Genomic DNA, 130380 nt, shown 5'->3' with positions numbered 1-130380 from the left:
GGAGATCTCTCCTCATCGCCACCTGGTGTGGAGATCCCACTATTTTATGCAGAGCCCAATAAACAGACACTGAAAAGTGCTGATAACTTCTCTCACTGATAAAAAATGAAATACGTTCATTATATAAAATATATCATACATTTTAAATAAAACGCACTGAGTATTTCACCAGTATATCTTGTTATGTCTCACCTGTTCGAGGTATTGGACGCCATTTTCCTTGTGAAATTGTTCAAATTTTTCAATGTCTATATTTCGAAAGCTTGAATTCTGCTTTCATTATAGATCTAACTTTGAAAAGTATTATTTTTTCCATTATTGAGATACTAATGTATGAATGTATATAAAGGAAAAGTTCATGATATTATTCAAAATGTATACAGTAATATATAGAGACTGCTTTTGCTCCTAATAACATGTACTCAGAGTATGAAATTATGACAATTATGAGAATATGAATATGAATTATAAATCAGAATCCATATTTTACTAATGTGTTGCATATCTTTACAGAGACAGAATTTATTGAGGCATTTAAAGTATGTACTTCATATGCATTGTGAATTTTTTCTGACACTATGAAAAACACTCTAATTTAAGTTTTAGTGTTAAATTTCATCAGCTTACTAAATGGTTGGTCTACAGAAGAGATTTAATTCAGCTGAACATGCAAAGGTTCAATTGGAATTCTCTTATTAGAATTTGTCAATCCATATGTCCATCTGTCAATCCTTAAACTTAATAGATGTATTCAACATCTTGGAATTTTCCAACACTACTAGGGATATTGAAACCGTTATTAATTTTTTTTTAACAAAAAAAAAAAAAAAACTTGACCATACAGAAACTATGAAAATAATTGCACACAAAATACAAAGGTTTAACAAGAGAATATAGAGAAAGCCGTTTTTTAAGTCAAAGAAATGCAAGATACAAATATCTTTTCATTTCGCAAGCTTGCCCAGTTAATGATAATACAGATATTAGCAGTAGTGAAGGAGAAACCTCAAGGGTACTGTGCAACAATATATTCAAGAAGTGGTGTAAATCAGATGTGGATACTTAAAAATTCCAAGGAACCTTTGGACAATTTGAAATCACAAGATGTCACCAAATTCTACATTCAAAAAATGTACGTCTTTTCAACTTTATACACAACCATTCCCCACGATAAATTAAAGTCCAGGCTTTTTGATATCATTGACAGCTGCTTATTCAATAAAAATGGTACTCGTAATTTTACTTACCTGGTCATTCGTCATTTGCAAAATTATTTTGTAACAAATCAGATTCTGATTGTACACACAAGTACTCTGAAGTTGACATCAAAAAGATCCTTGAATTTCTGATTGACAATATTGTGGTAAAGTGTAAATATTTAAAAAGAGTGTATAGTTTTAGTATTTTAGAATTTTTCATTTATTTGACATGCATAGTATTATATATTGGCTACTAAATAATTTTGATATTATTTTCAGGAATTTACTTAATTTAATTTATTTATATTTCAGCAGTTTATTATTTATTTAAGGTATATTATACTTTAGAAGCTTTAGAATTATTTAGAAATTAATTAAGAATTATTAGATATAAGTTTTCCCTTATACTTACTTATAGCTAAAAACTTTGAGAGGTCAGTGACCTATGAAGTGACCCGACAATGAGATTTCATTGGTCAATTTTTTGGAGGCAAATCTCTTTGTTGGTTGATTTATTTTTGGGTAGAACTGGTCATATCAGTCTTTGTGTCCAAGAGGACAGTGTGTATTTCAGTGATTCCCTAAGTTTCCTGTTTTGGGTGTTCAGTTGTATATTCACTTCATCTACATTTTCATGGAGGGTGTATTTAAAGGATCTCAGGTCTGTTGTTATATTATTTGTATGATTGTGATTTTGTGTGAAAATGAGTGAAAAAGGTGTTAGAATGGTGAGTGAGATTTTGAGAGTTTGTTTACATGTGTAAATGAGAAACATAAATATTTTATATGACATTTCACTCTGATTCAGTCATGAAATTGTATATATGTAGGACTGAGTGAAATGAATAAATAAGTGTAAAGTTGTAAAACTAGTTTTGTAAATGGCTTGTATAACTATAATGTTATTTATCGTAAAATTAGGAATTTTATCTTTTATTTCATATAATTTAAATAATCTTTCCAATTTAAAGCATAGGTATTTTTCATTAAATTAATCAGTTATCATTATTAAAGATTTTTATATCAGCTAAGGGAGATTACTCATTTTTATGCATTCTTTCTAGGACTGACATGCATGTGTATGCATATGTGGTAGTATGTATTATCAAGACCTTTTGACCATATTGAAGGTAATTTATGTGTTTTATGTTTGTGTTGTTCTATTATATGTATGTGTTGACAGAACTTTATTTTGAGTATTTGTCTTGCATGTTTATATTTTGTGTTGAATTGAATTTCATTTGTATTCAGTCCAATGCATGAAATCGTATTTCTGTGTAAATGTTCAGTAAGATTATTTGATTCTAAATTATTTAAAATCAGATAATGATTATGATAAATTATTATGAATTTCTTTTATTTTAAATTACTAAATTGTCAAAGGAATTATTTTAATTTATGATGAATTGATCTGTGATAAAGAACTGTTAATTATTTTTATATAAATTTAATACAAAGAGAATATGAACTATAAAGTATGAATTTGTAATGATAACAAATATTATATTGCAGTTGTATACATATTTTTTATCTTGTCTAATAATTGTTATTGTTATTACAGGGTCTACTACTACTTATACTTGTACTATTAATAAAATCAACTAAAACAGAAACGATGTTGTTATTCCAAGAACCCTGTTACAATATCTATGTCGTTTTTTGGAGACCAGGTCTTCCAACAATCTATTGGAATTCCCATGGGTACCAATTGCGCCCCGTTATTAGCAGACCTATTTCTGCATTCCTATGAAGCATTTTTGTTCAAAATCTTATGCGTGAAAAGAAGAAAACATTTGCCGTGACCTTCAACTCGACATTTAGATATATCGATGACGTACTGCCAATTAACAATAATTCAATTTCAGTTGTATCGCGTCATTTGATTCGTTAAACGGTTTTATCCATTTCGTATAACATAACTTGCCTACGTCACAATGAGTTACGTCAAAAACGTATCACTCCGCTTGACGTTACTTTTAAAATTATGCTCACTTTGAAGCCTTTTTCTGGAGGAAACATTGTCTCATTGTCTACACTGAAATTACCGCTTCGCGGTTTATAAAGCGTAAACTGCCCCAAGTTATGTTATATCGGATAACATAAGTTGAAATAAGCTTCATTCCTTAAATGGTAATATCCATTCTTATGTCAATACGATATATCTTAGTGAGCTTGAGATAAAAGATACTACAGATTCTGACACATCACTTTCATTTTTGGATATTTTTCTTGAAAAAGACTTAATGGTAATCTAACAACCAATTTCTATGATAAATGACTTCGCTAACCTCTGCAGCAATATACCTCATCACTTGCATACGAAGTTTATATATCTCAGTTGATTCGATACGCAAGAGCATACTCTAAGTATGAACAATTTCTAAAACGAGGTTAATCATTGACAAACATGTTGATAAAACAAGAATATCAGCAGCATCGTTTAAAGTCATCATTTCGTAAGTTCTATGGTCGGTACAATGACCTTATCAGCAAATACAATTTATCATTGAGTCATTTGCTGACTGACATTTTTTTTCATACTAATTGTTAATCCATCATTTACACACTGAATTGACGACGGATTTTTGCGTTATTTTTCGATCATGACAAGGAGCACACGACGGTTGTAACCTGTCGACAGGGGATGCTCTCTCCTCCGTGGCACCTGATCCCACCTCTGATGTTTCTGAGGTCCGTGTTTGTTCTGCTCCTGATTTGCATTGTTTGAATGGAATTATAAGCTTGAATACTGTTCGTTACCTCCATATATTCCATGGAACGACGTTTTCATAATAGTCAACCTCCTGCTCCATTGGATGTTTTGCATCGTTCTTAAATGCGCATACAGCAGAATTTCTGTATAATGTGATTTGATCAATGCGACAGTCGTAGGTAGAAAAAATGCATCTATGAAATTAGGGATCAAACACATAATTACAATTGTGAAACTCGCACTCGTTATTTTTAAAAGGCTTCCGTATTAACCTTAATGGCCTTTATTTATTATTTGATATTTGAAATAAAATGCCTATTTGAAAAAGAAAAGGAAAGTTTATATATTTGGATTTTTCGACACCAGAAAACGGACTGAGATCTGTGATTATGGATATTGCAAATCATAGGGTTTTTAGACAGTCACGTTTTACGAAACAAAAGACTTGTCAAACTACCCGTTTATTCTCACCAACAAAGCAACTGAGGCAGAGAATCTAAATAATACCCTTTTTTCTCAAAAGATCCTGTTTTGAATTCTAACAATTTTTAAAGCTGAAATTCACACCTTGTTTTCTTTCCAAATATACGTAAACTATTTTTTCCAAACATTTTAATTACAAAAGACTAGATATCGGATTTTCTTCCCTCTTTCTAATATAATAGGCGTAGGCCTACCATTACGTAGATTTTGACATTCGATAAGAAACGAAACACCTAATCGCATACTTTCCACTCAAACAAAAAAATTTACAACTTCATGCGCTTCAGTGTACACGTAATTTATCAATAAGTCGAATGCTGACTGACGTTTATCAAACTAAATGTCAGGCTATTTTTTACAAACTGAACTGTCTAAGGATTTTTCAGTTAGCATGATCATGGCAAATCATGGGCACACGGCAGGTGTGTACGTTTGACAGAAGATGCTTTCTTCACCATGACACCTGCTCCCAGCTCATGCTTTTAGAGGTCCCTGTCTGCTCTGCTCCCTATTTCTTTTGTTTTGATGGATATTGAGCTTACTTGCTATTTGTTTTCTCTACATGTACAGTTCATAGCTTTCCGACCGTTATATAAAGACACGAATCTTTACACGGAGTCTGGCTCTGACAACTAATTAAAATAGTTTTTAAAGTCTTATATTTATGGATATAACAGCTGAAGTTCTTGTGTGTTGCTGAGTTCATGGCAAGAAATGATAAAAGTGAAGTAATTAAAATTTTTTAAAGTCTTGTTTTTATGGATATAACAGCTGAAGTTCTTGTGTGTTGCTGACGTAAAACAATATCTTTATCTTTCTTTCTCGATAACATATAAAACATCAAAATTCAGCTCAAGATATTAAAAAAAAACATTCAGCGCATAAAATATAACTACGAGGGTTGTTCGAAAAGTTCGTGGACAACTGTCATATCTTTTTTATTTGACGTCAAACGTTATCCAAATTTGGAAGAATTAAGCAGTATTCAATTTTTTTTTCAAAATATTACTATTTATTCAAAACCTAATTTAATTTTAAAAATTGCAAAAATCGGATCGCGGAGCAGGTCGAAATTTAATAAGTTACAGACAATACACTATATAATATCTGTTGTCATATTCTCTGTTAAATGGAACAAAAACGAAAAACAACCTATAAATTTAAATTAAGAATTGTTCTATCGAATCTTATACCAAATTATGGCTTTATATTTTGCTTTGTTGAAAAGAAATCAACTTTAAAAGATATTCAAGGCATATTTAAGGCATATTCCTTATTGAAAACGACAAAAACGATGACGTTTAAAACGTCAAGGAGCAAATATAAAGATGAAATTTTGTGTTTTAGTCAGGAAAAATCCTGAATAAACTCAAAAAGTCTTGGAGGAATCAAGAAAATATGTCACAAGCGAGTTATGCATGTGTGTACAAATAGTCCAGGCAGTATTTGAGTGACAGAGACTCTGTATCGGATCAGAACAATATGTGAAGAAACAATTAAACTGTAAAAGTCTGACCAAAAATTTTAAAAAGTTGGAACGTCTAAGAAACACTTAGGCGCTTAAGAGTTGCTTATCCTGTGAAAGCGGAGTTAAATAATAAAAGTATTTAAAACCTTAACAAAGGAAACTATACAACGAGAGCAATTCTGAAAAAAAAAATAAATCTCAAGTATTGGGAAAAGGATTTAATGAGTGGACATTGGATTATACTGTGTGAAATGTATAGGGATAGTATTTTTTTTTTTTAGAAATTCTTGACGCTGTTTCGACGTTACATTGCCACTGAGTGTGCTCCGCGGGTACCAAACATGTTGATTTTAAAATGGAGTAAATTGATTTCTGCTAAATTGAATGGAATGAAACTTTACATATCAACAAAAAATTATTTTTGCATGTTATATTGTGCTTATTTTAAATTTCTAGTGAGTAATATAACGAAGATTGACATCGTCCACGAACTTTTCGAACAACCCTCGTATATTAAAAGAAAATTCCTATATACAGTACTTCAATCACTAACAACTTTTGTTCTTTTATACTTTTTCTATTTAAGTAATTCGTCTTACATAAACTATGTTTTTCCACAAATGGATTTTTTTTCTTCATGCGGTCTGAATCCTTGCTAAAGTATCTGCTTATGCAGTATTCAACATTCAATATCAAAAAACAAAAATATGTATTCATTACATCAAACATATCAATAAGTTAAAACAAAATACATTTATGACATTTAAGTCACAGGAACAATTTAAAATATCTACAATATAATTCTGTTTATTCTCTTTAATGTTGCAGTTCGTAATTTATAAAATGGACATTGTCGTAATAGATAGTTGGAGCAGCCTAGAGGTCCCTTGTAAGCTGTTGACAGAATCCCAGCTATGTTCTATCATGATACAGTGTCGAAAACTTCTTAACTACACTTATCCGGAAATAAAAGTCTGTAGATCAAAATTATAATTCGTATTAGTGTAGCATTTGTTATGTTACTCACTGGAAGTTGTTTGAGCGATTGCTGGTAGGAATATAGAGCATCCTGAAGATGTTCTGTGATCTGTTGACAAATTCCTAGGATCTGCCATGATATGTCTCTGAGTACTGGGGGTATATGTGTCCCCTGGTCATCGTGAACTAGGGCCCGTAGATCATTTAGAGCTTTTTGGGCACGTACAGTGTCAAGGTGTCTGTTACAAAGGAGCTCTAACATAAGAGACAGGACGAGAGGTGGGATAAATATTCGTTCCTCTCCATTCTGTAAAGCAGACAGCTGTTCAACTACTAACTCATTGATATAAGCTGTATCAATGAGAAGTTGGACTTTGTTTGCTACAACTTTCCTAAATTTTGTAGATAATGACCTTCCGCCTACAGCCTCCATATAACTATCTGGGTCAATGTTAAACATGTGCACGGGAAACGGCTTTGATACTTTGAGATTTGCCATCTTTATGATAGATAATGCTTTACTGTATCTGCATGTTTGGTAGTAATACATGGCAAGGTACAATTTGGCAGAAATACTTCCTAACTTGGAAGCTAATTTCAGCATGCGACAGGAAATCTTATCAGAGATGTATATTGCTTTGTTTTTGTTAACTTCAGTATGGATTTTGTAGCTCGTAAACATATATACCAAGAATGCGGTTCGCTGAAGGATTTCTGATGCATATTTTTGTAGCATGACAAGGTGGTACTCTGAGAGGGGGAAACTCATCATTTTTTCTATCTGGTACAAGACCCGTCTGTGACCGCCAAAATCATTATGAAGTGATGAGGGATCATTTTTTTCTATCTCTTGGAATAGTTCTTTATCAAAGTCAGCTTCAGAGATCAAAAAGCTTTCATCTATACCGTGCAAGAGAGTGGAAATATGATTTATTTTTACGATAAAGGACCTTATGGATGGACTCAGTAGCAGGCAGGATAGACCATTTTCATATAATGTAAACAACTGTGTCAATAACATTACTTGTGAATGTCCATAGATTTTAGTCAAAAACATGTTGCTTTCTGGAATAAAAAAATTTGGACACACTCCCTCATACACCCACTTCAGAATGAGCTTAAAGCAAACCCAGAAACACTCCAGGAGATTTTGTGGGTTCCATTGCGACATAATGTTTTCTTGTAGCATCCAGAAAATAGCTGTCTTCACGTGATAGGAACACAATAATTTACTTTCATCATTTGATTCGAAGTTTATGACTTCATTTAAAAATAGTTTCAGCAAGCCATAACTTAAAAATTGGCAATGGTTCATGGTATGGACGAGCCTTTTTTCTGCCTTCGAAAAGGATATCCTCCATTCATTGTCTTGATGATTTCCTAGACGGTGTCCTACTGCTACAACATGGCATCCACTAGTGATGATGTCATGAACAACACGAGGTTTTGGCCACGAGTGACTGTGACATCTGTCTATCCATGTAGAGGCAGATGGAGACCAAAAGTCACAAGCAAAACAGTTGGCATGATCAAAATCAAAATGCCTGGAAACATGAAGATTGCATGGTCCATGTATTACAGAATCAGATAACACTAAAGAAGACATATACTCTTTGTGTAAACAACTAGATACATAATATCTATCATTCATTCTGATACAAGAGAATAAAATATTATTTGATAACCATGTATTAAGTTTTGGTAAGCAGAGTAAAGTGTAGCCTGGTGGGCTATCAGAACTGTCTGCAACAATTAGCCCACATTTTCGTACATTGTAATACTGGACCTGAGATAAATCCCAAATCACTCGATGATTATTTGGCCAATTTATGATATCCACATCGGAATCGTTAAGCCTGAATCCTTCGCCGCTGCTTCCACTTATGCAAGATGACACAACAATAGCCCTGGTATGATTGTCCAATATATTGACAATATCCAGGAGATCTCTCCTCATCGCCACCTGGTGTGGAGATCCCACTATTTTATGCAGAGCCCAATAAACAGACACTGAAAAGTGCTGATAACTTCTCTCACTGATAAAAATTGAAATACGTATATCATTATATAAAATGTATCAAACATTTTAAAACGCACTTAGTATTTCACAAGTATATCTTGTTATGTCTCACCTGTTCGAGGTATTGGACGCCATTTTCCTTGTGAAATTGTTCAAATTTTTCAATGTCTATATTTAGAAAGCTTGAATTCTGTTTTCATTATAGGTTTTATTTTGGAAAACTTTAACCTTTTTATTATTGCATTGTGTTGGATAAGTTCTTGATATTATTTAAAACTGTAAAGAGACTGTTTTTCATGCTAATAACATGTACATTATGCATATGAATTAAAAGATCAGAATCCGTATCTTACTGCTGTGTACATATCTTTAAAGGGAACAGAAATTTATTGAGGCATATAAAGTTTGTACTTGATATGCATTGTGACTTTTTCTGACAATATGAAAAACACTCTAATTTAGGTTTTAGTGTTAAATTTCATCAGCTTACTAATTGGTTGGTTTACATAAGAGAGTTAGTTTAGCTAGCACGCAAAGGTTCAAGTGGATTTCTCTTATTAGAATTTGTCAATCCATATGCCCATATGTCTTTCTATAAACTTAATATTAAACATATTTGCATTTTTCCAAAAACTACTGGGCATATTTTGAGCGAAACTCATCTTCTTATAAAAATTACTTGATCCATTATCAGAAACTATGAATATTGCATAAAAAACTTCATAGTAGGGTATCAAAGGTTTAACAAGAGAATATATAGAAACTCTTTTTAAAAGTCAAAGAAATACAGAGCACAAAATCTCATTTCATTTCGTAACAATGCCCATGATTCAGACTGAGCTACAATTACTGGTAAGATATTCACATATAATATACAAGTTTAAAATTACCTTCTGAAAACAATATTTTTACAATAGCTTAAATTAATTAATACCGTGGAATCATTTTAATTCGTGGGAGTCAATTTTCGTGGGTAAGCAAATTTTGACTTGTTCTTGCGGACATAAATTCGAGGTTACTCGTAAATACGATGGTTCAATGAATCAATATGCTAACAAATTTTAAAACATTCGCAGGGATGTAAATTTGTGGGCATGGGTGACCCACGAAATCCACGAACATCGGTCCCCCACGAACAATGATGATTCTACAGTATTCCAATGTGCAGATTTTTGGAATAATCACTCTGTGGTTAGAATGAGGGTAAAAAAAATCAAATTAAATCATTTACAATGAAAGATAGGGAATAACGAACAGTATTAAAGATCAAAAGTCCATAAACAATACAAAACAGGAGGAGAGCAAACACGGACTTCCGAAACATCAGAGGTGGGATCAGGTGCCATGGAGGAGTGCGCATCCCCTGCCTACTGGTCACACCCGCCCTTGTGTGTGCTCCTTGTCATGATTGGGAAATAACGGAAAAATCCGTCATCAATTCAGTCTACATGTATAAATAATGGACTAACAACTAGTATGAAAAATTTGGAAAATATAATCAAACTAATATTCGTGTGGTAAAAAATATCAATATTTTATGGACTCCTATAAATATATCTTCTCGGGTTTGCGAAAATTAATCGTTACAACAACTTTTTTTGTTTTCAAATATTGCAAAAATTGGAAACTAAATTCTTCAGAGAACAATATATTAAACATCACAAGATTATCAAACATACATCATCAAACAAACATCACAAGACTATTATCACAGGATATTTGACATACATCACAATATTATCCAATGCAAGAACGTTAAACATAGTTTATGTAGGCAGAAAAATTACAAAACTTGATAATTATCTGTTTAAACACTGCAGATGTTTTACTGAGAGGGGTATTTCATTTGACAGTTTCTCTCTTTTAATTTGTTCATTAAAATTCCATGAAAAACAAGTATACAAATGCTACCCCTGTACAATCTAATGGATTGAAAATTTCAAGGCCCAAACAGAAAAGACTTTCGTGCGTGATTAATTCTGTTCTCCGGGTTTGTTTCAGTAGAAGTTCTGGAAATCTGTACAATTGGAAACTGAATTGCATAAAATCATAAAATATGTGGAGATAACGATCAGTATTCAAGGTAACAAGTCCATTAGACAATAGAAAATAGGAGCAGAGCAAACAACGGACCCCCAAAACATCAGAAATGGGATCAGGTGCATGGAGGAATGACCATCCCCTGCTGACGGTCACATCCGCCACGTGCTCCTTGTCATGATCGGAAAATATTGGAAAGCTAAAACGAGGTAAAGTTTTGACAAAAAAATTGATGAAACGGGAATATCAGCAGTTTCGTTTAAAGTCATCGTTTCGTAAGTTCTATGGTCGATACAATGACCTTGTCATAAAATACAGTTTATCATTGAGTCAAATGCTGACTGCCGTTTTTCAAACTCTACGTCAGGCCAATAATAAAACACTAAACTGTCAACGTTTTCCGTTGTTTCCCGATTATGAAAAGGAGCATACGGCGGGAATGGCCGTTCTGCAGGGTATGTTCACTCCTCCATTGCACCTGATCCCACCTCTGATTTTTTGGACCTATATGTTTGATCAGCTCCTATTGTTTAATGGACTTTTGATCTTACATTATGTACATTATCTTCATTCATTTCATTACTTTAAATGTTTTGAAAAGCCTCGAACAGCATGTTAATGTTCAGCAAAAATGTTCCGTAAGTGTTTTCAATTGAATACTGTATTGTATTAATATTCTGAAGTAAATTTACCGCTGGAAACGTTCTTCCCTAAATAAAATTTAAAAAAGAAAGAAATACAACCGCTTTACCTCCAATGTAACTGCTGGAGGAGAGGCGCTGGGGACAAAGGTAGAACATACAGAATCTTCTTCCCCAGGCTGTCTGACCTTAGAGTCACTGGACTCCCGATGCTTATGTTCCTGTAAAATTCCCAGACGTGTTTTAAAATTTAGGCTTAATTTTAAAATTAAAAGACTGTAACAAATCTATGTTTTACTGGTATTTGTTAACTTGAACTGAAAACCCAGACTTTCTGTCAAACATATCATAGTACATGTATATGGCCCTATTACATTTACTTGACTGAAGTTGTCCGAGTTTTCCGAAGAAATTGTGGAGCAGCCTGATGTCTCTAATATTTCAGAAACGTTTCCGCCTGCTTGGTCAGTGTCCTAAAAAATAGAATTCATTTGAACTTGTATCATTGGCCTGATGTTCTATGGAGTGTATCCTTTATCAAATGGTTTGTTGAAATCTTTGCTTAAAACATACGAATTGTTTCAATTTCTAGCATATACAATTCTTTAAAAGTGAAAAATGAAATATGTGAAAATAAGAAATAGTATTCGAGCTCAAATGTTCTTTGAACAATACAAAATAGGAGTAGAGCAAACAAGGACCTCAAAAACATCAGAGGTGGGATCAGATGTCATGCAAGTGTGAGCATCCCCTGACGACCGGAAATAGCCGTGTGCTCCTTAATTGTCATTTTCGGGAAATAATGAGAAAATCCGAGGACGATTGAGTGCGTAAATAATTACTAATTAACAATTAGTATGTGAACGTCAGTAAGCATTTGACTCAATGATAAATTGTATTTGCTGACAAGGTAATACAAATTTAAAAATGATGACTTTAAACGAGACTGCTAATATTCTTGTTTCATCAACTTGTTTGTCAATGATTCACCTCGTTTAAGAAATTGTACATGAAGAGCATGCTCTTGCGTATCGAATCACCTGAGAGGTATAAAGCTCGTATGCAGGTGATGAAGGTATATTGCTTCATAAGTAAGGGAAGTTGTCGATTGAAAAGTTAAAGTCGTCACATTCAACATAATGCTTTGGTGTGAGATAACTATAAATAAACAGTGATTGATCTAAAAAAAAAATTATAAACATACAACAAAGTTATAATGGCATGAAAAAAGATCTTTGAAAACTCTATAGGTGGGTTTAGTTATTTTAATGCAAGTTCCTAAAAATAAAAATTATATCTATATCGTTTATAAATCATTGTTACCATAACTTTTACCACAGGATCGACATCAAAGCTATTCGGATTGAACTTCGTAGATTTACGGTAGTTGATGTCCATGAATTGAACTCCATCGGTCTCTGAGAGGAAGTCCGACTCTAATGTAGACTTATCCCCAGGTCGCCTGTATAATAAATAGTGTGAAAAGAAGGATAGTATGTTTACTGATTATATAATATATAAGTTTTTATAAAATGCTGTAGAAATTAATATACCCCGGGATTTAGCTAAACCAATTACATGAGGCCAAATGGCTAAATGCTTCAATTAATGTAAATATGCATGACAACGTTTCATTTTACCTGAATTCTTTGATACCCCCATGACTTCGTCTACAACAGAGAAGCGCCATGAAGACCAATACAATCAGGAGCAAGGCGGATCCCAGGGTGAACCCTATCACGGTCTCTAACTTCCCCGTCTGGTCCTCACAACCGGCGCCGTAATACAAGGATGACCAAGTCGATTGACAACTGTTGTTGCAATAAAACATATGCAGATAACGATCAGTATTCAAGATAAAAAGTCCATAAAACAATACAAAATTAGAGCAGAGCAAACACAGACTTCCGAAACATCAGAGATGGGATCAGGTGCCATAAAGGAGTGAGCATCTCCAGCTGACTGGTCACACAACATTCGCTGTCTGAATACTTAAAAAAAACTTTAACTCAAGTGTCACAAGTGACATTGTGCCAATTTTTAATATTAGCTGATTGTACAGGTATTGGTAAGAGTTATCGTTTATTTCATTTACGCACTATTGGTCACTGAGTTGTACTTGTTCTATTTTTTATTAACGTATGCTCGTCGAACCCGTTTGATTGATTGTGTATTGTTTAACGTCCCTCTCGCGAATTTTTCACTCATATGGAGACGCTTGAACCCGTTTGAGTAGTAAGGTCAGTTATTTATACTGGGTGTTGGCTAGTGTTCGTCAGATGAGGTCTGGACGCCGGGAGTTATACTTTACCCATGCTTTGTGATCTTGGGCGTGCCTTTTATATAACCCATGCTGTGTGAACTTTGGTGCGTTTCCCCTGCTGAGTGATCTTGGGATTCAGTTATGATAGCGGCGTTGAGAGCAAGACCTGGGGGCCGACAATATGATTTTTATGTATAAAATGCCACAGCTCAGTAAGTTTTTACACTTTACAATATTTTTGTTGTTAGCTTTAAAGAGCAATATTCTATGTAAAACTGTTAGCAATATAGTGAGAATGTATATATTTACGCTCTAATTCATTTATTCTTTAAACGGCAAAAATACATGTTATCTTTTGTAATTTGTAAAATCTAGTATTTTGAACAGATATGTTTTGAATATTTTATTAGAAAACCCTATGAAAATTGTAGGTGACCAAAATTGTATATAAAGCTTTTGTTTGGACGGAAGTATTTGCTTACGTGGAAATTGGCTAAATCTAGGGATATGGTGGACCGGCGGGGACAATATGGACATTATGGTGGACCGTGGATGACGTTGGATGACGTTGGAACGTGGTGTGAAACTCTCATGATAACCATGATTGAACTTTTGGTCGATTTGATATTTATTGTACATATGTAGATAAATTTATTGTTAATTTTTATAAATCTTGTTGTTTCTTGGTACACAGGAGGTCTTCCAAAATATTATTTATTTTGGTTTGTAAATTCTAATTGAAAGAATCCATCACAACTTGAGGTCAGTTGTGACATCAAGCATCTAATAAATAAATGCTAAAATCATAAAAATTATTCAAATATCCAATGACCATAGATAAAACAAAATTTATGATTTAAAAAAAAATAATGCTAAGAATGCGTGTAATGAAATTCATTAAATTTAGTTGTGTTTAAATTTTCAGCAAATGAATGAACAATTTACAATCAGCAGATAATCATATTAGATGAAATAAAATCACAATTTTTTTTTTATTTAACCTTCAATTTACGGAGAGGGACGTTAAACAACATACGATCAATCAATCAATCAATTTACGGACGGTAAAATTATTTCTTACGATATTGATATTTATTTCGCAAAACAAGGTAAACTTTGCAATAATATTGTGGTATTGCTAAGAATTCAGAAAAAACAAATAAGAATGAGAGATTTTAAGTGTTTCAATTGGTTTCGGTGTTTGGAAGGTGTATTAATAGAAATCAAAGTAAATTCAAAATTAACCAAATACACAACTGTTTCATATTTAGGATTTTTTTTACTTGAAAAAGACGTTAATGGTAATCTAACAACAAGCTCTATGATAAACGTGATGACAAACTTTTCAATCGTCAACTTCCCTTATGCACCAATATACCATCATTACGGGGTTTATATCTCTCAGTTGATTCGATACACAAGAGCATGCTCTACATATGTACAATTTCTAAAGCGAGGTCAATCATTAACAAAGTTGATAAAACAAGAATATCAACATTCTCGTTAAAAGTCATCATTTCATAAGTTCTAAGGTCGAAACAATGACCTTCTCAGCAAAATCATTTTATCATTGAATCAAGTACTGACTTATGTTTTTCATATTTATTGTCAGGTCAATATTAGCTCATTGATTTGTCTACCGATATTATTTGCTATTTTCCAATTATACCAAGGAGTACACGGCGGGTGAGACCGGTCAGCAGAGGATCCTCCATTCTCCATGGCACCTGATCCAACCTCTGATGTTTTTGAGGTCCGTGTTAGTTCCTCTCCTTTTTGGTATTGTTTTATTAACCTTTTAGCTTGAATACTTTTCATATATTTTATTGCTCATAGCAACGAGCCCTGCTGAATCGGTAATATCATTACTTACCTACAAACTGTTTTATTCCTCATAGAGTCAAAAATACAATGACCGTCATTTTTACAGTCTATCGTTTCCAGATCACATCTGTGGACACATACTCCAGTGTAGCTGTCTTCATTAGAGCGTTTACAGTTGTATCCCAACGGACAAAGCTTTCCAGAGGCATGACATTCCGTCATATCTATACATTGAATAAGTATTATTACCTAATGTGTATTTAATAAGGTTGGTTAATAGGTAATTGCTTTGGAATCTTAAATATATATAAGAATATTAGATAAACACTACCTACTCTTAGTCTGTTTTTGTAGTTGTTTCTCTATTTCATCTGATATATTCACAGCACGCCAATCCAGAGATGTAATGTTTGAGATATTCTGTCGAATATTATCAGAAATGTCGCTCGCAAATTTTTTTATTGTTTTATTTTTTTCCCGAAGTTTTATGACTGGAATACCCACATCGATTGTAATATTAAATTGGGATTCACTGAAATATGAAAATAATCAGGTTTCTACAAGGTCACACAATAATGCAATGGACAGGAGCGTTTTTATTGCTAAAATAAATTTTACACTGACAACCATCATTTTCAGATGATTTTCTTTATATGCTTTATAAGTAAAACTTCCTTTGGTTGAAAAGATATATTATACAATTACACAGGATCATTAGGTTAATTTTTTTCCTATTGATAAACTGAACTACGACCGCATTCACATAAGTATACACACTGTGTACATACTCCACCTGTGTACACAGAAACAACCCTCTAATGACTATACGTGGTTCCTTACTTACTTGGTCACTGAGTTCGAATCCAGATCCCCGACTCTACGACTGACAGGCCAGGCATTAGTCTTCTCCTCCCTCCGATATCTTAGAGTATGCCTCGGAGGATCGCTACAAGTAGAATCAATTGTAAATAGTAAAGAAAAATAGATAAAATTGCTTATGCCATATGAATTCTTTTCATTTTCCAAGGAAATACACGACGTAGTTTTCAACTTCTTTTTTTTTCCTTCTAAGACTAAAGCATTTTAAAAACAGAAGGACTTTTGTGCGATTTTTGCAATGCATTAAGATTTTGTACACCTCTTCTTAAACAAATTTTGACGAAATTCCAGCTTAAAATGTATGATTTGTAGGTTTTGAATAATATGATGATATGTTATCTATTGATATAACTTTGTAATGTTAAAATATATGATACTTTCATTTCAATTGAAGTTACGATGAAAAGGTAGTCAGTACCTGACAAGAATAGTACAGCTGCCCTCGTATCCAATAAACACATATTGTTTCAACTGAGAAGAGAGATAGATAATAACTTTAATAACGTGGATACAAATTTTGATATCCATACAAGCTGACAATTTACAATTTCATTGCAAAGACTGTGATGTATATATTTCACATCATCAGGTAAATGACATAATCATTACTTGTACCATATCGGTAAAAATAGCTTTCTTGAATGTTGAATCCGACTCATTTCTGTCTATGGTGATTAGCATCGTAAATTGTAGACTCAGGGTATTGTTGATCCCTGGAAAAGAGCGGATTTGTTACAATAAGCGATAGGGGTTACAGACAATTTAAAAAAAATCACGTTTCACATTATAAAAAGAAATGGAAATGAGCATGGTACATATACGAAGAACCTTCTTTAAAATACAGTAAAGTAGAGTCTGTGAATTTAGAATTTTCATGATGAATTGAGATAAGAAACATTTATAAAGCTCAAATTCTACCGAATCAATAAAAATCAGATGCAAACGCGGACTTCTAAAATCATCAGAGGTGGGATTAGGAGTGAGCATCTCCTGTCGACCAGCCATGTGCTCTTTGCTGGAAAAATCGTCGACAATACAATGTGTTTGTCCTAACAATTAGTATGAAAAGGTGGTCAGCAATTGACTAAATGATAGATTGAATTTGCTGCAAGAAAGGTCATTTTATCGACAAAATAACTTGTAAAATGCTGGCTTCAAACGAGGCTGTTGATATCATTATATCATTAATCTGTCTGTCAAAAGGTTGCCTTGGCTTTTTTTTTTTTTTTGTAAATGAAGAACACGCTTTTTCGTATCAAATCAATATGAATAAAATATAACAAATCATACAACAATAAAGCAGTAAAAAGTACCAAGTAGAAGTATTTCCGTCGGAACAAGAGTTGTGTTGGGAATTGTTAACGTCGTGGTTTTCTCTGGATGTAAGGTTGTTTTGGGGATAGAAGTACTGAGAGTCGTTGTTCTGGAATTGGAATTAGTTGTCAGAGGCTTTACAGAACTCGATGTACTAGATGAAGACTCTGTTGTTTTGGTTTGCATGGAGGATGGCCCAGAAGTATTATTTCTTATTGACGTGGTACTTTCTAAGATATCCATTGTGTGTTCATCCGAGGAGTTCTGTATTGCTGACGTAACTATGGTTTTATTATGATATTCCTTTGTTGTCTGTTTTGATTCATGTTCAGAAGTAAGTTTTTGTTCCGTTGATGCTTGTCCCAATGTTGTGGGTAATAATGATATCGACAGTATTGTTTCGTTGAAAGTTGCTGTTGTTAAGGTTGAAATATGAGTTGTTTGATCAGGTATTTTTGTGGTTATTGGTTGGTTTGTTGTGTTTTTTGTAGTCGAAGTTTGTGAAATGTTGTTAAATATGGCGGTGGTTGAGGGTTGTGATGAGATGTTCGACTGCGTGGCTGTTGGAGTGAAGATCTCATTTGCTTGACTAGATATGTTATTAATTGTTGGTTGTATTGTGTTGCTGGTTATGGTGGGAGTCCATGTTCCCGTGATGTGACCAGATGTGTCTGTAGTTATTACTTGTTTTGTGTTGCTTTTTGTTGCCGTGGAATTTTCTGTATTGTGTGTAATTTCAATCGGTGCTTGCGTTGTGATCCCAGTTGTATTTGTCGCGGCAGCTGATGTTTTTGCCGTATGGCGAGATATGGTCGTGGTTTCTGGTTGTGTTGCACTGCTAGATGCATTTGCAATTTTCGTAAATGTTTGTGTATTGTGGTCATTTGTGGTTATGGTTGTTGGATTTGTGCTTTTATTAGTTGCAGATGGCATGGCAATTGTTTTTTCTTTGTCGTCGATTGTTGTCGTGCCTCCTGATTGTGTCATGGGTGTCATGTTTTCTTGTGTTTGTGTTGTGTGATCGGGTAAGGTAATAGTTGATATGTTATTTATGGTTGTGGTTGATTTTTGTGTTATGGGGTCTTGTGTTGTTGGGGTTGATGGTTGTGCTCTGTGGCTTGTTGTGCTTGTCGTGGTTGTTGACGTCTGCGTTGTGAAGTCAGCTATAATTGTTGTTTGAGGTTGTGTTGTAGTGTTTGTTGTTTTTTCGAATTTTGTGAAGATGGATGCGGTGGTGATAGTGGTTTGTGTTGGTTCTTTTGATGATATTTCTAATGTCAATGGTGTTGGTTTCCTTGACGTTGATGAATGTGTTGCAGCCATGGTTGCTTTATTTATTGGATAATAATCTGATGTGAATGACGTTGAGGAAGTGGAATGAGAAGAACTCCTCATAACTGACGAACACAGTGTCAAAACCAGAAATAAAACTCTGATAAAGGAGTCCAGAAAACCCATTTCACCTGGAAACATAGTCAGTAGAACAGCAAATCAATACGTTTCTGTTAAATGCTTTTTTTGTTTAAAATAGGTGTAATGTATAAACATGTAACACGCCCAAGTTCAAATGTACAAAATAAAATCAAAATTATAGGATTAAGCAGAATATCTTATTTATTGGTTTATATATGAAAATATCCCTCAAACCATGGTACCTGATCCAAGCTCTAATGTTTTGGAGGTCCGTGTTTGCTCCACTCCTATTTAATATTTTTTTATGGACTTTTGAGCTTAAATACTGTTCATTATCTCCATTGGTTCATTAAAATATCTGTCATTTATCTTGCATAATTTAAATTCCCTTCTACTGGTAAATAAAGCCCCTAAAACCTGCAACGCATTTTCAAACATTAATTTCTTTTGGTCCTATATATTTACGTTGGGTTTCCAAACAGAATAATCAAAACATGTCCCATCCCTTATTTTTCTCTTAAGCCGTGTGTCTGACATCAATGTCTGTACGTTCGAACCCCTTGTTGTGTGATGATCTCGATATAGGGACATGTAAAGAAGGTCATTACAATATGATAGTTTCCTGATTGTAATATTTGTGACTGCCAGAAACGTCATGATTTACACAACTTGTGCTTGATTAAAATATATATATTAATTTTCTGATAATATTGTAAATTTTTGCATTTCAGATTTTTTTTGTTTTAAGGACATGTTTTGCTCGGTCAGGTGAAACGTGATAAAGCAACAATAATGATATATGGCTTCTAATAGAGCAAATTTACAGATTCACTCTTTTTATAAATGGAAGAATGTACTTACAGAACTTTATGTCGACGCCCTGCAGATAGCCTTTTGCAAACATGAACCGATTTGAAGAAAATACGTTTGGTTATCGATTAGACAGGTAGAACTTTGATAACAGATATATTTTCTTTTTTACATTCCAGATTTTCCTGAAGAGATTGCATGACATAATTTATGATCAGACGTTACCTTAAAAAAAAGTAACAGATAACTATAGTTAGTCAACATTTTAACGACATTAATGAATATATAGGATATTCTATAGTTTTGTTTACAAAAAAAATTCAAAAAGTAATATTTCTAATTCATAAAAAAAGAATCATTTCAGCTGATTCGATACCTAAGAACATGCTCTACGTATGTACAATTTCTAAAACAAGGTTATTTGTTTGGTTTCATGATGTGATTAATCGAGTGGCTTGTGTGAAAAATTGCATAAACGCCGAAGGTATGCTTTCTAGTCATCAATTTAAATTTTATCGACAAAATTTTATTTTATTAGAAGACAAAAGATGTATTAGTTTAAAATGACTATTATTTAAAATCGCTGCTTAAATACAATAACTACAACCCAACAATTGAAATTTACAATAAAAAAAAATTAAAGAAGTATATATGACAAAGAAGAAATACATTCGAGTACCTCTAAATGTTTATTTCTAGAAAAATAAAAAAAAATAAAATCATATTTCCAAATATTACAAAAACAGTTCGTTGTAGATTTAATGTTATGTTGATTGTAAGTAATTTGTTGAAGTACTCGACATTAAACCGAACAATGTCCCTATATTTATGTATGTACATTCCAATATACACTGTACACGTATCGCATTTAACAAAGTAATAAATGACTGTTTATTATGCCGTTAACAGCTAAACAAATGAAATGAAATTCGGGTTATGATATGAAACAAATAATATTTTCCCAATTCCTTTTCTAGAATTGTAGAATGCAGTTCCGTATTCTCAGTTTCAGAATGGAGTTCTGTTTTCAGTCATGGTAAACGTGGATGCTGCTGGTCTTATTCCCTGTAAGATGTATGTAACATATTGATTAAAAATAATAAAATATCTATGAATGTTTTTTTCTAATTTTCTTGAACACAGAATATTTACCGTTTCTTTCCTTGCGTGCATTACTATGTTTTCTCACCGTTTGTGGTTTGTAGAGATACGACTCCCTGCTGACATAAGGACTTTCAAAATTCTCCATGGGTTCACTGTAAATATGTGGCCTCTTGATGGAAAACTGAAATGAATACACATGTATTGTTAATCATATACTTATTTTCTCCTATTTCTATATTACAACTTATGTACAAGTACTTCAGATGTTAGATTTTTTGTTTGTAGAAATATTCGGTTCAGGAAAAAACCGAAATTATAGTTAAACCAAGAAAAGAAGGAAAAGAATTGCTTTTTAATTGCTTGGTACAGAAATGGGGAGAAAAAGATTATTTCTACATGAATTATGAAGACATCAAAGAGATATTTCAAAGGTCCATTGAAACATAACAAGTTATCAATTACAGCGCCAATATGAACCTATCAAAACAAAGGTGGAATCAGGTGACATAGAGAAGTATGCATCCCTTGGTCACATTTGCTCCTTATCATGATCGGGCAAATAGAAACTGTAAATAATGATCTGTAGACCATTAAGTGAGAAAATAATGACCTTACAGTTTGTAAAAGAAAGAACATTCGATACGATATAATGTATTTGCTAACAAGGTCATTTATAGACAAAAGAATTCGCTGAAGTTGAATGTAACAAGATTGTTGATAGTCGTATATCACCACTTTGTCAAAAGCCTTCCTTGTTTTATAAATTGTTTTATGTAAAACATGGCCTTGCTTATCGAATCAACTTGGAAAACAATATCACAAATACAGGTCTTAATGATTTTTGCCATATAAATAAGAGTTAACAATTGAAAAGTTGAAATACCTCGGAACACATGTGTGTAGCATTAGAATATTTTAACGCAATGAAGGATATGGAGATAACGAATAGTATTCAATATAAAAGTCCATAAAACAATACAAAATAGGACCAGAGCTAACACGGACCTGCAAAACATCAGAAGTGGGATCAGGTGCCATGGAGGAGTGAGCATCCGACCGGTCACACCAGCCGTGTGCTCCTTGTCATGATCGTGAAATAACAAAATTCCTTCGTCAATTCAATGTATAAATCATGGACTAACATAAGTATGAAAAACGTCAGTCAGCATTTGACTCAGTGATAATTGTATTTGCTGACAAGGTCATTGTATCGACCATGGAACTTACGAAATGATGACTTTTAACGAGACTGCTGATATTCTTGTTTCATCATCTTGTTTAAGTCAATAATTTACCTCGTTTCTGAAATTGTTCATACGTAGAGCATGCTTTTGCGTATTGAATCAACTGAGGGATGTAAACTCCGTATGCAGGTGATGAAGGTATACTTCTGTATGAGAAAGGGAAGTTGACGATAGAAAAGTTAGTCATCACATTTATCATAGAGCTTGGTCGTTAGATTACCATAAGCGTTTTTTTTCAAGTAAAATATCCAAGTATGAAACAATTGTGCCACACTCTGTGGTATCTTTTATCTCAAGCTCACCAGGACACATCGTATCGACATAAGAATGAAAATAACAATTGTTAATACTGACAATACGTCGTCGATATATCTAAATGTCGAGTTGAAGGCCACAGCAAGATTTTTCTTCTTTTCAGATTAAGATTTTGCAAAAATTCTGCTTCATACAAATACAAAAATAGGTCTGCTTATAAAAGAGCGCAATTGGTACCCATGGGAATTCCAGTAGATTGTCGGAAGACCCAGTCTACAAAAACAACAGCTATTGTCAATCAGAAACTCAAGCATCTGTTTAATGTTAACTCAGAGTACTTGTTTGTGCAATCCGAATGGGTTCAGAAAATATTCAAAATAAACAATTACCAGGTGAGTAAATTTACGAGTTCCATTTTAATTGCAAAAGCAGCTATCAATGATATAAAAAAAACAGTGACTTAAATTAATCGTGGGGAATGGTTGTGTATTAAGTTGGAAAGTCGTAAATTTTAAAGTGGTTAATTTGGAATTTTGTGCGTAGATGACAAATGAAATAAGACATTTTTTCGATCAAAATAATGCAGAACAATTGTAACATCCAAATAACATTAGGTCCAAAAATGTTTCAATAGTATACAGACATTCATGACTCTAATTTTCTGTAACAAAATAAAGTTTCAAGTACAATGAAACTTATTTTTAAAAAGCATTTCTTCATAATTTTGTTATTTTTCGACATGCAGGTGGACATGAACATTTAAACATATTTTTTCTTCGATATTGACTTAAGTTGCATCTTGCACGTTACATGATACACATGGACACTTGGGCCCGTGTTTTCTCTGCTCCTATTTTGTGTTGTTTAATGGACTTTTTGAGTTTGAATACTGTTCGTTATTTCCAATTTATTTCATGCATTTAACTTATCTTAGTCCTCTGTTACAACATTGAAAAATTTTTCCAAAGTGCGTTGATTTTCTTCCAATTTTAACGCACTTTGAAAATTTTTTTCAAAGTGCGTAATTTTTTCAAAGTGCGTTGCCACAGTCCTCCAACAGAAAAAGTACATTGCATATAGGAGGTCAAAATATAGCAAGAAAACAAAGTACTCACGTTTCTGGATGAATCTATGCTAGTCACTGCATATAGGAGGCCAAAATAAAGCTCAATGATAAAGTACTCACGTTTCTGGTTGAATCAATGCTAGTCATTGATACCCGTTCTTCACCGTACAGTCTGTGGGAGGGTTGTGATTTATACAGCGGTGGGTACATCTCTAACTCTGGAACCCTGGGACTTTGATTCCAAAGAAGTTCATACGCCTGAAATCATTACCTTTTTTATTTTCATCACGAGTTTTCAATTCTACGAGCAAATACAACAGTTTAACTGTTCGATGTAATTAAATACCTAGAACAGTGCATTGCTTGCATGCTTGAATTTGGAATTATTATGAAAAATTTAAAGGTGATCTAATGACTTCTTTCTTTTTGCATGATATAATCAAAGTTACATAACTGAAAATAGCGTACAATAAACTAACAATAATTTAAGTTTGATACTAGAAATGTTTTGGTTTTAGTTACTCAAAATCTATGTTTAGGACGTCACCCCACCCATCCAATTATTAAGCATCATCTTCTATATAATTTATCTTTTGTATTGAAACGACTGATCAGCAGGGGATGTTTACTCCTTTGGACATCTGATCCTCCCTCTGAAGTTCCACGGTGTCCGTGTTTATGTCCTCTTCACAGAATTCTATTGTACATGTATATTTAATGCTTGAGGTCGATTTCTGTTCGTTGTCTTCAAACAAGTGGTATTGTGAGCACTTAGCTCACAAAATAAAATCCCCTTGCTTCCCATATGATTAAAATGGCAAAGTCCATGTTTTGTTATACCAGACCCGAAACAAGTGTCAAAAAGTAAAAAAAAAAGTATGTGCACAGTGGCATTATGTAATATGTTTGATTGTTATTGTTTAATGCCGAGTCGGCAAGATTTCAGCCATATTTCGGCGACACTTTGTGAAAATTTCATCAAATTTCATTAAGTGGTCAAGGAAGAGTAAATAGTCATAATGCATTATTTAAGATTGCTGCTTTTAAGCTTTTATCCACACAGAAATGTAAAAATTGCTTGATAAAAATCTTCGGACATACCTGATTAGTCACTCCTGGGGTACCAGTGTATCTGTACAAGTTCGTTGAATCTTCTTTTAATTGTAGACTAGAGTTAAAGTCTCTAATGTCTAGTTTTCTTGTAGAGAAATCTTCCTCTTTACTAGTGAATCCAAGTCTGTAAAGAATCATTCACTTTTTCCTAAAGACAATGATTAGTTGACGTTGAAAATATAACAAAATAGCATCAATGATATTGTTCTTTGAAATTTATGTTCATATCAGATAATCTCACCTTTTGTCTCGTTCATTGTTAGAGGATCGCCTACAACAGATGATAAGTATGATGACAATTATAAGGAATCCTCCGCCACCAACAGACAGACCAACAACAAACTCCATCGTCCCTGTCCTCTCCTCGCACTTTGGCCCGTAGTATATCGTCACCAGACTCTTCTCACATCTACAATTGTGGTATTTAACGTTAGAGTGTCCTTTGTAATGTTCTTCATATATATTATTAAAGATCATTATGTGGAAATTGTAGGGTGTGAGAGAGAGTATGTTTGCATTTGTTTGTATATGTACGTGGTTTATATTTTGTCCTACGTGTTTATATGTAAAAAAAACTGTTTCACAAATAAAACATTAAAACATAATCAATCAATCAAAACTTGGAAGAGATCTTAAAAAGGGTTTTCCAACATTTTGAACTTTGATTTTGTTTTATCGCAGCCTCCTACCTACAAGCTGTTTGATTTAGGAATGTGTCAAAGTAGCAGTGTCCATTGTTATGACAAAATTTTCCTGAGACATTACATCCCGTCGGTGTCTCTGAAGCAGATATAACATTAGACGCGGTAGATGTCTCTGAAGCAGTTGTAACATTAGATGTGGTAGGTGTCTCTGAAGCAGTTGTAACATTAGACGTGGTAGATGTCTCTGAAGCAGTTGTAAGATTAGACATGGTAGATGTCTCTGAAGCAGTTGTAAGATTAGACGTGGTAGATGTCTCTGAAGCAGTTGTAAGATTAGACGTGGTAGATGTCTCTGAAGCAGTTGTAACATTAGACGTGGTAGATGTCTCTGAAGCAGTTGAAACATTAGACGTGGTAGATGTCTCTGAAGCAGTTGTAACATTAGACATGGTAGATGTCTCTGAAGCAGTTGTAACATTAGACGTGGTAGATGTCTCTGAAGCAGATGTAACATTAGACGTGGTAGATGTCTCTGAAGCAGATGTCTCTGAAGCAGATGTAACAATAGACATGGTAGATGTCTCTGAAGCAGTTGTAAGATTAGACGTGGTAGGTGTCTCTGAAGCAGTTGTAACATTAGACGTGGTAGATGTCTCTGAAGCAGTTGAAACATTAGACGTGGTAGGTGTTTCTGAAGCAGATATAACATTAGACGTGGTAGGTGTTTCTGAAGCAGTTGTAACATTAGACGTGGTAGATGTCTCTGAAGCAGTTGTAACATTGGACGTGGTAGATGTCTCTGAAGCAGTTGTAACATTAGACGTGGTAGATGTCTCTGAAGCAGATGTAACATTAGACGTGGTAGATGTCTCTGAAGCAGTTGTAAGATTAGACGTGGTAGATGTCTCTGAAGCAGTTGTAACATTAGACGTGGTAGATGTCTCTGAAGCAGATGTTACATTAGACGTGGTAGATGTCTCTGAAGCAGTTGTAAGATTAGACGTGGTAGATGTCTCTGAAGCAGTTGTAACATTAGACGTGGAAGATGTCTCTGAAGCAGTTGTAACATTAGACGTGGTAGATGTCTCTGAAGCAGTTGTAAGATTAGACGTGGTAGATGTCTCTGAAGCAGATATAACATTAGACGTGGTAGGTGTCTCTGAAGCAGTTGTAAGATTAGACGTGGTAGATGTCTCTGAAGCAGATATAACATTAGACGTGGTAGGTGTCGCTGAAGCAGATGTAACAGTAGTGGTGGTAGGTGTCTCTGAAGCAATTAAAATTAAGACAGGGATGCTAGAGGTAAGAGATGACGTCGAGGCAAAATAAACGTTCCATGAGACAGCAAGTAGTAGGAAAATAACACCTGAAAAAAATACCGTAAAACACCATTACATCAATAAAGGATAAACTAGTTGTGAAAAATGATAGTTCCTTTGATCTAGGACTTCTGAAATCTAAATCTCCTTGCAGAGTATTGGTAGATTTGTTTTTTATTGTTTGTTTATTTATTCCTTAAGGCTCTATCACACCAAGCTGCGTTCACACGGAGTCATAACGGCGTTGTCAACTTTTTAAAATCGCCATGGAATCGCAGGAAAATTGCACAAATTTCTGTAAAATTTTCACAATTTGAAGATGTCACGGTGTCCTTACGGCGACGGACGCGATTCTACGGCGATCTAAGGCGTTCTACTACGTTCCCACGGAGATCTCTCGGCTATTGACTGCGCTTCCGCTGAGTTTTCACGGCGCGTTAGGAGTTTTCACCTCGTGTTCACGGCGTTCTCACTGCGCTAGTCCGAAATATCTTACGTTTACTTGGCTTTTATACGATTTTGATATTTTACATGCCAGGAAAACGTCAGAACCGGTGCCATTACGAAAACTGGGAAATCCCCGCTTCCAACTGGAGGCTGCATTCTCGAGTTGATTTTAGATACTTGCAAGTCGAATTAAATTTCAAAGTCATTATTATCTGTAGTACAGTATACAATCCGTTTAAAACATTTTATCAGAGTGTCGATTTCTTCACTTCATTTCGTGCATTTTTAAATCTTGCAAGTACTGGAAGGAAATGTGGAGTGAAATATTCTTTTCATCGATATTGGTGAGTACTAGAGGCATTGTGCTATTGATAATTTCTGACTTTGGCATTTAGTTCGGTACGCAAGTATAAAAAATGGAAACGGCGAAATTTCCAGTTTTCGTTATGGCGCCGGTTCTGACGTTTTCCTGGCACGTAAAATATCAATATCGTCAAAAAGCCAGGAAAACGTCAGATATTCCGGACTATCACTGCCCTGGCTGCGTTCACAATACGTTCACAATGCGTTCTATACTCACTGATATGTATTCAGAAGGACTGTAAAACATTTTTGTTTAAAAATTCAAGATACATGATGAAAAGACCTCTAATCATCATGACATACCAAGAAATATTTTTAATAATCAAAAATGTTCTATTTAAATAATTTAGTACTAAATTATTTAATAGTTTTATGATTCAACTCATTTTCTTCAATTTTATCGGTTAAGATGTGTTGCTAGATTTTTTCTCGATTTTATTATGAATGTAAAAAAAACACACTGTTCTACAAAATTAAAGTGAAACTAGAGAACAAGTTCTAGTGTAATTTTCTCTTCCATTTTTTTTTCTTCACTTCATTAAATGCTCCAAGTGCAACGTTGGAATCATTGCTGATCCAATATGATCCCATTGCTCTTGCTTTGTGAGCTGGCTGACAACGCTCTAACAACGCCGTGAAAGCGCATTGTGATCGCCAACGGACGCCGTAGAAACGCCATGGGAGCGCAATGATCGCAGTGACAACTCCATGCTGTCGCCGTGTAATCGCAGTCGAAAAAATCACAAGACGATAAATCTCACTAGAAGCGCCGTAAAAACGCGATAGAAACGCAGTGACATCTCCAAGGACTCCGCGAAATCTCCGTGGAAGCGCAGTCTACTATCACTGCGTTCGTGCCGCGATCTGTGCGTCTTCATACGTTCATACGGAGCTCCCACTACGTTATTGGAGATCTCACCGCGCTGCTACGGCGATCCTACTACGTTTCTACTGCGTTCTTATCAGACTGCGATCACAGGGCGCGTACTTTGTGCATGCCCAAAGTGATCGCCGTGACCCCTGGCGTTCTAGGAGACCCTACGCGACCCTACAGCATTCAGTGGAGATCTCGCCGCGTTGTCACAGCGTTGTAGGAGACTCTACTGCGATCACCTCGGCATTTTTTGAGAACGCCGTACAGTCGCCGTGAGGACGCAGCCCCGGTGTGATAGGGGTTTTAAATGAATATAACAGTATGACATCTAACTCCGGACACGACATTGACTAGGGGATACTCTAAGTATACAAGTAAGACAAACACATTTTTGTTGAAAACAGTTGATCTTTGGTTTAAAAAATTGAAAAGTGTATATATTTTTGTTTGTAATATTTTGACATAATTAAAATTCTCCAAACTCTAATGAAAATAGTAAAAAAAACTTACATTAAATATTTTACAATAAATACTTTTCAATATACAATTTTCGGACTCCAATATTTTTAACCAAAACTTTAAAATACGAATTTTTCTGAATAAATATCGACGAAGTTCATTATAGATAATCAACAACGAGGTATTTTTTCTTACTTTCAACATAATTTTAAGATATTCTAAATGTATTTTCTATACACAGCATCACCTTTGTGGATTAACTTTATTCTATATATATACACATATACTATACTAGCAACTTACATAAGTACTAAAAGAAAAGATATTAAAGGGGGAGGAAATAAGCACCTCCTTCAAATTTACCTGGTCTTAGAACCCCTGTCAACCATCTGAAATTAAGCTTGGGATTGGATACTTTGATTTGATTGACATTTAGTTTGCTGGTGTTGTGTATATCTTGTGTACCTTGTCTGGAGATCGTACCGACCATCGAATTAGCTTTTGATGCCTACCGCATATGCCAACGTGATAAAGAAGCAATCAAATCGTTCTTTTCTTTTTTTAATTCATAAGAATATGCCATAAATATAATCAATCTATGAAATAATTAAATAAATGACAAGATAATCATGGCTATATAATATATATTATAAATTTAATTTTAAAAGGGAGGATTTCATATCACGATGAAAATCGATAATTTTAATTTCCGTGTCATGGAATTAAATAAAATTATTTTTTAAAACAAGTATGGCAACATTGTTCATGAGACAAGCGAATTTATATTTATAAGACAAACCTGTACGTGTCGCTTTTCTTCGAGACATGTAGTCCGAAAAATCTGACGTTTTTCTGGCTTTTTTACGATTTTGATATTTTACATGCCAGGAAAACGTCAGAACCGGCGCCATTACGAAAACTGGGAATTTCACCATCTCCCCCCGAAGTTGATTTTTTTATACTTAGGAACCGAATTAGATGCCGAAATCACAATTTATCAATGGCACAATGCTCCTAGAACTCACCAATATCGATGAATAGAAATTACCACTCCACATTCCGATTCAGAACTTGCACGATTTTAAAATGCACGAAATGAAAACAGATCTCGACAGTCAGCATGGTCAGATAAAATGTGTTCATCCGATCGGATTATATTTTTTCATAAACGAAACATAAAAACGATGTTGGTGAGTACTAAAGGTGTTGTACTATTGATAAAATGTGAATTCAGCATTTAATTCGGTTTACAAGTATCGAAAACCAACCTCTGAATGCCGCCTCCGGTTGGAGGCGGCGATTTCCCAGTTTTCGTAATGGCGCCGGTGTAACGTTGAATATTGACCCGAGTTGAAAATTGACCCGGGGGACATTTTTCAACGTTGAATATTGAACCGGGGTCATTTTTCAACGTTGAATATTGAGACCAAAAGTCGTTGAATTTATACCCGGGGTCATTTTTCAACAGCTTGATATTTTTTTTCTTACACCTGATGACGTCAACAAGTTGAAAATTGACCCTGTTGAATATTGACCCCACCTCAAAGTTTGAACATTTTTTTTAGCTTGGAAGTTGTTTTACGGAATTTATCAGTATCACTTTATTTATATTTCGGTTTCAATTTTTTTCCCTTTTCAAGAATAATAGAAAAAAACATACAGTATCACCCCGTGTATACATGTACATTTTGAACAGTGCACGGTTTTAGTTATCTTCAAGCATGACAATTTTATTTTTGACACTACTTTCCAAAATCCATGGCATCCATAAATAACTACAAAACAACGAATAGGGCATAAAACAAAAATCTTAAAAATCTGCAATCTAGAAAGTAGCCCTGTATATATTGATCAGATGGGTGGAACATCCCATCTAGTCAAATTCAGTAAAAAAAAATGATAAAATTTATAGCCTAAAAATTAGAATGAAACACATCGACCAAAATGATTCCAATGATAGGTAATATTTGTGAAAAGAGCAATATAGCTACCATAGCATGTAAGTAATGCTGACTTTAGATAAATTGTTGAAATCCCTGTAACAATTAACTTATTTGTCGGTAGACTGTCTCGGCTTGATCGCTTTCGGACCATAACCTTGAGAATGAGATTATTCTTATTCTAAAACATTCTTATTCTATAGAATGTGATTCCTATTTGATTACTTGTTATTTCAATTCCATTATTTGTAATTTGTATTCGATAAATTGCTATTCCAATTACAGGAAATGTGACAATATGATTCATATATCATAAAATTTACATATTTTTTTTTCTCGAAAACACGCGTTTCCCATTCGATGTCATTAATATTTAAAACAATCGGTTGTTTAAAAAACAATGTTTTTATTCGATAATTATTTGGTTTATATGCAATGAAGTTGTTGTTCGAAAACATACTAGCATCCATTTCTATTCGAAAAAATACGATTCCTATTCGATAAACTTCTCATCTTATTACATAATTTTATCTCTATGATCTCCTATGCGATGTTTTTTTTTTCTTTTTCAATAATTGCCATGATTGCATTCTGGGAAATATGACAAATTAAACTAGAATTGGTTGTAAACTCAATTAAATAGGAATGTAAAGTTTCACATTATTATCGAATATAAATCATTTTATCACATAGATTGACAAAAGAAAATTTGAAAATTTTGGGAATAAGGCACAAGTTTTCTCTCTTCAAGACTTAGAGACTAGGGATCAGCATAAATTAAGCTGTTGCTGTTTAATATTAAATAAATGTGTTTCGTTTTATACATTGATGGGGTAATTATAGAGGATTTAGTTATTCAGAATGCTAATCTAATTATTTGATTATGTCTCGTATCAATTTTTGACAAAAGTATCCAATATGTTTTAATATAAAGTACATGTAGATCCTAATTAAAGACTTCAAGGCATTGTTACGTCTCATCAATTACGGAACATTAAAAAATATTAATACAAGTTGTAGTAATTTTTTTTCAGAAACATCCAGTAATATTCTATATTATCTTTAATTGAGAAATCGATACTTAACTATTTCTGTTTTTACAAAAAATCATCTCCATTTTAACACTTGTTCTATGAGAAAACCAGGCGGGGGGGGGGGGGGGGGGGGGTTGATGTCTCTCACTTTAATGAACTTTTCTAAAAGGACTCCTACAATATAGCATATGATCACAAGAAAAAAAAACATGAAGTCAATATGCATTTCAGATTCTATAAATAGTAACTCAAGTCTTTATGCTGTTATATACTTAATCATGTGATCAAGTCAAAGAGCTTAGAATAAAAGGTTATATCACCTTTTCGTGCTAAATAGGTGCTATCACCTATTTGAATAAGTGGTATCACCTATTCGAAAAGGTGATATTACCTATTTGAGTTTCTTACAACAGTCATTAATGAATGATACCTATAATATATAGATTACCACTGGAACCAAGAAAATTCGGACTACCCAGTTTTCATGCGTTTTCTACGATATTCTTGTTGTTTACATGATATATACAAGTGAAATATATTAATTTGTAAGCAAAAAAAAAAAAAAAAAAAAAACTACAGCTGTTCGACGGGAAAAGGTGATATCACCCAATCGAATAGGCGATATCACCAATTCGAATAAGTGATATCACCTTTTCGAATTGGTGATATCACAAATTCAAATTAAATAGGTGATATCATCTATTGGAACAGGTGATATCACTTATTCAAATAGGGGATATTCAATTTTCCAGTAAATACCAAAACGGGGCCTCATACCTATGAATTAAGTCACACTTAGTGAAAACCCAATCATAAATATGTGTTTTTATGCTGTTGAATTTTGAACCGGTTTCATGATCAAAATTCCACGACCCGGCTCAGTTTTCAACGGATTAGGGTCTAAATTCAACACCTTTGGTCTCAGTATTCAACGTTGAAAAATGACCCCCGGGTCAATTTTCAACCTGGGTCAAAATTCAACGTTACACCGGTTCTGACGTTTTCCTGGCATGTAAAATATAAAAATCGTAAAAAAGCCAGAAAAACGTCAGATTTTTCGGACTACGAGACATGGTGACGAAGTTACGGTATAATAATAAGTTTTAGAAGAGAAATTACTCGGAATATAACATCTTGCTTTGTATTTAATGTTTGAAATTAATAATGAATCCCGAAAGAAAAAAAAACCCGATGCAGATGATTCTTTTCCTGTTTCATAGCTGTCGAGGAATCAACCCCGGTCCGAAGCCCTGGCCATTTTTACCGACCATGCGTTATGGAAAAATCTTAAAAAGATATTTATTTAGAAATAATATTTCTACTTCAACATTTTTTCTCAAAACATCGTTTCTAAGTTTCATTGCTATTTACCGAGAGACTGTTTTATGATTCACTTTCTTCTTTCGTTTTGCGTAGACGACGTGTAATTTGAATTTTTACTTCCCTTTTTGTCGCCAGATTACAACGACAGTAACATAAAAAAATGCACATTTGTCATAGAGTAATATAATTAAAATTCACATTTCAACATAAATATCCTCCCTTGAGTAGCCAATTTTACACTTTTTAAATTTTAATTCGACAATTCATTTCATCGAATTCAGATATTTTCGTGAGGTCTTAAAATGGCTTCGTAAGTACGTCTAGTACCATCTAGTAACCATCTTAACATCTTAACCATCTAGTACACTGGATCCGAAAATTTATGATTGGATACTAGTTGTTTTTTTTGTTTTTTTTTATTTTGTTGTTTTTTTTTTTCAATCAATTCAAACCTGAGTGTTAACATTATGATTCTTGTAATAGAAAAAGGTATATACAAACAATAATAAATGTTAATTTTTATTGAAAGAAAAAATACACATTCTTACCCCTGTCATAGCAAATAATAAAACAAAGATTACTTACTGTTTTTCATTTTCACTTTGTTAATTTGCACTTGGAGGTGATACGTAGTTTGTTTTCTCTGAAATTTCTATCGAATGTCCACAAATTCTGACATTAATTGTTAAAGTGTCAATGAATGGTGAGGGGTTTTCTTATCTGGGCGCGTCGCTTTGGACTTATCAAGAAGGAATTATATCTAGCCTGTATTCAAACTTGATTTGAAATATTATGTTGAAACAAAAATAAATAGATGAAAGTCTTTGTTGAAACAAGATTAGAAATTAGTTCTTGTAATTAAAAAAAGAATTGGGAAAACATGTAATACCCCCCCCCCCTTAAAAGAGGTCAATATACGTGTACAAACATCTTCACGCTATGTGCGATCAAGATTTTAAAATGATGGATCTGAGTTAAGATTTGGCTGCAATATGATAGAAAATTTCAATTTCAATTCTTTATTTGAAATTTTCCCTATTACAGATTTAATCTTCTCTAGAACAAAAGGAAAATCATATGCATACATCTTTAGTTTAAATTTATTTTTTTTTTTACGTTGAAAGAATGATTCGTGAGGCTAGGATTGGACAACAATATAGATTCAAGTTTTATGACATGTGTTATGAAAAAAGAATTGAAATGAAAATCCTGTAAAAGAACAGCAGGGACCCTTTTTACAAAAGATTATATATATTTAAAAAACAAAGGGGGGGGGGTCTCCATCCCCGAATCGTTTTCGTTTCGTCAGCTGCTAGTTTCTTCTGCTGTCATTATGGAAAATATTTATTTGTCAAAGAACACATTTTCCCCCAAAAATTTCAGTCTATTCAATTAATAATGATAGTGTTAAAGATTTCATTAGTAAAACCTCAATACACATTGGAGTATCCATATACTTTTACTTAATTCCATTCTGAAGAATTTTTTAAGGCATGACAACCACATGACTAACACAAAGTATTCAAAGATTTAATTCACACAAAAATATATCCCACCTCAGATTATTGATCAGGTGTATACCAAACACTTTCATTTGATCGTTTTCAGTCTTCAAGTATATGGTAAAGTAAATATAAGGGTTTTTTTCATGATCAAGGATAAAATAATTGGCAAGATAAGTAGAAGAAAACTAGTACAGAGATTTTTTAAAAATATGTATTACGTTTGTGTGTACTGAAAATGTGAGGTAAGGAGAGCTAGTTGCTCTTATCCATTTACAGGGCATCGATTTTTGAGGTGATCTTTGATATTCGTTGAAATAAATTGACACGTACCCGTTCTAATATTGTAAGAACAATATTTAGTTCATTCTAATTTTGGTAAATCAGTTCGTCCGTCTGACTGTGTTTCACTTTTCATTTCCCATCACTGTACATTTATAATGGAGCTTCCAGTGAAACGTAAATCACAACGCCTTATATCCTAAAGAAGACGTCTATTTAATGTGAGGTAACAAATAACAGATGATAAATTCATTCATTGCAAATAACAGTAGTTTCCTTTGAACTTTTCTCAATAAAATTTAATATCACATCTTGAATAATGACTACTTTTGATGTTAAAGTAAAAGTTCAAAAGTCTAGATAATTAATTCAAACATTCTGTTCAAGTGTGATATTTTCGTTTTCTTGTGATGTCAAACGAGGTCATGGACCACAACGCTCGCCTAAGTAACTACATGTAGAATCTTTTTCATGAACATATGAAACATATGGAGATACATACGAACAGTAATCAAGATCAAAAGTCAAAAAAACAATACAAAATAGAAGCAGAGCAAACGCGGATCTCCAAAAACCCAGAGGTGGGATCAGATGCCGACCGGTCACACCCACCGTGTATAACGGAAAAAAAATCCGTCGTCAATTCAGAGTATAAATAATGGACTAACAATAAGTATGAAAAACGTCAGTCAGCATTTGACAATGATAAATTGTATTTGCCGACAAGGTCATAGAACTTACGAAATGATAACTTTAAACGAGACTGCTGAAATTCTGGCTTCATCAACTTGTTTGTCAATATTTTACCTCGTTTTAGGAGTTGTACATACGTAGAGCATGCGCTTGCTAATTGAATCAACTGAGATACATAAACTTCGTATGCAGGTGAAGGTATATTGCTGCATAAGTAAGGGAAGTTGACGATAGAAAAGTTAAAGTGATCACGTTTATCATAGACCTTGGTTGTTAGATTACCATTCACGTCTTTTTCAAACAAAATATCCAAATATGAAACACAAGTATCAGACTTGGTATATCTTATATCTCAAGCTCAGCAGGATATACCTTATCGACATAAAAATGACTGTACGTTGTCGATATATCTAAATGTCGAGTTGAAGGCCACAGCAAGTGTTTTTCTTTTCTTTACATGCATAAGATTTTTCACAAATTCTGCCTTATGTGATACAAAAATATGTCTGCTAATAATGGGGCGCAATTCGTACCCATGGGAATTCCAATAGAGTGTCGGAAGACCTGGTCTCTAAAAGCAACAGACATATGTAAATATTGTCAATCGGAAACTCTAGCATCTTAATTTTTTATGTCAACTTCAGAGAACTTGTGTATACAATCAGAATGATTTTAACAAAATAATTTTGCAAATGATCAATGACAAGGTACGTAAATTTACGAGTTCCATTTTTATTGAAAAAGCAGCTGTCAATGATATCGAAAAGATGGGCTTTAATTTATCGTGTGGAATGGTTGTATTGTGTATGAAGTTGAAAAGTCGTAAGTTTTTAAGCTGTTGATTTTGGTAAAATCTTGTGATTTCAAATTGTCCAAAAGTTTCTTAGAATTTTTAAGTATCCACATCTGATTTACACCACTTCTAAAATATATTGTTGCGCTGCACTCTAGAAGTTTTTCCTTCCCTACTGTTAATATCTTAGCGAGGAGTTAAGAAAGAGCCTTGGTTGAACATTTACTAGAAAGCGTTATGTATGTATCTTTGTTTGTAAGGATTATCATGAAGTTTCCGAATCCAATACCGGTATATATATGGTAGGTCAAAATCATTTTGGTTCTTTGGGATATTAAAAATACTAGTATTCAAAGCTGGCATGTGATTTTGAAGAATTTCCTCCTAAGAAAGGGAACTATGAGTATAAGTTGGATTACCACTTTTAGAATTAAATCCAAGTTCTTCTAAAATACAATTTATATAATGAGGCTTACAAACGAAGACAATTCTGTTACCTGCTTTGTCAGCAGAGACCAGTACGTACTGATCATATAATCTATCTTGTTCTTTTTTCACCTCTGCATTATAGAATACAGAAGGAGAGATGGTTTTCATATTGCCCCTCAATCTTTGAATACGCGATTTGATCATGGATCTGATATATTTAATCCATTCTGACAAAGTTTCAACGTCCTCTTTTTCATATTTGGCCCATCACCTGGCGTAATCTTCAACGGAATCCATATATAATATATATGAAATTCCGACGCCAGTTGAAGGATCGGGGTTCCCTATATTTTTTGGACTTTTAAAATAAGTGATCTATGTCCTCATTATTTACTATATTTACGTCACCTGTAATAACGTGTCCAGCGGTACTGTAGTTATAGGATGAAGAATAAGAACATGAACACGATGGAAGATTGTTTTGAAGATACTCGACTTCATGTGCAATGTATACCAGAATTTTGTTCCTATACACACCTTTGATCGCCATTGATAGTCATACCTTATCTCCGAGGCGTCTTGATTTGAATATACTTGAATCTGCCCTACCCGATGATGGTTCCAAACAAATATGACTTATTACAGAATTTCTTTTCCAGAAAAGAAAGTTATAAAATTATCCCCCCCCCCCGTAATCGAAGATTAGGAGATATATAGTTTTTATCCTGTCTGCTTGTCTTACTGTTTGTTCGCATAAACTTGAACCTGTTCATAACTGTTGACTGGGTTGGCTATGGCTTTCATATTGCACAGGTGTATTCCTGGTGACAAGACCTTTCTTTGGGTAACATCAAATTTGACCTCTTGATCTTAGCCCACTTTTACAAAACTTTAACTTTGAAAAGTTGATTCCAGGGCTTCATACTTAACATGTATATTCATTGTGACTTAGACCTTTCAATTGGAATAACTTTTTTGACCTTGACCTTAGAGTCTGTCCCACTTTTTAAGAAACTTTAACCTTTGCCATAAATGTTGAACATCAAGTACAAGGGCTATTATTTTTCATGGGTGTATTCCTTGTGAAAATTATATAACTTCCTCTTTTAAAATACCAAGTTTTGACTTTCATGACTTGCATTCGAGAAACGTGAGACATGTGTACCACTCAGACGTATCACAGGTATTACATATTTTTAAACTAAATATTTCAGTAAATTCATAGGTGTGTGAATCCCTGTGATTAATCAGAAATGCATAGATAAAGCTTGTACATGTACATGTAGTATGCTTTATTATACCTGTCAAGGGTTCAGATATTGCAATTTTTTGCCAAAAAATTGCCAGGTTAATGTTTCGGAGCAGGCCTCATTTTGGAGTAGTTACCCCCTGCATATATATTGACAAAATTTGTAAGGTTGGTTTCTAAAGGTACACACAACTAGACTTGCTTCAGATGATGAATTTTACCCAAGTTTCCAGTTGAGTAACTAAGTTAAAGGATTCGTTAGAGCAAATTCATTAAACAAGTCCTGGCCATATAAGTTTTCTTTTCATTAAGTTCCACTGTTTCAAATTACTATTGATTGAGTATTTATTTTCTCCTTGATGTTTCCATATTTACAGAATAACATTTCATTTGCACTGCACGAACTGGAACCACTTGCATGTGTCTTTGAAAAATCTTATTTGATCTTCCAAAATTCATACCATATCAAATCCTGGTACCATTAATGAAAGACATTCATCTAATAGTTATATTATATTATGAAATAGGAGGGATATATCACTAAGGTAAACTGGTTTCCTATTTCACTTTCCTTTTTTTCCTGAAAAACAAACAAACAAAAACAAAAATCAAAAAATGGATGATAGCCAAACAAATATTGAATATAAAAATCACAGACAAGAGCTACAGAACCAAATTTTATTGCACATATTCTAAAAAATAATGGAAAAAAATCTATTGAAAAGAAATCTATTGCACTTGAAGTTTGGCCTTGTCATATTTCACTCCTACTGATAGGGCGATTAAAGTTTATACACTGTAATAAACCAATGATTATGCAGTATAACTGAAAACAGAGTATTCATGTTTAATTTATAATATATCATACATACAATAATGAAAATTAGCAGCATAACAAAGGATCTAAGAATAAATAAAAACAGCAAGTCACATCAACTTCAGTGGAAAAACTGTATATGCTTATATTTTCTATTAAAAAAGCAGAAAATATTATCAACATGAAAATGTGTTCAATATACATAATTAAAGTAAAACTAACACAGTTTCATTAAAAATCTAAAAGCACATATCACAAAACTGCAACAAACAAGTCTCAAACAAATTCTAATAAATTAATATCAATACATATACATGTATATTAAAAAGCAATATATCTATCAAACTTTTTACAAAACAAAATCTTAATCACAATTGCTTTAGCATGATGTAATTTTCTTCATTTTTAGGTGTTTTTGGTGAATATTTTCCTTATCAAGTCCTTTCTGGTTTAATATCACTTCAGGTTAATGTCTCTGACTTAAGAGCCTCATCCATTGCACCATTAACAAGCTCATCTGCGATGTCCTCCACACTGGAGCTCTTCTTGACCTCTGACCTTTTGACCTCTGACTCAATTTCTGAGTCCTTGACCTCCTTCTTCATTGTTTGGTTCACTCCACTGTCAGTATGTTGATCTGTTTTCTTTGAATCCTCCTAAAATAGCACATTATCTTTAGAAACACCATCGTACATAATTATGTAGTTTGTTTCACCACAAAACATAGTCATGACCTTAAATTTGATGATCATAATAAGGCTTTTCAATAATATGCTGATTTTTTTTTCCTTTGGGTAATTTTATAGACAACATAAGATTCAAACAAAATTCTGATAAACACTTCAATGTAAAGTAATTAACTTATTTTCATGTTTAGTAGTTTTTATATTGACCTTTATAGCTTTCTTTGTGACCTTGACCTCTTGTCTGATGAGAAACTTCTCTCTAAGCCTCGTCAGTTCTGCCTCACTAGCTTTGATGGATTCCAGGAAGGATTCAGTGACATAGTTACGGAGCTTAACTGATGAAAACACAGCTTCTGTTCTGAATTTCAGCATTGTTTCTGATGTCTGCAGCCACTTGTCATCTAGACATTCACTGGCAGTCATTCTATTTCTACAAACAAAAATAAAATTAAAACAGTCCCAATACTAAGGGGTTTTTTTTTAATGTAAAGACATTTCTAATCTTGTAGGTTAAGAGCAAATAAATCCTCTGGTGACCCAATTTAGATAGCAAGGGATAGAATCTGGACATCAAATTCTATTGCTGAATTGGTTTTTTGTCTTCTAAAATAAACATGTCAATAGGGTATGCTTATCTCAATAACCTGGTTAATGTTCACCATAATAGAAAAAACCCAAGAGCTGATCCCGTTCCCTATAAACATGTTTTCACAACTGTTCATTTATTAGATATGAATCAAAGCAATGAAAGACATGTCTGTGATTTAATATATAAGAGGAATGCCCGTAACTTCTGGCCCCCAGTAGAGGGTGCCATTTACCTGGAGACCCGTTTGAGGACCCGGAAGATGAATTTGAGCGCTTCCTTTGTGATGTTCTCGTACAAACTCAGGGCATTGTATCTATTGTAGGCTACATTTGTAAAGGTGGCCTCCTCATCTTGTCCCTTGTAGGGGGATTCCCCACTCAATCTGTGAAAGAAATGGAGGAGATTAATATCACCAGATAAAACACAATCTCTCCTGACAATAACAGTCTCTTGATTAATTCTACTCAATCACTACTGCATACTTGGGAATTTAAACCTAGGTTATCATGGACAAGTTTAAAATTTTCTTTTGCTAATGAAACAATGTCACTGCCACATGAAGTTTCAAAATATCATTTCTTTGGTTGTTGGAATATAAAAAATGATAACAAATAAATTTTAGAGCTTTACATGAAATTAACTTTGAAAACAAAATGTTGGTCATCAAGAACAATTTTCATTTGACTTATCTCAAAATATTTAATTTTTTATACACATGTATGCATGTATGTAACCTTAAATGATGGCCACAATGGACTTTTTTTAGAATGCAATACACTTTCTACCTAAATGGCATTTTCTGTCCAATTTTGATGATTTTTAATAGATTAAATTAATCGTTCTCTTCAGTTATGAACCTGACAAGATTTCCCAAAATTTCACATACTTGTGATAATGATAGATAACAGTGAACTACCTTTTAACTCTAACACACCTTCTACCCAAGATGCATCAGTTGACAAAGATGGCCTAAATCAACTTTAGTTATGAGGCAGCCACAAAAAAAGCTAATAGACTAACAGACGGACAACACCAAATCATTAATTTGTAATGCATCCAGTTATGGACTGCATTTGAAAATCAAGTACTTGACATACAAATGTAAGCAAGAGGACTCTTCTTTTGTTAATTAAGTTTTTTTTACACATATTTAAAGAACAGGATCTATTTCAGGGTCTGCATGACATGAACCTTTTAGAAACATACAACAGCATAATTTTTACATTTTATAATATGTTACACAATTATTTTCAATATGTACAAGTAATTTAAAGTGGGGTGTTGTGAGATTAAACAAAATACCACATTGTTCACAATGACCAATGAAAATATACATCTTGCAGAGTCAATACTTACAATAAGAAAGTTAAAACTCCAACAGACCAAATATCTGCAGGGTATGAGGTCATCTCCTTGACAACCACTTCAGGGGCCATAAACTCAGGATTGCCCTCCCTGGGAACAACTTGACCTTCCTTGGTGACCTTCTGAACCAAGCTAAAATCAACAATTCTGACGTCCAGACGGCGGCGACTGACCATCATCACACTACTGGGCTGGATGTTAAGGTGAGCATAACCATGGTAATGCAGGAACTGCAATCCATCCAATACCTGCCGTATCACTATGGCAACCATATCCTCAGTGTATTTAGATTTATAAGAGAAGTGTTCTACAACATTGACTCCAGACAGGTATTCCATTATCCAGTAATATCTGTCCATATATAAATAGGCATCATACAGCTGAACAAATCTCTCATGTCTCAGAGTACGCAGAATTTCTAGCTCTCTCGATAGTCTGTCTTTGTGTAAATCAGAAACTGGTGTAATTTTTGTGATATTATGAAGTTTCTTTGTCTTGTCTGTGGAAAGCACATAGGATGAAGAGTAATTTCCTCTGAAAAATAAAGAAAAATTTAATATCTTGTCATTTTGCTCAAAAATAAATATTCAAAGAAAATTCTATAGCTCAGTTTCATACACATTTCTATAATTTTTTCTCCTAAAAACTCCTAAACACCACCTATGAAATAAACATTTAAATAAGTCAGTCTAGTTATGTTTTGATCACCTCACCCTCAATATACTGTAATGAACTATTTACCTCCACAGAACATTAGATAAGCTGTACTGGTCCTCTACATTGGTGGTCTGTAGAGTTATCTCCCTTGAGCTGATGTCCTCGGGTGACAGTCTGTTCTTTGGAGGCTGGTAAAATGACAGCCCTTCGTGTTGTCTTGACAGTTGGGAGATTGTGAATGGGTCCAAGCTGATGTCAGCAGAACCTATTGAAACAAAAGATGTTTGTGAAATTGGGAAAAGTGGCAAACATGATATTCATGTCATTATCTTTTTATTTGAAAATCATGTAAAAATTGTATAAATATTTTTTTCATGCAAATTTTCTGTGAAAAAATGTGTATGAATTTCATATAAATTTATGATAAGCTCTGAACATCTTATTGAGCACATCTTGTAAACATGTAACTGCAAGTCAAATTGCACTGAATCCCTGACATTCCTGACTCTAGCTCCAATTTCAGCTTTGAACAGTGTCTTTCCTCTTTATTCACTTTTGATTGTAAACACTGACCTTTTGGTTTGGTTGTGATGAGGACTGAGGACACACTGTATGGACTGTCTCCTACATTGTTGGTACAACAGACTCTGAATCGGTAAGATGTACTGGGACTAAGTCCAGTCACCAAGGCACACTCATTAATGGAGTAAGTTCCTAAACACCACCTGTCTGATCCTGAAAGTTAGAACAAATTATTAAAATCCACTTTATCTAGGTGTAAAAACAAGCTGCAATATGCTCTTTACATGAATAGGTGAAGTGAAAAAGGAGAACTGGTCTACCTGACTGCCTGTAGTCCACTCGGTAGCTGATGATGTCAGAGTTCCCATCATTCTCTGGAGGTTCCCATAGTAACAGGACGTCACATGATGATATCTGTGAAATGACTGGTCGACCAGGCTGAGGAGGTGTCTCTGAGAGAAAAGTATCAAAGAAATAGAAATTACAAACTTGTTACTTTCTTTAATAAAGATGCCAAGTATTAGGATATTTTCATTTTCATCAAACTTTAAGACCCCTCACCTCCCACCATGACTCTGGCATAAGTAGATGACTTCCCAGTCTTGTTCCTAGCTGTACATTTATAGATGCCGTCGTCGTAGGCTTTGGCTGAGGTGATGACCAGTGTAGCTATCCCCTCCTCTGTCAGAGACGTCTTCATCCTCTTCCCGTCTGTGACGAGCTCCTCATTCTGGAACCAGGACACGCTGAGGGTCGAGGAGCTGGTGACATGACAAGACAGGGTGATCACATCTCCGGGCCTGTAGTAAGTGTCATGTAACTTGATGGTAAACTGGGGGTTGTCTGCAGATATATCAACAACAAATAAGGAAAGACGAAGCAGAAGAAAGGAATAATTTGATTAGAATGAAAGTTAGACACTCTTATCTTTAATTTTATGGGACTATAAAATAACATTCTAGATAACTGCAGTTGCTGAATATAGAAAAAAAAGGTAATTTTCTATCCATCTGGTTTACATCTCCCATTTATGGGAGAGAGATGATAATGACCACACCCCTTTGAGGAGCAGATATTGTCCTCAGTACTTACCTTCCTCCTCCTCTTCCTTAGGGAAGAAGTCCTGGGGCCTCTGTAGCTGCTTTTTCTCCTCAGCAGCCATCTGTAGCCACTCCCTCTCCTTCTTTAAGATAGGGTCACCACAAACTGATTCCAGTTCTGTGTCTGACTCATCAGCATCAAGTCCATAGTAATATCTACAGGACAACAAGCAAAGAAATTCAGAAAACACTCTATAAGATCAGAATAATTAATATATTTATCAACTGAAAAAAACTTTTTACTGAACACCTCAGAAAAGTGTATGATGCCTCAGGATTAATTTGATCAGCACTAAGTTCCACAATACATTATTGGATTGTAGAAGATGAACATTCTATTTACCTTGATTGCCAGTCAAACCAGGACTCCTGATCCAGGAACTCTCCGTACAATCCGGACTCAGGGAAAGACAACTCTCCTGTAGCTGAGTCCTTGTCTACGTGGATACCAGTCTCCTGTTTACCCTCTAACACAGACAGAAGGGGCTGAAGTCTGACTGGACCCCTAGTGGCTGATGTTGTACACTGTAAGACACAGATATTACATGTATTTTACAGTAAAACTCAGTCACCTGAAAGGAACAGGTATTCCATACGACAGTTTGTATAGAGTCAGGATAAATATTCACTGAATCAAATGAAGCTTACCCTAAGTTTGTACTGGGTCTGGAATTCAGAGAGCCTGTCACGACTGATCACTCCACCCTGGGACTCTGCATTCTTAATCCAGGGATGAGACAAACAGCCATCAACAGTCATTCTCTCTCTGTTGGAGAAGTCAAAGTGTTTTAATAAAAATTCAAGAAACAGATACAGTGTCTATCGGTACATTGTAGACATGAATTCATAACTACATGAATTAAGCCAAAGACTTGTCAACTGCTTTACATCGTGGCTGTTAAAATATGCACTGTAAGAATTTTTTTTTTTCTACAGCTTACTTGGGATCTCTAATGAGGATTTTTGAGAGGAAGTCATTGGCTTCTGGTGACAAATCGTTCACTTCCTGCCACCTGTATTGGATGGTGCTCTGTAGTACTTCCTGTTGTGTGGAGCCTGGGAAGGGAGGCAATCCAGTCAACCTGTAATATAAAGTCAGAAGTATGAGAAAGGTCCAAATATGCACAAGAAGTATCTTATAACTTGTTTTGCTACACATGAGTTGTCTTGCTGCTTACATTGTGTAGACTGTGGCTCCTATAGCCCACACATCAGAAGCTTCGGTCACCGCCTCATTGTGAACTTGCTCCGGAGAACAAAATCCTGCAGTGCCGTAATTCTTTTTCACTTCCTCGTTGCGCTGAAGTCTCTCCGAAAATCCAAAGTCAATCAGGGTCAGATTTGTGTTTGAGCTGAATCTTATGTTTGATGGCTGTAAATGTCAAGTACATTAAATTTTACAAGTTATTCCTATTTCCTTTGAAAACCACAATTCAAGACTGCAGTTGTCAGCTTGACATTCCATATCTTGACATTTGCATCTTAAAAAGTGTACTTTTAAAACATTTAATATTCAAAGAAATACAGGGGTAAATTTTATTACATGCATAAAGAAAGTCTAAATTATGTCCATTTTTTTTTTCTTTATTTTAGAGTGAATTTTTTTTTTGCAAGACCTGTAATCTCTCAGGGTTAATTAACATATCATTATAAGGTAAAACCCAAAAGATGACAATTTAAGAGCTGTGTCTCATATAGCTCATATAAATAAAGCAAATATTCTTATACATGTATTCAGTAAAATTAACCAAAAAGATGTGTATCCGATACCTTGATATCCAGATGAAGGATGGATGCCTTGTGAAGCTCCTTAATGACAAGGAGTAATTGCTTGATGTTTGTGGCCACCAAACTTTCTGTGGGAGTGGGGTCCTGTAGCACTCTGTCTATGATGTCATAATTAGTTACACTGAGGTAAAAGGTCAAGGCAAATAAACAACATAATCATTGTACAGCTTTAATGTAGATTGTTCCTCACGTTCATTAGGTATATTAGCAGCAAACACCTCATGTGTTTGGGATTTTCTCATGATTCAAGGATACGTATTGTTAATACTGATTGAAACAATTTCAGATTTAGAAACAAGGGGGATTTTTAGGCAAAAAAAAATCTTGATGAATATTAAAGTAAAATTACCCAACATAGGTAATTTTACAGATTTAAGAAAAACATACAGAGCAACTGGTAACAAATAGAAATCTTATTAATTATTTTTTAAAATAAAATGCCTCCTTTTTGGGTTCCAGCTTCAGGAAACACAAAATATCCTGTAAGATTTCATTCTGTTTTTAGGATCTTGACTAGTGCTCTGAATTCAAAGGATACATCTCTGTAATGATAACGATCCTCCTCTCTGTGATGAAGGCGTCCACCAGTTTAGGTACACCCTGCTGATTTAACCATCTCAGGATGTTAAGCTCCGTCCTGAAGAATCTTCTCTGGTGCTCATCACAAACATGAATAAACTTAGCAGCGTACTCGCTCCCCGTAAACTTATCTAAGACTCGATGCACAATACCATGTCTGCCTCTGTAACAGAAAATTGATAATGAGGATAAAAAAATTTCCTGTACTACGTCACAAATCAGCTGATTATTTTTTTTAAATGGAAAAATGGACAGATCGACTTCATGAAAATATTGTTAAATACATGTATATACATAAACAGTGCTCCAAAGATCTTAAAAATCATATATTCTTTTCTGATTATTGACATGCTTAATCAATTGCCATGCATGTCCCCATCCCCCTTCAGCCTTATTGCTAGATGTTGTTTGTAAGACTTACCTTCCTATTTCCTCTAATACGTGGTAGTGATCCTCCATAAAAGTTTCTCTGTAGGGGAGGGGCTTCACCATAAGGTCCCGATCTTAATAAAGCACATAAAAGCATCACATTAAATACAGAATAAAAATTTCTCTTCTAATAGAAGATGACATTACAATGTACAACATGTATTAATGAAAATGATTATTTTTTTTATCAAGATGAATCAATGAAAATGATTTAGTAAAAGTTGTAATCAAGCTGTAAAAGAATTTATATTCAAGCTGTAAAAGAACTTAGAAATTTGAACAAAAAGTAAAAGCTGTTTAATAGCTTATAATGAAATAATAGAGACAATAAATAAGTTCATGCAAAAATTTGGTATTCAGTGCAAGATAATATAATGGTACATATATAATCTTAATGGTTTCAACAGTATCTGAAGTTATACCCCAAATCACACCTTTTTTTTAATTTACAAAAGTATCTTTTTTATTAATCAATATTTTTCATCTATCAAACCAAAGATAAGAAAGAAAGAAAGGGGAAAAGACTTAACTGTGTTTTTATTTGGGTGGAATTATCAAAGCAAGCAACAACATAAGAAGTAAATGTTTTAAAGATTTAAAAGTTTTTTTTTTAAGGCCTCATGCAATATACCTAAGTGATCTTCATTTTCTGTAACAAACAATTAGTAAACTATTCTTAGTAAACTAATCTTATTAACTTAATACACTTCACTATAAACACACATCATATCCTCAAAATATATACATATAAACTAGTCTACAAAAGTATCAGAAAATTAGGTTAATCATTACATCAAATGTCTCTTTTCATAAACTTGATCTACAAAAGTATTTCTACATACAAAGGTACAAGGATACATCACAATTTCTGACCAGTAAAATAATCCCTACCTTCCACAGTGATTTTAGCAGAGCAGGTGCTCTTTCCTGCCATATTTTCAGCTACACAGGTGTATGTTCCCGAGTCTGTAGTGATGACCTTGTCCAAGGTCAAGGTCCAGGTGTCTGGGGGCTCGTAATCGACCCTCAGACGGGAGGTACTAGTCAGGGGGCGGGAATCCTTGAGGAATTTGACTGTGGGATAAGGCAGACCATCCACTCGACAGACAAGCTTTCCAGACTGGTGACTGTCCAAGGTCAAATCCGAAAGTGGGTCAAGGACAGTGGGTTGGTCTGGAAAATTGTTTAAATTAGAGTTAAGTCTCAATGTGAGCAGTCTGGCAAATATAATTTCTATTTTGAGTCACTTGGATAAACAGTTAATTTCCTATGTAACTAAACACTCTATATAGTACTCTATAAATCCCTTACCTGCCAGTTCCAGCTTGATGATCTTTGTTGCAGTTCCATGTTCATTCTCAGCAGTACATTTGTACTCCCCTATCAGGTCTCTGGTCAACTTGATGATTTCAAGGGTAGCATTACCACTTGGGGATATGTGAGCTTTGAAATTGTCCCCATAATCCACCTCAGCCCCCATAAAGAACCATGAGGTAGTGGGCAGGGGATAACCTTTGACCCCCAAGGTCACTTTACAGGAAGTCCCTGCCACTCCATAATGTACATCCTCATTTGTGGACTTAAACTCAGGAGGACAGGCTAAAAATTAAAAGTGGACAATATGAAATTATGCAGTAGCAGACAGCATGAGAGTGAAAACAGGATATTTCAATAATAATTAAAATGGGACAACAAAATCTACCTTTTTTCTCCCTGTTGATGTAGATGTCTGACTCATCGTCTGTGAAGTCAAATGATTTTTGTTTCCTCAGGCTCTCTACAGAAGACGCCCTGGATCTGATCCACGGACTCCCACTATCGAAAGATCCAGACCGACTGGATACATGGGGCACGTAGTCATCTGTAATTGTGATCAATCTTATATATCTAAGGCTAAATCCAAACATTTCAAATAACACTTAAACTGAATCATCCCCACAGATATAATATAACTATTTGATCAAGTTATTATAATTATTTGTTCTTTACAGATCATTTAGATAAAGATACAACATAGGTAATAAATAATTAATTAATAAATAAATTTCTATACATGCTCAGAATTGCATAAATATGGAAATTACTTTAGTAAGTACAATGTACTTTACTTGAAAATGTATACCTTTGTTCCTGATGACTGAAGCCGGCATGGTGGGCTCACTCAAACCATACTCGTTCCTGGCTCGCACTCGGAACAGGTAGTCCTGATCAGGGTTAAGGTCTGACACGTCGTACTCGGTGTCCCGGAGATCCTCCTTAATACTCCTCCACAGCGTGCTGGGGGGCTCACGGATCTCCACAACGTACGTCAGCTTCTGGTTCTTAACATAGGACGGAACTCGGGCTGGCATCCACGACATAGACAGTCTGTCTGGAAGCTGCTGAGTGATCAAAGGTCGTGAGGAGGGGATCCGAGGGGGTACTGTACAAGAGTAAGAAATAAATTTCACATAAAAATAAATTCTCCAAGATTTTAAAATTAAAAAGGTCACACACATGAATTTTATTTTCAGAGTGACATCTAGGAAATTTCATGGAATTATCCTCAGATACAAGTATTAATTATGAAATTACAATACAAGAACTTAATTCCTTCCAATTTTCACATAATTCAATATTTGGTGCTTCAGTGTATTGTATCCAGCTTGCAATTGAGACTACGCCCCTCCATACACACACTGAGTACCGTATAAGTAGAATATTTAGCGAGGATTTAATATTGGCATTATTAGCGAGGGTGTCCAGATCGCTAAAATTGAATATCGCTAAAAATTAATTGCGTTTTATTTGTAATAGTTTCTTTAATGTGCATTTTAAAATCGCTAAAATAACATCTCGCTAAAAATAAATTACCAGTTTTCAAGGACAAATCGCTAAATTTGAGTCTCGCTAAAATTTCCACTTATACGGTATTTGTACCTCCAGAAGGAGTGGGTTCTCTCTTTATTGGTAAGTCTATGTCCTCCCTTAGTAGATCTACACTGGGTCTCTTGTTCTTATCTGTAAACCAGGAGAAAAAATCATTTAAACACAATAATCACATGCAAGAGTCAGGACTTGTCGTATTAATTTGTTAGCTATATCTATTTCTAGATTAATAAAATTAATCAATGTTAATCTTGATACTTATATCATATAAGATTCTCTAGATATACAATTTAGCAGTCAGTAAACCTCAATCAAAGCAAACGTACTTCATCTTACCTATGTTTTTTAATGTTTGATTATATATATATTCAACTGTAATATTCTTCTATTTTGAAAAACAAAGAAACTAAAATAAATATTACGGAATTGCAAAACACCGGAATCATTTGCTTACACATACCATAAACTGTTCTACAATTTTCTTCCAGAAGATGTTCGATACTCTTAGTTCATGCAAGATTCATGCATCAAAGTAGTTCACTTTTCTCCTCTAAGTAGAAGCAAAACACACACTATTATTTTGATAAGCATCAATGAATAAAGGTTAATAATCTTGCAATTAAGTGTAACACATTCAAGGCACATTATCTATATTTTCATGCACAATTTAATCAGCAATTCAAGATTTCTGATATATGTAATAAACGATCAGAATCCAGAAGGTACTTTGTTGGAAAACTTTAACAGTGTCAGATATAATTCAATTTTTATGGAGAAATAGAGGAAATCAGGTCAAGGTCAGATTTTAAGGTACTATGGAGGGATCACAAGGTCAAAAGATGACCCAGTTTCTACCTGAGTTAGTATTCCAGTCTCGCTTAAAAAGTTCATAATACTCCATATCTGGAAGGAATTCTAATCTCCTTCCCTTTTCTGTAAAGTGGTTGGTAAATGATCTTTATTAATTAGCAGTGGATTAATTTACATATATACCACTTACATTTTTTTATGTAAATAAAGTTAATTTTTGAATTTACAACACTTTTTTATTACTTTAGTAATTTTCAAGCAGAGATAAATCTCACTACCCTGTATAAATAAGATTTATAATCAAATATACCCTAGATCATCAGACTGTTCTATGACACATGTCAACTGACCTTTGGGTCTATCCAGTGATGCTGGGAGTGTGGGGTCACTAACTCCATACTGGGTCTCGGCCTTGACCCTGAATTGGTAATCCTGTGTGGGCCTCAAACCTTCAATAAAGTAGCTGGTATCGCTGATTCCACTGGTCAGTCTAGACCATCCAGGAACATGGGGCTCCTACAGGGATAAAAATAAAAGTCAGCTTCATAATATTACTTAGAGTTTCTGGTTTAAACACTTAATTATAAAACTTTTTATGCTCTCTTTAGACTTATTTAAACATGCCTTGATTTCTATGATGTAAGTTATTGGTGTTTTCTTGGCATAGGCTGGTATTCTGGCTGGTAACCATGACAACATAGCAGTCTCTCCACTGTCTGTGATTCTGGGGGTCTCCATGGGTAATTTGGGTGGAGCTGAAAAAGGTGTTTATTTATAAGATGGATATTCAATCTAGGTCAATTAATTTACTACAGAAACTATAATTCTATTGATATTTTACAAAAGCCCTCAGAAAAACAAGATTTCTTATACATCCTGAAATATAATCAAGGAAATTAATTAGCCATGTTAAATACGGACATTGTAAATATTTCCCCCTAAATAAGGAAAATACACATAGTATGTTCGCTCTGTATATAAATAGATAGATTCTTTGATTTAATACATATTAGTCTTTAACTATTTTCTATGCTATTTCTGTAAGTCACCTAGAGAATTCAGATTATTCTGTTATGAAACATTTAAAATAAGGATAACTATTATTAATGATTCAAACTATTTTTTACTTTGTAACTATTAATAGATTCTATACTTTGATATATTATATCTATAAATTTATTATAAAGCTGAAATTATTGAATTATTATACTATGTCAACTTATTCTAATGACTGTTAAGTTATCTGTTAAAAAAATATTACGTCCATCATTCTACATTCATCTATTATTTAATACACAATAGAAATTAGTGGTTCCCCCATATAAAATAAATAACCATTTCTTTTTACTGTACTAAAGTGGAAAAAAAGCTCACATAAAAAATGTCACTAAATTGATTCTGTGACGAGAACAAGAGTTTAGAATTACATTTTTATATGCCTTGGGAAGGTGCATATAAAAGATAAAGCAGTATTCAAGGACACATTTTTGACACACTAAAAAATGTTAAAGATTAAAACTCCACCAATCACTCATAGGAAAAGTTTTAATTAATAATTATATGATGTAAAAGCATAAATATTTCTGGTATAAATACATGTACATTAACAGAGGTTGTTATTCCCAAAATCTGTCAAACAATTAATATCTGTTAGTTTTTATTTTTTTTATAACAAATAATTCTCATGAGAGAATTTCTTTCGAAGCAATAGGATTAATCATGTAAAATTTCCACACTCCATTCAAACCAAACACAAGAATACCTTCATCAATTGGTGTGTCTGAAATTCAAAACATGGGATCTCTAATTCTCATGTAAAATTTAATATGCCCTCACTGGCTCAGTACAAATTATCGGAATATAAAACTGTGATTTTAATATGTAAACATATATGGAGGCTCACGACTCTAATCTGCAATTAAGACCTCAACATGCAAGAAATGTTAAAATGAAAAATTGTTCATATTCTTTAGAGAAAAAACTTTCAATAAAAAAGACAATTTATTGAAATATATATATATGTAAAAGAAAGTTATCACACTGTTACACAAAATCAAATGATAAAAAATGTAACTGAAATAAAAAAAAAAAGAATACCAGTAATAAAGAAAATGAAATAAAAGAGAGAAAATTTTGCACTAAACAGATTTCAATGCAATAGAGAATGTAATCTAAATAAAGATCTTCCAAAAAATCTAAGATCATTCTAAAGGATTGTGGGAATGGTTTGGAATTCTGGGAAGGTATGTACCTAGATCTCCTAGTGTGACTCTGTACTGTTCATCCCAGTCTTCTCCGGAGTCATAGTCATCTGACAGCTCTGTAATATAAATAGTCATTAAATCTGGAAAATCCCTCAGCAATTTATCATCAACCAATCATAATATAACAAACAGCATCACCTAATCAAAACACATTTTCTTTTCTCAGAATTTTACCAGATAAATATATTTTGCACATTGCAGGAAAAGAAATTATTAGCTTTAAAAGAAATTTTCAAAAAAAGTGAAGAATTTGAAATTTTTTTTTTCTTCATTAGAATAGACATATGTACAACGAAACTGACAAATCTGTAGATTGTTTTGACAAACATACATAACTCCATATTCCAATGGATCTGGACCTATGCACTCTCAATGTGTACTAACCAATAGGTCTGTGTAATGACACAGGGAGACTTGGCTCACTGCAGCCATACTCATTCCAGGCACGGATCCTAAACAGATAGTCCAGACGGGGATGGAGGCCCTTCAGGTCCGTGTTTGTAGTGGTCAGTCCCGTGACCAGCTCACGCCAGTCCAAGTTAGGGGGGTTCCTCACCTGTAATTAGTACAGGTAAAACTCAGCATAATAGTCAATTCAATACAGTAGATTCATATTATGCATTATAAACTTTAACTTCAGCCTATATAGGAGATTTAAATATCATGGTACTCGCATCGTTTTCAAAATTAAGGATTTCAATCTTGGTAGAAAACAAAGAAACACATCCCACCTCGACTGTGTAAGACAGATTACAGGTGTCCCTGATTTTGTCTGGTACTCGTGCTCGCTTCCATGTCAGCGTCACACTCTCGGGACTGATGGTGTACAACTCTGGCTTCTCAATGGGCAGTCGTGGAGGAACTGACAGAAAATACACACATTTATGGCACCATTCATTCAGATAATAATTTCTCAATGCAAATTTTATGAAAGTAATTTGAATACTAATATGCTGAAATTCAGTAACATATCTTATCAGATTTTGAAAATGCTGTAATAAATATAATTTAAATAAAGTTAAATAAATAAGTTTTATTAGACACCACTTTCATTATCAATCATGATAATATATTTTTTAATAATCAAAAATGCTTAAAACAAAGAAATAAGTCAGTTTGATGCCTGTTTCTACTTACATGCTGATTGCAATATATACTTACAGTTTTAAGAGAAAATAGTCCAAAGACTTTATAGAGGACCTATATTTTGTGCGCTGGGATACATACTGTAGGTTGTGAGGTGGTCGATGTAGGAGCGGGAGGGAACACTGTAGTCCTGTTCAAACACTTTGTATTCATACACTTTGGAGGGTTCTCTGGTCATAGGCACTGTAGCAAGAGGAGGAATAAACAAAACATAGGTGTACATCTCAAAAAAAAATCTCAACAGGTGTGGATCTCAAAAATACCTCAATAGGTGTTCATCTCAAGAACAAAGCATTGCATTTCAGTGCATAGAAAACAAGTTTATAGTTGGGAAGATTTTTCAAGTAATTTTCTAAAGTGCTGCACAATACTTTGGGTAAAATTGTGATATGTATGACAACATTAAATTAAACTTTTTGGAATTACTATTACATTGTAATGGGGCATTGGAGAAAATTTAATAAATGTTAATATAGAAGTGTCAGTTGTAAATTAATAGGACATTCATAAAGAAGAGTATTTTTTAATGAATTGTGTCATGGACGCATTCAAGATAATAAATAACTTTACAAAGTTTGATCAAATATAAAAATAACATCTGATGGCTATAGAGAGAAGGAACTTGGAAAGATTATTCATGAAAACAAGATGCTGAAGATTGCTCAATTCCAACTGGGCAGCACCTCTCAGGTGAATATCATAGATGATTAAAATACACAAGACCTTGATCATAACAGGAAAGTATCAGAGATAATTGAAATGGAGGAGTATAAATATTGATGGACTATTGTAATGGTACATTATTAGTTCTTTTTGAAGGATAATTTAGTTATCCTGGAATAAATCTCTTTGGGGTATTAGATAAATGGGAAACTGGACACTGGATTTTGTAGTGGTACCAGCATGCCTTTCCAGTTAACATAGAAGAAAGCGAGTCCATGATTTTATACGATGAGGATGAATGGCAGCATGCCTGTGACATTACCAAATTCTTCTATCCTCTCTAGCCAGTCCTCCACATTTCCTGTGTATTTTAGGAATGCCTCAATGTCAAATACAGGTCTCTTCATAGAATCAAAAGCTGAGTCATCTGATTCCTCAACCTCTTCACTCTCCTCAGAATCAGAACTCGACACTATAACCCCAGGGTTAAAGACCTTAGAGGCTCGGGGATTCCTGCTGTACACTTTCTCCATGAATGTCCTATGGAACTGCATCTCCTCGCTGTCCATTTTATCAGGATCAAACACAGACACTGTCTCTTCATCCTCCTCCCCAATCACAGACAGCTGAGGCATCCTGCCATCCATGCTGTACTCATCCTCACTGGAGCCCTGGCACTCACAGCAGTCACAGGGAACATCTTCATCATCCTCAGTTCTGTGCCTCCTCCTCGAGCTGAAGATCTCCAGAGGAAGAAGCTTCCTCAGCTCCGCCATGATGTCCTCATTACTACCTTCCCCCACCTCTTCCTCATCAGAGACTTGATCAGCCCTCACTGTGGAGTCAGAGCTGTGAGATTTGCTCTCTGAGCTTTCATCAAAGTCAAACTTCTGGTAAGTAAATTCTGGGGATTTCTGGTCATCCTTTGAGCTGCCTGCACTGGTTGGTGACTCTGGTCCTGAGAAACTTGTGGAAATAAACTGAATGTCATTTCTCTGATTTGATTCAACACCTCTAGTTATTTGGATATCTTTACCACTAAGTTTCTTCTCTTTCTCTTGGTGTTGATCATCAGTTTTCAATTCCTTCTTAAACTCCTTAATTTTAGTGTTTGTTATAAACTTTGAGACATCAAAGAAGCCTTGGTTTGCCTGCTCTCCTCTACTGATGTCCTCTGACATGTCTCTATTTTTGGTGACTAGTATTGGTGAGGAACTGACATTCTGTTTACCTTCACTCTTTTCTTCATTCTTTTTACTGTCATTCTTATATTTTTCTGTTACTTTTTTGTTTTGTTTCACAGATTTGGTTTCCTTATTTTCTGTGACCAAATCTTCTTTTTGTTCTGCTTTACCTTTATCCTTTGTCTGATTTTCCTTGACGATGTCAGTTTTCTCTATTGTTTTGACAGCTGTTATAAGTTCTTGTTTGGACTTTTCTGATGCAGTGCTTGTTGACACACCTTGAGTTTTCCTGTTGTCTGGGGACTCTGTGGGTGTTTCAGGGGACAGTTTGATAGCTGGTTTGGAAGCTAATTGTGAAGTCTCTTTGACCTCTGCCTGAGCAGTAGACATAACAGGCTGTGAACTTTTTTCCTGAGTCTTGGCCTCTTTTGCCTTTATCCTCTCCTGGTGCTTTTCAATGGCTGCTGCTTTGGATCTAAGTTTACTTCTCATGTCAGCAATGATGGATGTCTGAATTTTCTTGGCCACTTCCTGTGCATAGACTTTCCTCTGATAATCCTTGTCTACATCTTTAAAATGGACCTTTTTCTGTAGACCACTATTTTCTGGATCACTTGCAGTGTTCAGTTTTTTTCTATTTAGCTTTGGTGATCCATTTTGGTCACTTCCAGCAGTTAGTTTCTTTTGATTTTGCTTTGGTGATCCCTTGGGACTAAGTATGACACCCGGATCACTACATACTTCTTGCTTTTTACTATTTTGTTTTGGCCCACCCTGCCCATTGTCTTGGACTACTTTCTTCCTGTTTTGTATTGGAGATCCACCAGAATGCTTCACATCTTTGTCATCTTGTGAACTCTTACTTGTACCTGCTTTACTATCTTTGGAATGTTTTCTATTCAAACTCTCATTAACTTCATTTCCACTAGAATATTTTACTTCAGTATCAAATTTAACTTTAAGAGCACTCTTAGATTTGGACACTCCATCAGAGACCTGCTTATCAGCCTTGGTGCTTTTAAGATTTACAGACATTTCAGCTTTTTGGTCCAATGTTTCCTTCAGGTTACTGTTTCCCTCAGTATTTAAGAACCCTTTTCCTGGTTTTTCTTCAATAGTAATACTGTTTTGTTTACTTGTTTTCTCAGGTGCTACTGAATCAGCTTTCACCTTTGAAGACTTTAACAGAGGCAATTCAAACTTATGTCTGCTCTTAGTTTTAGTCTGCAACTCGTCCTTTTTGCTTACACCATTTTTATTGTCTGTTTTGCTTAAACTCTTTTTATCTTCCGTTTCAGCCAATTCTTTTTTCTTTGCTTTTGGTTCTTCAGGTGGAGCACTGCTTCCATTCTCTATCTCACTTAATGCATCTTTGCCAGATTTTTTGTCCACATCAATTGATTTCTCTCTGCTTCTTAGTAAATCCTTCACCTGTTCACTTTTCCCTTCGTTTTTAATGTCACTTTCCTGCAGTGTCACTTTCTTACTAACAGGCTTAAGATTTATAACTGTTGCCTCTTCTCCCCTCTCACTTAAATCCTTCATTTTATTTGCTGCTACCCCTGTCTGTAAGATGTCGCCATCACTAACAGGTTTGACTTCATTAATAACTACAAATTCCTTCAACACTTTAGTCTTTTTATTAGATCCTTTGCTTGTACTTGCTGTCTTACTGTCTTTATTCCTAGGTGACTCGTCACTGACATCTGGTTTTATTATAGCTGTTTCTTCTAATCCTTTTGTCACTCCAATTGTTTTATTACTTTGCTTATTGACAAATGATTTTTCCTGCTGAGTATTAGCACAGATGTTCTTTTCATCTTTTATTCCTTCATTATTCACAGAATGCTGATCAAATGATGAACCAGATTTGTCTCCAGTGTGTAACTCTGCCCTGCTCGACTTCTTCCCTTCAGTGTGTTTCTCTGCCACGCTTGTCGTTTTCAGATTTGTTTTCCCTCTACTTGTCTCATTCTTTCTATCTAAATTACTCTGTGGTTCTGTGACCCCTTTGACCTCTGCTTCATTTTTAGCCTGAGATTGCTTTTTCCTGTGTGTGTATAGAGCCAGTGTACCTTGGCACATTTCATTTGATTCTTTTTCTTGATTGACAAGCTTTGATTCCTTAGCACCTACTTCTGTGTTGTGTGTGATGTGAACCTTATCGTCTGCTCGTGAGCCAAGCTTTACGTCAGTGGTTGAGTTACTTTTTGTGTTACCTGGGTCCAATACAATTGTTTTACCATCTGTTGTCTTACTCTTGTGATGTCTATTTTTAGATTTCTCCTCTGGCTGCTTAGTGCTCACTTCTAAGGTTTGTTTATCCAATATTTTAGTCATATTGTCTGATGCACTTTTAAGTGACCTTGAATTTTCTTCTTCAAGAGCTCTGTTGGCTAGTTTCCTGGATGAATTGTTCTCCAACATTTTTATTTTTTGATGTTCTTCCATTTTCAGTTTTACTTCATTAGTTTTTAATTCCTCTGTTTTTAGATTAAAACTAATATCTTTTTCAGTTTGCTTTAATGTTTTCATTTTACCAGAGTCTTCATTAGAGCTTTCATTATCCTGTTTTAAAACCTTAATATCATCATTAATGCCTTGTTTATGGTTTGCTAAAATTGACTGAGTGGATTTGTTAAGTATCTCAGTGTTCTGGGCATTTAATGGTGATGGAGCCTCTGTATTTGTTTGTTTACCTATTACTTTATCTGCCCCAATTTCTACTTGACCATCCTGGACATCTTGACCAGGCTCTGGCTGCAATAAATCGGTCACTTTTGGAGGCTTCTGTAATTTGTTTCTTGTTCGGCTTATTATGTCTTTTAAAGATGGATTACTTTTCTCTTCCTTAGATTTCATTTTATCTACCTTGATTAATTTCTTCCAATTTGGTTTTTCCTCATTATGTCCTGGTTCTTTGTCGGTAATTTCTAAAGACGACATTTTTCTGTCAGAAGAATCCTCATCCTTGTTCTCTTTGGAATTTTTGCCTGAACTGTTTGATTTATCTTTCTTTTTGCTACTTTCCTCTCTCTTGGTCTGGAGATCTGCTGTGTTTATGCTGTCCCTATCTCCAGGAAGGACCTTACTCCTGTCCTTATCAAAATGTGGAATCTGGGTAGTCTTATCATCCTTTTTACTGGTATCGGATTCATCAACGGTAATTTTAGTGTCTTTTCCTTTCAACAGTGTTTTTTCTTGTGTTTTTTCTTTGCCTGTATTCTTTGTTGATGACAAAATGTGTTTATCATCCTTTTGTTGACTGGAATCAATTTTGTACATTTCTACCTCCTCAGTTTTATTTTCAGTCTTAGTGGACTTATAACTAATTTCTTTTTTGACTTGCATTAACCTTTCTTTGCTATCACTCTGCTTTGGTCTGCTTTTAAGGTTAGTTTTAATATTGTCAATTGTGTCTTTAAAATTTATTTGTTTTATCTCATCTGATGAATCATTCTTGGAGATTTTTGTTCTTGATTTTGGACTATAAGAACTGCTTGTAATCTTTGTAGGCTCTTCTATTTGTTCAAATTTATCATGTTTGGGTAAAGACTTTGGTAACGTTTGCTGTTTTTTGGTTCCATCAGATAGTAAAGATGACTTGTCTATGACCATTAAATTCTGTTCTGCTTTTTGTGTTTTCTCCTTGTCTGTTTCCATTTTTAAAGTTTTGTCTTCAGTTTTGTTGTTCTGTAGTTTCTCTCTAGCTTTCTTTAAATCCACTTTCACTGTTTTGCCGCCAAATGCATCACCAGGTTTTTCTCTTGCTTGCTTTGGAGAAGTTACTTTAGTAGTGTGTTTTGTTGTGTCTACATTGGCATCTTCTAACAATTTTGTTTTATCTATATCTGAGCTTTGCTGTTCAGTCGAAATGGTTTTCTCAGTTTTGCTTTTTTCAGCAGTATTCACTTTCTGTGTTTCTGCTTTAGAAATGCAAGTTACCTCATTTGAAGAAGTTTGTTTCGCAACTGCACTCTGGGTTTGTGTTTTATTTTTGTTTGGAATCATCTTTGTTTCTACTTGACTTTTCTCTTTTGAATCATCAGCTCTGATTCTGGCTTGCTCTTCATGGTTTGTCTTCTCTATTTTAAGTTTACTTTTATCTTCTACAATGGTTTTATTCAATGAGTGCCCACTGTTCATAGTGTCTTGGATAGACTTAGGTGTTTCCGAGTCTGTGTTTTCTGTTCTGAGAGAAAACCTATTTTTAGCCTTTTCTGCTTTTTGTAATGTTTCACCATCTTGTTGCTTGCCCAGCTTTTCTGTATGAGAAACCTCCACTAGCTCTTTCTTTGTCAATGGTGTTTTTCTCTGTTGTTTAACCATTACCAATGCTTCTTTACTTTGATTTTTATCTTCATTCTTAACCTCTGATAAAAGTCCTTTTGTCTTCTCATTTACTGAAATACTAGTAGATGTTTTTCCCATTGTGTCATGTGCAGTGTCTGACAGATCTTTCACTGTCATTTTTATTTCTCCTTTATCATAAGATTTAGTTTTAAATTCATCTCTCTCTCCAACAGATAATGACATCTCTTCTTCTTTTTGCTCCCTTGAACTGGGTGTTGAGTTTACTATATCAATTTTGTCAACTCTTGTTGTTGAGACTTTTGACTTCCTAACACCTGATTCTATTGATGAATCCTTTACTCGAGTCTTTTCAGTTTTGTCCTTACGAGTATCAGATTCTTTGGCTTGCTCTACTGCAGTGGCCTTTTCATTGGTTTTTCCTATAGGACTATTCTGTATCTCTAATCCAGTGTCATCACTTACACCATGAAGTCTAGATCTGGTCCTTCTAATAACATCCTTAAGACTTTCTTCTTTTACGTCTGCTTTATTTGGATCCTTCTTTCTGTCTTTAACATTTGAAACAGCTGGACTTTTCTCATCATTTCTCTCTGTTTTAGTATCTAAAATGCTGCTTATTTCTTGATTTGGTTTTCTACTTTCCAGATTCTGATCATCAATATTCTTTGTGGAACTTGTTTTTTCTGGATCCTGATTATTGTTTTCCTTTTCTTGTAGATTTATAGAAATGGAAGTGTCTTTGCTGACTGTCATTTTATTTTGATTTTGTGTATCTGTGTTTGACAAATCTAATGTTTTAAAACCTTTTTTCTCACCCTCTTCAGCTTTCTTTGAGACTTTTTTAGTCTCATCCTGCCTTTCAGCTAGACTTTGAAGAGGTTTTTGAGATGGCTGTCCAAGATTTGAAGAAGTTTGTAATGATTTCTCTGACAGAGAAGACAATCTATCATTTTCAGTAGAACTATTAGTGGTCTCCACTTGAGGGATCTTTGAGTATGATTGGGCTTCAGTAAAAAAATCATAAGATTTTTTATCTTCACTGATGAAAACTTCTGGACTCTTTATAGATGAATCAGAGCTTGAGCTGCTTTTCCTTCTAATGTTTTCCACCTTATATCCTCGTGGATCCAGTTTTGCAAATAAGCGGTCTCTGTTAAATCCAAAATTTGACTGACTTTCAGAATTGAAATCCTGGCTTTCAGATGTCTGTTTTGAAGATTCAATACTCAGTTCTTTTGGTTTAACAGTCTTTAATGTACAAGTTTCTTTGCTTTGTGTAATGGGTTTCAAGGTCAATGTTATAACTCTACAGTCACCACCTTTGTCTCTGTCTACTCTATCTGTTTTTACAGACTTAGTTTTCTTCTCCAAATTGTCTTCTGGATTTCTTATTGCTAGACCTGTATTCTTCAGAGAATCTCTAGGTACATCAAAGTCAATATAACCAGGCCCTTCTGATTTATTGGAAGTCTGTTTGGATATCTCTGTTTCCTTGTCTGACTTTTTATTGCTCTGTTTGGATTTCCCTGTGTTCTGACTCGACTTTTCCATTTCCTGTTTTAACCTAATGGCACTCTCTTCCAAATTCTCCATATTCTGTTGTGTTTTCTCTGTTCTTAGTTGTGACTTCTTGGTATCCTGACTTAAGTTTCCATAAGTCTTTCCTGATTTTTTTGTTTCCTGTTTCGAATCTGCAGAAATATGTTTTGTCCCTTCTATACCCAGTTTTGACCTCTCCATAACCTTTTCTTTATCCTGTTTTGATTTTAAAGTGCTGTCTTTTGATTTCTCTGTTTCTTGTTTTGAAATCTCTGTATCTTGTTTAGATTTTTCTGTATCCTTTTTCAACCTTGTGATATCCAACTTCAACTTCTCAGTATCTTGTTCAGCACTCTTGGTTTCTTGTTTAAGTGTTTTAGTAGCCAGTTTTGATGTCTCCGTATCCTGTGTTAACTTTATTATATCCTGCTTTGATGATTCTGTAGTGTTTTTTGCTGGCTTAGAATCTTGTTTTGATTTACCTGTACCCTGTTTTGATATATCTGTTTTCTTTTTTTGTACTGTGTCCTGTTTTGATATCTCTGTATTCTGTTTTGATGACTTCATTTCCTCCTTTGATATCTTAGTATCCTGTTTTGATATCTCCGTATTCTGTTTTGATATCTCTGTTTCCTGTTTTGATGTCATAATATCCTGGTTTGGTGTCTGTTTATCCTGTCTGAATGTTTCTTTATCCTGCTTTGATATTTTTGTCTCCTGGTTTGACTTTGTAGTATTCTGTATTGTTGTTTGAGCCTCCTGCTTTGATGTCTCTGTATAAGGTGCAGATTTCATCGTATCCTGTTTAGTCCTCAAAGTATATGGTTTCAATTTTCCATTATCCTGCTGTTTAGTCACTAAATCCTGATTTGATGTTTTAGTACTATGTTTTGATGTTTCCACCTCTTGTTTTGACTCCTTAACCTTCTGTTTTAATGTCTGATTATCCTGCTTTGTAGACTCCGAGTCCTGTTTTGATTTTTTAATATCATGTTTTGTCATAACTGTCTCTTGTATTGACTCCTTGACATCATGTTGATTACCCTGCTTTGAAGATTCTGGATCCTGTTTTGATTTTTCTGTATCTTTCATTAACTTCATTGTATCCTGTTTCAACTTCTGGGTATCCTTTGCTAGTGTTTTAGTATCCTGTTTTGAAGTCTTGTCATCCTTGCAATACAGTTTCAATTTTTCAGTATCCTGTTCTAATTTCTCTTTGTCCTCTATCATGGTGTTTTGTTTCAACTTTAAATTATCCTGATTTAAACATGCAGTATCATGCTTCAACTTTTCAATACTTTGATTTGATTTTGCCATATCCTGTTTTAATTTTGCAGTATCCCATTTTGACGTTGCAGTATCCTGTTTTGACAAATCTGTATCCTGTTTTGATTTCATGGTATCCTTGGTTTGCATCAAAGTATCCTGTTTTAATTTCATGGTATCCTGTGTTTGCATCAAAGTATCCTGTTTTAATTTCATGGTATCCTGTGTTTGCATCAAAGTATCCAGTTTTAACCTGATGGGCTCTTTTTCCATCTTTTCAGTCACTTGTTTTAAGCTATCTGTATCTTGTTTTGATGTCTCTGTATCAATTTTTAACTTCCTAGTACTCTGTTCTGACTTCATATTACCCTGTTGTGATGTCTCAGTATCTAATTTCCACTTCTCTGTTTCCTGTTTCAACCTTTCCATTTCCTGTTTCAACCTTTCCATATCCTGTTTTAACCTTTCTGTATCCTGCTTTAAATCCTCAGTATTGTCCTTTGATGTTTCAGTATACTTTCTTGATTTCTCAGTTTCTTTTGATGACTTTTCAGCCTCTTGTTTTTCCTGCTTTAAATTTTCAGTATTCCCTCTTGACTTCTCAGTATCCTTTCTAGACTTCTCGGTTTCCTTTCTTGACTTCTCAGGATCTCCTATGAATTTCTCTGTATCCTTTCTTGTTTTTCCAGTATCATCTGTTGTATTCTCTATATCAGGATATGGTATTTTATCCTGTTTTCCTGATTTTTCTACACCTCCACTCCTACCACCTTGGAGTTCTCTATCATCATCTCTCTTTCTTTCTACATGTTTAGATGATGAAGTACTTGTTGGTAGATGTGTATGGTCTAGACTTTCTTTTGATGTGATATTTTTTATGTCTGTTGGTGAGCTGTTTAGTTTTCCTTCTGCCTCTAAGGTCAATTTACTACTGTTCCCATCTGAATTATTTTTCTCTTGTTCTTTATTTTTTTGTTTCTTCTTTGACTTCTTGGACAACTGATCTTTTTCCTTTTCCCCTGTCACTGTCATTCCACTTGTATCAAAAGAATGATGCTTTTCACAGCTATGTGATTCTCTACCACTAGAAGTCTCTAACTTAGTGGACACCAGTAAAAACCTGACTGGAGTTCTGGATCTAGATCGCCTGTCTCTCCTTTCCTCCTGATCATTTGTCAGTCTCCTACTTTGCCCTCTGTCCTCTGTTCTTCCTTTTCTCCCTCTTCTTTCCTTTGTTATGTCATTCTCTGTTTCATTTGCCATTCTATTCTCTGTATTTTCCAATTTTTCTTTTTTATGAATAACTTTATCCTGTAAATCCTCTGGCTCTGTCTTTTCATTTAACAATTTATCTGATTTTGTTTCACTGGTGAACTTTTTATTATTCATAACTTTTGATGTTTCATCATCATTGCTCTTGTACATATTCAAAATTTTATCTTCCTCACATGCTCTATCACTGTTCACAGAATCAGTGTAATTTTTTAAGTTGCTAGTATCAGTTTTGGAAATGCCAGCATTTTCTCTAGACATCTCTTTGTTCAGAACAGAATTTTGTGCTACATCCTGTTCAAAAGGCTGGTTTTTATTGGCAGTCTCTGATACTTCTGTCATACCCTCACTCTCATCCCCTGCTATCTTCTTATCAAACCCATCTGCTGAAGATAATACTTCCAAAATGTTTGAATCATTATCTTGAGAAATCTCACAACTGGAAAGTCTTCTCTCTAAAGTTTTTCTGTCTATAGAAACTCTCTTAGACTGGTCCATTATCACAGAATAGGTTCTACTTCTTGGTGTAGCAGCAACACTGTCTGTAGCCTGAACCATCAACTGTCCACCCTCAACACTTAGAAACATCTTCTCATCCTCCTTATTTGATATCTCAGGTGTGATTTTGTCAGTTTTCTGTTTGTTTGTCTGGGCATACTTTTCTTCACCAGGTGTCGAAATATTAGTATTGTCTTGTGATAAATCCTTATTGGAATGGTTTGAATCAATGAGTTTTTCATCTTCTATGAGGAATGTGGGAGTGCTTTGTGATGAAATACGGGGTTGTGCTGGAATGTTTTCACTTTTACTTTGTCCAGTATGTAAAGCATTCTGTGGACTCTTGTCTCTAGAATTAAAATTGCTCCGCTCTTGGCTTATTAAGAGTAACTCCCGTTCCTGATATGAAAGCACTGGCTTATCATTAACATTTGGGTATTGTCTGGCCTTATGCTTTTCTAATGGTGATGAGCCCTGCTCCCTGGAGCTCCTTTCATCAGGAATTGGACGGAAATAATATTTATTCTGAGCATTTGGTGAACAAGACCGTCTGTTCTCTTTTCTTGAAGACAGTAGACTCCTATCTCTATAGTAAATTGGAGAACCACTTGCTGGACTAGGTGATCTGAATTCTCTCTGTTTTAATCTATCAAAATGAAATCTATCTTCTGAATATTTCAAATATGTGCTCTCTCTAGAACTTGATCTGTCAATGCTTCGTCCATGCCTTGATGAAAGGAGAATATCTTCATCAAACTGAAAAATAGCTCCATGTTTACTGCCTGGACTTTTAGATCTTGTTTCTTTTTGCCAAGTGGAGAATTCCTGGAGTGAGTAACCACTGTCTCTAGGACTGGGTGACCTTGTCTGTCTGTGTCTGTGGCTTGCAGACAGTAAGTCTGTATTGGGGACATCCCTGACATTGGATGACACCCTTTCTCTGTGTATATGACTTGAAGACAAAAAGTCCTTTGCACCGGGTGACGCTGTGTCCCTATGTCTATGACTGGGAGACAATAAGTCTTTATAACTGACATCCCTGGCACTAGGTGACGCTGTGTCCTTATGTCTATGACTGGGAGACAGTAAGTCTTTAAAACTGACATCCCTGGCACTAGGTGACAATGTGTCTCTGTGTCCATGGCCGGGAGACAGCAAGTCTTTATAATGGATATCCCTGGCACTAGGTGACAATGTGTCTCTATACCTTGGTGAATGTACTGGACTCTTGTCTTGATAAGGAGATAACAAGCCACATCTTTCATAGCTAGGAGATCTTGAGAGCCGCTCTGTCTCCTTGATTATATCATTTCTTATTATTAGGCCAAGATTTTTCCTCAGAATTGGTCTTGGCTCCATGTTTTGATTCCAAAGTGAAGTTCTGTACCAAAGGCATTACAATGTAAGCAAATATTCACAAATGTCCTAAGAATCTTAATGCCTAGTAATACACATTCACAGTGCACTGGTTCGATAAAATTTAGCTGAGTATTATGACCATTGAAAAACATGGCATTTGTCTACAAATGGGCATGGAATGCATTAACTCACAAATGTTTTAATACTTATATAACTATTGTATCACAGGAATTTTTAGCAATGATCTAATATTTCAATCCAATATGTTGTTTAAGTATAAATGAATAAAATATTTAAAATTTCTTGGTCGCTAAAATAATGTTCAAAGCTCCCGGTCATGTAGGAAATGTAGTCTTTTACAAAGTAAAAAGGACCGGTAAACGGAATGTATATCCTAGTATCTGTCAAGTCCTTGGAGTATTATTACAAATATACACACTTTGAATGTGTTCCATAAAGAATACTAATAAGCTAAACCAAAAGTGAATGTAAACTGGCAGCAATAGTATGTGGCTAACCCTAAACTTTATACTTCTAGATAACCTTATTTTGATAAGTAGTTATATCTCAGATCTGATATCTTAGCTATGCAACAAAGTGTCTTTTGAAATAGATTACATTCAAGGGCCAAAGTTAAGATGAGAATTGATTCCAAAATAGGCAAATCAAAATCAGTTTTTTTACTCTAACCTTTGATCTGAGATGCCATATAAAGATCATAAATCTATTGAATGAGTTACTGTTATTTTCATTTGGTTTTGTGGTTGTTTTGAATACATGAAGTTGTACTCACATCTGGATCTGTAGTAAGCGATGGGAGGGGTGGGCTCTGTCACATCACCATTGGGGGTCTCTGCTCTAATGCGGAACAAGTAATCCTTCCTTGGAGCGAGATCAGTGATTGTGTGCTCGGTCATGCTCAGTCCCTTGACCAAGGTACGCCAGTTCTTGAGTGGGGGCTCCTGGACTTCTATCTGGTATTTCAGTGGGACGTCCAAGTTCTCGTACGGGGGGATATAAACGTGGCGCCAGCGAAGGCGAGCCTGGTGAGGTTCCTCTTCCCAGATTTCAGGTCGTGCAATGGGGATTCCAGGGCGAACTGAAATAACGTTAAAGTCATATTTCCATAAAGGAGTTTTTCCAATGCTTCTATCATGCTCAAATCTGTTTTAAATTTAAAATTCCCAGTTAAACTCATATATTTAAATAAATATGACCATGAAAGATGATCATATCATTGATAATTTTACTTTCAATAGAATCTTTAAAACTTTTACATTTCTTTTTTGAACTACTTACTTGTACCTGCCTGAAAATATTAAGAAAATCCATGCAAAATAATCAACTTAATTATTTTCTCTTCAATCAAAACTTTGATAATTTAACACAAAAAAATATAAACATCATTCATTGTCAGATGCAGAAATTCTTGCTAAGCTTTCAGCAGTTCTATCATAAAATCTCCTAAATTCTCATCTAAGCTGCAGTATAAATAATTACATAACTTGATCCAGCAGCCCTGTATATATAACATTGTACTCTGTTTAGTTGGATCAGTAGATCTATGCTATATGAAGCAGACTTATTTACATGTGGTATTAATTCTGACTGTGTCCAGAGCTTCACACTTGTTAAGTTTGGTCAGGTGAGCAGTATATAGCACTGTAATCAGCTGTCAGAATCACTCAGTAACCACCAATAACAGACACTGCAATACTTCCAAGTCATGCATATAAAAAGTTTCAACATATGTTCAATGCTTCATTATAATTTATTACACACTGACCTAATTATCAACTGTTTCCTACACTTTTAACCCCCCACCCCCACCCCCACCCCTTCCCTCTCCCTTTCCTTCTTTGAGCTATTTTCACAAAGGCAAAATCTTAAAAAAAAAATTTTTGCTTGTTAATTTTTCTAAAATATTTTAAACTTTCCATTACACTTAAACAAGGGAAATTATGTAGAGAGTTTAAAATGAACCTATGAGCCCAAAAGATAATTTAAGCAATTTAAAATTAAGCTAGACTGAAATTTCATATTTCTTTCTGATCTTTTTTATGAGTTAATCAAACGATTACTTTGAATAAATCATGTTAATTTAATGTTTGTTAAAACTGAAAGGATTATACTGGTTTTGTTTTTATTGGACTTGAGCAATGTAGATTTACAGTTTGCAATATTTGCACATAATTGACATAAATCATTATCACCAATAAGTATCCTACTATAATTTTTTGCTGTCTGCTAAAATAAGATGTTAAGAAAGTAATCACTTGTATAATAATGCAGCATTGCTAGACAGAGCCTGGGCAAGAGTTCATAGAAGTCATTTGGCATAGCTTTCCTGGAGTAGGGTGCTCATTTCTGTCTCTGTCTATATAACACGGGGAACTGGTTCATACATACTGACCTCTGAAGTTTATGGTCAGAACAACACAAATCACTGGCTAACTCCTACATACTGTACAATGTACCAGCTCACAGAACAGGGGAAACATCTGATACAAATCTCTTACTTAAACCCTGGTCCTATAGACAAGAATTATTTACCCATATTTTATTCTATCACCAAAGTTAACTAAATTGATTCTATAAATTGGGTAACAATTAGATTATGTTACTAAATTACAGCTCTTATTCAAGGCCCTCTTCCTGAGAAATTATCAACAGCACAACTGCAATGTCTGCATTAATTTAATAAATTTTATAAATACATGTACTTGAAATTATTTTTACATCTGGTTTATTCATGTACACTTTATCAGGTCTAGTCAAAGTTATATGTTCTAGCTATATACAAATGTACTTAAAATTCCCAAACTTCTCTAATCAAAATGTTTTTGTGGACTGCAGTTAGTGGGTGAAAGGGTTTTGGCATAATATTCCCAAAGTTGATTAACAGGAAAGATTTCTAAAAATTACATGAACAGCAGAGTCTACCAATTTCAACTGAATGTCAGTCTCCCAAGTTTGTATACAACTTAATGAAATTAATTAACCGGTATAATAATTATTTAGAGGTAGTACAGGATATTAAAGAGTTCCCTGTTTAATGATAACTGCCTTAACTATTTATATGAATTAATCAAAACAGTAACACAAATCTTTATTCTTATATAAATAAAGCATTATGAATGTCTACAGACCAATCAACACCCAATGTCATAAGGATTAAGAGAACTCCCATGCAAACACACACACCAGTCAAAGAGTTTATAGGCAAAACATGTGCACACATTGGAAAAAATAATCAGTATTTGATGGAAAATAAAACAAATTTTGGAGAGAAAATAGAATAGGAGGGGAGAACACTGATTAGTTACCAGAGATGAAGAGATGCTTCCTTAACACAGAGCAGCCATAATGTTCGGAGGAACAGATTGACAACACATGGTTCAGATATTGGGGTTCTCAGGGGGAAACTCTACATCTATTATGTATCTGATTGACATAAATATGCATACTGGGGCTCACAGGGGAGTATCTATGATGTGTAAAGTATATATCCATTGGAATAACAAGATATAGGTTCTGAATGAATGCTAAACTATGTTGCCAAAATAATGGAAACATTCAAGGATTATACACATTTGAAGAAACAAAATTGCTCTGAGTTCAACTCCTTTTTTTTTTTTTACAACAGATTAACCAGTTCTCTGAACTGTAAATGAATAATTACATTTAAATCAAGTAATACATTCACATGTATCTATGAAAATCCAAATATTACACATCCAAATTAAAATTTTTAAAAATCATTTTGAAGGTTAACTTAAATTTGAAAAAAAATATCAGAGCCCTGGTAGACTTCTATTTGAATTTCTGATTAATCCTTGGGGAATAATTAAATAATTTCAGATGCAGCAGCAGTTTTTTCCCTACTTAATCATTATTTTATTGCTGTAACATAAACCACCACTTCTGCCTTCATCTGATCTCATCCCCCTGCTGAGTACAAAACTGGCTCAAGTACAATATTCCCTGGGGGCAGTGATATTGGCTGGCCCCTATAAACATAATTCATCATTGGTGCTCATTAGTAGGTGATTTATTGTGTGGAGATAACACCTGAAAAATTACCTTATCCCATAAAACAGCACCACCAATCTATCCCTTCAGAATCTTTCTCTCTCACTTGCTTGCCCTTTCTAAATAATCGTCAATTAATAGATTTCTTGCCTCCATACAATTTATGTACATAGATTGCATCAAGTAAAAAAAAATCTACTGACCATAAATTAAATGTATTCACATTATATTATTAATATATTTTGAAGACCACCTCAAAGTGCATAAATATTTTGAAAGAAAAAAAACTGCTTGCATGGTTTTAAATACCATATCCGCAAACTACCAACTCTCCATAGATCAGAATTAGGTCTATATATCATTGTTTTATATAACACATGATTTAAACACAATAATAACCTCTGCCTCTTTCTATATACAAGTACCTTGCCCATCCCATCCCCATAGATCCTGTTAGTTATATTAATAAAGGTAGAATGAAGATGAATTAAAACATAGAAAGTTTCAAAAATTTTAAAACAGTACCAGAGGAAAACAAATAATTTAGTAAATAATGTTTAAAAAGGAGAGATATTAAAAGAAAGACTCGAGGAACATATCAATTTTTTTCTTGGATAATTTCTTTCATCAGTCTCTTTCTGAATAAAGAGTTTTTTTCCCAACACAAAAAATTAAAACCAAAATTTAAATAAGGGAAACAACTCAAACTGGATTGGTATCAATCATTTTTTAAAGCTTCACTTGCTTCTTTAAAATTTTCACTAATATGTTCCTGAATCCCCACAATGGAAATATCAAGATTAGATAGAGTATAACATCAGAATATTAATTTCAATAACAATAAACTTAAACAAACTTCATTTACCCTGACTTCTTAAAATCTTATACCATAGGAATTCTGTAAAAAGTAAGATTTAATTATTATTTATTATAAATCATATTTGTCAACCTTTAAAGTATCCACTTCCCAAAGTGCAGTATGATAACTGTTAGTCTACATGTCTTTCTCAATTTTTTAATTGTGGACTGATTATCCAATCTACATACAGACTTTCTTTTGGCTGCAGTGCATTATTTTAGAATTATTTTAACCAAAATATATTTTTGTTTTGTTATACATGTAGTCTCAATTTGCTTGTTTTCTGCCCCCTTTTTTTTGCTCATCTCATTTGGTTATTATTTTTGAGTCTTTATTTTTGTAAACATCAATTTGAAAGATGTTTCATTAACAATACCGTTAGTATTAATTACACATATAGCTAAGAAAAAGAAGAAATTTGAAATATTATAGACATTTTTACAATAGTTTTATTAAAAGCAACAATCACATTACATAAAATGGTGAAAAACATGACATGTAACAGTTGTTAGCTAAAGGGGTGGGTTATAACAAATTTCTGTAAACCTTAGAGATGAAATGTCATAGTTTTAACAGCACATGCAGATAATATAAACATTTTCCTTTTGTTTTTTTTTTTTAAATCCATAATATATTGGAAAACATATTGCACTGTTGTTTATGAGTATTATTGCACTTAAAACATAGAACAAAAAAAATTATTGCACTTTTTTCGTTGTATAATACTCAACCATATCACTTTTAAATCACTGACATCAATAAATGGAAGTAATGCATGATAAACATGAAAACTGATTGCTCATCCTAAAAAATAACCTAGGAATAAAAATGAATACTTGGAATCTAAGTATCACTGCAAATCACTCTTCTCTACAAGTCTTTCTCATTTCTTTCTTTAACAGACCCAAATTAAGTAAAAGTCACCAAACATGATGAACATGCCATAGTTATTTTATGAAAACTATGAAATGGACTTTCCCTTGACAGTTTCTTTCCCAAGAAAATTAAAACAGAAAAGAAATCCACGCAAGTCAATCATTAGTTTGTCAATGTCTCCAGACAATCCATTGGGTGATATCATATTAAAAATAGTTATCTTACAAAACTGAAAAATTGAAAAAAGTTAAAAGAAACTCTATACAGGAGAGCCAGAATTGTTCTTTGTCGAATCTCTTAAACCTGCCTCTTTTGAGAGACTGTCCATACATCTGTGGTAATATTCTCAGTAATTACATATACATAACATGCCTCTGAGTATTGGTTGTGCCAAAGCTGTATACATGTGCAGTGTGCAGAAAGATCACAAAATAATAAAAATATCTACTGTGTTGATTCAAGACAATACATACAGTGTATATATAGGTTCTGTGTTCTCAATGCTATACAAACATATTTTAGCACTATCTTTAGTTCATCTACAGTATAATACATCTAGGCAGTGGTAAAATATATATATCTATATAAATTTTTGAAGCGCTTTCAAATGCATCAAGCTCTGTGCAGTTCTATAAATAACACTGGTGTCTCTAACCATTTTTTTCTGTCTGATCCATGTCATATTTACAATAGAGAAGATCCAATTGCTAGTGTATTTTAAGCCAGGTGCTTGTTTTTAAGCCAGGTGCTTGATGGTCTGACTGGCAGGTGTCCTCAGCCAGGCCACTGCCTCCTCCTCTCCTGTGTCCTCAGCTCTCACTGCCTCCTCAATCTGTTTATCAGGTGCCCCCTTCACCGACTCCTTGACAACTTTCTCCTTTTTAGCAGTCTGTTTACTCTGGGAAGGGCTGGGTGTGGTTTTGGTTGGGGAGGGATCAGAGGACTCGGTCAGAACACTGTCCCTGGAGGCAGATTTCTCCTTCAAGGACTGCTTGGTTTTAGGGAGATAGGAGGTGTAGGATACAGAGACATCCTTCTTTTTGTGGACAGAGGTGCTGGGTTTAATGGGAGGGAGGCCTGTGAGGATGGCAGAGGCACTTCTGGGTTTGAGGCGGGAGGGGGAGTCAGTTGTGGAGCCACTCCTGGATTTTATCATAGACTGAGTCACAGAGGAGCTCCGGGAAGGGAGAAGGCTGTAGGAGACAGACGGGGTTCTAGACTTGTACCCACTCTCAGCGAGGGAGACAGACCCAGACCTTACAGACAGTGTATCAAACAAAGTCTTGGCCCTGGAGGGGCTCCGTGTGGTGGCCCTGGAGGGGCTACTAGTGACAGAGGGAGAGGGACTGGTGTAGGTGAAGCGGGAGAGACCAGATGTAGAGAATCGGTCTGGGGTCCACCCTCTGTACTCACTATTCCTATCACACTCACTTCTGGCTGAAATGTAATCTGTGGGTACAGAGTACTTTCTACTTGCCCCTATGTTAGGTCCTACAGAATATGATGTCCTTTCTCTGGAGTACGAAGTGTTATACAACCTTGAGGAGGAACCTACACTGTCATACCTACCAGGGGAACCAGTATACAGTCTCGAGCCTTTACCTGTGCTGTCGTACCTGCTGGGGGAGGTGTAGTCTCGAGACAATGATCGACCTCTTCTCAGAGTGTCTGAGTATGAGGACTCTCTGTAGCTGGAGGTGTAATTTGATGATCTTGTCAGACTGGAGCTTGGTTTGGTAGTGATGGAGTGAGAGTACCGATCATGATAGATTGCTTTACCAATCAGAGACAGGGAGCCACTGCGATAATCCCTGGAATAGGGAGTGGTGGTCAGTGAAGACTGCCTAGCACGAGAAGAAGTGTACAGATCATAGGTCTGTCTACTGGGCAGACCACTGGTTCTAGTCCTCAGGGACTCCCTTCCTCCCCAGGAGTGGGGGCGAGGGAAGTAGTACCTCCTCTCTGGAGGTTTATACCTGGGGGTCCTAACACTGGACAATTTGTACGGGCTGGTGTAAGACTCAGTGGTCACTTGTCTGTACTTCAACCTATCTGGCACCAAGTGGCGCTTCTTGTAAGACAAATCTGTGTGGTGTGAGACACCACGTCTGCTTGACAAATAAGTGTCATCTGTTGAAATATATGGTTTCCTTGGTACTTCTGTGACCTTGGATTTGGTGTCAAGGACAGAGGTCAAGGTTGGTGTGTGGTGAATATGTGTGGAGACAGGCATGCGAGAGTCAAGAGAGAGTTTTCTGGGAGAGGTGGGTCTTCCCAGAGAGGTGGAGAAATCTCTGAGATGCGACACTGGTTTCTGTATAGGGTGAATTGTCTCTAGTGACTTAAACTTCTCCAGGGCTTTTCCAAAGTCTACCTTTTTCTCCAGTCCTTGAATCTTTGGTTTTGATGGTAGTGTTTTCTCAATGAGAAATTTATCCCTCCTTGACCTAGGACTGAGGGGAGGTGTTTTACTGTCCAGTGACAATTCAGCCAAGAATTTCTCCTTCACAGATTTAGTGTCTGTCAAGGCTTTGATAGCATTCTGTTTATACCTCTGAACCTTCTCTTCAAACTCCTTGCGTCTGTTGTCTATTCTCTTCAGCTCCGCCAGGAACAGGTCCTTCTTGGACCTTGTAGCTGAGGACATTTGGTTAGTGCTAACTACAGGTGAAACTAGCTTACTATTGAGGTCGGTTAAAGCACTACCAGTACTACCTGTGACGAGGTATAACTCACTTGGTTTGCGATAGACTGGGATGTGGGGTGAGGGTGAGGACAGTCCGGAGGGGTACTCGGCACGGACACGGAACAGATAATCCTGGTGTCTCTGTAGGTTGGAGATGCGGTAGGAGGTTCCTCTGACATTGCGGGCCACTGGTTTCCAGTCGTATCTCGGTGGTGTCTGGGCCTCAATCAGGAAGGCCAGTGGTTCTTCATCATAACTGTGAGCTGGCACATCAACCAATGTCCATCTGAGGTCTACATAGTCTTCCTTTACAGCCACTAATTTGGGTGTGCCAATTGGAGTGCTGGGTAACACTGCAAAAGGTAGTGTATTATTTAGTTAATAAAATGAATATTAAATTAGATCTGCAAACTGGAAAAGGACCCCTCTGCAAAAATTAAATGGCAAATTTCAGGTAGAGTATGACTGTCTTTTGAAATTATTTTTTTCTAAATTTACAGGTTTCTATCTTTCTATGTCTTACCTGGCCTCCTGTAGAGAGCTATAGGTTTGGTGTAACTTCCTGGGCCCTCCTCTGACACGCCTCTCACTCTGAACTCGTAGTCCTGCCTGGGTTTGAGCCCTGTGACCCTGTAACTGGTGTCTGCTATGTCATGGGCCACTGGTCGCCAGTCGTGAGATGGAAGCTCACGCAGCTCCAGACGATAACGCCGAGGTAAGATGATGGGGTCCTCCACATTTCCTTTAGGCAGTGGTAGCCATGACAGCCTCACAGCATCAGGTTCTACGTCATATAGCTGAGGACGAGGCACTGGGAAACGAGAGGGCACTACAGGAAAGAAACAAAGGTCTTAGGAGAGGAAAAATGGTTAACTATCAATAATTTACATGAAAAAAACAATGAATATCTATGAACTCAATGGTCAATGATTCACAGAAAATAAATGAAGAATTACAACTAATGATTTACAAGGTATATCTTATATTAACAGTGAACTAATATTGAAAAATGACTATTTTCATTTTAGAAATGGATATCTAGGACTCAGCCTCAGACTTACATCTAAACCTGTTGAATGAGATAGGGTAGGTTGGTTCACTCAACACCTTCTCTGCCTCAGCTCTAATCCTGAACAAGTGATCTTGGTCGAACGGTAAGCCTTTCACCTGGTAGGTGGTGTCCCTGATTCCAGTGGCCAGGCGGGTCCAGTTCCTCTGTCCGGGCTCCCAGCGTTCTATCTGGTAGGTGATGGGACCCTTACTGAACGGTGACACAGACCTGGGCCTCCACTTCAGACGGAGGGAGTGACTTGTATCATCTATGTCTGTGATCTCGGGGATGTCAACAGGAGATGTCCAACCTACAAAAGATATACCTCATCCATTACCCAGCTGTTACTGTAATGTATAACATTATCGACTTAAAGATAAAAAACACTGATTTTTGTAAAATCTGTTGTCTTTTTCTCTTGTATACTTCATGTACTTCTTTGCCTCATGCTCAACAATGCAAAGATTACTTTTAAATTTATTTACATGATTAACCAACATTCAAAATTCCATTATATCCAGAACATTTAAACTTTCAACACCATTTAACCTACTTTTAATTCCCAGCATTTTGATTGGCAGGGTGGGTCTACTGAGGCCAAACTCATTCTCTGCCTGTACTCTGAAGCTGTAGTCTTTGTCATTTCTCAGGTTGGTGATGTGGTAGAATGGGTGTGGTATCCTCTTGACCAGTGGTCTCCAGGTGGTGCTGGGGGGCTCCTGGACGTAGATCGTGTACGTGACGGGACTGCTGTCAGCCAGGTACAGAGGCACATCGGCTGGTCTCCATGACAACCAGAATGAGCCAGATGGACCGATGTCATAAATTAATGATTCTTCTTGGGGCATTGATGGAGCCACTTTGAATAAAATGAAGAATGAAGCTTACATAACTGATTAATAAAGAGAAAAGATATACAACTAGAAATACATGTAAGATAACAGGATGTCCATTTATTTACGTATATTCACAGCAATACTTTTCCCATTACCTTTCTTAAAAAAATTCATTTATTTCAAATTTCAAACTACTGAATTCATTAAATATGAAAATATTGGATGATTTATATATAGAAAAAGTATGTATTACCAGCTCGTTTCCTGACACAGACTTCTGGTGTGGGATCACTGATGCCCATGTCATTTTCTGCCCGTACCCTGAATCTGTAATCCTTGTCTGGATTCAGGTGGGTGACGTGGAAATCCGTGTGTGGGATTCCCTTGGCCAGAGTCATCCAATCAGAGCGAGGCAGTTCCTGGACCTCCAGGCGATATGTGACTGGTGAGTAGTCCGTGATGCGTGATGGCAGCTCTACAGATCTCCATTGTAACTTCAGTGAGTTTGGCTGCAGCTCAAACACATAGGGTTGTTCCTGTGGCATTCTTGGTGGACCTTAAAAGTTTTAAACATAATTTCATGAACAGAACTTTTTGCCACAACGTGTCTGTGCATTTTTAAATTGTAAAATCATTTTAAAATTTGAAAGTTTATGATTTATTCCAATCTTTTGGGTAGCCTTTTTTCAAAAGTAAAAAGGAAAAGTTTTCTATGGAAATCTAAGTATCTTATTCTTCCAAATAAATCCGAAATTTTTGTAGTTTTTGATTTTCATTAGTGAACTTACTGGCTCTTCTTGGCAGATAGACGGGCATGCATGGTTCTGTCATGATGTTATCGGCCTCGGCCCTGATCCTGAACAAGTAGTCCCTGTCTGGTCGTAGATTGGTCACGTGGTAGCTTGTCTTGGGGACGTTGGACACGTAGGTCCTCCAGTGACCTCGTTCTGGGGGGTCCTGGATCTCGATGCGGTAGGTGACCATGGGCATGTGACTGATGTTTCCAGGTAGAGTGGCTGGCTGCCAGGAGAGGACCACGGAGTCAGGGTTAAGGTTGGTCAGGATTGGCTCATACCGCGGGAAGACTGGTACTGGAAGGGGGGAATTAGAAATCAGTCATTATGTCATTAGGTTTCTGACAATAATAGGTGAATTTTTGCATAATGTTAATGAAAGGAAAACAAATTAGCTTTAAATCATAATGACCTCCCCCTAACTTCAACTGAACTCTTGCTATAAAAAATTTAATTAATTTAAATTTTCTTGTATAACTTATGCCCTCTATATATATTTTGTTTAAGTATAAAAACCTGGTTTCCTGTAGATTGTTGCAGGAAGTGAAGGTTCACTGCTTCCGAAATCTGTGTGTGCTTTGATGCGGAACTGGTACTCCTTCTCTGGTCGTAAACCCTTCACCAGGTAGGTAGTGTCTTGTACGTTCCTGGCGACTGGCTCCCAGTTAGCACTAGGTAGAGTTCTCATCTCTATTGCGTACCGGATTGGTTGTTTGTGACGAGCAAAATAAGGTAACTCAGCAGGTCTCCAGGTCAACTGAACTGAGTCTTTGCCTCTCTCTACTACTCTGGGCTCCTGTGAGAACAGCCTTGGTCGTACTGAAGAAAATAAAAATGATAAATTCAAAGATAACTTTGTGAAATACAGATTTATAATCATTATCAAGTTAAATGTCACTGAAAATTTGAGTGCATAATTCTGTAAAAAAAAATTTCCAGTTTTGAAGTTAAATACATGTATTACTTTTATACAAAAGCTTCTGACATTATTTTTTTTTTTCAAATCCAAAACTGTAGACTCTTGTCTTGAATACCTGGCAGTGAAGTAAGAGTCACATAAGGAAGTGGTTCCATGTCATACGTTGGTGTTCTAGGTGTGACCCTAAACAGATAGTCCTTATTTGGTCTTAAGCCTGTCACATGATACTGAGTGTCGGGAACTCCCGTAGCGATTGGTCTCCACTCACGAGAAGGTGGTTCCTGCACGTCAATTCTGTATGATATTGGCAACGTAGAGTCAATGTAAGGTCGTTGCCAGGACAATCTCAAAGAGTCAGGCTCAAGGTCAAAAATATCTGGCATTCTGGGTAGAACAGATCTGGGGGCTAAAATAAGGGAAAAAGTTTAAATATTCTACTTATAATTAAAAGAAATCCCTTAAAAATTCTTTGATTAATATTTACACTACTTTTGCATGATTTTTTTGTTGATAGACAATCAGTAAAGTACCTGGGAGTGCTGTGAGAGACACAGGAGGCAGAGGTTGTAATGGTCCCAGGCTTGTCTCTGGGATAATTCTAAATGTGTAGTCCCTGCTGGGTCCCAGACCCCGGATCCTGTAACTGGTGTCTGTGATTCCAGAGGCTAGGGGCCGCCAGTCCAGACTCTGAGGGGCCTGCATCTGGATCTGGTATCTTAGGGGCCGCTTAGTGTCAACCACTGGTGGTTTCCAGGTGAGCTTCAGGGCATCTGACTCATCATACTGAAGTCTGGGCATGTCTGGCAGTCCTCTGCTGGGGACTGGAAATTAACAGAAAACTATAGATATTATCCAGAAATATCCCTAAATCAAATATATGTACAAGTTCAATAAAGGAAAAAAAGACCTCTATTCACAAACATGAGAGAAAAAAGCTTTTCATGCTGATTTTTATATTGAGCTCAGACTTAAAAGTGTTTTTAGAAAATGTGAGTACAATGGATATGATGAAATATTAACATAACAGAATCTACTTAAAAAAACACTTAAGGAATAAAGATACTGAGGAAGATTGTAAAATAAGTATTGTGTACAAAATATACCTGACACTGGTCTCCTGTAGGAGACAGGCAGAGCATACGAGGGTGGCGTCACTCCGTAGGGAGTTATGGCCCTTACTCTGAAGCGGTAGTCTCTGTCTGGGAGGAGGTCAGTTACGCGGTACCTCGTGGTGGGTAGACCAGACACCACAGGTCGCCACTCGTCTAGTGGTGGCTCATTCATCTCCACCATGTACAGCAGTGGTTCCTCATCACTGTGGTATGGTGGTATCTCCACGCGGTTCCAGGCTAAGCGGACCCCCTCAAAGTCTGGCTCTGTGTCTTCTAGTTCCAGTCTGTCTATGGGGATTCTGGTTGTAGCTATTTAATATAATTTGTAAAATGCAAGTTTAATCAGGGTAGAGTATAGCAAAGGTAACTTCTGCATGAATAAAACAAATCGATGTCATGACAATATTACTTCAGAAGACTTAGTAGTACATGAATATCACCAATGACAATTTCTTTTATAGAATACACTTCCCAATGTATGAAATACTTAGAATATAAAGTTCATTTAAAAAAAATATTTTAAGGAAAATTTGAATAAGTTTTGGACATGAGTAACATTTACCTAAAGTTCTGTATAGAGAAGTTGAGGGGGATGGTTCACCATAAGCTCCACCCATGGGCCTTGTCTTAACCCTAAACCTGTAGTCCTGTCCGGGAGTCAGTCCCCTCACTGTGTAGTTAAGGTCAGGGATGTCCCTAGCAATCGGTCGCCAGTCGTGTTTTGGTGGTTCCTGCATCTCTAACATGTACAGAAGAGGCTCGTCTGATGCTGAGAATGATGGGATATCTACCTTCTGCCAGGCCACTCGGACCGAATCTGATTCCATGTCAACAATGGTAGGTCTGCTGACTGGAACACCAGGGAAATCTGTTTGGAAAAAATGTAAAGTTCAATAATAATATATAAAATAACAAGAGGCCCACGGGCCTTATAGGTCACCTGAGTATTGTGTAACAACTTTCAAACAATTAAATTTGGTTCATGTTTAAACCAGAGGCCATGAAATTCACAATTCACAATTTTGAAAGAGGCACCATTGCTTATCATAATTAAAAAACTTAGCATGCTTACTCTACTTACTCAATACCCAGAGGTAGATCTGAGTTACAAACAGAAAATGTTCTTCCACTTTATAACTAGTTGTGCACCTCACCCCAAAAGAACCACTGACCATGGGGCCACATATTTCAAAATTTTGCAAATTTTATCAAAAATGGTTGATTAATACCAAAGAGCAGATTTCAAAGCATTAATTTATTTTCAGACTATGTAACTCCCACCCCCACCCCCCCTTGACCCAGGGGGGGGGGCATAAAAAATAAACATTTTGCTACATGCACCTTTCTTCTTTCTAAATATATATACTTGGATCATTGGTATAAAACCCAGAAGCAAAGGAAAATATTTTCAAAGAATTAATGTATTTTTACTGAATAATCAAAAGAGCCCCGGCCCTAACACCTGAACCCCTGACTCTGGGGCCATAAAATTCACAATTTTGGAAAAGGCACTCTTGCTTATCATAACTATGTGCTTAGTTTATTTAATACTCAGAAGCAGAGAAGAAGATTTTAAAAGAATAAATGCATTTTCACTACATAATCAATAGAGCCCCGCCCTAACACCAGAACCCCTGACCCTGGGGCCATCAAATTCACAAATCTGGAAGAGGCACTCTTGCTCATCATTACTATGTACTTAGTTAGTTTATTTAATACCCAGAAGCAGAGAAGAAGATTTTCAAAGAAATAATGCGTTTTCACTATATAATCTATATAGCCCCGCCCTAGCACTAGAACCCCCGATCCTGGGGCCTTGAATTTCACAATTTTGGTAGAGGACTCAATGCTCATTACATTCATGCTAACAGTTTGCCTGCTTAAAGTCCAGGAGTAAAGAAGAAGATTTTTAAAGATTGCAATAATTTTAGTGGTCTTGGCCCCACCTCTCAGGCCCCAGGGGGGCGGGGACCATGAAATTCAAAATTTTTGTTCCCCTTTACCCATAGATGCTGCATACCAAATTTGGTTGAAATTGGTTCAGTGGTTTCAGAGAAGAAGCTGAAAATGGTCAAATGTTAACACACGACGCACGATGATGGATGAAAACAGATAGCAATAGGTCACCTGAGTTACTCAGGTGACCTAAAAATTAAAATAACAAGATTCTCAATCAAATAGTCATTGCAGTAATTGTACTTACGAGTAGCTCTTGGGATCCAAAGTGGTTCAGAAGATTCACTCTGTCCGTACTTGTTTTCTGCCCGGACGCGGATGTTGTAGTCACGGTCAGACTTGAGCTCTGGGAGGTAGTAGCTGGTGTCCCTGATGCGATGTGCTACAGGGATCCAGTCCTTGGCCGGTAACTCCTGGGCCTCCAGGCGGTAGGAAATTGGAGCCACCTTCTTGGCAGCCACTGGAGCCACTGCTGGTTTCCAGGCAAGCCGAACGGTTTCCTGGCCCATTTCTGTCACAAAAGGCTTAGAGGAGGGCAACTTTGGTGGCACTGTTATTTAAAAAACAATGTTCTTAATTCTTTAATTCCCCAATAGATCTGCTTCAAAAAATTATTACAATTGATTCTTTTTCACCTGCATTGACAAGTTTGAATTCTGTCTGTCTTTGATTTGCCAAGTAGGCATCTGAACAGTTATATAATTTTACTTTACCTCTCGATTCATGTGGTTTCACATGGAATTTCTCAGCTATTTCTTCCTCCACTGTAAAAATAACAGACATGTATGGTCATAACCAAAACAATCAAGCATCATCAAGATTCTCAACACTTAATCTTTGATATTCTTTAAATTTAATACCTGGTTTGGGTCTTGACAACATTACAGGTTGTGTGGAGTCACTGGTTCCAAACTGATTTTCAGCATGAACTCTGAAGGCATACTCTGTGTTGGGCCGTAAATTTTTCACCATGTGAGTGTTTCCGTGGATACCTGTGGCCACCTTGTGCCAGTCAAACCCTGGCAATTCACGAGCCTCGATGATGTATTTAACATTTTTGCCCTCTGGTGGCAGAGTGGATGTGTATGCTGGTAACCATGACAACCTGACTGATTCTTCTCGGATGTCTGTCAGCGATGGTTTGTCATAAGGCAGAGTTGGAACAGCTAGGAAAATAAAGTAATTTTACAAATTCTTCATTCAATGCATTATTCTTCATTAATTTTAGTGAATAATTTTGATATTAAACATGACTCAAAACCCAAGTTTTCCTGAATAACAAGTTACTGGCACAGAGGTTAAACTTTTATTTAAAACAAACTTTGTTTACCTTCATGATCTGACTTGGTGGAATCTCGAGAGAAACGTCTGGCAAAGGGAGAGTACTCTCCATCCACTGATGAGTCCTTCTTCATCTTTGTACCTGAAATGAGTGCAATGTGAATGTTTAAAAAAACAGCAAGTAGCTTTACAATATTTCATTTGAAGGATTTTTTGTTTATATCCTATGATTACTTTGTTTTCATAGACATTTACTGTTTTGTAAATATGGGATGATAGATATCTGCAGATATCTCTGTTCTTACTTGGTAGTTCCAGTGATGCAGTACAGCTGGTTTCTCCAGCCGGATTATTGATTTTACATGTATACTGTCCAGTATCCGAATCCATCACATCTCGTATTGTCAGCGTACAGTTACCCCCGTCTCGATTTATCCAGTAGTGAGAGCCAGGAGTCAGGGGTTTGTTATCCTTATACCTAGAGAAAATCAAAACAAAGTCAGTTATAGTGCTCTGTTTAACTAAAAGCTTTATCACTATCAATGTACCATATTTGCTTTAAAGAACAAAGGTAAAAGTTTAGTTACCATGTGACATTGGGTTCTGGTATGCCCATAACTTTACACTCAAACTTGGCAGATTTAGATTTTCCATCCGCTGCATAAATGTTTTCCATTCTCTTAATAAAGGTGGGGGCACAGCCATATTTGGCATCAAAATCTTTTTGCCTGAAACTTTAAAGAGAGAAAGATAGTGTACTATGACCATAATTTAACAAGAGGCCCATGGGCCACATCGCTCACCTGAGCACTGTGGCTTGGAAAAGGTAGAAAATTGGTTTATTATTGAAAAGTTTTAATCCAAAAGAAGTCCCATGACCAATCATGGCTTTACTATTCTTGAGAAGTTGATTTTTAAAGAATTTTTCTATATATTTCTATGTAAAACTTTGGTCGGCCATTGTGGCCCCGCCCTACCCCTGGGGGTCATGATTTGAACAAACTTGAATCTACACTACCTGAGGATGCTTCCATATAAATATGACCAATCTTGGCTTTGTATTTCTTGAGAAGAAGATTTTTCAAGAATTTTCCTATATATTTCTATGTAAAACTTTGGTCAGCCATTGTGGCCCCGCCCTACCCTCGGGGGTCATGATTTGAACAAACTTGAATCTACACTACCTGGGGATGCTTCCATATAAATATAATGAATTATGGCTTTGCTATTCTTGAGAAGAAGATTTTAAAAAATTTTCCCATATATTTCTATGTAAAACTTTGGTCGGCCATTTTGGTCCCGCCCTACCCCCAGGGGTCATGATTTGAACAAACTTGAATCTACACTACCTAGGGATGTTTCCACATAAATATGACCAAACATGGCTTTGTTATTCTAGAGAAGAAGATTTTTAAAGAATTTTCCCATATATTTCTATGTAAAACTTTGGTTGGCAATTGTGGCCCTGCCCTACCCCCGGGGGTCATGATTTGAACAAACTTGAATCTACACTATCTGAGGATGCTTCCATATAAATATGACCAATCATGGCTTTGTTATCTTGAGAAGAAGATTTTTCAAGAATTTTCCTATATATTTCTATGTAAAACTTTGATCGGCCATTGTGGCCCCGCCCTATCCCCAGGGGTCAAGATTTGAACAAACTTGAATCTACACTACCTGAGGATAATTCCACATGAGTTTCATCTTTCCTAGCCCAGTGGTTCTTGAGAAGAAGATTTTTAAAGATTTTTCCTATATATTCCTATTTAAAACTTTGATCGGCCATTTTGGCCCCACCCTACCCCCGGGGGTCATGATTTGAACAAACTTGAATCTACACTACCTGAGGATAATTTCACATGAGATTCATCTTTCCTAGCCCAGTGGTTCTTGAGAAGAAGATTTTTAAAGATTTTTCCTATATATTCCTATTTAAAACTTTGATCGGCCATTTTGGCCCCACCCTACCACCGTGGGTCATGATTTGAACAAATTTGAATCTACACTACCTGAGGATGATTCCACATGAGTTTCATCTTTCCTGGCCCAGTGGTTCTTAAGAAGAAGATTTTTTAAAAATGCCAATAATTTTTCACTAATTCATAATTATCTCCCCTTAGAAATGGGCGTGGCCCTTCATTTGAACAAACTTGAATCCCCTTCACCCAAGGATGCTTTGTGGCAAGTTTGGTTGAAATTGGCCCACCGGTTCTTGAGAAGAAGTCGAAAATGTGAAAAGTTTACGGACAGACAGACGGACAGCTAGACAGACAGACAGACAGACGCCGGACAAAATGTGATCAGAAAAGCTCACTTGAGCCTTCGGCTTAGGTGAGCTAAAAACTTGACTTAAAATGACAGAATTGCACTCCACAACCTTCTCCAAAGATACATGTAGGTAACACTGTATCACATGTTAATTTCCTTGAAAAAGGCATTGCTCTCATTAATCATGTAAATTTTATAGACGTGCAGAGAAATCAGACATTTGAAAAGTTTTTAACTGAGTTACTTTTCTTACCTTGGTTGATCCTCTTTGAATTCCATTGGAGCACGTTTGACAGTCAGTTTACTGCTGCAGTACACCTCACCCTCAGAGTTCACGGCCTTACATGTGATTTTGCCCTCATCCTCCTGTCGAAGGTCATTCAAGGTCAGTTTGTAGGTGTCTGCTTCCTGGCTCATCTGAAACCTTCTGTGAGTTTCCTGTAAAGGACAAAAGCAACAAGTCTTCAGACCCATAGAGAGAACTGTACAGGCATGAAAAATACATATTTTGGTTTGACTTCAAGAGCAGATATAAACCTGTGACAATAAAGTCCAGTGATTTACAGTAATTGGTTTGTAGTTATACACATATGCCGCAGATATTTGTATGTAGATATACAAATCTGACTTAAAATACAGGTTTGTGAATGTACTGGCATGAGGCTTACAGATATTAGGAAGTTGGACAGTCCTAGATATTGTTTTGTAGTTGACTACAGACTTACAAATGTCAGTGTGTGGTTGTATATTGACTTACAGATATTGGTTTGTGGTTGTACAGCCAGGAGACTTTAGGTTTTGGTTCACCTACTGCCACCACCTCATACACCATCTGCCCCCCAGCTGTTGATGTGACATCATCTATGGAACAGAAAATCACTTTTTGTAATAATATTGAACAAAGTAATAGACACACAAATTAAAGCTGAGATCTGAGTACTAGTGTTTTTATCTGTATAATATAAAAGCATTAGCTGGTTGAAATCAGGGGCGTCGGCAAGTATTTGACATTGGGGAGGCGAACTAGATTACTAGATTGAAAAGGGGGGGGGGGGGGGGTTAACTGACGTGTTTTTACTTAAATTCAAATTTCTACCAGTATATTGATATATTTTCCCATTCTGTCAATGTTTCAAAGACTCCACCTGATTAAAAAAACAAAATCGTTTAAATTTATATGATTTTATTTACGTCATGTCATAAGCACATATGAGAATCAAGTAGTTGAATAAATATTATTTTGAGATGCATATATACTTATCTTTAAAATAATCAATTAATAAGCACTAATATACACTACATAAATGAAATCTGTTCATTAAATAATACACAATGCGTCCAAAAATGAAGCTCCGTCCATCCCGTGCTGACACAAAGTCGTTAGCAACTGCCAAAATGTTCAACGCATCTGTAGCCTCCCTGTGCGTGTGCAGGATCATCAAATGATTCAGTCTTTCTTCTGAAGTGTTCGGCTAAGATTGTCTGTGTGACGTAGAATCTCGTATCCAAGGGACACTCCAAAGAGAAAGTCAAAACTTTGCATCTGAGTTTTTACGCCGATGATCCTGGAACGGGCTTCTGGATCCTTTGTGCACTCATAGCAGGTCTGCCATAAGGACTGAAGGACAGAGTAGTTTTCCAGAATGCTGTTCAAACTGGCAGCTCTAACAGTCCATCGAGTAGGGCATAGCACACGGAATCCCGGCGTATCAGGTGCCATCTCACGCTTTAGCAGTCCAATATGGTATCCCTCCTGGGCGAATACTTTACAAGTTTGGACATTTCAAACACAGTATCCAAGGAATCACGCATCACCTTTGATTTTTTCACTGTATCACCAACTGCCAAGTTGAGCGCATGTCCATAACAGTGCGTGTAGATAGCCCTAGTCTCTTTGCTGGTGATGGTAGCAGCCACACCCTTTTTGGCTCCGGACATATTGCTGGCTCCATCGTCGGAATCTTGATGTTTCCGGAATTTAGAAGTGGCATCCTTCCAATTACAGAATCCCGTGGAAATAAAACTGCCGTCGGCCTTGGAGTTGGAAATCTTGCCCTCTTTTGCAGCAACCATGCAGGTGAAACAGAAAGCCAGATCTTTTGCCTGAAAATAAGAACAAATTTAATTTCAATATATTATTTTTTTTTTTTAAATCGTTTTTTCTCTTTTAAAGTGTAATCATTGTACATTAACCAATGATTTCAACACAATCAATATATTAAAATTTGTATCCTTTCAAAATATCATTGAAAAGATAAAAAATATATATCTTTTCATGTTTAATGTACTTACTTCGTCATAACGTAACCATGCGTATTGTTTAAACCAAGTGGGGTTGAATGAACGCAGTTCTGGATTCTTCTTGCCGAAAGAACGCTTAGGAAATTTAAAATTAACAGGCTGATTAATACTTTTTAATCCGGCCATTTTTGAAATTGAAATGCAGAATAAGTGTAATAATATTAAAAAAAAAATCATCTCAAGTTGTTTTAGACAGTGATTTTAACTAATTTTCAGTTTTCCCCCTTTAATTAATATGCTCATACGTTGTAATATTTTCGATAATTGTTTAATGACTTGCAATCATGTTGAATCATCAAAGCTTCCAAACATCGATCGACCAATTAATTGGACAATGAACAATTTGTAGCAAACCCGCACTTACAGCAATCATAATGACTACCCTGTTAATTGTGTACACACGCCAGGTACAGGTATATATAGACATGTATGTATATCCCAATTTTGACGTCTGTGTAAACAATAGCTTGTACACACTTTGCCGCTCCATTGACCACAGAACATGCAGAATGCCGTTATACTCGCCGCTCCAATGAGCAGATTTCGCCGTTTAAAAAAATCATTTTAAAAAGAAAAACAATCTCACTATTTTTTTTTTTTTTTTTTGCAAAATTATTGGGGCGGCGACCGCCGCCCTTGCCGCCCCTTTGCCGACGCCCCTGGAAATACATAGTTTAAATATATACATCTAAATGCTTATTTAAATCTATATTTTCTTTGATACATGCTCACACCCATTTCAATCTTTGTCTAAACATACAAGGACATACACCAGCTACGTTGGACAGGACTTTAATGTTTTTGACTGCTATTCCAATACGATCATCTATTTACTTCTCCCTTACCTATTCTCTTTAAGAACTTGGGCAGCATGGGGACCCCTTTGATGCTCTGATCTAGCATCGTCAGCCCTGCACTACACACTGCCTCCCCTAGGGAGTTCTTCAGATGACAGGAGTAGGTCCCGGCGTCCTTGGTCAGTGACTTCCTGATGGACAGACTACAGATGTTCTCCTGCTGCTGGATCTGTACATTGTCTGAGGATTTGATCTCCAGGTCATTCAACAACCACCTACATGTACAAAAAAAAAGATCAAAACATTGTACTAACTTACTTCCAAGCAGTCACTAAGAATTGTTGATGCCACTTGAATTTCCTTACCTGACAACTGGCATTGGTTTTCCTGCTATCATACACTGGAAAGTGGTTGGCAAACCTTCTGTGATTGTCTGGTCGTAAAACTTTGTCAAAAACTTCGGAGCAATATCTGCATCTTCTAGTTGTTCTTCAAGAGCTGAAATACATTATTTTTATTTCAAACCAATCTGTATATTAAAGCTGTTATCCTATGTCAATTATTCAGAGATTACAACCCCTATAATTTATCAAAAGGATATGAATAATTTAATGATGAAGCATTCATTTCAGGAGAGGTCAACAAGAAGCAAATTTTGAATTGTGTCGAACCTATTCCCAGTTTCATATAAATCTGGATTGTCAAAACTTTGGAGGAAGGCAATGATAAGTATGCACCTTCTGGGCATCTTGTAGCTGCTAAATGATGACCTACCTATGACATTGAGGTAAGCCTCTGTCATGACCTCCCCGTACTTGTTGGGGGCCCAGCAGTGAGGGAATAATGACCTACCTATGACATTGAGGTAAGCCTCTGTCATGGCCTCCCCGTACTTGTTGGGGGCCCAGCAGTGAGGGAATGATGACCTACCTATGACATTGAGGTAAGCCTCTGTGATGGCCTCCCCGTACTTGTTGGGGGCCCAGCAGTGAGGGAATGATGACCTACCTATGACACTGAGGTAAGCCTCTGTCATGGCCTCCCCATAGTCCCATACTTGTTGGGGGCCCAGCAGTGAGGGAATGATGACCTACCTATGACATTGAGGTAAGCCTCTGTCATGGTTAAATGATGACCTACCTATGACATTGAGGTAAGCCTCTGTCATGGTTAAATGATGACCTACCTATGACATTGAGGTAAGCCTCTGTCATGGCCTCCCCATACTTGTTGTGAGCCCAGCAGGTGTAGCGACCTGTGTCCCCCATCTCCACATTTTGTACCAGCAGGGAGTAAATCTCATTGTTATAGTTCAGGAGTTTGTATCGATCACCAGATTGTACCACCTTACCATCCTTCATCCTGTAAATAAAAGATATATAGATCTTACAAACATCAAACTAATATCTCATGTTAAAGATTAAGCTACCATAAAGAATTACCAAACTTTCCAGGTGATTTCTGGTTTTGGGATGAGCCACAACTTACCAGGTAATTTCTGGTTAGGGTGAGCCACCATGCAGCATAACCAAACTTACCAGGTGATTTCTGGTTTGGGATGAGCCACAACTTACCAGGTGATTCTGGTTTGGGGTGAGCCACCATGCAGCATAACCAAACTTACCAGGTGATTTCTGGTTTGGGATGAGCCACAACTTACCAGGTGATTCTGGTTTGGGGTGAGCCACCATGCAGCATAACCAAACTTACCAGGTAATTTCTGGTTTGGGATGAGCCACAACTTACCAGGTGATTTCTGGTTTGGGGTGAGCCACCACGCGGCAGTCGAAACGAGCCAGTCTTCCTTCCTCCACCTGACAACTGTTCATCTGGAAGAAGTAGGCCGGAGTCTGGAACTCCTCCTCAGCCAAACCTTCCTTGTATTTCTTCAAACTGGAAGGCTGGGCTGTAATATAAAGGAAGTGCTAAATCTTTACGTCTCACAAAATATCCAGGCCAAAATGATTCATTGATATAAAATAATCAAAACTTCAGCATACTTCGTAGAATCATGCATTATCGAACATACATGCATTTCTACAACCTTAATTCTTGTGTTTTTAGAACAAAAACTTGTAACTGGACAGTGATTTGAAGATTTTTACATGGATTTCAGCACCATAAAAATAAAAGTGAGTAATCTTATTTTTCAAGAGGTGTTTTTGCTAAAATTATGCAATATATAATCTCTAGTCTATATTTAGGAATCTACAGAATTCTTCTTTCAGGACACCCTGATGAAAGGTAAGAAAAAATCAACTTAATCAATTTCCTACCATTTCCGACGAGTAGCTCGGCAGAGCTTATGGTAGATCCATTGACGTTCATGGCTCTAGCTGTGTAGAGTCCAGTGTCCTCTTTCTTGGTTTTGGGGAATTCCAGGACGTGGACGTTCCCCTCTGAGAGAACTCGACACATGTCTGTGCTCTTTAGTGGTCGGTTGTTCTTCAGCCATAACACCTTGGGTTGTGGTATACCGACAACAACACACTCCAGTCTGGCCGTAGAGTTCTCTACAATAAATATACCATATGATGAACGATTTGCAAAAAGTTGTAGATCATGGGTTATTCTTCATGTTCTTCATGCTTTATGAAATATGCTTGAAACAAATCTATTGAATACAACATTCCATTTGCTCTGATATATATTTACTCATATAACAACTTTCTGGGGCCTTTGTCATGTTTGAATAGATCTCATGATATTTTACCTGATACAACTGTTTTCTTAAGTTTTTTCCTGAAGATTGGTCTAGTTGTTCCATCTTCAAATTCTGGTTGTATATCATGACTGGTGTCTATGATCTTGAAATCTGGGTTTACAAATTATTAATACATATTATACAAACTGGACTTCTTAAAAAACGTTAATATACACTGTGTATCATAAATTTTCCTTAGCATCATATGTCTTATACATAAAAATTGTATTAAGTTTTCAATTTTTGTTTTTTTTTTTACAGCTTGAGAAAAAGTTCAACTGCTAGTAGTTCTTTTTTCTTTATGTCAATTAGCTTTAATTGGTAGATAATCTGTGACACTCACCGTCAGAGCTAGCCAGTGAGACATTGTCTGCAGTCTCCGCCCTTTTCACAGCTGAAGATTTGACTTTGGGGGTCTTGGTTGCGATTTTTCTGTGTTCTGGCATCTTGGAAGGTTTTTCTACATTAACTCCTACAGTACAGAAAGCTTTCATTTAGATGCTTAGAGAGATACAAAAAAACCCAGCAGATTTATTCCTCCGAAACATCAGTAAGACATCATTCTTATAATCAAAATGAAGCAACATAAAAAAAATCATTCTCCACAGATTGACTGACAAAGTATACATGTAGGTCTACTTCCAACAATATGCTAATGAAATATGATTTGATAAATTGTTTGAAAGGACATGAAATACTCTTGATTCAATTTTGTATACCTTAATGTCTGGAATATGTTTCAATTTACATACTGCTCATTATAAATGTGTTATAAAAACAATATTAATGGTAAACTTCATCATTTACATGTCATTACACAAACATCCTGAATATTTGATAATCCTGATCACAGACTGAGGCAGCACCTCTACACTCAGACAAGCCTGTTGTTCTAAATCTGGATTATAAAACATTCCATAGAACATACACACTTCACTGAAGAATTCCTGAAACCAAAATAAACACTGTGTGCTGTATCACATTCCTACAGATTTGTCTAGATGAATAATACTCCAGTAACACTCGGCCACAGTCTGATCAGTAGCTATGAGAGTCCTGCAGAGTGTTTTGACATTGATATGACCTCTGTAGACAATTTGTTATCACCGCCCAACAGCTTCTGTAGCGAACACAGATCACAGATAACAGGTCTGAGCCTCAATACACATCCTCTACAGCCAAAGGTGTAATCAAAATACTCTAAATACAGGGGCACTTTAATTTCTGTTCAATCAGACAAATTGCAGCACACCCTCAGTAGAGAAGGTTCTAATTAAGCACTGTCAGTCTGAAGAGCATGCAGGAAAGAATGCAGCTCAGCAGGTGTACAATTAACTCACAATTCTCTAACCAGTACAAACCAAAACCTGCCTGTTCTATAGGAATACAGTTTATATGGTAAAACCTGCCTAAAAAGTCGTGGCCATTTTACAAAAGAACTTATGGTTAAGAACAAAAACTTCAGTTGATTGTAAAATTTTGCAACAGTAATGATTTTGTTTAAAATTGCTAGTGTGAAAGTATATCTTCCTACATACCTTCCTACATACCTTTTAAAAAGATTCAAACCATTTTCTATACAAAATAAATTAGAAAGTTATTAGCAGAATTAAATTTGGGTATTAGTTGTTAGTTCTTTTGTAAAACAGGCCCCGGGCCTATAGTAAAGGAAAACAGTTTATATGATAAAACCTGCCCAAGAGCCTCTTGGCTTATCAAGTTCTCTTGGAATACACTAGAAAATTTTCTAGGGAGCAGTCATTATTTGGATTGCATCAGAGGAGAATTAATTACTCTGCTTGTGGTGGTTAGGTAAGAACATTACAAACAGATGTGTGAGATAAAAATCCTTCATTCTACCTAGCCTGGCTGTATCTCCCCAATACACATTCAAACAGTACAGCATTACAAGGGTGTGTCAACTATACTGGAAAACATGCAATGCTGTTGGAAAACTATATATAGTATACTATTTTTAAGTGTGGAAGCTTTATCACTTCAAATGCATACATTCCAAAGAGTCAAATACATGTATAAGAGTCCCACTGAGGTTTTCATTGTAAAATTCTTTGCAAAAAATAGGGAAATAACTTAGCATATGAACACTTTTGAAGAAAATATTTCCACAAAATTTATCAAAATTAAGAAATTGCAAGTAAAAATTTAACTACATCATTTTAGAATGAATTTTTCAACTGATAGGTAAAAGGATATGTCATTATAGTGTTTCTGTGATGTTATGATTATCTGAAGATCTTTAAGACGGGGTCATAAAAAGTGTGATAAAACAAATAAACACATACTAGACATAAGTGCTTGAAATTTTAAACACGGGAATTTGAGAATCTTACAAAAAATTTTATTTTGGTTGTTGTTTTCTGTATAATTCAATAATATCTGTTACATTCTATAATACTCAATAAAATCAGGAAATTTTCATAAATTTTTACCTTATGAGATGCCCCCTCTGGAAACATACAGTAGACTTCTGGGCTTCATGCATATATTTGAATAAAATTTTTCTCAGCACATAGTAAAATTTGAGCAAAAAATCTACATAGTATTTTCATAATTTGTTTTGAAGTGAGAAAAAAGCATTTTCCATAGAATCCCTATGAGACCATTTTTTGAGATGATCATTAAAAGTACTTGAGATAAATTTTCCTGAAACTTTGATCAACAATAGATGCATCTGTACATTTATGGTTGGTCTGATTTCTTCATAATATTTATTGTTTACATTGTAAAGTCAACAATCAATTCACAAGAGCAATTTGCAAAATACAATGCAATGTCACCAAAATCTAATCTATTTGTAGCAAAATCCCTTTTTCCTAAATATATCATTTATTTTGAAAACCATAATAGCTTTAGCTTCTTGCTAGTTCTATTAAATAAGAAAAATATTAACAACGACAGAAAAAGCTCAAGACAAAATATCATAAGGGGAGTCAAAAATTATCAAACCAATAAGTAGATGCCAAAATATTCTTTATCATGTATTTTGCCTGGTGATGCATGTAAAAGTCTGGATATAACCTTTTGATTTTATAAACAACTGGCATTGATTCAGATCTGATTAAGTCTGATCAGAATGTTAAGAATTCCTCAGTTTTAACTGAATGACGTCAATATATTCTTCGTCTATATGCTTTCTCCTGCTCCGCTCACTAAAACCTTCGAATATGTTTTAATTTTATCTTATGCAGGCATGTTAAGGTACTCCCAAAACAATTACATAATTATAACATACAATCATTCAGGGTTCAATGGAGGTCATAAGAGATTAGTTAGATTGCCATATGTCAGTTTTCAATTTTATTACTTTAGACATGCAAAATAGAAACACAATTTTAGATAATCAGTTTGTTTTACCACCTAGGAGAATATAAAAAGAAACCTAGCCTACATGCTTGTTATTGTCCTGATACAAGTTCAGTTTCTATAAGATGCTTCTTTATGTCCTGAGGTATACCCTGGTATTTTGAGGTAAACAAAACAACATGTAGTTATTTGGGGTTTGTCAGTCCCTCAAACAGCTAGCTCGCAGAGGAACGTGTATAATTTTGTGTGTATGATCTCCTGTCTATGATTTACTGTGAAGTCTCTAGAACAGAGAGGAGATGGATTCTTACATTCTATTACTGTAACTTTCTATGATAGGTTACCTGCATTTCTGAGAAGTAAACAGAGTCAGACTTCTAGGAAAATTAGCACAATCATCTCACCAGTATAAATATCATGTGACGTAATGAAAAGGGAGAGATGTGATTCTTTGACAGATATTGCGTCTATGGGTATCATTTGCTTGGTATCTTTGATAACTTATGGATAAAAAAAATCTCTCAAAATTTTAAGATAAAACTAAAGGTTTGGCAAGCTTTATAAAGAGAGAAATGTACAAAATCTGTGTCTGATGCCTTTCTTTCCCATCCATCCTATCAGTGAATTATCTTTCTGTGGGTGTAGAGATAGGGGGATATATTTTAGAAGTAGAAGTTTTATATCTATTTGATGGGATCTTACTGAGAATTATACAGCAGCCATCAGCTGTCAGGGAGTTATTGATAAGTTCTTACAGCCTTATGTTTCTACAGATAAGGTTCTAGACACAGTGCTCTCTGCCAAGCATAACATCCACAAGATAGAGGTTCCGAAATTCTGCAATAACCAGACATATCATACTAAAAATCCTTTCTTCTAACTGTAAAGGGGGTAAATTGGGGATTTTTTTTTTAAATAAAAGGAACCTATTTAACATTGTACTGAGGGAAAAATATCTTTCAAACTTTCCTTCCAGAAAAATACATATAGACTGTGTTGATAGACATTGGAACAAATCAAAGTAAACCTTAACCACAGCCAACATAATAAACCAGGCCCTGAACTCTTAAAATTTGAAAGAGGCTAACAAAGAGAAATATCATTTAGCAACTATTCTCAATTTTTAACTTAAATATTGAAAACTTATAAAATGAGTTTTTTTGAAATAACATGTATAAAAGGAAAATGCCCCCCCCCCCACCTCCTTCATTTCTGTAAACCTTACATTTTTTCATTTACATGTAGAAGAAATATTTGTGAGACAGCACAATAACAACCACTGCTCGTTGGTTGAGTGACCTGAATTCTACTCACTGGTTACTAATCTATACCAGCAGTTACTGCCTGTCCATCACTCTCCAATCACCAAACATTATCACCTCACACTACAGGAGAGTTTATTTACCCTTAGCCAACGAGAACTATTCAGCACTAAATGTCAGAATTTTTTTATGTAAAAGGCTAGATGTAAATAAAAAATAAATAATGCCTCCGTTCACAGCTTCATTTTGGCCAGCTTCGTTTTGCCAGTAGTTTGTCCAACAAACTACTGGCAACAAGTCACCTTCATTTTATAACATATCTTATTGTTTACAATTTACATTTAAATTACCTATTAATTAACACCTCTACCTAGATTCATTTTTTACAATTCACAATTAAAGCAGCTCAATTAATTAATTAACACACTTACCTAGTTTCTCCTGAGCCTCCTGTATGTCTCTCACAAGTGTTTGTTTTGAGAACGGAGAACTTGTTTCCAATGTCAAAAATGAAGCTGGAGATTCCTCGTCTTCTAGCGACGCATCCCACAATGCCAGACTCCTCCCCGAGTCATCCTCGCACAGAGCAACGGTCCGCAACTAAAAAACAATTACACAAATAAACCACCAAAACCAATGTAGAGTTCAGTAACTGCCAATGGATAAGCAGTAAGCCAAAAGCCTAGATAGAAATTACAGGGGGATGCTAGCATAAGCCACTTGCTGGGATTCTGGAGGAAGATTACATCAGTGATAAGACTGTCTACCTGTGAACACACGCTCAGGAATCTGCTATCCTCCTCAGCATTGCTACCAGCGGATTTTGGCAGAAGCCGGCCAATGTTTCTGACTCACAAGAGTAGATACTTTACATCCCTGTTTATTTATAGACAACCCTGATAACACTTCTGTTAGCTTTAACAAGGTTCTGCTGTTTAGAAGGCATACGACATTCTTCTTTAACTTCTAGCAATCAAGAATTCTACTTAAGTTATTTATATATCCTAATCTACATATATACATCTTCAAACTTACAGGCAACAAATGAATCAAATCTCGAACTTTTCAATCAAACAAATAAATTTTTATCAAAGTGGAATAATTTTAAAAATTACTGTTAAAACTCAGAGAGTAGCTGTTCACATGTTTTTAATGCCAGAGCTCAATATCACTTGTCTTTATGATTAATCATGGATTTAAAAAATATTTTTATTGATATAAACTTTTAAAAAAATCTTTCAGGGGCAATAACTTTGTTAAGGGGTAAATGAATCCTTTTATAACAAGAGACCCAGGGGCCACACTGCTCACCTGAGCAATTGGCTAGGAAAAAGCACATATCAGATCAGAACTGAAATTTTAATGAGGTTGGGGGAGGAGGGGGTCATGATTTGAACAAACTTGAATCTACAATACCTGAGGATGATTCCACATGAGTTTCATCTTTCCTGTCTCAATGGTTCTTGAGAAGAAGATTTTTAAAGATTTTTCCTATATATTCCTTTGTAAAACTTCGATCGGCCATTTTGGCCCCACCCTGCCCCCTGGGATCATGATTTGAACAAACTTAAATCAACACTACCTGAGAATAATTTCACATGAGTTTCATCTTTCCTGTCTCAATGGTTCTTGAGAAGAAGATTTTTAAAGATTTTTCCTATATATTCCTATGTAAAACTTCGATCAGCCATTTTGGCCCCACCCTAACCCCGGGGGTCATGATTTGAACAAATTTGAATCTACACTACATGAGGATGATTCCACATGAATTTCATCTTTCCTGACCCAGTGGTTCTTGAGAAGAAGAATTTTAAAAAAATTTCCAATATATTCCTATGTAAAACTTTGATCGGCCATTTTGGCCCACCCTAGCCCCAGGGGTCATGATTTGAACAAACTTGAATCTATAGTACCTGAGGATGATTCCACATGAGTTTCATCTTTCCTGGCCCAGTGGTTCTTGAGAAGAAGATTTTTTAAAAATGCCATTAATTTTCCTATAATTCATAATTATCTCCCCTTGGAAAAGGGCGTGGCCCTTCATTTGAACAAACTTGAATCCCCTTTACCCAAGGATACTTTGTAGCAAGTTTGGTTGAAATTGGCACAGTGGTTCTTGAGAAGGATGAATATGTGAAAAGTTTACAACGACAACAACAACAACGACAGACAACGGATAAATTTTGATCAGAATAACTCACTTGAGCCTTCGGCTCAGGTGAGCTAATCAATAAATTGTACATCAAATAGTCTCCTTTATTAGTTAAGACATTGGTGAATATTTGTATCTCTTTGGTTTATGGTTTGAGAGAAGTAATGATAGCAATGCATGTCCAAGGGGTCATAAATTTGTAAATTTCTCAGCGATCAGAATTTGAGGTCAAGAAATGAAAATTTTAGATAGTTTTTATTATAACTAGGGCTAATTGTAACGGGGACCGTTACAGATGTTCCCCAAACGCTCCCCAACTCCCTTTTGGTGCCACATTTCTTTCAGCTCTATTAGATAAGACATACTTTGTGCAATTTAGACTTAAACAACGTTTTCCCAGAAGACTACAAAATATATTTAAATTTAAGCATGACATGCGAGTTCATGTGAATGCATGTGGGTAATGATCATATCATCTTTTCTACACTATGTAAATATATTCAAAGAGACTTAATATCAAAGCATTTAATCCAGAAGTATTAAAAAATACACTTATTCAAGCATATTTTAATTTTACTCATTTCACGTGCACACACGGTCAAGCATGTGCATGATGACCATACCTTCTTGTAGGGGACCATTATGTCTATCAATATTCTAAATACCATCCTATTTCTTTGAAAACCAAGGAAGTTATAACCATTTAAAGTTTAAGCCAATCAGATTTCAGCGCACGTGCATGCGTGTGATTTAATGACAATTGTTATATATCATATTGTAGGACATCCTATTGTATGCTTATGTTTTAAATTTCAAAGCATTTCGTCTAAAAACGGAAAAGATATTGAGATTTTTGTTTCAGCCAATCAGAGTGAAGAACACGTGCACGCACGTGCATGACGACCATACCATCTTGTTGGAGTTTATTATGTCTGTCTATGTTCTAAATCCCATCCTGTTTGGTTGAAAAACAAGGGAGTTACAGCCATTTAAAGTTTAAGCCAATCAGATTGCAGCGCACGTGCATGCGCATGTTTTTACGACAACTGTTATATATCATATTGTAGGTAATCCTAATACATGACTATGTTTAAAATTTCAAAGCATTTCGTCAAAAATTAAAAAAGATATTGCGATTTTTGTTTCAGCCAATCACAGCAAAGCACACGTGCACGCACGTGCATGCATGTGCATGACAATTACACCACCTTGTAGGAGTCCATTATGTCTGTCTATGTTCTAAATCCCATACTGTTTGGTTGAAAAACAAAGGAGTTATAGCCATTTAAAGTTTAAGCCAATCAGATTGCAGTGCACGTGCATGCGCGTGTTTACATGACAATTGTTATATATCATATTGTAGTGCATCCTAAAGTATGCCTATGTTTTAAATTTCATAGCATTTTGTCAAAAAACAGAAAAGATATTGAGCTTTTTGTTTCAGCCAATCAGAGCGAAGCGCACGTGCATGCGCGTGAGTTCGTGCTAATTTGACAGTGTCACATTATCTACAGTATTAATATATCTTTATATGATGAGTTTCAAATCATTTCATAAAAAAATGTAAAAGTAATAGCTATATTAAGTATATCAGTCAATTCACTCATTTCACGCGCACGCACGTGCATGCGTGTGCGCGCAAAATGACCTTCGTTCCGCACACCTACACTACACACCTATTAACCCTAAAAAGGTTTTAGCTCAGTTGGGTGAACAGTTTCTGAGAACACTCGCGGACAAAAAAAGTACCGGAGAAGAAATAAGAAAAAAAACTAGAGCAAAGCTCGTTGCAAAGCAACGAGTAGGTCTTCCGTCCTGTTTGACCGGAAGTTTATGCTACTTCCGGTGTGACCGGAAGTGTTGACGACCGACAGAAAATTAATTTTTATGCTCCCAGTGACAGATGTTACCCAAAAATTTTTCAAGAACGGTAAAAATACGCGTTTTTCGACTACTTCCGGTTTGGCCGGAAATGACGTCGACGGACATATTTTGACGACTGCATTAGATTAAGCTTGACATTTTGAACAACTTTGCTTCATGGACGTATTACAAATTCTCAATACTTTTTGAGTAGTGTTGGCAAATCGGACGATTTTTAGTAACCGGTTACTCGCTCAATCTTCCGATCGAGTACCCGGTTACTCGGATGATTTATTCATATGTATCATTTATCTCATCTTTTACTCATCGGTTCTAATAAAACACAAAGGTATTGTGAATTAACTTTATTTATAAACTTAAAAAGAACACGCACGCAATATCTTGAATTTTAAATATAATTATAATCAAAAAATTAATTGAATCAGAAGAAAAATAAATATTCAATGTTTCACGCTATTTTACAATGGCGTTCATCAGTTTAACTTTTCAACCCCCGATCAAGGAGAATAATTATTTAGAAATTTGAAGTCACGATAACTCCAATTCACATTAATTACATTTTACAGGTATAGAATCAGCTGTTCTTTTAAAATACTTCCGAGCTATACATGTCTTTGGCGGCATCTTTTTAAATTATTTAATGAGGTAATTATAACTTGGGTCTTCAAAACTTGTATAACCTGCTGGCAATCCAATTAAGCTATCAATTAAGTGTGAAAACCAAACAATCGTATTAGTGAAGCCATAGATCATTAAGTCTAACGGTAAAGAAAATTAGAGAAATGTTTATTTGTACCCTTATAAACAAATTAACATTTTAGTTTTTAGTTATTTACCATATAAGATGCATTTTATCCGAGTAACCGAATAGCAGTTTTACTAACCGATACTCGCATCGTTCGACGGTTAACCGGTTAACCGGGTACTCGTTGCCAACACTATTTTTGAGATATAAAGTAAAAACTTTCGGCCTCTGTAGGCCCCTTATTTTAGGGGCCAGCCCTTTTTTCGAGATATCATTTGGAAGAATTTAAAATTCTACACTTCTTTTGTTCTATATGTTTTAACGAATTCTAGTCAACTCGGCACCTGGTATACTCGGCATCTGGTGAACTCGGCACCAAGCAAAGTGAATTCGGCACCAGGTATATTCGGCACCTAGTAAACTCGGCACCTGGTAAATTCGGCATCTAGTGAATTCGGCACCTATATTATACGACTAACTTTTCACCTATTTTTTTTTTTTATCTTTTCATTGCCTATGTTTTTAATTTTTCTAATGTAAGGAGTGAATTAATTGACGTTTTGCAATTGATACACACTATAGATTTTTAAAAAAATCTTTTTCAAGATATAAAGTTTCAAAAAATTAAAATAATACAGCAGCGAAACATTCACCATAGAAGTAAACAAGGAAAAGAATACACGGCACGAATCTAGAAAAAATGTGATAGTAAGGAAATATTTTTAATATCATCGATGTTCATAACTGTTTTCTCTTAAAATGATAGTGAATGATAAAATAGAAATTTTCTTATATCAAATTTTTGGCAAATTATACACTAATATCAAGGAACATACATGTATAATTAATGTATCGTCTATGCTTTAGCCCATATACATGTATTAGGGTTATTTTCCAAGTTTTTCGGGCTTTGAAAAAAAAAATAAACATTGATTATATTTTATTTTTGACAGATCATCATGCTCCATATATTCATCAATAAGTCAATATTAAAAAAAATTAACATAATGATTATAATTTCACTTCAATAAAAATCTTCTCAAAGCAGCAGGCTTGGTAGGATCTACATGAGGTCGTGTAATTAGGGTTGTAAACGCACGTGTTTAATAACCAGATGTATTTTATTACCGAGTGTAGAACATTTTAATTAGATGTCAAATGGATCATTTTACGTTAATATGTTACAAATACATGTATAATGATGACCAAAAAAAAGTTTTTTTTTGTGGGAGTGGTCACTACAGAAATATACTCTAAATAAATGCTGAATACGGACTAGTTGAATAGTTTAACAAATAGTAAACTAGAGTTAATATAACAGGGACCGTAACGGATGTTCCCCAAACTCTCCCCAACTCCTTTTTTTTTGCCTAATTCCTGTAAGACTTTTTAAAAAATATGTTCAGTATCGAAGGATTTCATAAAAGAATTATAAAAGCTACAATGATATCAACTACGTCATGCAAATGAACATGGCATATTGTCTTTACCATTAACATATCTTTATTTCGTGAGATTTTCATCCCGTTTTGTTGAGAATCAAAAACAAACAAACTATTTAAAGTATTCGAGCTGAAAAAAAAATAAAAATTGGAGATTATGTGTAGATTTACATGATATTTGCTATTTATCAAATTATATATATTTTTCACCGCATTAGAACTTAAATAGACCTTTAAATATCTCCACGTTTCTAGAAACTGATGTGATTGATATTTAATGCCGAGTCGGGAAAGGGTTGGTTGGTTGTTTTAGATCTCGGATATCGATTTATATTGTGTAATTTACAGGAAAGTCCTGTCTTTACAAAGTTACAAAACAAATAAAAAAAATCTTAATTTTTGTTAGTCTGTACCTATCAAAAATATGCCATCTACGAATATTCAATGATGTACGTTTAAGTTCGAATTAAAATTCCAATTTCTTCATTGAAAAGGGACTTTATACAAAAAGAATTCATAAAAATTACCGATGACTTTGAAAATCAAAATCAAATTTTTAAAGAAAATGCCAGTACTGAAATGTAGATATAAATGTATATAATTTGTATCCAGTTTTATTTCATAACAACTTTATTTTAAACGCATCATCCCATCAAAAACGACATTATCCCGTTAATACGCATCAATCCGTTAAAAAAGACATTAGTTTAAAAAAAAAATCAGTAAATGAAATGTCACCAAAAACGCATTAACAAAAAATATACATAAAAAAAGAAAGAAAATATTTACGGAATTCTTAATTTCAAACAAGTGTCTGCAAATCAAGGACAAATACATGAATTTCAGTTAAATGTTGAATAACTCTTAAAGGCAAATTCATTAGTCAACAAAATTAATAGTCAAAAGGAAAATATTAAAATGAAAAATCTCAAGTAATAACGAATACATATCTCGATTTATTAATGAAAGGTGCCGAATTTATCAGAATCTAATGCCGAATTAACCAGATTAAGGTGCCGAGTTCACTAGGTGCCGAGTTCACTAGATGCCGAATTCACTTTTTCTTTGAGTGCCGAATTCACCAGGTGCCGAATTTACTTGTACCCGTTTTAACAAAATATTTCCAGGTAAAAAGATATCGTAGAAAAAGTGCTAAAAATTTTGAAATTCGCGATAGGCCTATTTTCGGGCCATACCGAGCGCCGACATGCAGCACTTCCGGTAAAAATAAAATACATTCCACAAATCTACAGACATAGGTCTACTACACCTGAAAGTATCACGTGTCTATCTAAAGTCATTTAGGAGAAATCGTGCGGACAAACTGACCCTTAAAAAATCATTAAAGTGCTGATAACTTCGGACCGGAAGTGACGTCATCAAAACAGAAAAAAACGCATAAGGTTCAAGTGATGTTACATAAGTCCTGAAAGTTTCATGGGAATCCATCGAGCCGTTTTCGAGTAATCGCGTGCACAAAATTGGTAAGAAAAAAAACAATAATAATAACTAGAGCAAAGCTCGTTGCAAAGCAACGAGTAGGTCTTCCGTCCGGTTTTGACCGGAAGTGCCGGAAGTGACATCAAAAAAGAAAGCAATGAGCTTTGTCGTCTCCAGTGACTATATAATTTCAATTTTGCATCAAAAACCTTCAAAATTAGCTATTTTTGGCTACCTCCGGTTTGACCGGAAGTGACGCTGACGGACGAAAAATTAATTTTTATGCTCCCAGAGACATATGTTATCCAAAAACTTGTCAAGAACGGCAAAAATATGCATTTTCCGACTACTTCCGGTTTGGCCGGAAGTGACGAAACCGGACGTATTTTGACGACAGCGGTAGATAGAGCTTGACATTTTGAACAAGTTTGCTTCTTTGACGTATTACAAATTTTCAATACTTTTTGAGATATAAAGAAAAAACTTTTGGCCCCTCTAGGCCCCTCATTTTAGGGGCCAGTCCCTTTTGCAAGATATCATTTGAAAGATCTTGGAATTCTACACTTCTTTTGTTCTATATGTTTTAACAAAATGTTTCCAGGTAAAAAGATATCGTAGGAAAGGTGTTAAAAAATTTGAAATTCGCGATACGACTATTTTCGGGCCATAGCGAGCGCCGACGTGCGGTACTTCCGATAAAAATGAAACACGTTATACATATCTATAGACTTTGGTCTATCATACCTGAAAGTTTCATGTTTCTATCTTAAGCAATTATTGAGAAAGTCTGGAGACAACATGACCCTTCAAAAATCATAAAATCGACAATATCTCCAAACCGGAAGTGACGTCATCAAATCGGAAAAAAATGCATGAGGTTCAAGTAATGTTTTATAAGTCCTGAAAGTTTCATGAAAATCCAACAAGCCGTTTTCGAGAAATCACGTGCACAAAATCGGTAAGAAAAAAAAGAATAATAATAATAATAAAAGTGAAAAAGAAACCTAAGAATAACAAGAAGGTCTTCCGCTGAAGACGGAAGACCTTAATAAAAGTGAAAAAGAAACCTAAGAATAACAAGAAGGTCTTCCGCTGAAGACGGAAGACCTTAAAAATAATAATAATAATAACTAGATACGATCTCGTTGCGAGCAACGAGAGGTCTTCCGTCCGTTTTAGGAAAAGAAACCCACGTAAAATCGAGCTGAAAAGAGATTCAAAATTTTGGTCACAAGGAGGATTGAACCATGTCGCCAACGTGAATGCGCTTTTTTTTTTACTTTTATATCCCCAACGCGCTAACCATTAAGCTATTGGGAGTACTGCTCTAAATATACTTATGTATACCGGTACTTTTGCAACAGTTCACCTGTCTAAGAATTATAAAAAGCATTCATAATTTCGCGCCAAACGCCTCGAATAAATATTCGCGCCTTTTCTTTGGACTGATCTATTAAATAGGTATGATAGCTTCAATTAAATTTAAAAATAAAACATTCTTAGCGCCTTTATTTTATTTCGACGTTAAGAAAGTATATGTAACACATTATACACATTACATATCGTATCTAGCCCAGTTACATTAAAGCAGTGAAACGGAAATTAAGTTTTAAGATTGACATTCAATTGCAACGTACTACTGTAACGTGTCGGACCTGAGCGGTCATTAGGTCCGTGCTCGGATTACCGAGTTTTACTGGGGATATGATTGAATGCAATATATACAGATAATAATATGACACCTGCCTGGTGTCTTTAAATCAAATGACCTAAGTGCTTTGTATAATTATATATCTTCAGTTAATACCGGCACCTGCCTGGTGCCATATGATAATTGCCTCACTATACAACTGACTATATAAGTCAACATCTACCTGCCTGGTGCCTCTTGATTTAGCCTTTAACACCTGCCTGGTGTCTTACTGCTTACCAAGTTGCCTATATAACTCTAGCCAAGTGGCTACAATATACTTACACAGTATGATTTAACTTTCTAAGAGCTTCTCTGTCCTAATGACAAACCTATAGCTAACGTCACTGACTACGGCAACTTTGCACAATCCGATTTGATCGATAAACCAATTGGTTTCTGTACCAAAGTGAAGACACATGTCAGTTGGCTGTACTGCCCCCTTGTACCTCAACTTAATCAATGATGATAAGTTATCAGATATCATATTGATGAAATACAACAGACTGCCTTTCTTTTGGCAACACTATTATTATTTTCTAACAGAACATCATTTATCAATAATACTTGTATAATTCTTTTGTCAATTGACCAATTAATTACAATATTTACATTGATTATCTATTATAATATAAACAAGTAACGGGAGGTAACTCCTCCAACCATTTCACTACTACGTGAGAGTCGAAGTAGTTTTTTTACATTTCATGTATCCTTATGTTAGAATCGTTTAATCAAACGCTCAGCTGCCTCCATAAACCCCTACTCGCGAAATGGCGGAGTCTACGGAGACAGCCGCCATTTTGGACCCGCTTCAGATTTTTGAATGTTAATATCTAGACTTTGGATTTGTCAATATTCAAACAGATTATATAGTAAGCATCATTGGAAAGGTCTCTATTACCCAAGCTTAAAATACTTCAAAAATATTGAAAGACAAAAAAGTTAGAAAAATCGACTTTTTAAATTCGCATCTGGTAACAACAGGAAGTACTGACGACGAACGAAAAGTTGCGTCCTGGATAGTAATTATGACGATCTATCATCCCTGAAAGTTTCATGTTGATATCTTTTACCGTTTTTGAGTTTAATTGTGGACAAAATGTCATTTTAAAATCAGGAAATGTCCCGTAACTTGGCACCGGAAGCGAATCTTCAAAAAATCTCTCAGATAAAATAACTTCAGATAACAACACATTGTTTCCGTAAATTTCATGAAAATCCATCCAGTAGTCTTCGAGAAATCGCGTGCACAAAATTAGATGGTCAGAAAAATAATAATAAGAAGAAACAGTAGAATCACTATAAGGTCTTCCGTGAAGACGGAAGACCTTAATAATAAGAAACAGAGTAAAAACAATATGTTCCCAAACTCCGTTTGGGGAACATAATTAAAGCACAATACAATGTGCACACCAGGTCATGTGATCCTCTTTGGCATGACCTCTAATTATAGAATGAGATCCAATAAGAATATGATTTTATTTTAAAATTTGAAGAGTCCAATGCTCTTGATCCTCTTTCTCTGTGATTTATTGCATTTTATTAAAATTAATCCAATGTAAGCATTGAAAATTTTCAAGAACAATTTAAAAATCACATGTAGTTGGTGTTCATTTAAATGTATAAGTACTTCATGTAGGGTCATTGTTCAAATATGAAGGGTCAAACTCAACTGTAAAACCCATCTGAGCAGTCTTCTAAGAAGTAATACATTGGTGAAGAAATATGAATGTCTTGTCTATTCAGGAGCAAAAAATCTTGGAAAAGTAATGCATATGACAAAAATATGAATTTCTTATGTTCTTTCATTCAAAATTAAAGTTATCACCAATGTTAAAAATTTTGAAAAGTAAAGCCAAGATCACGGGGTAAAAAATCATAAAGCCTTTGAAAATCTTGTCACAGATATTAATGCACATGTGAATATAAAACACTCTAATATCTTCTCTCATTTAAAAGAAATCATCAACATTTTTTTTAAGGTGTGTCAAACTTTTAGTTCAGGATCACAAGGTCATTAAGATTAATTTTTTGTGACATACAGACAGACAAGTGGACAGAATGACAGACAGCTAGATGGAATTAATGTTCCTAAACTTTCTCAATTATCAAGAGAATTAATCAATTAATCAGTTAGTGAGAGAAAACAAAAATATGAAACAGATGAACTTCTGAGGTTCAAAACGCCTTTCAACAGAAAGTTGGAATGGCAAAATAGATGTAACCCTGCTGCATATTATTTCTCAGTGTAACAGGAAGGGAGAAAAATGTACGGCTGGACCAGGAATCGAACTGGGACACCTACATCAATAGTCAGGTGCTCTACCAACTGACCTACCCAGGCCAATATCCACGACCCAAACCATTACATCACTTTTTAAAGAAAATTGTATGCTGAAATAAAGAATGAACTTTGTTTCTTTTTATCTTTTCATCATTAATCCAATTTTTAACACATATATTTTTTTAAGTACACTGTCTAGTTTGATTGAACATTCAGTAAATAAATAGGCATTAAGTCTGAATGCACTTTCCTCTGACAATAAAGTACTAGTTATGAGCTATCACAGAATACACAGTCATCTTGTCAGAGACAGACATACTGATAGGAAGTAGGATTTCAACATCTAACATGTACATAATACATACAGTGTCACCTTGTCAGAGACATATGACATACTGATAGTTAAACGAACAATATAACATTTAAAAATTTCGTAGGATTTCAACATCTAACATGTATATATATATTAGATGTATTTATAATAGATGTGGAAATCATTTTGTGTAACACATGATTTGTAACAAATCTTTTCTTTATAAGTAGTTTAGGATGTAAAATTTCAATATAAAAGCTCAAGTACATCTAAGAACTGAATTGTCCCATTCTATATCTAATTCATTATTTTATATGTTTTCTTTCCCTTGACTTTTGACCTTCTGACCTCAAAGTTGATACATTGAGGCCTTTCTTATTTCACCTTAAGTTTCATTTCAAATGTTCAAAGAGAACTAAATTAACTTATCATATGGCAATCATTTTTAAAAAGCAGTATATCAATTTGTGATCTTTAGCTTTGGCTTAACTCGTACATAACATCCACAGACTAAACTGTATCATTTCATAACAAGATGAATTTGTGAATTTGAAATTTTGACCTAAAATAGGGATCTTCCTCAATTCATTTATTAAAGGAGTAATCATATGAAATTTTATTGCAAAAAGCTTGAGTATCTCACAGATATCATCTAAATATGGAAGTATTACAAACTGACAGTAGATGAAGAGACAACCAGACAAAAACATGCTATATTTCTAAATCCATTCTAAGCCCTCACACATGCAATATGATTTATATATTGCATAATTCTAAAAGATGCGAGGAAAATTTCAGAGTTATCTTTCTTGACATACAAACACAGTCTGGCTTCCTCCACCAGCTACAGCAAAAAAAAAAAAAAAAAAAAAATAACCTGAAACTCTCCAGTTTCTGACACATTCATGACTTGAATTTTTTTTGGAATGTAAACTATTACATGTCACTATAGAGTGTTGTATACTACTACATATGTCACACCCACCTGGATCTCTTGATCAAACTTGAGGCGGACCACGCCCCCTGGTGCAGTGTCCTTCCCCTCTGTGCTGCGAGCTATGACCATCTTCTCAGGGAACAGGAAGATATGACAATCCTCTCCCACTTCTGCCTCCCCACTCCATACTGTAGCTGTCTCCTAAATAGAGCAAATTCAGTATTCATTCAATCTTTTATCTAATGCTCAAGTTTTGATCTGGACTTCAACTTATGATCCCTATTTACAGCAATTTAATGACATTCAATGAAATAGAGATAGAGAGTTCTAAATTTAAAAAAAAAATTATTATTGAAACTTATGCATGTATATGCTGAAAAATGTGTGGCATATACCTGTGATATGACACAGTAAGCCTGAGTAAATCACTGGTTACGATATGCTACATATGTGTGATATTACTATTCGAGACATACGTGTGATATGACACAGTGAGCAGGCTCTGGGTTCTCCCAGCCCTCCATATTGTCCAGTAACATGATGTTCTCCACCTCTCGACAGATGTCACTCAGCATACTGACTGCCTTCAACAGCTCCACACAGTCCCCACCCCCAGCCTTAGTGAACTTGATCAAGTTCTGAAACAGATTGTCAAAATATTGCATCCAGACATTCAAATAAAACATATGCATAAGTATGAATCATTCATTCAAATAACATGGAACTTTAAAAATTAGTAATTATTCATTTATTAAAATATATAAAATTACTGAAAGAATTTGATGAGGGTAGGGTACCTTTAAGAGATCCATGTATTCATGGATTCTTTCCACTGGTCTATCCAACAGTTCCTGGAGAGTGTCACTTTCATCCCCAATGCTCTTACTATAGTCCTACATCACAAAAAAGAAATACCATAACCAATACTCTTACTACAGTCCTACATAATAATGCAAACACTTAGCTCCCTATTTCCTGGAGGAGTTTAAGAATTTAACAGTTTAAATGATTCATATGATGCATACCTGTAGGAATTTTTTCAGTTCCTTAGACTCCAAGCTTTCACCAGCTTTATTTTTACCAGCAAGGTATGGTAGATACTCAGAGAAGCTTTCCCTCTGTCAACAAAATAAAAAGTCAAAATCACATTGTATAACAGATGCATTAAGCTTTTTATATTTTAATTAGAACACAATATATACTTATTGCTTTGAATATTTTAATGTCAGTTATGTATTTGTTTATAGAAGAGGACCTTTTTAAGGAATACATATGCCACTTTTTCGGGTTCATTTTTTGCAGCAATCAATTCTGGCAGCAATTTTCTGTTGAAAAAAAAAGAAATTATATAAATGCATGTTACTTTCATTGAAAAAAAAATTATAAAATATAGTTCTTTGATAGGGTTCATCCCTGGATATATATATTTCAGTAACTTCACAGTAAGGCATATTGAAAAAGCACAAAACCTGGGATGAAAGTGCTTTCCCTTTGCCTGAACTGTTAGGCTTACGTACAATGAAACTGATCAATTCACTGATGATTGCACTGTTAGATTTACCGATACATATGATGGAAGTGAGACCCTTACTTATGATGGAACTGATAGAGTGCTTCCACATTCCTAAAGATGTCTTTTCCTTTGCTTTTGTCGGGGAACTCGTCGTCGGCGACATCGAAGTAGTTCTCTATCAGGTCCCTGAGATCACACACATAGTCAGTCTCACTGTCCAGCAGGTCCTGTACCAGCTTCCTACGACCAGAAAATCACCGTCACTAATAAACTCCAGCTGACACAGCTCAGAGAAAAATCAAAGTTTTTTTATTATACAACAATGTTTTAAAGAGGAACATTAAAAATACTGTACCTAACATGGGGTAAAGTTGACGCTAAAACTTTAAACCAATTAAGATAAATATTACCAGCTTACAAATACTGGTAATTCATTAAAATATTTTCTTTAGTGATCCTAATCATTTACATACTCTGTTACCAAAATCAAAAAGCACCAAACCTTTTCTTTTCTTCCACTTTTTCAATGCAGACATTGCTCTCCAGTTCTTTAGGGTCTGTTCTCTCTTTTCCTAAACATGGTTTTAAATTCTCTGGACTAGCATAGCACACCTGTCATTATAATAAGAATACATTGTGATTATTGAATCTCTACAAAATAATTCAACTTTTCTGGCTATGTAGTAAATTTTAAATCACAATAAATCACATATACACAGAAATTCTATTTCTACTAAGATCTGGCAGCTGTCATAACAACTAACTGCACTGGATGAAACATAGCAAAGTACTTCAAATTGTCTTACTCTTATTATCTCGTCTGGCATAATAACTGCTGTATTAATGAAAGCATATAGAAAATCTAAGGAATACATTAGAAATACAGTGTCAGTCAAGAGGTTTGTTCATCATTGACAAAAGCTTGATTGCCAGCTAGGGCACCTATTTAGAGTTCTGGCAGCCTTGTCTGGTTCAATGCATTTTTTTTGTCAGGCAGATCAAGTTGTTTGCAAGATATATGTTAAGTTTTCTAATGTAAATCAGAAATATATTTCTCAATATCATCGGCTGAAAAACATGAATGCCAGAGAGTAGTATCGGGCAACCTGGAGCATTCACATTAATTCCTATGAACGCCGATATTGGCCCGATAATTTTCAAAAAACCTCAGGCCATTGGTCGTTTTTTGAAAGGTGACTGGGGTTTTACAGTGTACTACCAAAGATGTTAGGGAAGCAATTATTACAAAACATACGTTGGATAACTAAGATTTTATTATGATGAATTGAATTTTATATACAAATACGTTATACTAAAAATAAAGTCAGTTCAATATATCACATTTTGAGATCTTTGGAAATTTGTTACAGCGGAGTTGCCAATCCGGGTCACTCCTGTGTATTTTATGCCATTTTGTTTAAGATCATAAATTTAATGAATACACTGGTCTATATATGTAAATTTGTATATAATAACTGTAAAAATTTTACAATGAATTTTTCAGAATTTTTCTTTGGACTTTGAAGAACTTTTCTATATCCATGCATTTGCTCTATCCGTGTTTGTAGTTAACAAGTTTTGCTGTATTTTGGGTATCATTAACAAAACTAATACAGTAATGTCAAAAACATTATAAAACATCATTCAGCTCTGTTAATATTTATAAAATTTGCATATTTTAATCGGCTTCCTGCATACCGTCCCGTCATGTGTTTTCGTGGTATATATGTTTTCGTGGTATTTTTTATTTTTAGGAATAATACCACAATGCGAGATCGGAATGACGTCATATTTGCTATTAATAAAGGGGAACCCTGTGCATTTTTTATGACCAAATGTTAAACCGTTTTGCCTTTGTCAAAATAAAATATAGCGAGTGAGTTATGCATAGTTCGCAAATTTGACAATTTGCGTAATATACGCTTATCCAACGTGTTTTGAACTAGAATATCAAACTTACAAACTAATAGCCAGCGATCCTGCATATCATCGTCTGTTAACTATCCATACAGCTTCCGGTCATGTGACAATAATTTGGAATTTCCCACTTTTGATTTTTTTCTACGGTGATCTAGTAACGTCATTTTTTATATAATTTTCAAAGAAAATATCGGGGGTGTTAAAAAGTTACATGCTAAAAAAAATATTATGCCATTGATAATTAATTGAATTAAACATTTTATTTCTTTAAGTATACATGGAATTAATATTTTAAAACATGAAACATTAAAATAAAGATTTACAAAATTATTTCTAGGCCACTCATGAGAAAGAGAAAATTTTTACATTATTTAGCAATACAGCTTACGCACGCCTAGATAGATGTGGTCTTAATTAACAACAAATAAATTTCCATGTCAAATAATGTAATCGTTTTGTCAATTAACTAGTATTTTTGACTCTGTAAAATTTATAAGGATTTTGCCCGACTAGATTTCCATAGTTTGCTTGTTTTATAAATACCACGAAAACATATGACGTCAGCAAAAAAATCGAAAGAGCAACTATGCAAGAATTTAATGACCTTCAGAACAAATAACAAATGATATGTGAGTTAAAATCATTTTAAAATAAGGAGAATTATTGTTTGTATATGTGGTAAATAGCAAACATCTCAATTATTCAGTCTTGAAGCACTTTATTACAAATTAACCGTAATGCCACGAAAACTCATGATTCGAGGGTTAATGTTGTTATTGTAAAAAATACATTTATTTACTGACTTGCAAGATATTTTCTTTCTTCTAAAATTTTCACGACCAAGTCTAAACAGATGCATATAAAAACCATGTTTTATGTCTCTGGTTTAAACCATATGCCTAAAGCAGAACCAAGTTCGAGTTTACTTGCTCGTAGCGAGGGATCCAAAACTAAAATGCTAGTCTAAGTCCTTGAGGTGTGCCTACTAAAGTTTTCCCGCGTTTCGTAGAATAGCGGGAAAACATTGTATGATAGGAACGTATTTTATTGGAAATGCCTGTTTATGGTAGGCGTGGCCAAAGGAAGGCCAATGGGAAGGTGGTATTTTGTGAGGTGTTGGATCATTCTAAGTCAGTGCTCCGCAGAACACACACGTGTTTTTCCTGAGTTTTGGGGAGCAGGAACGAGCAAGCAGAACCGATGTCAAAAGAAAACCAGGGTCCTGTAACGATTGTTACTTTCCATGTCATCGGGCTATGCAATGTACAAATAAAGAAACAGTTTCTAAGATAAGTATAAGTGTTCTAAGAATATTAATGATAAGGAAACGAAATACCAAGATAGTTTTATTAAAGGTTTATTGTAAGAAACTATAGTATAAATGAAAATGTTAAAGTTCATTCTATCGATTATTAAGGTGAGAGTTTTGGGGTAGATAATTATATATTTTATTTATTTGTAACTTTGTATCCATTCATTATATTCAAATGAAAGTACAATAAACAACACACCATTACGACATAGCAACGACATGTAGCGGTTTTATTGTACAATGTACATATAACATGCAAAATATGAAAAACAATTTTTATTTACATGTTAAATGTTGGATTGAGTAATAGTAAAGTAAGTAAGTAAGTAAGTAAATATTTTTTTATTATAGTGACATGTGTATACAGTAATTTTTAACATTCGATATACAATTAAACATATATGTGGAACACCCGGCCCATCGGACCTATAAGTCACTTTTAGCAATAGATATACATGTACAATAATTACATGCGTGTGATTTTTCTTTGTCTTATATTATAGGCTTTATAAATAAAATTTGCAGATTGACGAGGGAAATGAGTTAACAGATATTTAAAGAGAACATTTAAATCATTATAATGTAAATTTGAAATTCCAATATTTCTTAGAAAGTCTTGTCTACAGATTTTATATAGATTGCACACACAAAATGAAGTTCGTCCTCACTAAAAGTAATAAAAGATAAGATTTAAACTTTTATCGTAAACGACGTGTCGTCCTAAATCGGCATTTAAATCACTGTTCGCCTCAAGACATTTTGTAGCCTTGCTAGTGAAACCGGTTTTAGAGAACCACGTGGTATTCACCGGGTGTTCAAGTGAAAACCTTGAAATTCTGAAAAAAAAAAAAAAAAAGTAATTCAAAGTTATTTACACCAAGTAAAAATCGATTTCTATCTAATTCGTACCTCAAACGAAATAAATATATAAAAAGGTTGAGTAGCTGAGGTCAAGGATATACCTCATGTTGCAGTTAAATAGGACGAGTATGCATTCAAAAAAAAAAAAAAAGGACAAGTAAAGTGTTTATTCAGCTATCATCTTAGACCGTAGTCAGTGGGAATACGATGGTGTATTAAAATATTTTTGTGTTCAATGCTTTACCATTTGGTATTCCATTTGCTGCATTCTTATTATAAAGTTATACAAAAAAAAAAAAAAAAAAAAAATTAAAAAAAAAAAAAAAAAAGGTAAATATTGGACAGGACAAGGAATTTCCCTGTATTTCTTAAGCAGCTGTAAGTATCTGTAAGTTTTATTCAAACTTTTTTGGACTTTGGACATTGTGTAGTATTCACAATTCATTTAGCGGCCTTAACAACCATAGTTTGGTAATTTTCGAGTGGAATAATGAAACAATAGTACATGTATATAACTTCCCAGAGAACAGAAAAATTGCTACGGCATATCAGTGAAATTTAAGTCAAAGTTAGTTGTTTTCAAAGTATGATAATATTTCAATTACTTATAACAACTTGTATGAGAGAGCAAATCATTTCATAACTCGGAAGCCGCTATAGGAAATGTGGCTGGATTTTATACAACGATACATTGGAATCTTTTATCAGATTCAGGATCTGAAGAGTTTTCGAAACAAAGGTTTTTTGAAAGTTTAAACTCTGTATCTTACATTTGTGATAATCAGTGGAAATTGTTCATGTAGACGGCCAGAAGATCCATAATATCAAAAAAAAAAAAAAAAATGTTAAAGGAGAAGTCTATATCAAAGTTTTCTTTGGATTTGTGTCTCATCCTTTGGAATCTGTTAATTATAAATATGCTTAATTCAAAAGGTCTAGAGAAGAAATCTTATTTGAATATTTATAATGATGCGTCTGATTCATGTTATTGGTGCTCTAATAGAAAGATTCAATCATTCAAAAACGTTAAATACGTGGACAAGTCAGGAATCTTGTCAAAACGTTTAATACTTAGACAAGTTAGGAATCTTGTCAGAAACGTTCAATACGGGGACATGTCAGGAATTTTGTCAGAAACGTTCAATACGTGGACAAGTCAGAATCTTGTCAGAGTTCTATGTGGAGAGAACCGGAATCTAAAAATAGATAAATGAATATTATAGGGAAAAGTATTTGGGATATATAGACAAGATGTGTGTAGAATTATAGAGGTGGGCAGTAGAAAGCCATAATATTAATAAAATATTGCAAAACGGATACGTGGTAATCGTAAAAAAAAAAAAATAATAATAAGTTAGAGCCAAAACTTTTAGTATGTGCTTAAATAGCAACGATTGGAGAGTTAAAACTTATGTGTTTGAAAACATATGTTGAACCTTAGGTCCACTTGTTTGTGACAGTTTTACTACTGATTAAAACTCAAGGTGTAAAAAAAAAAAAAAATAGATAGAATAAAATAAAAATTGTCATGTCAAGGCACTAGTCGAAATAATATATTTAGACAATGTATAGCTTATTAATAACTGATTAGTGTCTCCAACAAGGCTTAGTATCAGAAAGAGTGCTTTAATGTTTCCAGTATGGAAGTCTGTTTCTTATTGGTAGCTTTTTAAAAAAGAATAAAGGAAGTCAAATGACAAAATTTTGTTAAAAGAAATTAAACAAGTAACGTATTTGATAACTCAAAAGGGTGCAAGGTATTTATGGTGGACACAAGATAATCGATATGATTCTTCTTAGATTTTTTATTAAATATAGTATAAACATTCGTTTTACGCATAACTTGTTTTTGCAGACATAACTTTGGACAAGATCATGGAAAAGGTGGTAAAATCAGCATGGATTCAGAACATATAGGAAATGTCGTCCTAATGTAGAAGTTGTGTGATTATCGAGAGAAATGTGTAAAAAATAATAAAATCAAAATTTGTGATTTGTGCGACTGTGTCATCAAGTGAGTACATTCCATTCTGGGATATTCGGGTCTAAACGATTCATTCCAGGAAACACGGATCCTAACGATCATTCCATTTGTAAAAATATTTCGTGGAGTTTCAGACAGATCAACAAATGCAAGATGATTAAGGTATCGACGAGTTCAGATCATTATGTCGCTTCTGACGTAGTCTTAGCAGATATAAATTCATCAAAAGCGTTCATACGTAAAATTATAAATGAACAAGACAGACAAGAAAATGAAACAGTGATAGTTTGTGAATCTGCATCAACAAGCTCTGTGAAAATATTAACATTGGCATATATTTTATGGGCGCAGGCGTTGACGCTACAGCGGGCAATTCGACCACGTCCCCTGTTTAAAGACTGTCGGGTTCGACAAAAGACAGCTATGTTAATGTCAGTTTGGAAAGTACATTTTAATTTTAAAAAAAAAAAAAAAAAAGGGGGGGGGGTCGGTATTATCAAACATTTTTCCTTAGAAAGAACAGTTGCTTGTTCATCATTATTTTTTTTCAGTTGTAATTTATAAATTTGATATCTGAAAGTTATATTTTTTCACGCTCTAACTTTTGAACTTGATATTCTAAGCTAGCCTGGCTTACAGCTTAAGTGTTGTATTATTTGAGGTGTAGTCTGTCAAATAATGAGTGAAGATTATACTAAAGTTTTCCCGCGTTTCGTAGAATAGCGGGAAAACATTGTATGATAGGAACGTATTTTATTGGAAATGCCTGTTTATGGTAGGCGTGGCCAAAGGAAGGCCAATGGGAAGGTGGTATTTTGTGAGGTGTTGGATCATTCTAAGTCAGTGCTCCGCAGAACACACACGTGTTTTTGTTTATATCTATATTCAAATTAATACGTTGATATATGTATTATATTATATATATATGTAATATTGTCATATATTTTGATTTTGCTTTATTGTACATGTACATAAACGGTGTTTATGCATACCAAGTACTGCTCCGAATGCACGTCCGGCATTCTCCCTTGAGGCATTATTTACATAGCGACGGACACAGGTTTTCCATAGTTACTCGTCTATGGTTTTTTCCTGGGCGGTTTTTAATGTCTTTGATTGGGGTATAATGAATAGCATGTAACGCATAGTTAACCAAAACATTGCAGTACTTCATTGTTCACATACACAATAATGTATGCCTGTTTGTTATGAATTGTTATTAAATAAATGCCAGCTGCTCCCACTAAGCTAGCCTGGCTTACAGCTTAAGTGTTGTATTATTTGAGGTGTAGTCTGTCAAATAATGAGTGAAGATTATACATTTTGATGATTTTCTCTATCTGTTATTTATTCCTATTACTTTTTATTGTTATGAAATAAATTATGTCATAATTAGGCCTAATCGATAATTTATTTAAATTTAAATTAAACGAATCCTTTGAATTTTCAATTTACCCTCCATGATGACGATCCATCTTCTGCATCTGGAAACGAGGATATTGAACCCGATCCTTTTACACAAAATTGTTACCCGTGAAGAAAAAAAATCCATCATTGGTCCTCGATTTTTTTTTCTTGCCACCCCTCTCCAACGAGCAAAATATGTTTATTATTATTATTATTTACGTTTGTTTGTGTTTGTTATTTTATTTTTGCTTGTTTCCTTGACTTTGATTTTATAAAAAAAATTTCTGTATCAGAACACTTTTTGCGAGTCTCAACGGTAAGAAAAAACACATCCGTTAATAAAAAAAAATAACTATTCACCATAGAGATTTCAACTGAGCTGTTCCATTAATCATGGAAAAAGGAAAATGTACAAAATGAACTTTCTTCCAGATCATTTTGATTGTGCCAAGTTTGATGTTTTTTATGCAGGTGATTCGAACCGTTTACCTGACAATTTAACAGGTGCTCCACCAATTAACTGCATTAGAACACATTCTGTATATTGTAAGCGTAAACTGACCAACGAGATACCATCCTGACTGATCTCCAATTTAAAATTCCATGGATTCCAAAGTCAGAAATATTATTAAAGAACATACAATAGAATGCTGTCTAAATTAGAGTTTCGAACACCTGTAAAACGCATTTATGATGTTTTCAGGTAAGATATTTTATAAAGACCCCTATTCTTAACCTTTTTTATGTTATAACATTTATACCTCGTCTTTCGCGTGTTCTTTCCTGACCAGCCAATGGGAGCCCTTGGTTCTGTCCAAGACGTCCACCACGTCACCTTTTTCCAGGATGACGTCGTTTAAAGCGTCAATGACTTTGGAACATACTTCAAACTTTTTGCAGAAGGAATCCTGAAATATTCATTACATATTGTGAATTTTCCCTTTTTGATGACTGATTAATTTGTCAATACGTTTTTTTTTTTATTTCGTGTGCCAATGGCGGTATACATAGTTGAATGTTCATGTAAATATGTCTTTAAGGACAAGGAACTTTCGCACGGCAGTGAATGGGAAACTTATATCATTCTCATCAATATCACTAGCTCATTACTACCTCATCATTACTCTGACCTTCAATGATGAAGAGGGAATGTTCTAAGACTTCACAAACAAACCTCGGATTCCGTAATCTCCAGCCTGACTTTGGGGGAGAACTTCAATGTACCCTCTGACAGATTTTCAAATATCGGTTTTACGTGTGATGGCTCTACTAGTTCCAATGGCTTCATGTTATTCATTTCATCACCTGCCAAAATAAACCTTTTTAACAGATATCGAGCTGGTAATTTCAATGAATTCTTTATCTCCTTTTTTACTTCATGTTATGTTTATTTATTTGTCCATTTCCTTCACGGTGAAAATGTTTCAAATTTACAACTACATGTTGCGTGGAAAACGGCATACTTTTTTATGCGTTCAAAATAATTTTATATCTCGTAAAATTCGATTACTTTATAACAAAATTCATATATTTTACATACTTCACAGCCACATGGCATCGAAACGAGATAGAATAGACAATATGTATCTTCTCCACTTTAAAAAAGTAGATGTTTTATCGTTACTCTTGATGAATGCAATATTTATTTATTGTTATTTATTTGTAAATCATTTATTTGTTTACTTTTTTTTGCTTGTTAAAGATTTTTCAAGTGAACTGTCTTTTTTTCTCTCCCCCCAACTCCCGTCCCACTTTTTAAAACGATGATATGTGCCTGCATTTTAAAAGGTGTGTATTTCATTTCTTCTGATATATTTAGCTTTAGATGGATTTAATCGAGTGATAGTCGAAAATTCTCAAGATAGTAAAATCTACATGTATTTATAGCTGAATGATAGAGTAATTGTTAAAATATGGCTCCTATATTTATTAAGATACATACCTATGTGAAAAAAGAAGATAATTAACATGAATCAATCATAAAAGTACATTAGAACAATTAAAAAAATTGTGATAAGAGAAAATACAGGGTTGGATAAAACAGGCCCATGGGTCACAACGCTAACCTGAATAGTTCTTCACCAGACACCCCACCCACGGGTAATAACTATTTTGGCTCCACCCAAGGGTCATGATTTTAACAATTTAGAATTTACTCTACCCAAAGAATGCTTCCAAATAAGTTTCAGCCTTTTGGCCCAGTGGTTCTTGAGAAGAAGATTTTTAATGACACTACCCCGTTTTTGTCTTTTCTTGATTATTTACCTTTGCAATGAGGCTGAGCCCTTCACCATAATAATTTAAATTCTCATTTACTAAAGGATACTTTGTACAAGTTTGCTTAAAATTGGCACATGCAGTGGTTCTTGAGAAGAAATTGAAATGTGAAAAGTTTACAAACGGACTGACAGACGGACGGACGACGGACATTGGGTGATTAGAAGAGCTCACTTGAGCTTTCAGCTCTGGTGATCTAAACATCAGAGGTGACTTTGTGGGAGTAAGCATCCCCTGTTTATCGATCCACCCGCAAAATTGTTCAAAGAAATTCAAAAACACGTTATGAGTTAAAACGTTTACTTAAAAACGTTCAATACGTACACAAAATGCTTGTTTTTAAATTATTGCTTGATAACACGTTGTATTCTCATATCATTTAACATGCTTTTATATTTGAAGAACCAACAAATGACATTCAATTTTGTTTCAAAATCTAATTGCCCATCCTTCGTTTATAAAAGGTATGTATTTCCAATACTTAGATCAATTTGTAAATGTATTCACTATTCTACCACGATTATTGAAAACATCAAAGGAAACCACCGGACATTATTCTCCAATAAATCACGAACGTCATCAAAAAATTATCAGATCAGAAACACGTATCAAATCTGATCAATTCAAATGCATGTTTGGCTGTATAAATACTTGTTTAGTTGTGTCGTCTTTTGCAGTATAAACACACTGTAAATTGCATCAAGTTGCTGATGAATGTCGGTTTTTATAGCTAAGCGGGGCTATTCATGCTTTTATATTAAACAACGTGATTTTAGCAGTAAAACAGGAACATGATTTTGTTATTGTATATTCATTCTAACTGATCAATACATATTACGAACAAATTTATAATCTAAAAAGGCTATTTTTAATGCAACGAAAGCTCAAATCGTCTGCATTACAGGTAAGCAAACGAATTTTACCTCTGGTGTTAAATGGAACAGCGAAATCGAGACATGGTGACCTAATTCGTTTCTCTATAGAGGAAACGATCAGCCGTATTTATAGATCTTGGCAGAATAGAAATAAAGTCCTTGTTGTCGTATATATTTCTCAAATGTTGTTTGAAATATAAAAGCCTCGGCTAACGCCTCGGCTTTTATCTTTCACAACATTAGACCTCAATTTGTAACGTACTTTATTTCTTAAATATTGTGTAAACTTTGATTTATATACCCATGTCCATGGTGACCGCAAATACTGTCTCACACACTCCCTCCGTATTGACCGCCCTACAGATGTATTGACCGACATGTTCCTGTGTAGGATTAGGGATAACAAGGCAACTGTAGGTGGCTTCCTCTATGACGTCACAGTGGGCACTTTCCTGAAGATCGTCGTCATCTTTTAGCCACTGAATGGAAGGCTTAGGATAACCTGCAAAGTGGGAGTTCAAAAAGAGAAATTTAAGAGGTTAGTACTAAAGAAAAGATAAGTTGAAAATGTATTATTGAATTGTCCGATGTTTACCATCAACACTGGCTTTTAGAACAATAGTTTGTCCATCGATAATTTTGACGTCACCCGGAGTCACCGTAAACGTTGGTGGAGAATTTGCCCTAAATCACAAAATAATATAAATAAGACAATTAATAGAATGAGCTGCTAAAATGCTATATTTCAATTTTCTCTAAAAACCGATGTTAGAATTCACATGCAAAATTCTTTTAATATTCCCAGATCAAATTGTCTATGTTACCTCTCGAGAGGCTTCTCCCAGACCAAAGATCCCTCACGAGAGTTCTCCGTCACGATGACGTTGATTAAGCTGACGTCAGTTCCTAATTCGTTGGTAAGGTGGAGCTCGTAGCAGCCAGTGTCACTGGGTGAGCTGTGGAGCACCTCCAACGTAACAAAGTCCGAGTCGTGGAATAGACCGTCCCCATTACAGAAGCGGGGCAGGGCGCCATCCTTATACAATTCAACCTTTGGTTCGGGGTTTCCTTTTAAAGAAATATCAAAGATCGTCTGTTTTCATATTTTGTGATTATCTATTATGGACTTAAACTTTTTTTCTGGTAGTTATTCCTTGATATTTGATTTCAAATCACCATATTTCAGGTGAAAAATAATTCATTTTCTTCAAATTTTTAAAATAATGTTTGAAGTGACAAACCTGTGATTTCCCATTCCAGTACCAGACATTGGCCTTCTTTGATTGTGACGTCAGATGACGCAGACAAAATAATAGGTCTCGTCTGCTTCCTTTTGCTGGAGACTTTGCTGGTGGACATCAGGAAATCGTCCATTGGAGTTCGGTACTTCATTTCGTCTGTGTCTACGTCTGCCAGTATATTAAACTCATCAGATGGCTGTTGAGGGATGGCATCTTTAGGTAGGTCGACAAACTTTGGTATAGTTTCCTTTGGCTCTTCAAGCTGAGGAACAATGATGCCTTCCTCAACCTGTTCACCTGGTTTATGTGCAGTTACAGAGCTTTGTTCTTGTTTGGCTGAATCTGTAGAAGCAATGACACCTTCTTCGACCTGTTCAACTGGTTCTTGTTCATTGACAGTACTTTTTTCCTGTTTGGTTGAATCTGTACTGGAAGTATTTAACGATTCTTGTATTTGCTCTTTGGTCTTGTTAGCTTGAGCAAAAAGAGAGTCTTTCTCATTTTCTATTGCCATTTTCATTTGCTCTTCAGAAATATCTTCAATAGCATTCAATTTTCCTTCCCTTTCTTTCAAAACATTTTCTCTAGTCGAAGAGACCTCTTTGTTAGATAGTTTTGCCTTAAAGGAAGAATCTTCGTTCAACTCTGTCAGTTTTGCCTTTTCAGACAATGGAGAAGATGCAAAAGAATCTTCAGTTGTTTCTTGTGGTCTTTCAGATTCTCTAACAAAACTTTGATTCCTCGATTTGATCTGTACTTTATCACCAACCTCTGTGTGGATAATCTGGTTAGGGACTTCTGGTTTTGTGTCCTGAAGCTTTTCTACATCATTTGACATCTGGTTTTCAACAGATTCTTCCTCTCTCCATGCAAGACTAAGAGTATCCATTTCTTGCTGAATTTCCTTTGCTTTCTTTGATAGAATATCCTCAATGTCCTCAGGTTCAGACGACAAACTCTCAGAATATGCAGATTCTGAACACTCTGTAAAGATATTCGGATTCTGTTGATTTTTATCAAGCATCTGAAAACCCTTATTATCGTTTTCAGTTGGATCGCAACCGTCATCTCTGGAACCACTTCTTGAAAGAACATTTTCATCTGTCTCAGGAATAACTTCTCCGCATAATAATTCCAACTGGGAGAATGTTTTGTCCAAACTCTCTCTGGATACACCTATTCCCAAGGATTCTGTGCTTGCAAAGTAATCATCATCATGCACGGGACGAAGACTATGAGTATCATCGTCTTCGTCAGAATCCACGATCATGTACTGCTTTCTGAGAGTGGATCGCCTGTCGTTTCGTAAGGAATCTTTCCGACACTGGAAATCGTAATCACTAACAGGCATACTGCTCTCCCTGCTGCTGGTATTCAGTTCATATCTTCTACCAAGAATCCTGAGTCTCTCATCGTCGTCCTTGTTTGTAATACTTTCCATGCTGGTTCCGAGATCAGACTCTACTTGTGTAGCGAGTCGTTTTTCATATTCAGTATCATCTGCTGTCTCGTAAAGTTCGGTCATATTACCAATTTCGCTAGCAGTCTCGATATCTGACTCAAGCTCAGCGTGAACAATAGGAACATGAAGATCTTGCTTCTGTATTTCTCTTTTCTCATTCTCTTCTACTTCTGTTTCTTTTTCTTCTATTAAATCAACTTTGGAACACGGTGCTTCTTCAGATGAAATTACATTTGCGGATATAATGCTCTCGATGTTGTTGTTGCCTTGGTTTACATCCACCTCTACCCTCATTACGTTTTCTGGTTGTGATTTTTGGATTGGTTCGATATTCTCTTTGTCCATCTCGTTAACCTCCTCGGTATGAGATCTCGGTGAATCTAGAACTTCAGGAACCGCTACGGTGGGCTCTACTTCCGTGTGTGATTCGGTTGCTACTTCAGGATATACAAAATCGTGTTCTTCCACTTCATCGCTTTCTTCAATCAAAATCTTCGGTATTTTCATCTTGTTCAATTGTTTGCTCAAGACGGATGGCTTTGCTTTCGAGTGATGGTCTGTATTGTCTTGTGACCGTTTCCGCCGATGTTCTTGGCTTTCCCAATCAGAATCGGGAGAGCTGTCCCTAGAAGGGAGATAGAAATGAATGATGATACAGAGAACAAAAGGATACAAAGAGAAAGGAATGCATACTAATCTCCTGAACCTTTTTTGTTGATAAAATATATAACATGTATATACTGTACCTGTAATCATCGTCTCCCAAGCCGCTATCCGTAGTCATTGATCGCCTAGAACCTTTCCTATTATTCTTCAGATATTCCAGCATATCATCGAGAAGGTCTGCATCTTCTGGATCTTTTTCTGTTGCTTCAGTTTCTTCCTTGTCGTCTTTCTCCTCTGTGGGATTTTCTGTCTTCGATACTTTATCCTCTTGCTCACTATTCTTTACTTCCTTGTCTGTTGAGTTCTCGTTTACAGATTCTAAATCGGGTTTCAAATCGTGTTCTTTCGAAGTATTATCAATGTCCACATCCAACACAGGAGTTAAAACAACATCATTGTTTTCTTTACTTTCGAGATGAGAATCTTGTTTCAATGAGAGTCCACTCTCTTCTTCCTGATTACAGTTATCCGTCTGTACCTCATGTTTAAGTTCTAACTGATCTGATTCAGCTGCAATGTCTTTTGTGTTTGTTGGTCCATCTATTTCTGGATATTCTTCCGGATTTGGTTGGAAAAACGGATAGGCTTTATCGCCCATCATTTTCAAATGAACATCAAGATCAGAAAATCGACGTTTTGGTTGTATCGTTACTGAAGGTTCCTTTTCGCCATAGATCTCTGCTTTATCGATGGAGCCTCCATCTTGTAAGTCCTTCTGTAAAGTTTTTCCTTTCATACCGTGTCTGTTCGTCTGGCCATCTGCTTCATCCATCATCTCCTCTGTTGAGGACATTCTGGATTTATCAAGATCCAGCCCAATCCCACTGTCATCGCATTTGACATCTGCTGAGATTTTATTTTCTTCGTTCAAGTTTTTCTCGTTGTTTATTTCGGTGGTGATTTGGATTCCGTTTCTCCCCTTCTCATTCTTCTGATTTTCGATTCCCTCGAGAGATGATGAGATGTTGAAATGGCCTTCTTTGCCTGTGATTTGTTCGATGAATGAATCGAATTGGACGTCTATTGGGATCTTGTCATCGTCTTGTTGGTCATAGAGACCGCCCACTTCAAACTTCATCTCATGGACCGACATGAGCTCGTGTTCTACCCGTTCATCTACAACTATAATCAACTTTTTTTTAAAAGAAATATGTAAATCTTAAGTAAATCTTAATCTACACTAGCTCCTATAGGTGCACAGCTGTTACTCTAAATGAGATGCAAAAATACCCTTAATTAATGTAAAATAACGAAGAAAACCCTTTTTTAATGAAATACATTGTAATACATTTTCCAAAAAAAAAAAAATCCATAGGACTCCTGCTTACAGGTGACGCCCCCAGTTAGTTCTTTGTATTGATCTGGAAGAAGGGACATTCTGCGGTAATTTCATAAAAAAATAAAAGGACCTATTCTGAATAGCAAAGGCCAAAATACGACCATTAATAGGTATTGTTTGCTTACAAAGTCATTTATGTGATCATAGAATTTAAAGATGATTGTTGAATATTGAATAACCTGATTGATCAACTTATATGTCAGGAGCCCACTTCAGTTTAAGATCTTTCTCAGAACATGTTATTGAGTATTGAATAAGCTAGGAGACATAAACGCCATTTGCCTAACATACAAGCAATAATACTATGAAATATATTATCAAGGTATATTATGTTAATTGTTTTTAAAGAAAATTCAATATGGTTTAGTGGAATAGGAAGAGTTGAAGCAATTTTTCAACAACTGTAGGAATTTATAAATGTACACAAATATCCCTGATTTTTGCTAGTTTTTTTGTTCGCAGAATTGTGTTCTTCACCTTTGATGCCACTCTTACATGTACATTAGGAATGCTGCCAGTCTTTTGCAATATCTGTTTCTAATGGCTGAAGATAAGAAGCACGCGTTCCAATGTTTTTTATAGGAACAGAAATCAAAAGAAAGACATACAGCTAAAACTTACATTAGCTATTTTAAAATATAGAATTACTCATGGAACAAACTTCAGAGTGCATGTTAATCTGATATTTGGCTCGTGTTTTTCGACGCTTGTGTTATTCATAGAAAGGTCGTCATTTATCTGTAAACAAAAATCAAATAAATCAGAAGCTGTTATCTGTTTATTGATAACGGGGCTGGTGTTACAAAAAAAAATCCACATAATTCTTCACATCGTCTTGTGCTGTTTTGATCTATATTCTACATTCAAGTTCTTTAATATAACTAAGACAGTAGATTTTTAAAGGCGTGCAGTTAACATTACATACATGAAAATAACGATTTCAAAGTAGACTTTTATTCAGTATTTTGCTACAAAAAAATTAGGAAATACTTCTCTGCAACAAACAATAACAAATCTAGGGGAAAAAATGTTGTGAAGGGTTGTTTTCTATGAAAAGGCCAATAGTGAGTATACAGAAACAGGTAATTGTAGATGTAGTTACACTTCAACACCAATTTCGTTGATGAGCAAGTTTGATTGGTATAGTTTGTCTCTGTATTAAATGTTACATCAATAAAATTCCACACAGAAAACCAGAGCACACTTCAAAGCTACACAGTTGCTAATTAAAACAAACGTATGAACTCTTAAATTAAGCAAGACAAAACAATAACTGGTTGTGTTCTCGGAATGTGTGACCTTTTTATATCTGAATTCATCGAATTCTTCATTCTTGCCTCCTTAAAAAATAAGTTAGGTTTATTTTAACCAGGTTTTCTACCGAAAAAAGTCGGTTGGTACATCACGTCCAGATACTAGTAACTGCTCTTACATTTTTCAGGATAAGAAGTTTATATTTTTACAGATATAATGTCTCCCCCTGGTCATTTATTTTAAAGCAATATGAGCTGCATGTTCGACATCGGAAAAAAATATTGCAAATTGTAATTAAAGCAATATGAGCTGCATTTTTGAGAATTTTATTTTGCTGGTAAAATGTGTTATTATGATTAATCTGTATGTAATCTAAACCCTTATGATCAATAGAACCAAAATAAAGTTTAAAAATCAAAAAAATTAAAAATTAAAAAGCAAATTTGAATTATTGTCGTCATGTACAATAACGATTTCTTATATAATACTGTATATTCAGTTGTACAAAAATATTTCTTCTGAAATATTTTAAACCTCTGTCAGACTGATCTCACCTCTGATGTGTTTTAAAGTTAATACAAAAGTATTGGCAGCGGTGGGATTCGAACCCACGCCTCCGAAGAGACTGGTGCCTTAAACCAGCGCCTTAGACCGCTCGGCCACGCTACCTGTGTGCGATGATTTTAGGTAAATAAAAGGTTGGCGGCTGATCATATACGCATGTACACCTTCTGCACAATAAGTACAACAGCACACACCCTTTTCTCCATCTTTCTTTGTATTTATAACTTTTTACGGCTTTTAAACTGACATGATTGATTTAAAAGTGCATTAATTTTTAAAGTCAACTGCCATTAATCATTCAAACACGAAATCCATCATTTGTTCTTTTATCTAGAGATAAACTTTGTTTGAAAAATCTGTTTCTATTTGCTTATTGTTAATTTAATTCTCTCTTTTTTTTATCATCTATGATTATTGAAGATTTTATTTCCTTAACACGATTCTAATATTCCGAAATCACTGCCATTTTTACTTTTCGCAGATACGCATACTAGTCGTTTCTTTATAACTTTACATATTTTAACCCTGAGGTGCATATAAGTGAATTTTTCTTATCGCCCCTAAAGGGCTGCGTTTTATTGATTAATATTTAATGAAATTGATTATGCATTAATAGCATTTACATACACAGATCTATAGAGCTCAAACATTCATAAAGTACTACAGGAAAAATATGAAAAAAAGTTTCTTGAAAGTTATGTCATTTTAATTTCATTTTAAATATTACATTTTCTGTTCAACAAGACATTTACTAATCTGCAATATAATAAATTATTTTCAATGAATTAAAGCACAGGGACCGGTAACATACTATTGTTGATATTACGTTATCACTATACAAAAAGATTTTTCCCTTTTGTATTTATAGTGATAACGTAAAAATCAAATATAGCATGCATATGTTACCGGCCCCTGTGTTTCAAATTAATAAAAAATAAGCTTTATTTTTTGACATATAAATATTATTTCTCATGGAATATTCTTTCCTTATTAGGAGAATGTTTTGTAATTGGAGTAAACATATTCCAGTAAGTATGTGTTTAAATCAAGAAAGTGATACAGTGGCTGGAACGTTATTGTTGACAAACCAATCGTGTAGAATCGTTCGTGTATCGTGAGTGATCGTTCGTGTAACGTGCGAGATCGTTCGTGTATCAGACTCAATCGTGTGCGTTTTTGATCGTGCGAGATCGTGCGTTTAGAATCGTGTAAATTTCGTTTTGTAAGTTTTTATCGGAATGTTATTTGTAAAATAAGCATTTCCCTTGTTTGTTTTTCTTAATTTATTAATTAAAATCCAAATAAAATGAAAAAGCGCAATTTACATAATAGAATGCAGAACGAACTAATTATCGCCCGTAAACAAGCAATATAGTAAGTCGTACAATATTAAGTTCTCGTCAAATAGCGCGATCAATATTGTGATAAACCGTACTTAGATCTTTAACGCCTTTTTGAAAAATCTGATTTTAATTATTATTTACTTCTTATTGTGGTCAAGATAATCTCGAAATCAATTCATTGAAAATAAATATATATATATATATATTTTTTTTTTTTACAAAGAAATAAACATTTCTCAATGCTTACATAACTAGTAAGTCGACAAATATACATGGACACGGCATGATTTTCGGGAGTTTTGATTATCTGTGTTTATCTCTTGAGCCTATTTGTAATTAATTAATTTTAAATTTCTGCAAATAAAAAAGTTGAATAATTGGCAAGTTTATCAGACATTGAATCATTGGAAACATAAGGATAAAATTTGTAATTATAATTCAAGTCATTCCATGCTGCCATTTTTGTTCAATCGTATCCCCCTTTCTGCATATCATGATATCCAATTCGATCAAATTATACGACCCACATACATGTACATCGTCTAATAGAACGAACATAATCCGTTTTTTTTTAATCGGAGAACTACCTTATAAATAATTATTTTTAATCTAAAATATTAAGTCTTGCATATATTTAGTTACAGAAATATCATTTTCCTTTTTTTTCTTCAAAGTCTATGAAATAATATTGATAATTCTTTGAAATCTTAAATACGTATTAAGCCGTATTTCGTTTTGAAAATATTGATTCCTAAATATTTTGAACTATTTTGAGTGAAGAATCGTGCGTTTGCGTTAACAATCGTGTAAGATCGTGTAACGTGTAGAATCGTGAACGTGAAAGATCGTTCGTGTAACAGGTTTAATCGTGCGTTAATCGTGCGGAATCGTTCGTGTAACGTGATCGTTCGTGTAAGTTGTCAACAATAACGTTCCAGCCACTGTACCATTTGCACTATGTTGTGCTGCAAAAATACTGTATATAACTATCAATTTCCAACACATTTCTCCATTTCTCCAATCGAATCCAGTAAATCGTGTTGTCCTCTAAATTGCACGTATTGTTTTGTTATACATGTATATACAACAAGAGTTTTCTAAGCTGTTTCCAAACTATACATGTATATAAAACTCTCTTACGGGGGTCAGGGTCAATTTTAAAATAATCAGCATAACTTTGCAAAAGAAAGAAAAATACATTTGTCCATCAAGGTCAAAACATAAACAAACTAAACACCGTGTTTATCTTTACATACGGGGTGTACTGCCGGTATGTATATGTACAATGTTAATTGTTCACTGGGTTTATGCTTTAGCGATAGAAAGAGAGTCAAGTATGTTTTGTCCAATTCTTCAATTTATGAATATATTTCGTCAGAAAGCATATGCCTATAGAAGAAAGCATTATCAGACACATCTGTTTCATGTTTGGATATTTTAATTGAAAAAGACGTTAATGGTAATCTAACAACCAAGTTATATGATAAACGTGATGACTTTTAATTTTTCCATCGTCAACTTCCCTTACCTTTGCAGAAATATGCCTTCATCCCCTGCATACGAAGTTTATGGATTTCAATTGATTCGACATGCAAGAGCAAGCCCTACGTTGTGTTTGAATAATTTCTAAAACGAGGTAAATCATTCGCAAACAAGTTGATTAAACAAGAATATAAGCAGTCTCGTTTAATGTCATCATTTTGTAAGTTCTGTGGTCGATACAATGGCCTTGTCAGCAAATATAATTTATCATTGAGTCAAATGCCGACTAATTGTTAGTCCATTATTTAAACACTGAATTGACAACGGAATTTCAGGCGGGTCTGACAGATCAGCAGGGGATGCTCACTCCTCCATGGCACCTGATCTCACCTCTGATGTTTAGGTGGTCCGTGTTTGCTTAGCTCCTATTTTGTATTGTTTTATCGCCTTTGATCTTGAATACTGTTCGTTATCTCCATATGTTTCATCTTATATAAGGAGTAGATGGATACCTATGAATCCACTTTTATCAAATACCTAAACACATTTCGAAGATCAGAGCAAGATTGACGCTTCATTGTTTTTATGGTCAATATCAGAACAAAGCTTTGCTTTATCATAACATTTATACTTCTGCTTAATACTTGTTATCTATTCTTAAATTAAGCGCAATAAAACAATAACTGTGCAGTTGTCTTCTCGGAATCCGTGGCCTTTTTATATTCGAAAGCATCGAATCTTCATCCTTAAATAATGGGATATTTTTTTGTGATTTTTTAAATATTTATTATTTGAATTGTACATGGATAAATGTGTTAATTAATTCAATTCTATATCTCTTTATAGAGGGAATAAAAGATGAATGACGGATAAAATCCCCCTCTGGTCATTTTTCAGCTAATTCTTGAAAAAGACGTTAATGGTAATCTAACAACCAAGCTATTTGATAAACGTGATGACTTTAACGTCAACTTCCCTTATTTATGCAGCAATATACCTTCATCACCTGCATACGGAGTGTATATATCTCAAGCTC

General features: G+C 35.0%; 6 protein-coding genes and 1 non-coding gene across 11 annotated transcripts; all 7 read right to left on the bottom strand.

The window, feature by feature from the left end:
• Nucleotides 1–6558: 6558 nt before the first annotated feature.
• LOC134257297 (uncharacterized) lies at nt 6559–9012 on the bottom strand. The gene is made up of 2 exons (XM_062739931.1): nt 8974–9012; nt 6559–8877 (listed from the first exon to the last, which is right to left on the bottom strand). Exons 1-2 carry the CDS (start codon nt 8994–8996, stop codon nt 6810–6812), a joined length of 2091 nt encoding a protein of 696 aa, XP_062595915.1. The 5' UTR covers nt 8997–9012; the 3' UTR covers nt 6559–6809.
• A 1573-nt stretch (nt 9013–10585) lies between these two features.
• LOC134257295 (uncharacterized) lies at nt 10586–16238 on the bottom strand. Of its 2 annotated transcripts, none has more exons than XM_062739927.1 (7): nt 15965–16238; nt 15679–15853; nt 13183–13353; nt 12866–13004; nt 11923–12015; nt 11653–11763; nt 10586–10878 (listed from the first exon to the last, which is right to left on the bottom strand). In XM_062739927.1, exons 2-7 carry the CDS (start codon nt 15849–15851, stop codon nt 10801–10803), a joined length of 765 nt encoding a protein of 254 aa, XP_062595911.1. In that variant the 5' UTR covers nt 15852–15853; nt 15965–16238; the 3' UTR covers nt 10586–10800. The 2 variants fall into 2 exon arrangements, with proteins under 2 accessions (XP_062595911.1, XP_062595912.1); XM_062739928.1 differs by having other exon boundaries at nt 11917–12015; nt 12872–13004.
• A 231-nt stretch (nt 16239–16469) lies between these two features.
• LOC134257298 (mucin-2-like) lies at nt 16470–19145 on the bottom strand. Its single transcript, XM_062739932.1, has 4 exons — nt 17822–19145; nt 17118–17221; nt 16927–16979; nt 16470–16575 (listed from the first exon to the last, which is right to left on the bottom strand). The coding sequence occupies exons 1-4, from the start codon at nt 19143–19145 to the stop codon at nt 16470–16472; spliced, it is 1587 nt and encodes a 528-aa protein (XP_062595916.1).
• Nucleotides 19146–20858: 1713 nt separating this feature from the next.
• Nucleotides 20859–25236, bottom strand: LOC134257296 (uncharacterized). The gene is made up of 5 exons (XM_062739929.1): nt 25069–25236; nt 24816–24951; nt 23835–23972; nt 21235–21330; nt 20859–21110 (listed from the first exon to the last, which is right to left on the bottom strand). The coding sequence occupies exons 1-5, from the start codon at nt 25173–25175 to the stop codon at nt 21054–21056; spliced, it is 534 nt and encodes a 177-aa protein (XP_062595913.1). The 5' UTR covers nt 25176–25236; the 3' UTR covers nt 20859–21053.
• A 14171-nt stretch (nt 25237–39407) lies between these two features.
• Nucleotides 39408–124489, bottom strand: LOC134257299 (titin-like). Of its 4 annotated transcripts, XM_062739933.1 has the most exons (72): nt 123443–124489; nt 121235–123321; nt 120818–121061; nt 120589–120677; nt 120295–120495; nt 118016–118146; nt 117603–117749; nt 109860–109969; nt 109436–109597; nt 109100–109169; nt 108870–108962; nt 108642–108737; nt 108321–108482; nt 107893–108045; nt 95386–95554; nt 90712–90840; nt 90378–90479; nt 89941–90177; nt 89411–89570; nt 88851–89026; nt 88030–88162; nt 87713–87939; nt 85324–85427; nt 84820–85004; nt 82883–83029; nt 82601–82773; nt 82345–82437; nt 81875–82180; nt 81728–81778; nt 81262–81564; nt 79621–79926; nt 79050–79367; nt 78477–78767; nt 78062–78352; nt 77544–77846; nt 77022–77324; nt 76487–76789; nt 75951–76256; nt 75408–75707; nt 74870–75175; nt 74397–74699; nt 66687–66992; nt 53880–53981; nt 53384–53514; nt 53037–53208; nt 52640–52708; nt 52151–52168; nt 51013–51143; nt 50739–50904; nt 50434–50511; nt 49630–49710; nt 48833–49132; nt 48413–48571; nt 48022–48309; nt 47602–47883; nt 47342–47359; nt 46703–46784; nt 46241–46444; nt 45685–45823; nt 45093–45286; nt 44856–44996; nt 44563–44680; nt 44258–44439; nt 43907–44070; nt 43376–43657; nt 43135–43266; nt 42866–43027; nt 42377–42557; nt 41627–42169; nt 40503–40652; nt 39889–40111; nt 39408–39651 (listed from the first exon to the last, which is right to left on the bottom strand). In XM_062739933.1, exons 1-72 carry the CDS (start codon nt 124453–124455, stop codon nt 39457–39459), a joined length of 16176 nt encoding a protein of 5391 aa, XP_062595917.1. In that variant the 5' UTR covers nt 124456–124489; the 3' UTR covers nt 39408–39456. The 4 variants fall into 4 exon arrangements, with proteins under 4 accessions (XP_062595917.1, XP_062595918.1, XP_062595920.1 ...); XM_062739934.1 differs by lacking the exon at nt 47342–47359; XM_062739936.1 differs by lacking the exon at nt 50434–50511.
• On the bottom strand, nt 54639–66161 carry LOC134257300 (A-kinase anchor protein 9-like). The gene has a single exon (XM_062739937.1). The coding sequence runs from the start codon at nt 65891–65893 to the stop codon at nt 54743–54745; it is 11151 nt and encodes a 3716-aa protein (XP_062595921.1). The 5' UTR covers nt 65894–66161; the 3' UTR covers nt 54639–54742.
• Nucleotides 124490–126542: 2053 nt separating the features above from the next.
• Trnal-aag (transfer RNA leucine (anticodon AAG)) lies at nt 126543–126624 on the bottom strand. The gene has a single exon. It is a non-coding gene; the product is annotated as a tRNA-Leu (tRNA).
• Between the last annotated feature and the right edge of the window lie 3756 nt (nt 126625–130380).

The sequence above is a fragment of the Saccostrea cucullata genome, unplaced genomic scaffold, assembly GCF_032062105.1.
Source record: "Saccostrea cucullata isolate Sc308-1 unplaced genomic scaffold, CSIRO_AGI_Scuc_v1 ctg2626, whole genome shotgun sequence".
In the NCBI taxonomy this organism is placed as follows: domain Eukaryota; kingdom Metazoa; phylum Mollusca; class Bivalvia; order Ostreida; family Ostreidae; genus Saccostrea; species Saccostrea cuccullata.
This window is presented reverse-complemented; position numbering and strand designations above follow the sequence as displayed.

What these genes read in the sequence shown, in the direction of transcription:
- LOC134257296 (XM_062739929.1), bottom strand. Translation starts at nt 25,175, where the DNA reads ATGGAGTTTGTTGTTGGTCTGTCTGTTGGTGGCGGAGGATTCCTTATA. An exon ending in GCATTGATTCAACCAGAAAC is followed by an intron (nt 21,331 to 23,834) that starts GTGAGTACTTTA and finishes TATTCATTTCAG; the next exon opens with TTTTCCATCAAGAGGCCACA. An exon ending in ATCTCTACAAACCACAAACG is followed by an intron (nt 21,111 to 21,234) that starts GTGAGAAAACAT and finishes TACATCTTACAG; the next exon opens with GGAATAAGACCAGCAGCATC.
- LOC134257297 (XM_062739931.1), bottom strand. Translation starts at nt 8,996, where the DNA reads ATGGCGTCCAATACCTCGAACAG. An exon ending in GCGTCCAATACCTCGAACAG is followed by an intron (nt 8,878 to 8,973) that starts GTGAGACATAAC and finishes AATTTTTATCAG; the next exon opens with TGAGAGAAGTTATCAGCACT.
- LOC134257295 (XM_062739927.1), bottom strand. Translation starts at nt 15,851, where the DNA reads ATGACGGAATGTCATGCCTCTGGAAAGCTTTGTCCGTTGGGATACAAC. An exon ending in AGGAATAAAACAGTTTGTAG is followed by an intron (nt 13,354 to 15,678) that starts GTAAGTAATGAT and finishes TTGCAACAACAG; the next exon opens with TTGTCAATCGACTTGGTCAT. An exon ending in GGGGGTATCAAAGAATTCAG is followed by an intron (nt 13,005 to 13,182) that starts GTAAAATGAAAC and finishes TTTATTATACAG; the next exon opens with GCGACCTGGGGATAAGTCTA.
- LOC134257298 (XM_062739932.1), bottom strand. Translation starts at nt 19,145, where the DNA reads ATGGCTGCAACACATTCATCAACGTCAAGGAAACCAACACCATTGACA. An exon ending in GACGGAAATACTTCTACTTG is followed by an intron (nt 17,222 to 17,821) that starts GTACTTTTTACT and finishes GCTCTTTTCCAG; the next exon opens with GGATCAACAATACCCTGAGT. An exon ending in AGCTGTACTATTCTTGTCAG is followed by an intron (nt 16,576 to 16,926) that starts GTACTGACTACC and finishes TTCTACTTGTAG; the next exon opens with CGATCCTCCGAGGCATACTC.
- LOC134257300 (XM_062739937.1), bottom strand. Translation starts at nt 65,893, where the DNA reads ATGGAGCCAAGACCAATTCTGAGGAAAAATCTTGGCCTAATAATAAGA.
- LOC134257299 (XM_062739933.1), bottom strand. Translation starts at nt 124,455, where the DNA reads ATGTCGGTCCATGAGATGAAGTTTGAAGTGGGCGGTCTCTATGACCAA. An exon ending in AAGAACACGCGAAAGACGAG is followed by an intron (nt 109,970 to 117,602) that starts GTATAAATGTTA and finishes TTATAATGACAG; the next exon opens with GTGTGCTATGCTAGTCCAGA. An exon ending in AACTGAAAAAATTCCTACAG is followed by an intron (nt 108,738 to 108,869) that starts GTATGCATCATA and finishes TTTGTGATGTAG; the next exon opens with GACTATAGTAAGAGCATTGG.